This window comes from Ostrea edulis, chromosome 4 (genome assembly GCF_947568905.1).
Source record: "Ostrea edulis chromosome 4, xbOstEdul1.1, whole genome shotgun sequence".
Lineage (NCBI taxonomy): Eukaryota > Metazoa > Mollusca > Bivalvia > Ostreida > Ostreidae > Ostrea > Ostrea edulis.
Window position 1 is genome coordinate 75,758,973 of NC_079167.1, and position 141,302 is coordinate 75,900,274.

Below are 141,302 nucleotides of genomic sequence, written 5' to 3' on the forward strand. Positions count from 1 at the left end.
GATATTAATGCAAAGAAAATTAAAAAACACGCTTTATATTTGCTTGTTCAATTTTAAAAATTGAGTCTAGGTGAGTACGTTACAAAATTAGGGTATCTACGCTTCCTACCAAGTTTATAAGTAAAGGGGAAATAAAAAGTATACCATGCCTAGGGAGGCTATGGGTCCATGAATATATAGCACACAACATATATGATTTGATATAGCTTATTTTCTAATAAAGTGCCGGCGACATCGATTGCACGCTTTTATTGACTTTGAGTGAGAAGCTGACCTTTTTGCGCTTCAGTTTTTTAAAAGAGTTACCTGCCCTTTGTAAATAAAAAATTCGAATTTTCTAAAAATATGTGCGGTAAATGATTAATTTTATTTCATAAAGAGAAAGTGTATGTGACTTTTTACCAAGAGATTTGTATGAAAATATAATTTCTTATAAGAAGATTTCAATAAAACATGCTCTTCCCAAAGACTTCGATTTGATGTAAAATTCTAGGTGACATAAATCAAGCAGTAATAAAAAATAATATGGTGTATTATCTTTATTTGATAAATTTTTCAAATTAATACCATGATTACAAAAGTCCCACCATCCATTTACTAGATATGAAACATGGTCGTTATATGTAACTGCGAGAAAAGATTACGGAAGCCTATACCGAACCATTGTCTGTATTGTAAATACCCGAGGTTTGCTTAAAAGGGGCATTAATTGTGAAAGTGATGGCAACCATTTGACATAGGGATATATGTTAATGTACAAAAACATGAGAAACCTGATCAAACTACGTTAGATAACAGCTTTTAGTGTAAAAAAAAATAAAATATAGGCCTGAGGAAGAATTGTTGTCTTGCAAGACAATAATCATTTAATCACGAAAATTACACATTCATGTGCCTGCTTTGAGGTTAAAAAGTGTTTGAAATACTTAAATACTGGTGTTATTACTGAAATATATATGAGACAATTTTCATTGAATTGAATTATTGGTGATAAAATGACAGCTAATGCCCCATTAAAACTCAGTTTTGTCGTTATGTCTGTTTACATATGGGCGTGGTTTTTATAATTCGTCAACGAACGTAAATGCACACGAATAGAAATGCATACAATGTGAAATTTATGCTATAAATAGGTAATGGATTGAATATAGGGATAATGTAATAACGACTTTTTATATTTTTTTTAACACTTTCAAATTGACCTCACCGTGCTCACTAGACTCGTTCTCATGAATAAAAATTTAAAAATATCATCCAATCAAAGTGATCGTTATAGTAACGGAACTCTTCTGTTTTTAAAGGCAGCATCAATTTAACTTTGCTATCACAAGAATTGTATACCGAAATTGGACTGAAAGCGTCTTGCTGATTGAACAAATTCGCTCAGGGTATACGATGATCGCCCAATCAAATTGCCTCATTAATTATTCATGAGAATGAGCGAGTAGGAATGAGTGGACCCACGGGTGACGGAGAGAGGAACGAAGCGATCCGGCCGTGGGTTTCAGACGATGGGAAAATTTTTGACTGAAAAAAATTATCAGCGTTCTCTGTTTCTATCGCACCGTGACGTAGAACTACCATTTTAGAAAAGATTTGTTCCTGAGAAAAAATTCTTCAAATGTTGATATTTAAGTTATGTGACAATTCGTTATTGATAAAGGTGTTGCTTATTCGTTTGAATTTTCCCTCGTGTTGACTTTCGTCGCCATTTTCCCCGTGTAATTGGTAATTTCAAAGTCACGTGATAAGCCACCGTGATCCAGAAGATATGGTATTTATATCTATACGTATCTATATTCATATCTGTGTGGGTATATTGAATAATCCAATACTGGTGTTTCATCAACAGGCTCAAGACTTGCAGACTTTGTCATGGAGACTTCCCCGATTTCTCCGGCGTTTTTGTGTCACTGCCACACAGATGGTCTTAGTCTCGTGCTGTTCTCGTAAACAGTGTAAATAATACTAGTAGATACTTAGAAGAATTAGCTATTGTTTTATTGTTTCACTACAAACTTTCTGCAATGTTTCTGCCTTCAAAGTCTTTGGGTAGCAACTTTACGGGGCTTTGTCTTGTCCGGGTCTAAGTAACTCAGAGGGATGAACAGAACCATGCCCTCCGCCATCTTGTATAAGAATAAGCGCAGCATCTCTTTTCGACGTTCTTGCAGGGACAGCAATCCTGTGAAACACATCCTGAATCTCGAGGATTTACTGACCTATAATTTCCTATCCGGAAGCGTGCCCCTTCCTCGATCTGGATACTCTCAAACCTGTCCAAGTCTGTATGAAAATATTTTCTTTCTTTCTTCTGTATCTGTTCATTGTATATATCATCATCATCACTCTGATTATTATCATGTTGTTTTCCTCTATATTTTGTCATATATATGTAATTGCATGTAATTAATATATCTATATTCAATCCCATAATGGGGAAATAAAGAATGAATGAATGAAAACGGGTAGTGGGCGGACAATATTGAAGGTTTCATCAGATCTTGTCTTTTAGCATACATGTATCTCAAAAACCGAGGCCCCGTGTCACAGCAGGTGTGGCACGATAAAGACCCCTCCCTGCTCAGAGGCCGAAAGCTAGTGCCGAGCATAGGCCTAAATTTTGCAGCCCTTCACCGGCAATGGTGATGTGAAAAATTCTCGAGTGGGACGTTAAACAATATACAACCAACTAATACTGCGACATCTGTCTAAAAGCCTTATCGCAGCTATTTATTACCTCTCCGGGTTTATTACATTCTTTGACAAATCATACCACCGGAAGCTGAAAGACGATTAAATCCTTATACAAAAAGGCCTTAGTTAAATCTAATGATAATTATATAACTGATATTATTCGAAAAAGTGGGACCCGCCCCCCTTTGAAGAGTGCGAAAACGTGCCCCGAGTGTCCCTTTCTCCTACTTCCTGTGGATAAAACACGCGTAATCAGTCTAATATCACCGGATATGAGAACAACGGAGTGGTAGAGGAGGAGGAGGAGGAGTGATAATTGATACGCACTTATGGTTGCAGACGCATGAACTTTTAATCCGTTGTTTCCGCTCATACTAAGTACATACATGTAGTTTATTTACCCAAAACACCCTACGCTGTCTCGATTGAAAAGCCATGGGAAATTCGCGGGATTTCTAAGCGCATGCACCAAAAGGACTGCACACTGGTGGCCCTGGACGGAGTTGAAGTTGGAGGGCATGACGGAAATGAAGGAAACCGCGGTGCATTTTGGGTAGTATAATACAGCTTTTGGTATTGGTAAAGGAACTTACTTATTCTTCTGTGTGTCGGTTTGCACGAAAGACCATTGGCAGAAAATTCCACTGCTGTCTGCCCTGGGACCCAAGTTACATGTAGATCTGTCCTCAAGTCCATCCTCTCTCTTTTGTCTCTCTAACTCTTCCTCTCTTGTCTCTCTAACTCGTCCTTTCTTCCTCTTTTATCTCTGTAACTCTTCCTCTCTTTCTCTGTAACGTTTCCTCTCTTTCAAACGGTCTGCATAGATGGTGCCAAGTCAAGGCCAGTGAAAATAAAAGGATCAGTGCTGAGTCCCAAATTTTATACAATGTACACAAAACCAATTGATTCCATCTGTGGATATCATGGACTTGATCACCATTTTTACGCTGATGACTCTCAGCTTTATCTGTCTTTTAAACCTACAGGCATAGCTACACAAGCAGAGACATTACATCGTATTGGGCGTTGTCTATACGACTTCGTGTTCTGGATGCATGGCAATCTGTTGATACTCAACACGGATAAGACGGATGTCATTGTGTTTGCATCTGATCGTAATACAAACCTCATTAGAAACATTTCAGTGACAGTAGGTGACTCACCAATTAATCCTTCAACCTGCGTTCGAAATCTTGGTGTCATGTTTGACTCCAAGATGGATATGGAGAAACAAGTGAACTGTCAGCAGCTCTTGTTATGCACAGTTGCGGCTAATAGGCCACATCAGAAAATATTTAAAAACAGAAGCAACTAAATCTCTTGTTAACTCCCGAGTTACATCAAGGTTAGATTACTGTAACGCTCTCCTGGTTGGTGTTCCAAAGAAAGTCCTGAGCAAGCTCCAACATATTCAGAACACTGCCGCACATCTCATATCCAGGACCTCTCGTTACAACCATATCACTCCAATACTAAGAGAACTACACTGGTTACCTGTGCAGTATAGGACACAATATAAGATACTTACTTATACTTACATGATGAGTGCCCAACTTATATCAAACGATTACTAGAGGTATATAAGCCTACCCGAAATCTTAGGTCTATAAAACAATCGGTCACTCTAGTTGTACCAAAAAGTCGAACCGTTACGTACGGGGATCGGTGTTTCGAACAATAGCTCCAAAACTGTGGAATGCCCTTCCAGAACATGTAAGGGACTCTAAAAACACTGTGTGCGTTCAAGAAGTCACTGAAAACACATTTTTTCCATCAAGTTTTCCAGGACTAGTTTCTATCATTTCAGTGCATTAAGATTATCTTATCTGTTTTGACTGCGTGTCTTAGTTTTCGAGTACCATTTTGTGATGTTTTATATAAAAAAAAATCTATGTTTTAATGTATTATAACTGAGTTATTATATGCTGTGTGTGCGTGTGTGTATTTTATTATTATATTATTTTAATACGCCCTAAAACTGATGTTTATTCTTATCTAGCATATTTATGGTATCTTATGTTTTCATGTTTTATATGTATAATCAGGATAGGTACAGCTACGGACTGTTTACATGTGATAACGCCTTTTATATCATTGCTTTTTAATGTTTTATTTATTTTCTATGTATTATGTGTATAGCATTCTGTAGTAAGGTATATATGCATTGTAAAGCACATTTGAGCGTACACAGTGTATGAAAAGGGTGCTATATAAATATGGTATTATTATTATATATTTTGAGTCAGACCGACACACCGGTACTGAATGTGGGCGGAATTTTAAAGGAATGTCGACAGATAGAAGTTTGGTGACTGCCTAAAGGGACCCCTCCTATCTCTTAGAAGCCCGGGTCGTATTTATAGCTATAATAAACTTTTCAAGTTACCGGTAAAGGGACTGATTCACGATTTCCCCCCAAATTTTGATTTTCACTTTTAATGAACAAAACCTTCTGTCTAATGTGTTTAAAAGATTTCGCATAAAAATTAAGGTTATACATTATCACAAAAGCTCATTTCAGAGAGTTTGTTATTTGTTTTGTAAACAAAGATTGCGGTATGTTTTTGTTTACGAAATTTTCAAAAGAAATGGATATAGATCTAAGTTAATTATATCTTTCACATTTTAAGCATTCTTTGGATAGAATGTGTTACCTATAAGTTAAAATTTGTGAATATGCAAAATTAAAATGCTTTATATTACAAAATCAATATTTCACTGGTTTGTTTGTATACATAAAAAGACTCGAGTCTTTGTTTACATAACACAGATTTAAGGCTAAAATATTGCTTTTATTCTTGCATTCAGAAGGTCAAAATTTTGGCTGTCAACATTAAATGAGTTATATTTTTAATGTTTAACATAAAAAATGCAAAATAATTTCTTCAGAAATCGTGAACCAGTCCCTTTAAAATCTTAAAACAGTTCAAGGTGTGTGTGTGTGTGTGTGTGTGCGTGTAGGACTATGATCAATTTATTTAAAATGTTTCCAGGAAAGTCGCTGCAGGGGATAATGCGCTGACCGAGACTCTGATATGCGAGAAGGAAAACGTTTAGTTTATCACGCACTACATGTAGATCATCGTCGCAAACCACGCCTATTGTCTCCGTTCACACTACGTCAGAGGTAGGGTAGGTACTTCCACGTTCAGTAGGCGTGGCTAGCGACGATACACGTAGATTCGATGAGATGAATGACATATTCAGTTTTTATTGAAAATTTAACCGTCATATTTGCAGATTTTTAGAGAAGTACTTTGTGCACATTCACTGCAGAGTACGGTAAGGATCCTGGATAGAATACGGTCAGATCCTACAATTCTCTATGCAGTAATTTTCTGACACCTATCTCCGAAAAAGTCCTCTTGTGGTATAGGCTGGTCTAAACTACCCTCCTGTGTGATGATAGACTGGTGCTTTCTATTGAATATTTTGGTTTTGTCTGACATCCATTTATTGTTCTGTAGGTATTGAGATCCCATTTGAATGAGTCGTATGTGTAGTAGCCTAGGGCGAAGTGGCTGGTTTGTACTATTTTACGCCTTATCGTCTTTTTGTTATTTAGAGAAGGAAAGATAACAAAACGATATTTAACAAATTTTCGTCCCGAAATAACGAAAAGATGACAAAATGATCATATTAGTTACTTCTAGACTCAAAATAACGAAAAGACAACAAATTGTAAAATAGTACAATTCAGCCACCTTACCTTGCCTCTAGCTTGAGCGCACCCATGTACTGATACGAGTACACACAAGAGTGCATTCCATGAAGGCGGTTTTACTTTTCATGGACGAAGGTTGGAATTTTGGATTGACTGGTCACAGAAGTCTAGTGGCTGAAGCGTTCGCTCCGAAACCCAGATCCGCATCAAATCTAAGACTTTTAACATAGTTAGTGACTGTTTCTTCGCCAAGCCTCCGACAGTTATGGTCAAGGCCTTTATAACGGAGGTTCCGTATCACAGTAAGCGTTGAGCATAGATGAGCTCCGCCCACATCCAGTGATCCGTGAAGAAACCGTACGGTATTATTTTTTGGGTCTTTAAAGAACCATCACTGCTGCGGTACTGGGCGCCTTGCAAATGTCAAAGAGTTTCAAAGCTTTACATAAGAGTTAATTCTTAACTTACTTCAAATAGCTTTTGAACTGTTTACAATTCATAAATACCGCTAAGAAAGCATTTTATGTAGTTTAGGGCCACGATGGGTACCCAAATAATGGACATTAGAGCGTGTAAGAAATGTGAAACGTTGTTAAAATGAAAATTACATGCACGCTTAGATTCAAGTTTATTCGAACCAAAACAATTTGATAATACTGCGACCCATGGTTTTCCATCGTATTGCAGTTAGTGCCGGAAGTGACGCAATCTAGCAATATGCGTTGTATGTTGTATGTACGGTGTATAAGGTTTTGACATAGTTCCTTAGTCTTTAAAGTGCAGTAACATTTTAATTATAAATTCGCAATATGTCATTAACATTGAACGCTTTCTGGACACATTTAATGAAAGCAATAAACGAACTTCTAAATCCCCTCTTTAACCTCTTTAGGGCCGGTATTATGACTTTGATATTCAAACATTGCACTCTGGAAGGCACCCCAAAGTAATTTAAATGCCAGCGGATTCTTTCTAAATACGCGCCGTATAAAATGTTTATGAATAGATTTAATGTATTGCAGTATACACTGTTCTGAAATCCGTATTGAGGCACTCATCAAATGTGATCAGCGTATCATAACAGCAACACGGGATCAATGTCAGGTTAGACCTGTGTAGTGGAATCGGAATTACCGGTAATCTTCACACAGTTATACCAGATCTAAGAGATGGGGAAACAAAACAGCAAACTAGCGCCCGGGACAATAGAAGAACTCAGCAAACAAACCCAATTCTCAGAGCAGGAATTACGTCAGTGGTACGTCGATTTCACACAAGATTTCCCTAAAGGGTACGTGAAGCTGGATGAATTTGAGAAGATGTACGAAGGATTTTTCCCAGATGGAGATGCCTCGAAATTCGCCAGACATGTTTTCCACGCGTTCGATATAAATGGAGATGGTCACATCGATTTTCGGGAATTTGTCTGCGGTTTAAACGCCACACTTCGGGGGTCGGTCGAACAGAAACTCCAATGGGCATTCAGAGTGTACGACATTCACGAGGATGGGTACATTTCCAAAGAAGAAATGAAAGATATTATCTCAGTAAGTCAAGCATAACATCTTTGCCTTTAAAGAAATACCAGTGCAAAAGTATATTAGTGTATGCATGTGTATATTACCAATTACATCATAAAGAACTGCGGTACCAAAGAACCCGTGAATTTTTATGTTTACATCACGGCATTTCATAGTATGCATGCAATGAGTGACAGATAAATACCCCCAGAACAACAAATGCAAATAATAACCCTTTTCTCTGGAATAAGTACCTAGAAAACTTTGGTGTCAACCGAAATGTCATAGGTTACTTTTGCTATGATTTCAGGCTATTCATAAAGTCACGGGGGATAAAAGAAAAGCCGGTAACGAGAGGACACTGCAACAGGAAATAGATGACGTGTTCCGGAGAATGGACAAGAACGCCGACCAGAAAATATCCAACAAAGAGTTCATAGAGAGTGCAGCCAAGGACCCAGGCTTAGTGACGCTACTGGAGCTGCATCAGGTCACGCCCTCCAAATAGACAGGCCACGCCCTTCAAATAGACGCATGGATTGCAGCGAGGCTAAGGATGTACAGCAGCAAGGCTAAACAGAGATCATTTGCATATCCGGATTGTCTCCTCAGGGAAGCACCTAACATTGGCAGATATTGTACACAAATATTGATTTGTTATTGAATACTGTTGTATTATTAATGGACTGATCACGAAGTGGGTTGTCATAATACGGCATCTATCATACTATTTGTCGTCTACGTTACATTACGAGTGTAAACTGCCACCAGTGTGTTGACGATATGGAAGTATTTCAAAAGACGCAACTTGATTAAACACGCAGAACTTTTAGACTAATTGAAACATTCCCTGGATCGATAAAATCATTAAGATACGGTTGTTTTATTGTAACTGCACTGCACGACTGGTTCAAAACGTAATTCCATAGCTAAATCGCCAACCCCCCTCACAGCATCTATTTTTCAGAGTAGGTACATGTATATACATACATTTAATTCCATATACACCAGCTGCAATGTTTAAGCGCAGTATAGTTTGGCAATACTAATGCCACCTGTAATCGAAAATGTAGTCACTTGCAAATCGAAAACGACATAGACTCGCAACCCCAAGATAGTCACGGAAAACTGGGAGTAATCGACCCCGTGCAATTTTTTCATCGTGCTGAAATTTACTTTAAAAAGTGTAAATTCTATCAACATTTTCGTCAATAGAGAACAGTTTCTTCACGGTATATACAAGTTTTATTGAAAAGGATGTCTAATCTGCATGGATTTTTGTGGTAGCTTGTTTGTTCTGTTTTCTCCTTGTCGTTATTCCGAAGCAGAGGGATGGAAAGAACACAATAAATGGCGTGTTATTTGTTTGATTTTTCTTCTTTGTTTGCTTTGCAAATCAATTAAACTACCTGATTCCAAATAGAAAATCACATTACAATTCGCGATTGTCTAAGCGGTCTTGACGTTCGCTTTGTAACCGGAAGTCCAGGTTTAATGATCGATTACGGCGTTGCATCAAACCTAAGGCTTTTAACATAGGTATTCACTGTTCTTTAGCCAATCACCCGGCATTAGAAAAAAAAAACAAAGAAAGAAAGCCGCAGTTCTTTTAGATATGACCTTAAATACAGACGTCCGGGTTAGAGTAGGTCCTCAGTATCCCTTGCTTGTCGCAGGAGGCGACTAAATGGGGCGGTCCTTCGGATGAGACCGCAAAATTGAGGCCCCGTGTCACAGCAGGTGTTGCACGATAAAGACCCCTCCCTGTTCAAAGGCCGTAAGCGCCTATCATAAGCCTAAATTTTGCAGCCCTTCACCGGCAATGGTGACGTCTCCATATGAGTGAAATATTCTCGAGCAGGACGTTAAACAATATACAATCAATCAATAAATACAGACGTCAATGTGGGCGTCACGTTGGCACGATAAAGAACTTTTGTTATTGCTGCGGTCATGAGCGGCATGCATAGGTGAACATTCGTGACACATCATCCAAGGCTGGTAATGTCTCTATCGAACGGCACGTAAAACAAATTGCAAACAAAGATTATAATTAATCATTGATTAAAATATAACGACAAAGCAAGAACATTTGTCATTAAGGTACTTCGGGAAGCTTTGGCACGCAAGATTTTTGTTATCACGTTCCGGACTCAACATATAACGAAAGAAACGATTATTTAGCGCCAATATAACCAGTATCGGACTCTTACCAAATTAATTGACTGTACTTTATGTAGGGCGAGTGGTACTCAAATTAAAACATTTTCCATGTAAGTGAGCACGGGTTACTTTAGTATATGGAGTTTTATGACGCGCTTGATAATGTGTTTAGGCAGGTCAGTAACAAAGCATGGTATAAAAAATACTGAATTAGCTTTTTTACTCCTTGAGACATAACATCTCATAGGCATTACAATTCATATACAAAGTAGATAAATATAATAGAATACAAGGTGCATTAACATCACATGAAAAGGTGAAGAGATTGATGGACCCACGGGTGATGGAGAGAGGAACGAAGCGTAATCAACCGTGGGTTTCCGACGATGCCAATAATCAAAACAAAACCAATTGACTAGAAATAAAACATTAGAGATTTTAGAATCGAGATACTGCGTCACGGACTCACGGCTGACACGATGGAAGCCATCAAAGAAGTGGACCAAGCCCACGTCACTGGTCTAAAGGTCGCCGAGCGTTCGATCGAGATACGGCCATGGTGTCATGCATCCAAAACAATGTGTCATACACTGGACATACTATTTCGGGTACCCAGTAGTTGTTCAGAGTATGATTAAAGTATGCCTCGTAAATAACTTCTTTATTTTCATTAAAACATAAACTGATTAATTGTATATTGTTTGTAAACCTCCCCTCTACGTACACATACGTCATCTTGGTTTTTGTTGTGAACCACGTATAACCCTATTTATTGCCGTGATGCGTTACGCCCCATAAGTTTTCAATCACGAGCGTTGTTTCCGTAACCTAAACTTATACAAACACAACATATGCCTTTGATTTTATCCAAGCTCATTAAATGTCCACTTCTACACACTTTTTCAAAAACAATACCGTATTAATATACCAGTATCGCGGCCATTCAGAACAACTTTAGCCTAATCCAAAAATTAAATCAATCATTTTAATGCGTCTTGTTTGATACATTTAAAATCAGACGTGGACAAATATAAACATAAGAAAATTATCTAACCATAATCCAAAGTTGTGACAGGAACTTACCAAAAAGCTGTGAGAGTAACGTTTACAGTGTATCGAAACGTTCTAATACGTTTGAACGAAAATTGTGCAATATGGGCAAGCAAACCAGCAAATTATCACCCGAAACGGTGGCGGATCTTAGAAAACAAACGGCGTTCACGGAAAGCGAAATCCAACAGTGGTACCGGGATTTTATTAATGAATGGCCAAAGGGACATCTAAGAATCGACCAGTTTGAAAAAATGTACGCTGGTTTCTTCCCAGCTGGAGACGCATCGACGTTTGCACGACATGTTTTTCGAGCTTATGATGTTAATGGCGATGGACAAGTGGATTTTCGGGAGTTTATATGTGGCTTCAGTGCTATGCTTCGTGGAACTATTGAACAGAAGTTGAAGTGGGCGTTCAGAATCTATGACATCGATAGAAATGGATTCATCTCCAAAAGTGAAATGAAGGACATTATTTCCGTATGTTTCGTATACATAAAAATATAATATTGGAATGTGTTAAAGAAGTACAATATGTTTCTTCTTCAAATAGCACAACGTCTTATTATGAGAGTAAAATTCTAAAGTGGGACGTTAAACAATATACAATCAATCAATCAAATAACACATATATTATGTGCATTTCCTCCGAGTATTCCATGATTATGTGACGTCACTTAGGGAATAGTTATTTCCTCATATGTTGTGCTGATTTAACGGTCGCAAACCGAGATTTGCCGGCGACGCATTAGCAGAGTCGGTAAAACGGACGTAAACGTAATACGACCGTTAAATCAGCATTAACGGTCGCCAACCGAGATTTACCGGTGACGCATTAGGGGAGTCAGTAAAACGGACGTAAACGTAATACGACCGTTAAATCAGCATTAACGGTCGCCAACCGAGATTTACCGGTGACGCATTAGGGGAGTCGGTAAAACGGACGTAAACGTAATACGAACGTTTATCACCGTTAAATCAGCATTAACGGTCGCAAATAGTTATTGCCATTCTAAAGCAATTTATGCATTTTGCTAAATGTTTACGTTAGAGTTTTGCTTTTTTTTGTTATATGAAATACGACACGGAATGTTTATGCTTGACATTATGTTTTTGCGTCATTTAAGAAATTGAAAAAAACACGAGAGCATGAATTGCAGCATACTGCATGAAGCGCTTAATGAAAAGTATGCTGGCATAAAGCGTTGCTATTCATACACTCTTGGATTTAAAAATAATGACATTTATATTTTATAATTACATTTTACTTTCATTTCTGTCGGAATATTCCCAGCGTTAAAATAGTCGTACTATATTTATCAAGATTCAAAGGCATATCGTTGACATTCATGAGGAAATGGCTATCATTTCATTTGATAAAGAGATCACAGGTAAAACATTAGAAGTGTTTATATTCTATTATGACATCAGAATGCAAAACTTTTTCTGTTTTGTTACTGCTCGTTTTACTGCCTCAAACATCGGTGCATGTAACCAATCAAAATGCAGATTAGAAACCAGTACTGCCTCAAACATCAGTGCATGTAGCCAATCAAAATGCAGATTAGAAACCAGTTACTTTGAATATGTTATCAAACAGTCCTAATTTATGCTTTTAATTTGCAGGCTATACATAAAATTGCTGGCATCATGGCAAACAAAGGAAACGAGCTAGTAATACAGCGGAGAGCTGATGAAATCTTTCAACTGATGGACAAGAATCAAGATGAAAGAATCTCTCTCCAGGAGTTCCTAGAAAATGCATCAAAAGACCGGAGCTTGGTTACCCTGCTAGAGCTGGAGCACGGCACAGAATGACACCCGTAATCTCCTGTACTGTTTACTCAGAAGAACAGCACGGGGCGTAAAGGTGTTACCAATAGACGAAAATCACTGATGATCTGTCATAATGGATCATTACCAAAAAAAATATTGTCGAAGATTTATAAAGGATATTCACAGGAGATATATACATGTTTACAAGGAATAATCGTCTAAGTTGTTTGTATTATGGACTTCTGTAGATTCCTAAATATACGTGAAGAATTCATTATCGCGTAATTTCATGAGGCATCACTCGCGAAATAAAATTACTAAATTAAAAATTTTCTGTTGCTAGAATGCATGTAAGAACTCTTGATTTAGAGACGACATGCGAATTCATGTTAACGCGATTTGACATATAGTCATTTCACCATTTAAAATACTCACGTAAAATAAGGAATCCACAGTATACAAATAAAGGAAGAAAGAGGAGGTTTTTTTGTTTTTTTTTTTACAGAAATTATCCCTATGTTTTTAATTTTTTATCCCTCAATATACAAACAACCTAAACATATACAATTGAAATTCTCAAACTTTGATATCTTGAACGAAATGGATAAATCAAAGTGAGTTGAAAGTCTGAACTACATTTCATTTATGCATTTTAGCCTCAATATTGTGAACCCTCAGATATCTTGAAGTTCTTTATTGGCACCTTCAGGTTTGATATAATTAGGTTTGACTGTATTTCAGAGAATAACTTTTAATATATAGCAAGCTTCTTTGTGACATGGACACCACTTCCTTCCTATTTGAGGAATTACAAATTAGCAGTAGATTATCATTGACAAAACATTGATGAGTGTAGATATCAAAGAAGGTGAGACACACTGTAAATATGGTAACATATTTTCACATCATAGTTTCTTGCATTAAGCTTGGCTTACTGGAACATTTTGAATGCTGACATACCTCAGTGGAATATTTTGGTATGTCAGCATACCTCAAACGGAACATTTTGGTATGTCAGTATACCTCAAATGGAACATTTTGGTACATCAGTGTACTTTACATGGAACATTTAGGTATGTCAATGTTACGCTTCAATGTTACATTTTGGTATGTCAATGTTACGCTTCAATGGAACATTTTGGTACGTCAGTGTACTTTACACGGAACAGTTAGGTATGTCAATATGCTTCAATGGAACATTTTGGTATGTCAATGTTATGCTTCAGTAGAACATTTTGGTATGTCAATGTTGTGCCTCAAATGGAACATTTTGGTATGTCAATGTTACGCTTCAGTGGAACATTTTGGTATGTCAATGTTATGCCTCAAATGGAACATTTTGGTATGTCAATGTTACGCTTCAATGGAACATTTTGGAATGTCAATGTTACGCTTCAGTAGAACATTTTGGTATGTCAATGTTATGCCTCAAATGGAACATTTTGGTATGTCAATGTTACGCCTTCAATGGAACATTTTGGTATGTCAATGTTACGCCTCAAATGGAACATTTTGGTATGTCAATGTTACGCTTCAGTAGAACATTTTGGTATGTCAATGTTACGCCTCAAATGGAACATTTTGGTATGTCAATGTTACGCTTCATGGAACATTTTGGTATGTCAATGTTACACTTCAATGGAACATTTTGGTATGTCAATGTTACGCTTCAGTAGAACATTTTGGTATGTCAATGTTACGCCTCAAATGGAACATTTTGGTATGTCAATGTTACGCCTCAAATGGAACATTTTGTTATGTCAATGTTACGCCTCAAATGGAACATTTTGGTATGTCAATGTTACGCTTCATGGAACATTTTGGTATGTCAATGTTACACTTCAATGGAACATTTTGGTATGTCAATGTTACATCTCAAATGGAACATTTTGGTATGTCAATGTTACGCCTCAAATGGAACATTTTGGTATGTCAATGTTACGTCTCAAATGGAACATTTTGGTATGTCAATGTTACGGCTCAAATGGAACATTTTGGTATGTCAATGTTACGTCTCAAATGGAACATTTTGGTATGTCAATGTTACGCCTCAAATGGAACATTTTGGTATGTCAATGTTACGCCTCAAATGGAACATTTTGGTATGTCAATGTTACGCTTCAGTAGAACATTTTGGTATGTCAATGTTACACTTCAATGGAACATTTTGGTATGTCAATGTTACGCTTCAGTAGAACATTTTGGTATTTCAATGTTACGCCTCAAATGGAACATTTTGGTATGTCAATGTTACGCCTCAAATGGAACATTTTGGTATGTCAATGTTACGCCTCAAATGGAACATTTTGGTATGTCAATGTTACGCTTCATGGAACATTTTGGTATGTCAATGTTACACTTCAATGGAACATTTTGGTATGTCAATGTTACATCTCAAATGGAACATTTTGGTATGTCAATGTTACGCCTCAAATGGAACATTTTGGTATGTCAATGTTACGTCTCAAATGGAACATTTTGGTATGTCAATGTTACGCCTCAAATGGAACATTTTGGTATGTCAATGTTACGCTTCAGTAGAACATTTTGGTATGTCAATGTTACGTCTCAAATGGAACATTTTGGTATGTCAATGTTACACTTCAATGGAACATTTTGGTATTTCAATGTTACGCTTCAGTAGAACATTTTGGTATTTCAATGTTACGCCTCAAATGGAACATTTTGGTATGTCAATGTTACGCCTCAAATGGAACATTTTGGTATGTCAATGTTACGCCTCAAATGGAACATTTTGGTATTTCAATGTTACGCTTCAGTAGAACATTTTGGTTTGTCAGTGTACATATACTTCAGTATCTTTACTTATACATGGTTTAATAAGAGATATTAACAGTGTATAAATAACAAACACTAACAAATAGATTGTAAAATATATTTAAGAAAATTTTAAAGTACTCTACCTGTAGCACCGTATACTTTGTAAATAATGTGATGGGACAATATATAAGTGATGTACTAGAAATGCTTGTTGAACATGTCAAAATGATTTTGCTAAATAAAAAAATAAATAAGCATCAATCAAGTATTGATTACAATTTTGTAAACAAAAGTGCATCTGCAAAAAATGTTTACTTCTATGAAAACTTGAGCACAAAAAATAGCATTTGCAATAGAATGATAAAAATGTGTGCAGTTTTATTCTACGTGTAAATATATCATACATTTGAAAATATTTCAGTGATCAAGGCATTTACTTTTATCAGTTCCCAACCCTTCACCCTTTCTATTGTAGACTTGATATAATGTATGACTTATTTGCATTTTTTATGAAGACTTTTAAAATACTGATTGCATTGTTGGAATGTTCTAAATGTATTCAGGTCATACTGTCTTTTGCTGATATTAGCTGAACCCCCAGAACTCTGTAGGTTTGTCCTGCACAAGTCTCTGTCTTGAGACGAATGAAGTGAAAGATGATATACAGTTTCCTATAAATAGGTCTGACTTGCCCAAAATTGCAAGATCAATCTGTGGCAACCAAGGGTCAAGGTGATGAACTTTAACCTGAAATGAAATTCATTTCTTATTAGATTAGGCATAGATTAAAATATTGCTCATTTTCCCTTTGTAACTTACTATTTTGTCCCTTTATCCCCCCTCCCCCTATTCTAAAATAAATCATTGTCTTGAGTGCAATGGTAATGAAAAATTTTTAGTTGTGGTAATTTTATTCCATGTTAGTTGAAAAGAAGAAAACAAAATTGAATTTTAATTCAAAGCACAACTTATTGTGAAGATTTATGCCAATAGATTTTAAAGTTTTCAAATACATCATTACTTTAAGCAACAGCTTCTTATTTTGATAACATAGACCATTATGTACTTCACTTATTTGGTTGAAGTCAGCTTAGCGCTTTTCAGTACTTTTAGTACTTTGATTTTGGTTAGTTTCAGTTGATATAAATGACAATGCGTCCTAAGTACAGATGTTTTTCCGTCTTGCATGGAAATATGGCATATAAATGGATTTAGAAAGCTTAGTTTTAATATACTAGTAATGCTGGGGTCCTGGATTTGATTTGTAAACAATACACCAGGTGGAGTGTTTAAAGAGTTGTGTGATACTTCCTGGGGGAAAAAATCTCAAGCGAATTGGAAGGCATGGTATAGTATTAATTAGGGGACCATTATTATTGGATGTCAGTGGTGGAGCTCCTGACTCATATAATGCAGGGGTCCTAAGTTCGATTCCAAGTTCAGCCATATATTTCTCTCTTCCCATACAAATCTCTTGTAAACACTTCTTTTACTTTTCAAGGTATTATAGTTGTTAAATATATTGAAAAAAAAAATGTTAATGAACATATTCAAAATCATTTCTCAAAGAAGACATACCTTTAGAGATTTTAAATGGTTTTCCAAATCTTCCTTCATGGGATTTTTATCTGTTGCTACATAAATGTGTTTCGCCTTTGTTCTTAAAACGGCATTTTTGGTAAGTCTGGAAAAGTCACAAGATAAAATAAAGTTTTGAACACAAACCCCGATGACATTTTTTAATAGAAGTTTACAATAGTCAAAGGTTTAACAAACACAAACTCGTGATCAGGTATCTCTGAAAAACAGCAACGGTACTGGTATGCACACTATCTACATAAATTCAATTATGCTCAAGGAAAATATCAATCCTATCACTCAGGTTGACTTTTACATGTAAATTGTTTTTCTTTTTGTCTTTACAGATGTTTCCTGTTTGTAACAAACACGCTAACAGAACAAATAATGATAAAATACCTTAAAATTTCTTCTTTGGGTGGAAAGCACATCTTATGAGTGACCTTTTTGTCCCTTTTATATCCAAGGCACTGTGGTGACGCCATGTAATTCTCATTGCCCTCGACGTGCTCACAAGCATTTTGCTACAAGGATTTCAAATTTTATAATGAAAAGCTCTTTAATATACATTTTCGCTAAACAACAAAAATATCTATCAACCCCCTCCCAAAAATTGCAAACTTATTTGGTCCTTTAAAGGATCTGGACTGGGATAAGTGGGTGGATTAAAACTCATTCCTCACATCTACACAGATATAGATAATGTTTCTGATCATTGATCAATTGAATTAGGAGGAAACACTATCTGTTTAAGATGATTGAGCACTACTTATCACGGAGATAACATAAAGCTAGATTATTTTGTAAATGAAACCACCATCACTATATGAATATGCTCCTTTAAAGCTTGAATAAAATTCCTACTTGGTTTGATAACAGAATATTGCCCAATCTTTTCCGTTCCTACTTGATCTGACAACAGAATATTACCCAGTCTATTTTGTTAATTATTGATCTGACAACAGAACATTACCCAGTCTCTCTTGTTAATTATTGATCTGACAACAGAACATTACCCAGTCTATCCCGTTAATTATTGATCTGACAACAGAATATTACCCAGTCTATCTTGTTAATTATTGATCTGACAACAGAATATTACCCAGTCTATCCCGTTAATTATTGATCTGACAACAGAATATTACCCAGTCTATCCCGTTAATTATTGATCTGACAACAGAATATTACCCAGTCTATCCCGTTAATTATTGATCTGACAACAGAATATTACCCAGTCTATCCCATTCCTGAGATGGATCCCTATAAACTTATCTCCTCCTGTCAGTTTCTGAATATGGCTGTTGGCCTCCTCCTCTATGCTCTCTGACCACTGAAGGTACTTGGCCAATGGAATATTTTTTTCTGCAATAGGAAAAGGGGCTGGGGCCCCACGAAGGGCAACTACAGGGAATTTGTCTACAGGAAGTCTGAAGTAAACAATTGAAAACATTATAATTAATTTTATCATTTGGAGTGTTCCCATTCTTTTGATAGTAGTATTCTGCAGATAACATAATCGTAATATATAATAATATAATTAGTTTACTGTGCAATGTTTTCCTTCTCTTTTATCAAATCAGGAAAAGTGTGATGAAACTGTCTCCGGGACCAAAAGATTTAGACAATCTCACTTTTGATCTAAATCTCACTTTCATGAAAACAAGAGGCCCATGGGCCACATCGCTCACCTGAGTCACCTTGGTCCATATCAGAAGACTTTCTATATATATTTGCATGTAAAACCTTAGTCCTTATTATGGCCCCAACCTACCCCTGAAGGCCATAGTTTTTGCAAACTTGAATCTACACTATGTCAGAAAGCTTTCATGTAAATGTGAACTTCTTTGGCCCAATGGTTCTTGAGAAGAAGATTTTTAAAGATTTTTCCTACATATTTGTATGTAAAACTTTGATCCCCAACCCTTGTGGCCCCATCCGACCCCCAGGGGCTATGATTTTAACAAACTTGAATTTGCACTTTATCAGAAAGCTTTCATGTAAATCTCTGCTTTTCTTGAGAAGAAGATTTTTAAAGATTTTTCCTATATATTTGTATGTAAAACTTTGATCCCCTAATGTGGCCCCATCCGACCCCCGGGGGCCAGGATTTTAAGAATTTAGAATCTGCACTATATCAGGAAGCTTTCATATAAATCTCAGCTTTTCTGGCTTAGTGGTTCTTGAAACGAAGATTTTTAAAGATTTTTCCTATATATTTGTATGTAAAACTTTGATCCCCTATTGTGGCCCCATCTGACCCCCGGGGGCCAGGATTTTAACAATCTGCACTATATCAGGAAGCTTTCATGTAAATCTCAGCTTTTATGGCTCAGTGGTTCTTGAGAAAAAGATTTTTCCTATATATTTGTATGTAAAACTTTGATCCCCTATTGTGGCCCCATCCGACCCCCGGGGGCCATGATTTTAACAATTTAGAATCTGCACTACCTAATAAAGCTTATCTATAAATTTTATCTTTTCTGGCCCAGTGGTTCTTGAGAAGAAGATTTTTTAATGACCCTACCCTATTTTTACCTTTTCTTGATTATCTCCCCTTGGAAGGTGGCCTGGCCCTTTATTTTAACAATTTAGAATTCCCTTTACCTAAGAATGCTTTGTGCCAATTTAGTTGAAATTGGCCCAGTGGTTTTTGAGAAGAAGTCAAAAATGTTAAAAATTTACAGACAGACAGACGGACGCCAGAATATGGGTGATCAGAAAAGCTCACTTGAGCTTTTAGCTCAGGTGAGCTAACAACAGAGTAAAAAAGTGAGGCTTTCTTATATATCAAAAGTTAGTGCGTCTAAGTTTTATGTCTCTGGCCTAAGTTTCTCGAAAGAAACTAAAGTCGAAACTTGAACTTAAGTCTGAGATTAAAAGAAAACTCGAACTTAAGTTTGAGATTTTTTCCCCCAGAAATCCAAGCCAGGAGCCTGATGTATCAGATGAATGAAATAATGGCTCACAAATCTTTCCACCCCTCTGGATCCCCATAGTAAGCTTCCACTGACATGGTCTTATCGAAATCCACCCCCAGGCCATCCCAGAATGGTCCAAATGGATTTCCTTCCTTCATCTCGCACTCTCTGTCTGGTTTACCATAGCAGACCCCTGTACGGTTTCCTGGGGGCCAGTGGGTGGGGGCCAGATCCCTCATAAAGTCCTTGGCCAGTATCACACGATGGTAGTCCTTTAGTGGCTCCAGTTTAAACCATTCGTCAAATTCTATATTTTTCTAGGAAAAAGAAAATATTTCCTATACGTAATAATGATCCATATTACGTGTTGACATGTAAAAGCTTTTGTGTTACTGCAATGATAGAAATTTTAAAGTTGAATTACTATACTTAAGCCTAATGCTGAATTGTAAATTCAATATATACAAAAAAAAAACAACAAAAAACTATTTTTATTTAAAATTGTGAACATACAATTTTGTACTTAGTTTAAAGCAAAATTGATCAGAACAGCCAAAAAATACACTGTAAAAGTGGATATTTACTTGTGGGGAAAATTTACACTACTTACACGGTCACGTAATAAGTGCATAAATTTCCCCCACCTGTATAGTTAAAGATATTTGATTATGATATAATATATATTATATTCAGTTACTGCATATTTTTCTCTGACGCGTAATGTTGGACGTGGAAAAACGGGTACTTAACCCCCAGCATAAATAACCACTTTTATAGTACACAAATGTAGAGGCATTCATGAGAATCAAGCCAACTCATTATTGATATAAATGATATCACACTGTTTAGAATGTTTTTACTGAAATGTTACTTAATATATATGTATTATAATACAGTGTGTAAATATCAGTTGTATATAGTAACTATATCGTCATACAGTGTGTAAATATCAGTTGTATATAGTATGGGTTTCAGAAAAAATCGCATTAGATTCATATGTAAAGTTTGAAGTGAAGCAATCATTCAAGAAATATCACATGCGACTAGAAATTATTTGTTCGATTAATCAAACCACGTACATTCAAATGAGTGAGTCTGATAAATCTAGCTGAGAAGTCAATCCAAAGTTATTATTACTCATGTTATTTCCATAACTGTTAAAAAGCAAGAATTTTTTTTATCAAATGTAGACGTCTCGCTACCTACAAATTGATTCTGTCCAAAATAAAAATAAGAAAGAAAATATTAAGATCAGCTCTATTATATTATTATATTATAGAATATTGCGGGGGGTAGATTTCTTATGGATGGGCACTAATAACATGGTTTTTACTAACATGTGACAAAGATGAAAAATAACATTTTGGATGATCTTTAATGTATATTTACAAAACATAAGTAGAAAAAGTAAATCTATCCCAGATCAGAAAAAAATAAGGTGTTAAAGGTGGTGGTGGTGGGGGTTGGGGTGGGGGTTGGAATGACCATGAGCCCAAGTGCCTGTGGCCACAACAGCCATTTCTGGTCCTGATTTTATTTGGTTTTCAATTTCTTTGAAATTCAGTAATTTTCAAATTAAAATACATGCACTCTGAAAAAGATTTATTTTCTGCCATACTGAATCTGTCTTTTGAACATAACGTCACAAAGTTTATCTATTTTACCCCCTCAGATATCACCAAAAATGTCAACTTTCCAGACAATGTTTGAAATATAAATCATTGGCAACATGCATCAACCAAATTAACTATTTTCATTTTTATATATGAAACGGTAGTTAATATAGCTTACTCTAACTGCGGTCCACATATACAACTCATTCTTTCTGAAGCTGAACAGCTTCAAAAAGTTACAAATTTTGGCCAGTTAAAATAAAATGACAGAAAATGCATGTTGATGTATTTGTGATGTTGTAAAAAATTAAATTGTGGCTAAAATAATAATTACTTAACATGTTTAAACTGTATATCTCAACTTCTTTACTATAATTATGTGTTTGAGTAGTGATGAAACAATTGTCATCGACAATCGATTGTCAATTGTTTTTGGCCGTACACCAATTGATATTTAATCCGAGATTCATCTGACTATTAATCCCGCTTTTATATCGTGACATGTGCGGGGATGAGTCAGAGTGGACTCCATATTGAAAAGAGAGAATTCAGCGACACCAGCTAGTGTGTATGCTGCACTTATCCATAAAATTAACAAGATGTGTTTGTGAAACACAAATGCCCCCGATAATGGCCAATTCCAAAGATGGCCAAGGTCACAAAGACACATATTTTGGTACTAGTAGAAAGATCTTGTCACAAGAAATGCTCATGTACAATATGAAAGCTGTAACATTTACCATTTAGAAGTTCTGACCAATGTCGATTTTTTAAAAAGTAGGTCAAATGTCAAGGTCAAAAGGTTTAGTACCAACGGAAAGGTCTTGTCACAAGGAATACTCATGTGAAATATCAAAGCTCTTATCACTTACTGTTCAAAAGTTATAACCAAGGTAAAAATTTTCTAAAAGTAGGTCAAACTCCAAGGTCAAGGTCACAGGGTAAAAATTGTTGGTACCCATGTAAAAGTCTTGTCACAAGGAATACTCATGTGAAATAGCAAACCTCTAGTACTTACTGTTCAAAAGTTATTAGCAAGGTTCAAGTTTTCAAAAATTAGGTCCAACTCCAAGGTCACAGGGTCAAAAATGTTGGTACCCACGGAAAGGTCTTGTCACAAGGAATACTCATGTGAAATAGCAAAGCTCTAGCTCTTACTGTTCAAAAGTTATTAGCACGGTTAAAGTTTTCAAAAAGTGGGTCAAACACCAAGGTCAAGGGGTCAAGAATGTTAGCACCCATGGAAAGGTCTTGTCATAAGGAATACTCATGTGAAATATCAAAGCTCTATCATTTACTGTTCAACAGTTTTTATCAATGTTAAAGTTTAATACAAAATTACAGAATGACAGACATGACAAAAACAATATGCCCCCTGATCTTCGATCTCAGGGCATAAAAAGAAATAATCCCAAAAATAATAAACATTTATTAACTACATGTAAATACTGATTATATCGATCATTGATCGATGCAGTTCTTCCGATTATGACCAAAATGATATTTTTCTAATTATTCAACACTAACCTGGAGGGATATACTTACATAAGTTCTAAATGGGGGGACTATCAAGGTTCTATCAATCTTTTTGGCAAATGCCAACCCTCCCAAGAAGTGCTCTGCTTGGTTACCAAACCGACCTGATCAACAGAACATGTTAAATATCAATACACCAACAATCAATACCCATGTATCGTATCTCAGGTAATTTTAGTACTGGATTTGTTGGCAAATGATGAAAATTCGTCAAAAATAAAAGCATCAACATTTTAATTGGTGTACATAATAGTTGGATGGAATAAAATCCATTAAATAATAAAATGCCATCTGACATTCGACATTCCTTTTTTTCAGACAAAGTCTCATGATATTCACGACACCAAGAATTACCCAAAACATGAATTTGAAGTATAACTTACCCATACACAGACAGAAAATGATGTACCCTCTTTCATCCCACTCGTGTTTCTGACTAGATTCTGTCACAAAACACAACAAAATCAGTACTACAAGTCCAAGTCTGTTTGCCTTGCTTTGGTTGGGCATTCTTTGCTGCTGTTTTTGTGCACTATGTGAAAATAATAAAAAAGTTTACCACTAGCTGTCATCTGCATGGATACAATTTTAAAAAAAATGCATTTACTACTGAAAAATAATGATTTACATATCAAATTTTATCTGGTTGCCATATGCTACACTTCATTACTGATACAAGAAATATAGATTTTACCTTGGCGAGACAGGAAAATGAAAACAACATCTAGATGCCTCAGCTTCTAGTGATTAATCTCAATTTACTGTTATATGTACAATATTTTTCATTTAAGCGGATACTCTTGGAACAAAAGTGTCTAGATTAATGAGCCTGGGCAGCATGTCTGTAGGTTTCATACGTGATTAATAACTTTTGGACAAGTAAATAACATTTAGTCTGACATCTCGTTCAAATGTGTGGTACGGCCTGGCCTCTCTGGTTTACGAACCAACAAAAATGTCAACTACCAGTTAAAATCCTTGCAAACCCTGAAAACTTTTTTTTTTTTTTTTTTTTTTTTTTAAAGTTATGAGATAAATTATTATCATCGGGCCATTCGGCGTTCCTGCTACGACGTAAAACGCTGAATCGGTTTATAACTTCTCCGTTTTGATAGATATTTACATTTATTTAAGATTATAATTCTAACGAAGAGTCTCCAGCTTACATCTTCGTACACTGATGCAGTCCATAAATATTAATTCATGCTTGTCTAACAACAACGACAACTACGCGACTTACATTTCACTGTCGCTCGTCACTTCGTGTCCATGTTTGTTTTTAAAGTCGGGCTCAATATTTCTGTCAAAGTTACAGTCAGTGACGGTCATACAGGGTCTTTTGAAATTAAAAATACAGAAAAAGTGTATTGAATTAAATCGATTATCAATACGTATTACTTTAGTTTGTGCCATACTAAGGTAATCAAAATTTACTCGCCGTGGATCTATCCCGTAGATCTGCGAAATAATAAAAATCGAGATCGACATTCTTCATCTTGGCTCTTGATCTACTTTCGAATTCAATCGTCAGGTGATTTTGCAGATGACAGAAGATGGCAAACTGAAGCGCACTACAAGGAAAGGTTTTGCTGTGATTTTTTATTACAATATCATGCATGTCTGTTGTAGTTTCTTTGATTTATGATCACGTGTGCTTCGAAATACAATATATACTTTTCATCATTTTGCGGCGCACAAATACATTATTATATTGGACTGTTGGATAACTCGGTAAGTCAAATGGACGATATTGAACATCAGGATTCGGGCGCATTTCAGTTCATTGATTAACAGTTACCAATAACCGATTATGCTTATATAACCATGGTCAGCAAAATTTGCAGACCTCTTAGCTTTTTGTGGTAATTTTTTAACACGCATGAAAATAGTGACGAAAGTTCAATGACCCACTTAAGATGTATGACAGTTCATGGGGAATATGATGGGATGATCTCAGATCATGTGCATAGCTTTTTTTTCTTCTTTTTCTTGAGGTCAAGTAGAATTTTTGTAATTTATCTATGAAATGAAAATTTATTTGTGTGTCATTTCATAAGATAAAAATTAATAGTATATATTGTTTATATGCAGGTTGACTGAGACTAAAATGGAAGGCAAAAATGGTGCAGTAACTGGCTTTGTGATATTCCTGTTCCTGGTTACGCTGGCTCTTCTGTACAGTTTGTTCTCTGTACCAAGAGTGCAAATCATAATATTTCAAACTAGTAATCAGGATCAGAGTTATGTCATGAGGCCTAAGGAAGCTCAGCCTCACAGAACAGTAGTTTTACAGAGTGTGAAAACTGAGAGAAAACAGACAATGAAAACCAACAGTCAGTGTACAGTGACTGATGATGCCCATAAATTTGACTGTTATCCTGAGGCTTATGGCATTGCTACACAAGCAAAATGTGAAGCAAGAGGATGTTGCTGGCAAGTTCCGCATTCTGGTTCATCCCAGCATCAGAAAGGGAAGAAGGAAGACACCTCTAAGGGCGTACCATTCTGTTACTACCCACAGGATTTCCCAGGATACAAAACAGGGTTAAAAACAAGTACACCAACAGGATTTTCTGTGGCTTTAAATAAAAACAGTACAGCCTACTATGCAGATGATGTGATGAATTTGATGATGGATGTCAGATATGAGACAGAATACAGATTGAGGATCAGAGTGAGAATCTTGTTTATGATATATAATAATAATGATATAATTTGTATTGTGCCTTATATAAAACAAATTACTCTAAGGCACTTTACAAGGGTAAGAAAAGGAATGCAACAATAAAACACAATTAAATGAAATTAGACGACAGTATGACATATCATCAGATATCTGTAAAATTATCAAAATAAAACACTATAATTAAGATTGATAGCTATTTTAAAAAGCTTTTCTTTTCTTTTTGGATGTAGAGCACTGTGTGAAAGAATTTGTCCTATTGCATTTTTTTTTTTACGTTATGTTATAATACATATGATTCTTATAGTCAAGATTTAATTAACTAAATTCATGAAAGTCAAGATTTTTGAAATATTGAATTTTTTGCAGATATATGATCCCAAAAATATGAGGTATGAAGTTCCACTTAAAACACCGATTGTGACAAAGGCAGCACCAACACAGAGGTATTCAGTGGTTGTCTCTAACACAGGGGATCCATTTAACTTTGCTGTGGTGAGGAAAATGTTGTCGCCAGCAGAAAGACCAGCTGTTTTGTAAGTAATTCCAGTCAATAAAGACAAAGAGTCTGCTAAGAATCCAATTTTTGAATGAAGCTTAAAGCAGCCATGAAGGACCACTTCATTTACATGTGAGAGTACTTGAAAGAAAATATTTCATTGTTATCCCTCAGAGGATCAGTTGCTCTACATACCTGTATTTCATAGTGAAAATATATTTGCATCATGGAAATGACACCCATGCACAAGGTTATTTTAAAAAATTTACATTTTATTTGTAGAAATTTCCACATTTTACAATAAAGCCAAATGATGATGGGAAATATTCCCGATTGTATTTAGCAACCACAAGTAATTGTTATTTAAAAAATTTTGAGAATGAAATGAAGATCAAGATTTTAAAATAACAACACATTTGAAATTATTTCTCTGTTACAGTTTTGTTGGATCAGGAGCTTAATAGAAAAACACAGGTAGTTAAGCAGAATGAAATTTTGTTCCATCAGAGACGTTTGCTTCCTTGAAACCTTATCAGATCCCTGCTAGGGGCTTTAAATGTACCCAAAACTCATTGTCTCAGGCTGTCTGGGTTCACAAATTCAAATTCAGCTATATGCTTGTAAATACATGTACAGCAATCCAATTTTGATCAATTTTTTAGTAGTGGACATTAACAGATGGTCATCAACATGAATAAATCAACCATGGTTTTTTTTTTTACTTTTTATTTTTTTGTTTGAAAAGCCTTTGATATCATGTAACAAATTAGAAAATCACGTATTATAGATTCAACACATCCAAGGCGGCTCCTCTGATATTTGCGGATCAGTATATCCAGTTATCCACATTTCTTCCATCCAAGTTCCTGTATGGACTCGGTGAACATCGAGGTAGCTTGCTTCAGTCCATGGATTGGAGAAGACTGACAATATGGAATAGAGATCAAGCTCCACATGTAAGTAGAGAGAGAGAGAGAGAGAAAGAGAGAGAGAGAACTGACAATATGGAACAGAGATCAAGCTCCACATGTAAGAGTGTTTGAAACATTGAAAATAAATGTTTAACATATCATTACACATATAGATTTGGTTCTGCAGGTTGTGAGTTCAACCCCAGTTAGGAGCAAAGAAGTGGGTATCCAAATATTGTGGATTTCTGTGCTTTTTATGTATATATATATATATATATATATATATAGAGAGAGAGAGAGAGAGAGAGAGAGAGAGAGAGAACTAAAAACCAACACTCAACATCCAAAATGTTTGATCCGAATGTAGATAGGAGGTCAGATAAATAAGGATTTATAAAGCACTAAAAATGACCAGTTGTTCCTGTAAATGTTGATCATTTTTAGTGCTTTATATATATATATATATATATATAGTGTATGTAAAGCTTCTGAAGCTTTACTAAACGTCTTCGTGTATCTGTTTTATTTTTTTTACCTATAATTTTACCGATCATTGTGAAAAATAATTATCTATATATATATATATATATATAAAATATATATGTATCATATCAACCATAATGGTTTAGAATTTTAAAAAGTAGATGGAGTTTTGTCAGAAGGTCTAGATTTGTTTTAATTTGGTCTTTGAAGGATCCTGATACAGGGACCAACCTTTATGGTCACCATCCATTTTACTTGATGATGGAAGATGGAGGAAGAAGCCATGGCTTTTTTCTTCTCAATAGCAATGCCAAAGGTATGATTGTATGATTTTCAGTTATAAGTTGTGCCATTTATTATGTAATTACTTTGTTGCAAACCTATTTTCTCTGTCGTTAATTCAAATAGATTTAAGGAGGAATAACACACCAGAGAAATATGGATGAAAAAAGGAGGATATGTACTTAAAACTTTCAAATTTACTTTATTTAGTAAAAAAAGGCAGTTTTAGTAGAAAGTAATCTGGAAAATAAAATTGAAAACCTGTACTGGACTCAAACCCACGATCTACAGACTAGCAGTCAACATGCTAACCGACTGAGCTACCCAGCCAGGCAATCTACAGATCAACAGTCAACATGTTAACCGACTGAGCTACCCAGCCAGACAATCTACAGATCAGCAGTCAACACGCTAACCGACTGAGCTACCCAGCCAGACAATCTACAGATCAGCAGTCAACACGCTAACCAACTGAGCTACCCAGCCAGACAATCTACAGATCAGCAGTCAACACGCTAACCGACTGAGCTACCCAGCCAGACAATCTACAGATCAGCAGTCAACACGTTAACCGACTGAGCTACCCAGCCAGACAATCTACAGATCAGCAGTCAACACGTTAACCGACTGAGCTACCCAGCCAGACAATCTACAGATCAGCAGTCAACACGTTAACCGACTGAGCTACCCAGCCAGACAATCTACAGATCAGCAGTCAACATGTTAAGAGACTGAGCTACCCAGCTAAACAATCTACAGATCAGCAGTCAACACGTTAACCGACTGAGCTACCCAGCCAGACAATCTACAGATCAGCAGTCAACACGCTAACTGACTGAGCTACCCAGCCAGACAATCTACAGATCAGCAGTCAACACGCTAACCGACTGAACTACCCAGCCAGACAATCTACAGATCAGCAGTCAACATGTTAAGAGACTGAGCTACCCAGCTAGACAACCTACAGATCAGCAGTCAAAATGTTAAGAGACTGAGCTACCCACCCAGACAATCTACAGATCAACAGTCAACACGCTAACTGACTGAGCTACCCAGCCAGACAATCTACAGATCAGCAGTCAACATGTTAACCGACTGAGCTACCCAGCCAGACAATCTACAGATCAGCAGTCAACACGCTAACCGACTGAGCTACCCACCCAGACAATCTACAGATCAGCAGTCAACACACTAACCGACTGAGCTACCCAGCCAGGCAATCAAATTGAAAAGGAATGTACAAATATTGCTTATGTTTTTATTTTCATTCATGTTTCAAAAGGAAGTCTGCCATTCTGTAGTATACCTCCTTAAGCATATTAAATAAATCAAAGGGATTCTTGTTGCAGAAGCTGTTCTTCAGTCAGCACCAGACTTGACTTGGCTGCCATTATGTAATTACCTCCTTAAGCATATTAAATAAATCAAAGGGATTCTTGTTACAGAAGCCGTTCTTCAGTCAGCACCAGCCTTGACTTGGAGAACCATTGGTGGTATCGTAGACATGTATATGTTTATGGGGCCAAGTCCTGCAGAGGTTGTACAACAGTACACAGAGGTCATAGGCCGTGCCTTCATGCCACCATATTGGAGCCTGGGGTTCCATCTATGTAAATATGGCTATGGTTCTGCTAAGGAAACAATGGATGTTGTGAAGAGAATGCAGGAAGCCAAAATACCTCAGGTTCAGTATTTTTTCTGTGTCAGAATTTTTGTGGCATTATACCAGATTTGTTTTATATAAAAGTCACTAAGTATGTGACTAAAGTAAGCGAGGCAAATGTTCCAAGTATCAGCTAAATAAATCCATTGATTATATTTCTTTCTCTGAGTAATTGATAATTTTTTTCTTTCAATATAGCCATTATTAAAAACAAGATACATACTTTGCAGATAAGATCCAGAGATGTTCCTTAATTCTTGTTTTGTAATTTATGAGATATTCCTTTTTGTTTAGAATAAATAGAATGAGTACTACCTAAAACATATAAAATAGAAACATATGAAATTAAAATCGATGTGAAATTTTGTTAAAGTAGGATCCTTAGCTAATGATACAAGACAAGTGACTCCAGTAATGAAACAATATTTGATTCAGAAGAAAAGGATTTGGCAGAAAGCGATGTCTATGTAATATCCTGTCCATGACTTGAGGTTATACATCACAAAAGTATTCCTTAAATAGTTCTATGAAAAATTGATAGTTTTCATAAATTAATTAGTTCACATTTTTAATTTCAAAATATGCAAATATTTTGTATTTTCATATTCCAGTAGGTCTCTTCAATTTTTCCTCTTAATCAATTATTATTTTCTAGCTGAATCCCAATTCTAGCAAAAGTAGCTGCAATAATGTAGCCCTCTCCAATTATTTTATCCCCCCCCCCCTCTGCGAAATTAAAAAAAATCGTAGAGGGCCACATTATTGCAGCTGTAGCAAATTAAAGTAGAACAAACGATGACAGAAAATAGTGCAGGCTTGTAGTTTATTTACCGATACAACTCGCATGATAACTTGAAATAGTAGTTACCTTCCATGTACTTCATATGTCATTCACATTCAAACTTAAAATTTCTACGTCATTGTCCATCAGTTTTTGCTACTCGTGGAATACAGAACCAAAGATGGTGTTCCAGAAATACTATAGATATTTGATGTTATGTGTGTATATATTCTTTTTGGGTTTGCAGAAATGAATTTATTTATGCTTTAAACTAGAAAACATTGAAGTGTGTTGTATACGGAGTACATTTATGACACTTATGATAAGTCTTGTTGTAGGACACACAGTGGAATGTTATAGACTACTGATATACATGTTGTATTTACGAGACTTATCAGTCTTCTTGTTGTAGGACACAGAGTGGAATGTGATAGACTACTGATATATGTGTTGTATTTACGACACTTATCAGTCTTCTTGTTGTAGGACACACAGTGGAATGTTATAGACTACTGATATACATGTTGTATTTATGACGCTTATCAGTCTCCCTGCTGTTGTAGGACACACAGTGGAATGTGATAGACTACTGATATACATGTTGTATTTATGACGCTTATCAGTCTCCCTGCTGTTGTAGGACACACAGTGGAATGTGATAGACTACTGATATACATGTTGTATTTATGACGCTTATCAGTCTCCCTGCTGTTGTAGGACACACAGTGGAATGTTATAGACTACTGATGTACGTGTTGTATTTATGACGCTTATCAGTCTCCCTGCTGTTGTAGGACACACAGTGGAATGTTATAGACTACTGATATACGTGTTGTATTTACAACACTTATCAGTCTTCTTGTTGTAGGACACACAGTGGAATGTTATAGACTAGTGATATACGTGTTGTATTTACAACACTTATCAGTCTTCTTGTTGTAGGACACACAGTGGAATGTTATAGACTAGTGATATACGTGTTGTATTTACAACACTTATCAGTCTTCTTGTTGTAGGACACACAGTGGAATGTTATAGACTACTGATATACGTGTTGTATTTACGAGACTTATCAGTCTTCTTGTTGTAGGACACACAGTGGAATGATATAGACTATATGGATGCTTATCGAGATTTCACGTTTGACACAACAAAATTTGGTGACCTGGCTGGAATGGTGAACACACTACACAACATGGGGATGCACTATGTCATGATTGTGGTCAGTATTTATATAATTGTGGTCAGTGTATATGTAATTGTGGTCAGTGTATATGTCATGATTGTGGTCAGTGTATATGTGATTGTGGTCAGTATTTATGTGATTGTGGTCAGTGTATATGTAATTGTGGTCAGTATTTATGTCATGATTGTGGTCAATATATATGTCATGATTGTGGTCAGTGTATATGTGATTGTGGTCAGTATTTATGTCATGATTGTGGTCAGTATATATATAATTGTGGTCAGTGTATATATGATTGTGGTCAGTATTTATGTCATGATTGTGGTCAGTATTTATATAATTGTGGTCAGTGTATATGTGATTGTGGTCAGTATTTATGTCATGATTGTGGTCAGTATTTATATAATTGTGGTCAGTGTATATGTAATTGTGGTCAGTATTTATGTGATTGTGGTCAGTGTATATGTCATGATTGTGGTCAGTATATATGTCATGATTGTGGTCAGTATTTATGTGATTGTGGTCAGTGTATATATACATGTAATTGTGGTCAGTGTATATGTCATGATTGTGGTCAGTATATATATGATTGTGGTCAGTGTATATATGATTGTGGTCAGTATTTATGTGATTGTGGTCAGTATATATGTCATGATTGTGGTCAGTATTTATGTGATTGTGGTCAGTGTATATATACATGTAATTGTGGTCAGTGTATATGTCATGATTGTGGTCAGTATATATATGATTGTGGTCAGTGTATATATGATTGTGGTCAGTATTTATGTGATTGTGGTCAGTATATATGTCATGATTGTGGTCAGTATTTATGTGATTGTGGTCAGTGTATATATACATGTAATTGTGGTCAGTGTATATGTCATGATTGTGGTCAGTGTATATGTCATGATTGTGGTCAGTATATATGTGATTGTGGTCAGTGTATATGTCATGATTGTGGTCAGTATATATATATATGATTGTGGTCAGTGTATATGTGATTGTGGTCAGTATGTATATAATTGTGGTCAGTGTATATGTCATGATTGTGGTCAATATATATGTCATGATTGTGGTCAGTGTATTTGTAATTGTGGTCAGTATGTATGTCATGATTGTGGTCAGTGTATTTATAATTGTGGTCAGTGTATATATAATTGTGGTCAGTGTATATATAATTGTGGTCAGTGTATATGTCATGATTGTGGTCAGTGTATATGTATGGTAGACTCTGTACAGTGCAGATATACATTTCTCTCATTATTACCAGTATGAGACTGACATTACTCACATGAGATTTTTTTTTAATTTTAAACTGCTACGACATTATTGATTATGACGTCATGTAATTTCTATGATTTATGTTACATGTAGAAGTAAAATATTTTGTATTGTTTTCTTAAAAATTTTATTTGATGTAGCTTTCTGAGGGAGTCCAGCTTTGCGTTTTCTTCAATTTACACGTAAAGTTTAAACCTTTTTTGAGATGCTCTTCCTGACTGTCTAGTTAGTTTTTGCATTGAAGTTCAAATGAGGATTTAGAATTATTCATCACTGTCTCATCTCAGGCTGCGAATTTTGTCCCCTCAGTAGAATTTCCCAATCCCACACTCGTACTAATGAAGTTAGAATTATTCATCACTGGGATTTTGTGACATCATTTTGTTTTGGTATGGACATACCCCCTGATCTTAAATCCTCCAGGAATGAGTGAAACTGAACTACAGTAGAATAATAACCACAAAATCGAGTCCCTACCATCCTTATTTTTCTTCCATGATGAAAATTTGATCCGATGAGAATAGGTGATTCTACAATAAATATTCCATGGTGATGGTGTAATTTTTGGTAACTTGGAGATGTCTTTATATTTACAGGATCCAGGAATCAGCAATAAGAATTCACCCCCTTACCCGCCTTATGATGTTGGAACTCAGATGGATGTGTGGATAAAGGACAGCACAGGAAAACCACTGATCGGCAAGGTAACGCTGATTGTCCAGAAATGTCTACATCACTGAACTTATTTACTAATTTTCCTCGCTGTTCTGCTCTCGTATTTTGTTCACTTTTCATTCACATTTCACTCTTTGTTTTGATTCGTAAATTGTAAGTGTTAGGCTGTTTTAATTTAAGTATAGTGAAGATTGAAGAATTAAATTCATGATAAGATCAATAAAAAAACACATCTTCTTTGTAAATTTATATTATTTTTCAAACAAAACAAAGATAGTAATAGCTTATATTTTTGTTTGCATTTGAGAATTTTATGTTGATATGTATTTCGAAAAAGACTCGGAATGGCAAAATACACTAAATCACAAAATTCACAGTTTTTAAGCATATCATAAAGTAATTGCAAAGTACTGTAGGCATGAATTTGTTTAGGTGTGGCCAGGAGATGTAGTGTTCCCAGATTTCACCAACCCAAAAACCACAGACTACTGGACACAGATGACAAAGTCTTTTCACGACAAAGTCCAGTTTGATGGGATGTGGATTGTAAGTGCATCTAACAGTAAAAAGTGTCTAGTCACTTCATGTATCATTAAAAAGTGTCTAGTCACTTCATGTATCAGTAAAAAGTGTCTAATCACATCATGTATCAGTAAAAAGTGTCTAGTCACTTCATGTATCAGTAAAAAGTGTCTAGTCACTTCATTTATCATTAAAAAGTGTCTAGTCACTTCATGTATCAGTAAAAAGTGTCTAGTCACTACATGTATCAGTAAAAAGTGTCTAGTCACTTCATGTATCAGTAAAAAGTGTCTAATCACATCATGTATCAGTAAAAAGTGTCTAATCACATCATGTATCAGTAAAAAGTGTCTAATCACATCATGTATCAGTAAAAAGTGTCTAGTCACTTCATGTATCAGTAAAAAGTGTCTAGTCACTTCATGTATCAGTAAAAAGTGTCTAATCACATCATGTATCAGTAAAAAGTGTCTAATCACATCATGTATCAGTAAAAAGTGTCTAATCACATCATGTATCAGTAAAAAGTGTCTAGTCACTTCATGTATCAGTAAAAAGTGTCTAGTCACTTCATGTATCAGTAAAAAGTGTCTAGTCACTTCATGTATCAGTAAAAAGTGTCTACTCACTACATGTATCAGTAAAAAGTGTCTAGTCACTACATGTATCAGTAAAAAGTGTCTAATCACATCATGTATCAGTAAAAAGTGTCTAATCACATCATGTATCAGTAAAAAGTGTCTAGTCACTTCATGTATCAGTAAAAAGTGTCTAGTCACTTCATGTATCAGTAAAAAGTGTCTAGTCACTTCATGTATCAGTAAAAAGTGTCTACTCACTACATGTATCAGTAAAAAGTGTCTAGTCACTTCATGTATCATTAAAAAGTGTCTAGTCACTTCATTTATCATTAAAAAGTGTCTAGTCACTTCATGTATCGGTAAAAAGTGTCTAGTCACTTCATGTATCAGTAAAAAGTGTCTAATCACATCATGTATCAGTAAAAAGTGTCTAATCACATCATGTATCATTAAAAAGTGTCTAGTCACTTCATGTATCAGTAAAAAGTGTCTAATCACATCATGTATCAGTAAAAAGTGTCTAATCACATCATGTATCAGTAAAAAGTGTCTAGTCACTTCATGTATCATTAAAAAGTGTCTAGTCACTTCATGTATCAGTAAAAAGTGTCTAGTCACTTCATGTATCAGTAGATTATGTCTAGTCACTTCATCTATCATTACACAATATGTAGTTGCTTTGTAATGTAATAATGTATCCGATGTAAGCTGTTTTTAACAAGCAGTTAACTGCTCTTTAGTAAAATTTCTCATGAAAATATATTTTCGTGCAGGATATGAATGAACTTTCCAATTTCTATGATGGCTCTTTATCGGGTTGCCCTGGAAACAAATATGACAATCCTCCATATGTTCCAGGTAAGAAGAATTCAGATATTGAAATGATTCCATCGCATTATTTTCCTGATAATGACACTAGAAACGAAAGCTAATTAAATCATTTCTTGTTCTATTTTTAGCTGTCCTTGGTGATCACCTGAAGGCAAAGACCATTTGTGCCTCAGCTCAGCAGAATGTGTCCTTGACCTATAATGTCCATGACCTATATGGTTTAACAGAAACCATGGCAACATACCAGTATAATTTATTTTCTAATATTTTTATATGGGTGTAATTTTGATATTGATGTAGTTTGCCAGTACAACCTATCATTGGGTCAAATGCTGGCTGATGTGTTTCATACCAATTGTTAGGCCGTTCTTGGCACACTGATTCTGACTACGGATTACTATGTTTACCTGATAAAGATATAGGGCTCACGGCAGGTGTGACTGTTTGACAGGGAATGCTTACTCCTCCTAGGTACCCAATTCCACCTCTGGTAAATCCAGGGGTCCGTGCTTGCCCAACTCTCTATTTTGTATTGCTTATAAGAGTTATGAAATCAATCGCTGTTTGTTATCTTCACCTTTTCATCTGAATACATGGACATGATTGTACATGTATTCTAAATATGGTATCATGTACAATAAAAATCATATCTGAACTATAGCAGTTGATAAAAAATGATAGCATCAAAAGACAGAGAGAATTGGAATGGTTGTGTTTTTTATCTAATTGTAGGGCCCTAAAGACAGTGAGAGGAAAGCGTCCATTTGTAATTTCTCGCTCCACATTCGCTGGCCAAGGTCACTATGGAGGTCACTGGTCTGGGGACAATTTTGCTCGCTATGATGATATGTACCTCTCCATACCAGGTCAGCACAGTTTTATTCAGCAGGAAAGCCGAATCAAGATACCGTGAATTTTTGCAGCATGCTAGAATGAAGATAGTACTGTAGTGGAGTTTATCAGAAATCTGTCACCCATGAATACTAGTGTGACTTCACCTATGAATACTAGTGTGACTTCACCTATGAATACTAGTGTGACTTCACCTATGAATACTAGTGTGACTTCACCTATGAATACTAGTGTGACTTCACCTATGAATACTAGTGTGACTTCACCTATGAATACTAGTGTGACTTCAACAAATCTTGTGAATTTATATTCACTGTGATTTTTATACGCCCGTCTTAAGACGGGACGTATTATGGTATGGCGTTCATGTCCGTCCGTCTGTCTGTCTGTCCGTCTGTCCGCCTGTCCGTCCGTCTGTTAGCTTTTTCGTGTCCGACCCGTAACTTAAATACTACAAGGCCTAGAATCATCAAACTTTGTCTGTAGATACATCTTGGGTAGAAGGTGTGTCGCACATTAAAACCAGGTCTCTGTGTGACTTTTCATTAAGAAGATATGGCCATATATGGCAAAAACTTGTCCGGCTCATAACTTGAAAACTATTAGACCTAGAATCACCAAAATTGGTCAACTAATGCATCTTAGGTAGAAGGTGTGTCGCATTCTACTTTAAGGTCACTGTGACATTTAATTAAGGTGATATAAAAAAAAATGTTTTAATGGGTACAATCTATACTGTTAACAATATGTGACGGGCGTATCATGTGCCGTGGCGGTGCACTTTATTGGAAATAGGGTCAATGTGGAATATAGGGTGAAAAGCTCATTTTTAGCCATTTTCTGAGAAAAATCCTTAGATTGGTCGACTTAGCAGATAGGGTGAAGACTTTCCCAGCTGTTACTAGTGTTGTTGTGACGTCAATAGGGCATGGGTATAGTTGCAAGTGTTAGTTATACTGGTGAAAATTTTACAGATGTTTTGGAAAGCGTTGGTATAGGCCATTCATAATGAAATTACCCTTTGTTTTGCACACTCTGGCAATCCTTAATAAGCATTACGAATTCATATTTTGTATACTGTTTATCAGATCTGCTGTGTTGGTTTTTATGTAATCAATTTGGCTATTTTCAGCAAGCCCAGTCAAATTGAATGAAAGTAATTATATAGTCTGTTATGTTTCATTTGTTTTGAATAATTTCTATGTAACACATTGATGATCTTATTTATTCGTGTAAAATATCTAAAGTACTCGTCTGGTTATAAATTTTACCAGTCGAGATCTAGAGCTCGCTCATTTCTTTAAAAATTGGGTGTTATATCAGAGTTACCTTTCTTTCCCCTTACTATATTCTTATCTGCTTCTTTTTGAACCATTAAGTCATTATTTGATCTTCAGATACATTTTAAAAACACAGGCCTTAGAGAGGTCGATTCAGAATATTGGGCCTCTAGCAAACTAGCAGAAAAAAATATCCCCCATTTTGGCCAAAATTAAAACAAAAGTCCAGTTTTATCAATAATCAATTTTGTGGAGATTGGTGGAGAGCATCTCAATGCTCTTACAATCGTACTATGTGATCACTTGATTTTGTGGTCTGGAAAGAAAATTAGTGTCCAGTAAAATAAGATAAAATCACAAAATGTTATGGGACTACATGTAGAACCATCCTCCAGTTGTATGGTTGCTGATCGTGGAAAATGTATCTTTCTTATTTGTAATAATTTTTTACTTGTTTTTCAGAGATGCTGAATATGAATATGTTTGGCATCTCCATGATTGGTGCTGACATTTGTGGTTTCCATGATGACACTACGGAGCAACTGTGTCAAAGATGGCAGCAGCTGGGAGCATTCTATCCATTCTCCAGAAATCACAATGACCTTGGAAAAAAGGTGACGGAAGTTAAGGTTAAATATTAGCAGCTGAAAAAAAAAATAAAAAAATTTACTTCCCTTTACAAGTTTACTTTGTTCATAATATTTGTAAAAGTAATATTTTATTTTGTATGCTGTATAGATGATTTATAATGACCATTGATACAGTAAAAGTAAATGTTTTTTGTTGTTGTTTTTTTTGCATGCTGTACAGATAATTTATGATGACCATTGTAGGATCAAGATCCAGCAGTTTTTAGTGAGACCATGAAGAACTCCAGCAGAACAGCCTTGACGATTAGATACGCGTTACTTCCCTATCTGTATACACTGTTCCATAAGTCGAATGCCATGGGGAACACAGTGGTCAGGCCACTTTTCTTTGAGTACGTTTCTCTAACATACGTAAACCACTTTTATATCACAGCTATTAGTACTCTCAGGCCACTTTTCTGTGACTACGTTTCTCTAACACACTCATACATAAACCACATATATATCACAGCTATTAGTACTCTCAGGCCACTTTTCTGTGAGTACGTTTCTCTAACACACCCATACATAAACCACAGTTATATCACAGCTATTAGTACTCTCAGGCCATTTTTCTGTGAGTACGTTTCTCTAACACACTCATACATAAACCACAGTTATATCACAGTTATTAGTATTCTCAGGCCACTTTTCTTTGAGTACATTTCTCTAACATACATAAACCACAGTTATATCACAGGTATTAGTACTCTCAGGCCACTTTTCTGTGAGTACGTTTCTCTAACACACCCATACATAAACCACAGTTATATCATAGCTATTAGTACTCTCAGGCCACTTTTCTGTGAGTACGTTTCTCTAACACACCTATACATAAACCACAGTTATATCGGAGCTATTAGTACTCTCAGGCCACTTTTCTTTGAGTACATTTCTCTAACATACATAAACCACAGTTATATCACAGCTATTAGTACTCTCAGGCCACTTTTCTTTGAGTACATTTCTCTAACATACATAAACCACAGTTATATCACAGCTATTAGTACTCTCAGGCCACTTTTCTTTGAGTACATTTCTCTAACATACATAAACCACAGTTATATCACAGCTATTAGTACTCTCAGGGCACTTTTCTGTGAGTACGTTTCTCTAACACACCCATACATAACCACAGTTATATCACAGCTATTAGTACTCTCAGGCCACTTTTCTTTGAGTACATTTCTCTAACATACATAAACCACAGTTATATCACAGCTATTAGTACTCTCAGGCCACATTTCTGTGAGTACGTTTCTCTAACATCCATAAACCACAGTTATATAACAGCTATTAGTACTCTCAGGCCACTTTTCTTTGAGTACATTTCTCTAACATACATAAACCACAGTTATATCACAGTTATTAGTACTCTCAGGGCACTTTTCTGTGAGTACGTTTCTCTAACATCCATAAACCACAGTTATATAACAGCTATTAGTACTCTCAGGCAAACTCATCAATTGATACCCATGTAAAAATAATTTTACATTTTTTGGGTACAATTAAGAATATTTTATATGGTTTTTTTTCTTGGGCTCATACTTGGAATGGTGTTATATATAGATTGTCAGTTGGTTTTCATTTCAATAAAATTTTAGGTACTCAATAATATATATATTTAGTCATTAATCAAGGGGGCATGCACAATTCTAACAATTAATCATTATGCATACACGATACCATACAATATACATATATATACCATACACATACATGTATACACATACAATATACATATATATACCATACACATACATGTATACACATACAATATATATATATATACCATACACATACATGTATACACATACAATATACATATATATACCATACACATACATGTATACACATACAATATACATATATATACCATACACATACATGTATACACATACAATATATATATATATATACCATACACATACATGTATACACATACAATATACATATATATACCATACACATACATGTATACACATACAATATACATATATATACCATACACATACATGTATACACATACAGTTCAACTTTGGTGTCTCAAACGCCGATATTTCGAATACCATTGGATGTGTCAAAGTGATTCGGAAGTCCCAACCACTTATTCTTGAAGTATTTTACCCTCAATATCTCGAATTCGTGGATATCTCCAAGTTTTTTCTTGGTCCAATCGAGTTTGAGATAACAAGGTGTAACTGTATATACACATACATTTATGTTAAGAATTTCTATATTGATATTGGTGTAAAACTGGCTCATAACAACACTGAATTAGAATGTACATTACAAGTATGCAGTATGGGACGTAAAAGTGATAAGCATGTGTCTTGGGAGTAAGGAATAACACTTTGAGACAGGTTTAGACACATATGTGGATTAGGATATTTTTTATTTGTTTTTGTGTTGGTGGAGATCTACAGTCTTTCAGTGCTGTATAGTTTTTAAACAAGATAACACAATAGAAACAATGGCTGCTCCTCAGAAAAGTGAATGTTATTGAAAAATGTTTTTTTGTTGACAGATTTCCACAAGACACCAACACATACAGCATCGAGGATCAGTTTTTGTGGGGCTCAGATTTAATGATCACTCCAGTATTAACTCAGGTAAGTTACATATTAAGCAGCCACTATGCCTAGTGTCATGGGGATAGAGTTGCTCAGTTGGTAGACTGCAGGCACATTTTGTGGGAGGTTCTGGGTTTGAGAGTCAGCTGTCTGGTCACATTTTGTGGGAGGTTCTGGGTTTGAGAGTTAGCTTTCTGGTCACATTTTGTGGAAGGTTTTGGGTTTGAGAGTCAGCTGTCGGGTCACATTTTGTGGGAGGTTTTGGGTTTGAGAGTCAGCTGTCAGGTCACATTTTGTGGGAGGTTTTGGGTTTGAGAGTCAGCTGTCAGGTCACATTTTGTGGGAGATTCTGGGTTTGAGAGTCAGCTGTCTGGTCACATTTTGTGGGAGGTTCTGGGTTTGAGTGTCAGCTGTCGGGTCACATTTTGTAGGGGGTTCTGGTTTGAGAGTCAACACTGTTGTTCTCATCCTGTTACAATGTAGTTCCCCTAAAAACCACCATAGGTGGCTAAAACAGTTTGATGAGCTAGGCTCTCAGGGTGGAAAACGAAAACCTTCAAGAAAAAGGAGCAAAAATGTAACCCTGGCCCTGTTGGTGGAATACCTGTGTGGTTTGTTGGGGGGTGGGGTGGGGGGGGGTTGTCACAGATTCAGGTACCAGTCTAGTCAACACTTTATACTTCCTGTTCTAAGGTCTAAATAAAACACATGTACATGTAGTTATTTTTATTACAGGACACAACAAAGTTAGAAACATATTTCCCTGCATGCACTTGGTACGACTATTACACTGGACAAAGAATCCTGGGGAAGGGCACCAAAATAAGCATGGATGCTCCCATGGACAGGATCAATTTGTTTGTAAGAGGAGGAAGTATTTTACCGATGAAGGCAGCAGCCATGACCACAACAGAAAGGTGAGCAATGATAAGTATATCCAGGGGAAAACTGCTTTCAATAATGGTGTTGACTTACCCTAGAAAGCAGTTAGTTTCTCTTTACTCACTACAGCAAGACCCCAGATGGTTTAGAATTTTGAGGGAACTAAGTAAAGTTTCCCACTTCATACTGACACTATTGTGATTTGTTTCTTTCCATGATTCTGTCATGTATCAACATATATTCAAATTTCAATGTTAATGCCTTTGATATTTGATATATAAAATAAGAATGTGATTGATGCTTTGGGCAATTTAATATCCTATGATATCATAGTAAGCAATACACTGGTGGCTCGTTTAACGCTTTCATTGTTCTAATTTGGTCGATTTATTGCATAACCCAAAATCTCCTGTGCAAACAGGCAATCCCGTGCACAATCATTTTATTTAAATCAAATTTCTTTAAAAACAAGTGGCAATTCCTGGTCACGCTTTACAAGACATGATAGTAAAGGGCAGTGTTAAGCACAGCATATTTGCAATTTTATATAGAATAAGATTGATCAAATGTTGAACTTCATCAGTAAAAATTAACTACTTACTCTCACATCTAAACAAATTCCAGCATCAAACAAGCCATCAGAGTGTATTGCTTACTATGAAATCATGGATATTAAATTGCACAGAGAATCACATTCTTATTTTTTCGATTTAGGGACCAGTTTAATTTGCATAGGTCAACTTACCTCTGACACAACTGAGGGGGGTGGGGTTGGGAGTGGGGGGATGTCTACTACGCATGTCTATCATTTGATTTCTCATTCACAACTTTCAGTTGTGCAGTAGTTCGATTGGTATCCGTGAGCAGACAAATTGTGTGCCATGTATCTGGATCAAGGTGTTTGGCCAAGCCGAAGGGTTAAAAACTTTGTGATGGAAAGATATTTAAAATATAGGGGATACACAAAGGTTACGGAGAACCACACAGTGTGTCATGGCTCTAGAAACAAATTAATTTGGTTATAAAGTCAAGATCATCAGTAAAAATGATAGAAATAGTTTTCTAGAACTGAAAGACATTACACAAAGGTTGCTAATGAACAGACAGTGTGTCGTGGCTCTAAAACAAGGACATACAACCAAGTTCAAGGTCACTTGTAAAATGAAAGTAGAAATATTTGTCTGGGCCAAAACTCTGTAATGGAGAGACTATAGAAGCTGGTAATAAGAAACATTCGGTCGTAACTTTGTAATATAGGAAGGAAGCTAATACTGGGTACACAACTGCTAATGACAAGGCAGTGTGTCATGACCTCTGAAGGTCAAATGACCAAGGTCACAAATGTTCCTAATCATAACTCATGACTTTGCAATGGAGAGACAATAGTTCATATTTGGCACAGGGGTTGCAAATGACAAGATGGTGTGTTGCAATCGTGAACTATAGACATTTGGCCAAGATACACAAGAAATACACGTCATCTAAATCTGTGATGCAGAAGCAATAGAAGAATTTCTGATCACAAAAATAGCTTATCAATGGCATCCAGTTCTCAGAGATTGGAAGATGCACTATCAACATACAACACATCAAATATTAGAGGACATCAAAATTTTTAGGACTTAAGTCCAATTCCAAACTGTATATTGTTTGACAATATAAGATATCTCCTAACTGTATATTGTATGGGAATAAGATATCTTCAAACTGTGTATTGTATGGCAATAAGATATCTCCAAACTGTGTATTGTTTGACAATAAGATATCTTCAAACTGTATATTGTATGGCAATAAGATATCTTCAAACTGTATATTGTATGGCAATAAGATATCTTCAAACTGTATATTGTATGGCAATAAGATATCTTCAAACTGTATATTGTATGGCAATAAGATATCTTCATATTGTATATTGTATGGCAATAAGATATCTTCAAACTGTATATTGTATGGCAATAAGATATCTTCAAACTGTATATTGTATAGCAATAAGATATCTTCAAACTGTATGTTGTATGGCAATAAGATATCCTCAAACTTTAAGTCTAGCATCATGTGATACTCTGGTGGCCTTTAAGGCCAATGGTCGCTTGTTTTTACGTTTGTCCCTACAGTTTGTCAGAACATGGAGATAAAAACATTTTTATCATTTAGTTGACTTTGTTACAGGAAAGCAGTTTTTTGTAGAATCGTGTGATAATGATTTTATGTTACTCAATTTAAAGGACTTCCATGTTTTCTTCCTCTTTGACACATTTGTTAATTGTTCGCTTATGGTATTAATTTTTGTACGGTGTAATTTATCTATTTTCAGTCGTAAAAACAATTTTCGTCTGCTTGTTGCTCTGAATGAGACGGGATATGCGAATGGAGGTCTGTTTTGGGATGATGGAGAAACAATAGGTATGTGAAGTGTGGACTTGCATCTTATGTTTCACACTTATACTTTGGCGTCGGTGGGCTAGTGGTTAGGCTGTCAGACTCTCGACCGAAAGGTCGTGGGTTTGAGTCCTGGCCGCAGCAGGGTCGACGTTGTGTCCTTGGGAAAGGCACTTTACATGAATTTCCTCACTCCACCCAAATGTAAAAGGGGTACCTGGCTATAGACAGTGAAAGATATTGTTAGAAATTTAGTGCTTTAGCACCTTTAATGGCAGCTTGCACTGTATGCTTCCCAGGAAGCTGAGAAAGTTCTAGATTGATATAAGGTCTGTCGGGGTAATAATGTATTGTAAAGCGCTCTGAGGTGCATACACTGGAAAAAGCGCTATATAAAACCAATCATTATTATTATATACTGCATGTGAACATACATGTATATCGATATTTTCAAGCTCTGCTCTTTGATAAGGGTGTTTTACCGATGCATTTACAGGTACACATGAAAGTGGGATTTTCAACATGATAATGTTCATGGCCAGTAAGGTAAGGATTTCAGTTGATTACCAGCAGAACATACCAACATTTAGATTACCACACATTTCTGTGATAAATAAGTATTTCTTACTCACAAATGTGTGTTACAAGGCATTGTGATGTCAGGAAGCATTCATTTAAACAATAAAATGCTTTCTTTGTTGTTTCATCGGGTGATGAATGTAGCTAGCATTGCATAAGTGGGTTATGTAAGTATTTTCTGCAATGATTGCTACCTTCATCACCTGATGAAACAACAAAGAAAGACATTTTATTGTTTATATTTGTATTTTTATGTATTGTTTTGAAATATAAACTAGATTGATTTAAAGAGACACTACAGCTCATTTTCCACATTTTAATGAAGTGTTTAAAACATGTATTGATGAAATGATAAAAAAAAAAAAATACTGACAATTTGGATGCATCAATTTGCTCTAAACTGCACTTTGAAGCTCATCTGGAATTCAAAGGTTTCTTCATGCTGACTCAGATTTTTTAATGCTTATTTACATCATATAAATTATTCTTAAAATTATTAAATAAATTAATAAAAAATTATTATTAAATAAATTGAATAAAAATTATTATTAAATTATTAAATAAAATTATTATTTATTAAATGAATTAAATAAAAATTATTAAAAACTTATTTAATAAATTAAAATGCTTATTTACATCACGTGATTTTGAATGACAGCAAAGGTGTTGTGTAAAAAAAAAAATTTAAATATCACTTAGGGGGTTCACACTCGCCTTTCAAGTATGACATTATTCCCTGTTTCTTATAATTATAAGTAATCATTAATCATAATTTGAACAGAAACTCTTTCATGTTCCTATTGATCCATGTTTTTACAACTAACACGTGTCGTGTTCAGAAAAAAATAGCACTTACTTTGAAAGCAGTCTTTGCTAGTCCCAATGGCAGATTTAGAGGGGGTCGGGACCCCCTCCCTTTTTTCGCCACAAATTGTGAGTAAAATTAACGCCAGATGTCTGAGTACTTTGGGTAATACTTGACTTTCACATGCCCCCCTCCCCTTTGGAAATCCTGGATCCACCACTGAGTCTTGTGTGCGTTTCTTCTAGATTTTGGTTCCCAATGGTCAATCTGATCCCAAAATAAATTTCAGTTCAAGTAAGAATTTTATCTCATTCTATTTTTACCTCTTTTCTCACAGAATTTGTCAAAATTCTGGATATATCCTCTACACTTTCTCTCACTGGACAACATGCTGCACTGTTTACTGTCTATGCGCATGCATCTGAAGACCGAAAGGAGGAGATTCTATATTTTTTCTCGTTTCGTTGAAATGAGAATTTTCAACTTTAGATACGTGTTATTTTTGCAAAGTTCATACATTCAACTGTGCAACAAAAATGGAAAAGCGCTGGGAAAATTGTCATTTCATTAATTTTGCGCAAAGTGAGCTGTAGTGTCTCTGTAAGTACTATAATAGCATATGGTTGACCCATTCATTACATTAATGGAACAGCCAATGGACCCTTTGACCTTGATTATGCTCCATATTTGGTAATGATTACACAGACAGGTGGTACAAAAAACCCGGATCGAACTAGTTTGCAACAAACATGCATTCATTGTCACAATTGAAAGCAATGTCAATTTAAAAAAAAAAATAAAAGAGAAAAGATTCAGTAAATGTAGATTTAGTCCTATGGCTGCAGTAGAATTTTATGTTTTACTGAAGAAAATCATAATGGAGGGTAATTATAAGTAATTAAATGTGTAGATAGGAAATACTGAATGTGTGCATTTTAACATTTTATGAATTAGGTTATTTCCATTCGTGTGTAAACTGGTTATTATTTATGCTGGCTATTTTGGTTGATCAGAATTCTGTCTCCTCTGGAGTAATGAAGGCAGGCTTTACCGGGGAGAGTATGAAGTTGGACCGTCTTCTTGTGTACGGTGTGGCGACAAAACCAAACAAAGTCACTGTCAATGGTGGAGGCACCTCATTTGAATACAACTCACAATTTAAGGTAAAATTAAATACAACTCACAATTTAAGGTAAAATTAAATACAACTCACAATTTAAGGTAAAATTTTATACAACTCACAATTTAAGGTAAAATTAAATACAACTTACAATTTAAGGTAAAATTAAATACAACTCACAATTTAAGGTAAAATTAAATACAATTCACAATTTATGGTAACATTTTTATACAACTCACAATTTAAGGTAAAATTAAATACACAACTCACAATTTATGGTAAATTTTTTATACAACTCACAATTTATGGTAATAATTTTATACAACTCACAATTTAAGGTAAAATTTTTATACTAGGTCTAAACTTAAGATTTTTTTTGCCTTTTTGTTGTTGACTTACTGATGTGATACTTGTAGAAAGGTAGGAAAATGTTTTATTTTTGGTTGAAAAATAAATTTGAGATAGTCTTGCTGATGGAGGTTGCTCTCGAAAACTGTTCAAATCCGTCTTTTATTGAAAAGCAGGAAAAAAAAATTTCTTTCTGGGATGAGGTATGATTTTTTAATTCTTTACCAGTACTAGAGGTGTATGATTAGAAATCGTAGAGAAAAGTTTGGTAATGACTGTTAATGGCCACACAAAATTAAAGACTGCAAAATTTTCAAAATGCACTTTATTGTTTTAGTCATAGTTAATTAATGCACAAGTCAATAAAGTTTCACGTGACAGAGTGAGACTCCGAAAGAAGAGGTGAAAATCATAATGAATTTTCAAATCAGAAGAGATGAAAATCATGATGAATTTTCAAATCAGAAGAGATGAAAATCATAATGAATTTTCAAATCAGAAGAGGTGAAAATTAAGATGAATTCTCAAGTCAGAAGAGATGAAAATCATGATGAATTCTCAAATCAGAAGAGGTGAAAATTAAGATGAATTCTCAAATCAGAAGAGATGAAAATCATGATGAATTTTCAAATCAGAAGAGGTGAAAATTAAGATGAATTCTCAAATCAGAAGAGATGAAAATCATGATAAATTCTCCAATCAGAAGAGGTGAAAATTAAGATGAATTCTCAAATCAGAAGAGATGAAAATCATGTTGAATTCTCAAATTAGAAGAGATAAAAATCATGATGAATTTTCAAATTAGAAGAGATGAAAATCATGATGAATTCTCAAACCAGAAGAGGTGAAAATTAAGATGAATTCTCAAATCAGAAGAGATGAAAATCATGATAAATTCTCAAATCAGAAGAGGTGAAAATTAAGATGAATTCTCAAATCAGAAGAGATGAAAATCATGTTGAATTCTCAAATTAGAAGAGATGAAAATCATGATGAATTTTCAAATTAGAAGAGATGAAAATCGTGATGAATTCTCAAATCAGAAAAGATGACAGTTAACTTGCCATTGGGTGCGTTCAGAGTACTACCATTGGTTGACATAAGTTACCATTGGCAAAATTTGTTACCATTGGTACAATAATGGTACCAATGTTTGCCAATAAAATTTACCAATGGTGAAAGTCAAGTATTACCCAAAGTACTGCAGACAACCTAGAGCTCTGTTAGTGATGGTATCTCTATTTATGACGTAATCAAAAATGGCGGGCATCGCGTACACACTGAAAGAAACTGATTTTGTATCACATCTTCCCCCTTATAAATCTTTGCAGGCGTCATCTAAAGACGATTTCAGACATATTGCTTCAAACATACCCCTTCATAGATGGAAATGGGTTTTAAAAACATCAAGTGTTAGTGATATGGTGTAGCAATCTCCCAGTCTAACCATTTCGTTAGATGATCTATACTCATGATGTTTTACAAAAGAAAATATATCTTTGGTTTTTGGTCCACCCCGCTTCACATTTATTGACCGAATTTGGAAAATTCTTGGCTAGCGAAGATTGAGAAAATAATCTGCAGGAGAAAGTACATAATAGGACTTAAAAATGTTGGATTTCTCACCATTTGTAACCCAAACTCGTTCAGAGTACACAAGGATCCAATGGACCAATGACTTAAATATTTACCATTGGCAAATCCGTGATGGTACCATTCGGTTTACTCTGAACGCACCCATTAACTTCAACATTTACATAGAGATAACTTGAAGTTAAATGTCATTTAAACTTAACTTTTGTGCAATTGGACCCAGTATTTCTTATAAAACATATGAATAATCATATCATGTATTTGTGATTATGTTTGCAAATATAACTGCAAAATGTTTATGCAGCCAAAATTGAAGTTCTGGCCCCAGGGCCATAAAATGTAGATGAGTTCACGTTTAACCTTAGTTTCACTTTCATAAAATGTGGATGAGTTCAGTTGAACTTTAGTTTCACTTTCATAAAAGGAAATGGTGAAAAGGTGAGACTTAGATCAAAAGTGACCTTGTCCAACATTTATGGCCTCAGAGCCAATTAAGGGGGCAATTACATTTGGGTCTCTCTGCCTGCAAATTCAACCTTGGTCATCACTTTAAAGACCCAATTTTAAGTTGACACCCCCAAATTGTAAACTGCCTGTCAATCAAACATTTAACAATAGATCTCAGGTGGAGTGACATCTGCAGACACTGTGGTCTGGGGCTACCCCAGAGAGGTGTTTTGATAACAATAACAGCCAGTATCTACAGGCATTCTTTAGATCTTGAGGAAGCCCAGTATACCTGAGTTTTGATAGCAATGACCTGTCCACAACTGCTATTTTCTTGTAATTCAATTGTTTTTAAAAAGGCCCCTGAACAATGCAATTTCAATATAATTGTATTTTTTCCCTCTATATACCTGTACATGTATTATAAATTACACAGTCAATCAGAAATCAAACAATAATTTGCACAATAATTTCTAAAACTTGTAACTTATTGAAATAAGTTATGTCATCAATTTATGATACCTCTATATTTATAACAGAAATTATTCATTGAGTCAATGAGAGAGAGAGAGAGAGAGAGAGAGAGAGAGAGATAGAGAAAGAGAGAGAAAGAGGGGGTGGGTGTAGAATGTGTGTCAGCTACCCTTAGGAATACAACCATTATTCAAACACTATGACCACAAAAACTCTGCAGAGGTCCCTGAGACAGGTCCTGTGTATATCAAAACTATAAAAAAATAAATTAAAAAAAAGCATGGACAGGTAGATTTCTACCATGTTCTGTCTCTGTGTATTTCTTTGAGTGCCATGGGATATAGCAATTGTCTTAATTACCCAATTGCTTGGTAGACCCTGGCCACTCCAGGTTAATAACATCTGTTTAGATTAGGCTCTGCCTACATTTTCACTGACCCTACCATCATGAGATGGGTCTTTAAACTATACAAGACAGGGACTTCATAGTTTCTATACTGTACTTGTGAGATTTTGTCTGAATTGAATGTGCTCTGCCTTTTGTGAGTTTTAAAAACTTATCTTGTTTTTAATGATTTTCATATGGAATATGACAACTAGTGTTTTCTTAACACATGTTTAATAACATTGCATTATCTTTTTATTTCATTATATTTCTTTAACTACATCAAACTACTACTTTTAAAAAAAAATATTTAAATGAATTCTTATGTTTTAAAACCAATTAAAGTAGAAAATGGATGTAAAAACCTCTAGTCACCTTAAGAAATACTGCAAATCATATTTGATTGGCAAGAACATTTATGCATAATTTTACGAAAATTTTAATTCTCACAAATTCACTCTTGAATATTGAAGGCATGATTAAGCAATTCAATTTGCGAAAGTTATGTCTTGTGAATTAATACATCATTGAGTAACATTGCATCCTTGTGAAAATGAGGTCTTGCAAAATAATAATGATCTAAAATCCATTTCTGCCATTATGTCAGCCATATTTAATTTTATAATTAATGTGTAATTCTTGTCTTATCTTTCGCAGGCCCTGACTGTTACAGTACCGCTGGTTGATCTTCTGAAGCCATTCACTGTAAAGTGGATCTAATGGAGAAAAAAATCGAGGGGTGGATCCACTAAGTTTGCAACCTTAAGTAGTACTTTTTCTGTCTAAAGAATTACTTTGAAAAATTACCTTTTGGTTAGAATTTTCCAACCAAAGGGAGGTTGCAACATCCATAATATTTCCTGCTCCTGTAGATCCACCACTGAAATATTGGATGGGGAGGCGGCTAGGCCTAGTGCTGTAGATCATACTGCTAACATGTAGTCCATTCCATTATGTTTACATTTCCAATGTTTTTGACTTTGACATCTTTACATATTACAATGATAGCTATTTTCTCATAAATGTGATGTAGTTATGAACAATGCCTGGGCATACCAATCTTGAAATATAGTATGCTTATTTTAGGAATAATGACAGTGATGAAAGTAGAATGTAAACATAAGAAATAAATTTCGCTGATGCACTTCATGAAGTATGCTGGCTTAAATTTGAATTTTATTTCTTAATTATCTAAAACAGAAACTTTGGACTTGGGAGTTAGCAGTCCACTTGTTTGTAATTTATAGAAGGTTGCTCATGTTCTTCCCAAATTTTGTACATGTACGTCTATTTTCATATTTTTTTGAAAATGCAGACAAACTTGGTTTTTAGATTCCTTTTTTTTTCCTGAAATACTTTTCATATTCTTGAGGGAACTGTAGAATTATGACGTACATGTTTACCTAGAGTGGGATTAAAGTTTTGAGTAATGTGTCTTGTTATGTGTGTTTCTGTCTCTGGCCTTTGGAAGTGTGTGTTTTTGAGGTGCTTCCACCCACTCCTTGTAATTTCTAAATGCTATTTCTGTATGATGATGAGCAATTGTTGGTTGCGTAGATTTTGAGAGGATCAAATGCAGAGAAAGCTTAAAGTGCTTTTTGACAATATTACAAAATGTTTGCTTTGATGAAAATATTTGAACTATGCAGATGTTTCAGTGTTATTTTTTTTTTATACATCTTATTGTCACAAGATGAGTGACAAAGTTTGAATGTGCATTTGTATGTGTAACTGTAATTCTTATGTTACAATATGTTTTAAAATGATGGCAATCTGAATTGTCTGAAATGCGATTAATTTTCAATTTATATATAATGATGCTGGTCAATCTATCCCATAATTCCTTTCCATTCCATTACCTCAATTATACTGCTATGCAGATTACCAAGTAGTCAACAATTTCAGTGTTCACACCCCCACCCCCTCCCCCTCCTGTATGGCCTATCTCTGGCATGTTCAGCTTTGAATAAACAGTCTCACTTGTTTCAAAAGCTTTAAAAAAGCACAAAACTTGTACCTTTGTTTACAATAAAATATTTGAAATGAATATTGAGTTTTTTCTAATATCATGTATATTCAGTGAAAAGAAGTTTGATTTCTTGACCTTTGCCGTCACGTACACACACATGTATAATGTTTACTTAGGACTGGACCTAGAAGCAAATGGAGATTTGATTTTAGATTGTGGTTATAATGATTGGTCTAGCGGAAATGTGTTAGTAGTATCTCCCTGTCCATCAGTCAACGTTGGAGAAGACCAGGAAAAAGTCATTTACACAATCACTCGAGGAAGGCTTCATTAAAAGCTTCACCCTGGCTTATTTCTTGTGACCTTACCTCAATCCTACATTATGAAATGAAGGATCATTTTGTATGATAAGGTACTTATATAACTTATCTTATTTATTTGGAACAAAATTATACAGGTGTTATATGGGGTTTTATTGCAAAATAAAGGCACTAGAACACCAGTTAAAACATATAGGATTTTATAGCGCATGCTCACGGCTATGTCACACTTTTCTAACTTTTCAATGTTCTAGAGACGAATGTAAAACTACAGTTTGAAAAGAATTTTGTATGCAGACAGACAGACATACATATAACAACAATATGACTAGAAAATTACAAAACGCAAAGCCACAGTAACTTACAAACGTCAAATAAACGGACAGACATGACACATTATCGTTGCACGGTTAACATGCACATGTAACATCGCGCGCTATATATACAATGTAGTGATAAGTCTAACTCATATAGCGCCTTTAGTTTGCTATAAAACCCATTTAATTCTGGTTCCAAATATCACCAGGACAATGAATCTGATTAAATACCACATTATACATAACAGGATCTGTATAGTTCCCCATTTATTAGGACTGACATTACCTTTCAATGGATATTAAACTCTTAAAATTTACTGGTATATATATTCTTATGTAAATCCCTGCCTTAGTATTCGTCCAGTCTAGCCGGCGATATTGTACATGTAGTTGTTTTCTGGCGGCAAGGAAATATGGGTAGAAAACTATCTTTTGATATCTTTTGCACATATGCAATGCGGGGATTATTATAATTTATTTCCCCTGCCTCCCCACTTTGCATTATGAGACACGGTGGTACAATTTTCGTTATTGTCACATTACATAAAGCACTATTGGGTGTGTTTGTATATCGGTGCATACGTACATTACATATATGTTCAATCTAATTAAAATTAAGACTTGTATAGATCCGCTCCTCTACGATACGCTTCAATGATTATATCCGTTCCTTTGGCTATTGAAACTGGACGTAACACACAAACACATGTAGATGAGAGAATATGTACTGTCTGCAAGTCTGACTGTGTAGAAGATGAATTCCATTTTGTATTTGACTGTATAGCATACCAACACTTAAGAAAACCATTCACAGAGTCCATGAACATTTTGTGCAAGAATTTTATAAACCTGTGTAATAGACAAAAATTTATCTGGCTTATGAGCAACGAATGTAACAATATTATTGAAAAATTTGCCAATTACATATATAGCTGTTCATTACTAAGAAAAGTTGATTTATCATGAACTTGTAAATTCTATTTTTTCATCTATATTTTGGATAATCACTCTTTTATGATTTATGTATATGAACTTGTATTCTTTGTATGCCCTCTGGGCCCAAAATTGGAAATGAATTACTTACTTAAGGCGATTATAGGATTTTATCAAATTAGGTGATTTCATTTGACATTGTTTCTGATTGGCCGACGATCATGAATAATTCATAAAGTAAACTTTTCGGTACATTAGGCAGGGCCGTAAGTAGGGTTCTAAATCAGGGGAGGCAGGGGATTGGGGGCCGCCGATTGACTTTACGACTGAAAATGACACTTTTTAAATCCCAATTTATCATGTTTGTGTTTCATTTGTACTATGTAAAGAATCGTAATATGGTGTCAAAGACAAAGGTGCTTGTCTTCATTTTAAACATATATCCTATAATATAACATTTATATAATTTTATTTTCTTTTTTGCCAAAAAATCAGACGAGGCAGTTGCCTCGTCTGCCTCATCGGCAGTTACGGCCCTGTTAGGTTTGATTGACCGACGGACCAAGAATCAAAATTATCGTGGAGAAATAAAATCTTGCAAACTGTATGTATCCAATGCAGCCATGGAGAGAAAATGATTTAAGTATAGGGTTTTCATGCTCTACAATAATCCAACACAGTATATTGGGTATGTAAGAATTTGGAGTTATCGCACTTTATTTACAATTAAAAACACCAACTGGGTAACGAGACGTAAAACTTAAAAAACCAGGACCATGCATTCAGGATAGCAGACACATTTAGTCACGATAAAAAACAAGAAACCTGATCTTGGAACTTGATAGGTTGAACACGTTTTACAAAACCACACAGGATTGGAAGGATGATGACGATTAAAGTTCACAGATAAGAGATACATGTATACTGCTGTTCAGATTACAAAATCCTGAATTTAAAGAGAAAACCGTGGCAAGTATGGTTCCATACGTTTTATTTCAAATATTGAGCGAAAGGAAAGGATATACCATGACATTCTACGCCTGAGCGTCTGTAGCGAGTTTCAGGAATGTGTTTACCTCCTATCAGTATTAACCAACTTCGACGAGTCCTATTGGGGCTCATTAAAATTACAGCAAGAATTCTTTGATCGTTAAGCAAATTGATAAATGAAATAGAAAAAGGGAAATTTAGTAACTGAAAAACTCTGCAGAAAACCAGATTTAAAAAAAAGAAGAAAGAAAGATGTCATTTGAAAAAAATTGTCCACCTCTCGCTATATGTATCTGTGCTGTCTATGCGTTCTCTACAAGTATTTGAAACATTTTTAAAAGTGTTTGTATCGGGTTAAATTCAGTTTAAGTCAAATTTAACCAATTTAACCTGGACACACAAGAGGTGGGGGTTCAGATGCCTAGATGCCTAGGAGGAGTAAGCATCTCTTATTGAAACATACTCATATATAATATGTTTGAATGGGTGGTGAATGTGAAATGTAAAATGCCATTGGTATTAAACTAGGATATCTAATAATATATGCATATATGTGTCAATGAAAAAATTCGAATAAAAAAAAGCATCTCTTATTAACCACTCATACTCGCCTGAGCCCTTTATCTTATCAGGTAAATGGAGTGATCCGTAGTCAAAAACGGCGTAAAACTTCGTATAAAATACGTCAGACAGCATTCGATCCCGTGATAACTTGTATTTGCCAATATTAGATCCTTATAAGGACGTTAGAATCTGCGAAATGCTGAGTTGAACCCCCTGTAACATCAAATTATTTATCGGCCCCGATTTCAAAATTGATCATACACAGAACATATTCTCACGTATCGAATCAGTTGAGATTGATTGATTGAATATTGTTTAACGAGAATATTTTACTCGATGGAGACATCACCATTACCGGTGAAGGGCTGCAAAATTTCGGCCTAGGCTTAGCGCTTATGGCCCTTGAGCAGGGAGGGATCTTTATCGTGCCACACTTGCTGTGACACGGGACTTCGGTTTTTGCGGTCTCATCCAAAGGACCGACCCATTTAGTCGCCTCTTACGACAAGCAAGGAGTACTGAGGACCGATTCTAACCCGGATCCCCACGGGATGAATCAGTTGAGAGACATAGACACCATATTCAGGTGATGATGGAATATTGCTACATAAATATGGGAAGTTGACGACGGAGAAGCTGAAATCATCCCGTTTGTCACAAATTTGGGTTCGTCGTCGACATTTATGTCGTTATAGACACAAGTATGATACACCATAAGAACCGAGGTCCTGTGTCGCAGCTGGCGCAGTAAAGACCCTTAAGAACCGAGGTCCTGTGTCGCAGCTGGCGCAGTAAAGACCCTTAAGAACTGAGGTCCTGTGTCGCAGCTGGCGCAGTAAAGACCCTTAAGAACCGAGGTCCTGTGTCGCAGCTGGCGCAGTAAAGACCCTTAAAAACCGAGGTTCTGTGTCGCAGCTGACGCAGTAAAGACCCTTAAGAAACGAGGTCCTGTGTCGCAGCTGGCGCAGTAAAGACTCTTAAGAACTGAGGTCCTGTGTCGCAGCTGGCGCAGTAAAGACCCTTAAGAACCGAGGTCCTGTGTCGCAGTTGGCGCAGTAAAGACCCCTAATTCTAAATTGGCATAAATATATCAATACAATCACTTTGCTTATCTATACAATGATATGTGTTCCAATCAAATAATTATGTACTTATTTCTTGTACATAAAGGCAAGTGTGTGCTCAACGGTTTGCATGTGGCAAAAAATGATGCTATTTTATATCGAAATTCTGACAATCTTGTGGTTTCATACATTTACATTCGTGATCAAGATTCAAATGGAGTGATATACCTTTCTCTGGGACTAACGTTATAAGACATACTCGTACTACAAAGATGTCAAAGTTACACCTTATTTTGACGTTTCTTAGGAAGAGGGTTTGGCGTAGCGGACACTCTGAATATGTATCTGAAATAAAACAGAAAGTTTTGTTAGAAATATATACATGTATTTTTATCATCCCGATAGGCAAGGGGCGTGATCCGCTCCTCTCAGCTAGCGAAAAATGATATATCTCCGATAGGCGAGGGATTTGATTCGCTCCTCTCAGCTTGCGAAAAATGATATATCTCTGATAGGCAAGGAATTTGATCCGCTCCTCTCGGCTTGCGAAAATGATATATCACCAATAGGCGAGGGATGTGATCCGCTCCTCTCGGCTTGCGAAAAATGATATATCTCCGATAGACAAGGGATTTGATCCGCTCCTCTCGGCTTGCGAAAAGGATATATTACACAAAGTCAAGGTAAGGGCATGTAAATGTCACATGGACGTGTCGGTTATATAATATTCTCGCATTTAGTTATTGCGTACTGACGGTTAAAAGCATCTGGATAAAAATGGAAATGTTTAAATATCGGAATGAGACATCAAATAATCTTTGTCACGACATAACAAGAAATCTGATCCTTAAACTCAGTAGCTTAAGTACATTTTTACAAAATTACGTGCACTTTGAGGAAATATGTCAATTAAAGTTCCCTGATAAGAGATATCGCTGTCGAGACTACAAACATATGAATTTCGAGAAGAGAACCGTGGCAGGTATGATTCCAGTTTTTTAACGAGAGCAGACAGCATTACATCACGATGCCTGAATGTGTGTGGTGAATTTCTAGGATATCTTAACTACAAATCCTGTCTTACTGCTGAACCGATCATTATTAAATGTCGATTATGCATGTATATATCCCAGTGAACTCGAAATAAAAGACAGCACAGATTCTTCCATATCTGCTTCATATTTGGATACCGTCAACTTCCCATATTCATGTAGCAATATTCCATCATCACCTGTATTTAAGTCTCTCAATTGATTTGATACGCGGGAGTATGTTCTACGTATGATCAATTTTGAAACCGAGGCAGGTTACTGGCAAACATATTGACGTTACAGCGATTTCAACAGTCGTAACAAATTGATCCTCTCTGTCCTATACTTACACAAGGGGGATCCGTAATCCCAAAATACAGATATATATATATATATATATATATATATATATATATATATATATATATAACACAAAAACTATGACCTTTCCCCGATCGATAAATATAGAACAGAAAGGGTCAAATTTTAATATGACCAAACAAAAAAAAACCCAACAACAACAACAACAACAACAACAACAACAACAACAAAACAAACAACACCAACAACAAAAACCCATGACAAGCCCGTTTGGTCAACACTTTGCAAATTCTATGTTCATTATAATGATCTAATTTGCAAACACGACTTGTCATTAGGTCGAACACCGTCTGACTGTTTCATACCGATTGATAGATCGTACATACCGAATTTTGATTACGGATTATTCCGTTTACATGTCAGATCAAGATGTCGGACTCACAGGGGGTGTTGGAGTCAACGGAATGTTTACTCTTCCTAAGCACTTGATCACCAATTGAAATGATAAGTCATTTTCTCATTGACGTAAACGATGAGCGTATAAATCTTGATAAATATCGTACGTCGGTTTCTAAGACTGGGAATTCCAACAGGAATGAAAGTAGAATGTAAATATAAGAAATGAAAGTAGAATGTAAATATAAGAAATGAGAGTAGAATGTAAATATAAAAAATGAAAGTAGAATGTAAATATAAGAAATGAGAGTAGAATGTAAATATAAGAAATGAAAGTAGAATGTAAATATAAGAAATGAGAGTAGAATGTAAATATAAGGAGTAAATTTTGGGAGGGCAAGAGCTGCAACGATTGAAGCCTTCACGCCAGTGTACTTTTCATCAATCGCGAACGCGCTTCATTAACTATGCTGGCGTAAAGCCACCACCTCTTGATCCACCTCTCTTCAGCCACTATCTCTTGATCCACCACCTCTTCAGCCACCAAAATTGAGCAAGAAATCTACTCACTTTTAACAAAATCACCCATGTATTGGACCTAATTGATCTGTGGAAAATCACTCATTGTTTTGGACCAAAAATGTAAAAATGTTATATTCAGTGAGTAATTTAATCTTTAATGGAGACATACACGTGTCATCCAGTGAACACTTTAACTGAAAGTTCATATTAAGTTATTTCAATGGATTTTTTCCCCTGGTAGAAAGAAAATCTTGAGTACTACTATAAATCCATACCCATTGTAAATGGCCTCGTTCTGGACCAGTGTACCCATTGTAAACGGTCTCGTTCTAGACCAGTGTCGATGACCAATACGCTTTAATGGAAAAGTGATGTCGGTTGATCGATCTATACGAATGACCAGCTTAATATTTAATGTCAATGGCCCCATTCCTAGGGCTAGTAATCTCATTCCATGTTGAGGTTAATGACCGCTAATCGCCATACCCCTGGAGGACAATATAGAGGAGGACACAGAACGTATAACTATACTCCTCAGCAGGCATTAACAAAACTATACATAAAATGTCACAAAAATAATCCTACATTAATTACTCGCGTTGGATTGGGAAATTCCACCTCTGGAATAAGATTCACTGACAAAGGCTCGTCCTACACTCCGAATCTTGTCCCCTCGGTGGAATGTCTCTATCCCACACTCGTACTAATGATGGTACATAATCTCACACGAGTAATGCCGGTCTGGTGATTGTGTGAGAAATAGGGAATTCATAACCATATTGTTTTCTCTCGCCATTAATGTGTCAATTTCAGTCATTGGAATGATGACCAGTTAATTTCGTTGAAATGGTACATGTAACAGTGATATGGGGCCCACTTAAAGCTCCAATGTGGTGATTGACCTGTCAGATTTACCTGTGAGGGTGATGATTCTTGTATGCCAAAGCTTGGTACATCTGTACTAAGCTTCAAAATTCGTGCACGTACGTAAAATGCACTATTGTATGATGCATGCATTATGCTATCTTTTGTTTGCATCTAGATCTACATGTGACATATTCTTGTTTACTTTCTTATGTCAAAGGTTTCATGCAACACGGCTTTTGTGTCGGAGTAGAAATACAAGTTAAAAGAAGACTTGGCATTAATTAAATAACATTTATTCACATATATATGGAAAATGAAAAAGTTTCTGAAAAATAATAATTCGTAAAACTTTGAATATACAAAATCAATAATAAAACATGAAAACCCTACAAACTTCTGTGATAAAACATGCACGGAGTACAGCTAAATAGATGATAAAAGTTTATACATTTCCACAACGCATTTCAGAGGTTGACATCAAGTCTTTGGTATATAACAACCTGAATAAAAGAATGTAGCGGATTCTAAAACATACCGATTGCACGGACATGTTACCATGAAATTCGCCTATGTATATCGAGTATTGAAGCAGCTTACTGGTCTTCAATCACGACTCCCTGAAAATCTTTGGTCTCATTACAGGTGTTAGTTAAGATAAACATTTCATCCCCTCTTTTAAAAAGTCTTTTATAAATCAGCTTTATATATATAATACCCCTCAAAATTGTCTGTCTTTCATATAACAAACTATCAATCAAACCTTTGTTTAATAAAGCGGTCGTTCATTCTTCATGATCTTTAATGAAGTGCTCGTTCATTCCTCATGGCTTTTTAGACTCTGAATTTTGTCTGAACACATTTTTCAGCGTTAAATTAAACGTTGGCGATGCCGAGTTCTGCCTTGAAAGACTTTTGGGTGTCTGTGCCGGTTTCGTTGGCAATTTATATGTATTAAGGAAGAATTTGTCCCTAGTCTCATCCGACAAAATGCCCAGTATGGTGGCCCTCATGTCCGAAATCCAATATGGTACATATCGATGTTTGGGATAAGCAGATGTAACAGCCTCTTCCATCTGTTTGACAACCTCCCCCACATTGCTGCGCGCGCGCTTCATGTGCAGGGAGATGCTCTTACAAAAAGCGTCGAAATATTCTTCTCCGTACACCTCCTTGACCTCAGATGGAGTTTCCGCCCACGACTTCCGGTTAGCATTTATGAGGTAATCCGATTCAACAATTGGAGTCCTAGATAAAGATATATGATTTTGTTACTAATGGTTGGATTACAAATGGAGTGAGAAGCTTAAGGCATGTGAAATTTACAGATTAGTAACATTTTAAGAGCTGAAGTTGAACTTTTGAGCAAAAAAGAAGCCAGTGAACCACTTTCGACGTGTTCACTTTGCCTAGTCACATGGAGAGAACTTTTGAATAAAAAAAAAATAGAAAGCAGGATTTAAAATATTGGAGATATTTCTTAATTGAATAATATCCATGTACTTTTTATTAGAAAATGGTACTTAACCTGTACAATCCGGGTTCTATAGTGATGACCTTGACACCGAACTTCGCCATTTCCTGTCTCAATCCGTCGGAGAATGCAATGCATGCTTTCTTCGACATTGAATATGCTGCAAAAGCGGGTACGGTGAAACGACCTGCAAAACGTGAATAAAAACAGCTTGATTCTTTGAATTTAAACAATGTTGTTGTACATGGGAACTGATGACCCGGCCAATGCTGTAGATAGTCGTTTGTTGAGCGATTTCATTCTCAACTGGAGGGTGCACGTGGCATCGATTTTTAATCTTTAGAGTAAAAATTAATATAAAAAACCCAAACTATAATTTAGATCATTTTAACGACTAAGACTGTAAATGTAAGGAGTCGAATCATAGTCCTCTGTATTTTTTGTCTGATACAATATGATAAAAAAGTAATTGATAAGGAAAAATAAAAATAAAAAAAAGCACGTGAACATTGATGTGGTATTAAAAATTAAGTCTGAAGTTAAGATGGACCATATGAGTTTAATAAGATAACAGGTTTCTATCCCTTACCGGCCAAACTAGCCACGTTAATCACACGGCCATCGCCTTCGCGCAGAAGCGGCAAAAACGCTTTGGTAACCCTGACAACACCAATGACGTTGACATCCATTATTTGTTGGAACTGCGTGACGGAGCACCATTCGATCTCTTGAAACGTTGCGATTCCAGCATTGTTAACCAATGCCCAAAATGCTGCAAAGAAAAACAAATGGCAAATTAAATAAACTGCTTTACCGGAATATAAAACATGAGTGAAAAATAAAAATTCTCGACGGGACACAAAACAAACAATTCCAAAACGTATTCATCTCGGTAAAATGATTATTCCAAATCCTTATTCAAACAAATTTTCTCTTAATCGCATGCCAGGAAAAAGGATGGTTTTGAAATTGCTTCATTTTTAATAAAAATTCTATTAGTCCATCATATTGATTTTCTTGTGTTTCTGTGCCAAAGCAAATAATAAACCCGAGCTCACAAGCGTTGATGACTGGCAAATATTTGAAGACTGATGATTTAATGACTGGTATATATCTAACGAAATGGAGCAAAGTGGAAAATTGGCAGTAAATGAAACAAATTCTTTCTACCGTGTTTTGAAAAATGTTTACTAATTAACTATATCTGCATCACCTTCCAAAGTACATGCTTAGATAACTGAGGCAACGGTGCACAGTTCTGCTCTCTGTTTTCTTCATTTTGCGAATACATTGCAAAAAAACCATCTGTTTCAAGCGAAGTGTTTTCCCCCCAACAAAATACATCTTGCTCTTATTTACATCTCGACGCCTATATGTTCTGAGCATAAATCGAGATCATGCAAACATTTTTTTCCCTTCTACGCCGTGAAAAATGATAATTTGTTAACTTTGGGAACTGTGACCTGTATCCATTGTATAAATACACCAATCATTTACCTTTCTGTTGAAGATTGATATATGAATAATTCATTAACATATTTTTCTCCACACTTCATACAAATTGTGCCCATGTATGTATGTATACATAGTTCATGACAGTGAATAAAATTAATATGAAATCAAAGTCAACCCCAGTTACAAATGTACAATTTCCTTATAACGTGTGTGTGTGTAAGTATATACATGAACAGCAGTTTTATACGATAGGGACTTTGTGGTAAACAGTTCAACGGTTTACAAAGAAATTGAGAAATTTGATTAAATTGATAACTGGTATCCAATTTCTCGCTTTTAAAATTACATAATTAAGCGAAGAAAGTACGTATAGGTTTGGTTAATGTAGCAGAAAAATAAAAAGGCAGTTGAAGAAATTAATGGAATTTAAATGTTCACTTTAAGATCACGGACGTCTTCGCACTGTTTACATACGGGATTTAGTTTGTTGCCTCACCTTTTCCGTTTAGATTTTCTTTGACAGATTGCACAGCTTTGCGGACCTGCCAGTCGTCTGTAACGTCCAGCTGCACCACGTGAAGATTCGTGGAATTTTCCTTCAAACTCCGTGCACCTTCTCGATCCGAAAACAAGCAGCCGGCAAAAACGGTGAATCCTTGTTTGTCCAAGTTTAGAGCCAGACTGTGACCAAACCCGCTGTCACAACCTTAAATTTGAAGACGGGTCAAATTCTACTGATAACAAAAACTTTATTTACATTGCATGTAATTAGATATTTCATTCATGGACCTAGAGGCAAATTGTTCATATCATACAGGTTTGTTTTGTCTCGGACTAAAATGATGCTGCGGCATTGAATGGAAGGTGAAGGTAACGAACAGTGATCGATCTCATAACTCCATTAAGTAAAACAAAATAGAAAGTTGAGCAAACACGGACCCCTGGACACACCAGAGGTGGGGTCAGGGGCCTAGGAGGAACACCCATTCAATTTATGAAATGCTGACTTTAAACTAGACTGTTGCAACCCCTGTAACATCAATTTGCTTGTCAGTGGTCTGCCTTGATTTTTAAACTGATCATACGTAGAACAAGCTCTTGTGTATCGAATTAGTTGAGAGATGTAAACACCATATACATGTGGTAATGGAATATTGCTATATAAATATGGGAAGTTGACGATGGAGAAGCTGAAATAATCCAGTTTGTTATAAAATTGAGTTGTTAGTTTGCCGTTAATATTTATTTTTAATAAAATATCTAAGTACGAAGAAAATGTGGAGGACTCTGTGGTGACTTATTTCGAGTTTACAGGGATATATCGAATTGACATATAAAACACATCACGAGATTGCCGTCTAAATTTCTTTAAAAATTGTGTATTTAATTGTATATCTTTCTTATACATATTTACATTTAAGACATTGATCTTCGAGAAAACAAAATATTTAATAGGTTTGATACTGATGTCTACAAAAATTTGCCGGGTTTCAAAGTTCATAGAAGGCGCCTTCTATGGATTTGATTACCTGACAAATCTGTAGACAGTCAGTAACAAGCCTAATTACATGTAGTAATATTATACATGAACTTGTTGATCAGTTTGATTTGCTCGATGATTTATGGTCCCTCGAAGATCCATTTGGCGATTACTTCTAGTATGACCTTGACCTGTCGTGAAGGTGAGAGTTTTGACACTCACCCAAATTAAGATACTTAGCTCCTATGGTTGTGAACACATTAATAGGTTAAGGTAGACAGACATACAGACTGAAAACAATATACTATATAGTAGTCAAAACGAGACACGCTAAGGCCTGGTTTTATTTGAAAAGCTTAATATTCTCTTTGATCCAACTCTCTTACACACGTTATTACACACATAGTAAAATTACCGCACATAACAAATCTTATTATTCCAGTCCTAATGTCATTGAAGTACATAATATCATTAGTAACTTGGGCTGACATCACGACACACCTTATTTTTTTGTTAAATCTTGTGACACAATGGTAACATACCTATGTAAATGCATTAATCAGAACATATCTAGCCATGGGCAAGTGTTGTTGATAAATCACTTCTTATAAGGAGGAGAAAAACAAATGCTATCCTGAACGATAGCCATTGAAGAATAAGAAATAGGGCAGATGCAGCGTCTCCATCATGAGTTGCAAGAATCATCGCGAGATGTGTTGCATGAAAATGTTTAGTTTAAATTTTACTTGCTATCAAGTGAGAACTTTTCTAAACACTGCCCTCCGCCAAAGTCGGTGAAGGACAAAATGTAGGTCAGATGCAGCACCTAGACCATGAGTTGGAAGAAACACATCTAAATGTGTCATGTGAACAAATTTGCTTTGAATTGCACCTGTGGTAAGCCGAGAAGAGATTTGAATGCAGTCCTTAATTTGGAGTCTACATGTACAAGCATACAGACGGAAGGACGGACACCGTATAAAAGTTTCTGTACGTTTATTTCGGGTTTGAAACAGCAGTGCTCCGCAACTTGATAATGTCGTCTAAACTACGTGGCTGACTTTTGCTAAGGTTTGAAATACTTAAAATGGTTTGAATAACGAATTTTACGGGAGATTAAACGCAGAGGTTTAGGTTAAAGCGAATTTTCCTGTCCAAGCAACAAGGAAGCGGAGGACTTGGCACGGGTTCTACTTAGTGTTTTTAAATATAATTTATTCTGGAGACGAATTAAGGTATTTCGGGCCCTCCCTGAAAATTATGGGATACCTTTATAAACTTGACATCACATGGAAAATAAACAGTAATAAATTTTCTCAAACCTCAAGTACACCTGTGTGAAAATTCACGACATGATAAAAAAAGATTTAGTCGATCATAAATTGACGAGTTTTAATGTTTACTCAATAGGAATATTTACCTGTAATCAAGACGGCCTTATCATGTGGTGAGACGGTACCCGAGTACGAAGGTAACAAAATCAAAGCCAACCCCAAACAAAATGCACAGAACAAACTCCCAATGGTTAAGTTTTCCTGTAGAAACACGAGTAGTGGAAAACACGTCTGGGCGACGAAAACAAATAATACTGAAACAATTATATAATATCCAATCTTTCGTATGGTCGACATTTTCGTAGGACAGTCTGAACGAACCTGCTGGAGTTTCCCAACGTTGCAAGCATTGATCCTCAGATTCGCTATTTGGGTCAAATTCGTTGTGTTTATGTATATATACGCATTTCTTTGCCTAGATCCACACGGATCCCAGAAAACACTGTGTCCTATAAAACACCTTTACGGTTTCACAACAGTACTAACCCACTTTAAACAAGTGTGAGATACGGTTTTATCAGATTAAACCCAGTGGGACTTCCTTTTCTCGGGAATTTAACTCCCAGGGTTTTCATTCAGACACTAATATGACTTGCAAGCCAGTGGTCACAGAAAAGATCGTACGCACGTAATACAATCTCGCACCCAAATAAGATATTAATCGCTTGAGTGGAAGGAAACACAAACACAGGCCACGGTAGTAGACCAACTTTTTTTTTTAAATGCAAAGTATCGCAACTACTGTTTTCTTCTCATGACACAAGGAGCGAGATCTTATTATCCACATGTAATTCGTTATTCTAAAGTTTTGTATTGAATGGAAATCTCTAAAACTGTAGCTTCAAGCGATATTACTATACGCGGTGCCGATTTTTTTTTAAAGTAATGATTCTGATTACAACCATTGTGTCAGTCAGATCGATCGAGATTCTAACGAGCAAGCAATTTGTTGAGATATATTATATATGTATATAATTCATACAAAAAGACAAAACGGCAAACAGTAAATGCACGCAGCCGGATAGATTTTATACAAAAAATGGACAAACAATACACGCAGTCTAACAGATTTTATACAAATGGACAAACAATACACGCAGTCTAACAGATTTTATACAAATGGACAAACAATACACGCAGTCTAACAGATTTTATACAAATGGACAAACATTTACACGCAGTCAGGGCCATAAATTAACCTTCAATTTGGAGGAGGCAGGAAATTAGGCGGGGGTCTGGGGGCCGCCCAGGCCCCCAGACGCTGAGCACATTTTGTGCACACTGAACACGTTTCGTGCAAAATCCTTGATTCTAGGGCCTTCTAAGATGTTACTTGACTAACTCATTCTAAAAGAAAGATTTGGAATGCTTTTTAAGGGAGGTATCATGTTCTTAGTTATTGGAAACAACATAAATTCTAATGAACTTTAAATTTTAATTTTTTTTGGCTCAAAAGTTGGAGGAGGCAGCTGCCTCCTCCGCCTCCATGTAATTTACGGCCCTGGCAATCTAACAGATTTTATACAAATGGACAAACAATACACGCAGTCTAACAGATTTTATACAAAAAATGGACAAACAATACACGCAGTCTAACAGATTTTATACAAATGGACAAACAATACACGCAGTCTAACAGATTTTATACAAATGGACAAACAATACACGCAGTCTAACAGATTTTATACAAATGGACAAACAATACACGCAGTCTAACAGATTTTATACAGACAAACGAGTGATTCACACAGTCGGACATTTTTTTTTTTTTTAACATTTGTTTGTATAATGTTTGACGACCCATTTGAGAGATTTTTTCACACACATAGCCATTGACGTGAAGTACCCGTGTATGCCGCTCAAGGCCGTATAGTACCAGTGAGGGTTCTTTATCGTGCCAACGCCTTCCGTGACACAGGACCTCGGTTTTCAAGGTTACTCGAAAGACCCGTGACTTCGTTGCCGGGAAATACCAGTGACGACGGGCGCTTGGCGAAAGCACAGAACTGGATCTATGATAAACGTCATTTAAGTTTGACTAGGCATTGAGTTCGGGAACTTCCGGTTGCATATTGCTAAATATTAACACTCGTAAAATGCTAGGTTAGTGAGTTCAAATCTCCGTTCGATTGCAACACGTTTAGCCCCGAGTACGAAAAAAAGTCCTGAGCTACTGGGATCGGTGATCAGATTTTATATATGGGCACGAAATTGGAATTGTTGCACCTGGTGCAGAAAACAAAAAAGTTGCAAATTGTTAAGTTCGTTTCTGGCTTGGATAATTTTAGAATTGATTCTGTAAGAGAACACGACAATAGCAAATGGCGTTAACTTTTTGCCCCAAAGTAAAAACCACAAGTGACCGCCTCAGATGTTCAGAATGCATGAGCATTAGTTGATAACCCTTGTTTTTACCTTTATTAGGATGAGGGTGATGATGGAAAAGTACAAGAATCCCAATGGGAGGGTATGGCAGAATTAGAAGTTGAAAGAGAGCTTGCACTCTTGTCTTAAATTTGTATCTTATAGTACCCAATAAAAATGTTTAAACTTGAAATTTCGAATCATATTGAATCATTCTTGCACAGCATTTGGGCTAGTAAAATCTTATTTGGGCTACCAAATTATGTATTCTGTCTCCCTTGCCCTATAAGTATAAGAAACATTAAGCGCAAAGACTGAATTTTGCGCCTTAGAAAGTTTGGTCCGGCAAAATTACTTTTGGTCTGGTAAAGCTAGATTGCTTACCAGACACAATGTCCTGTATTGTTTAATTCCACTCTTCAAATATAACTAAAAGGGTATTCATTTAATGATAGACGAATTCTAATTCATACGAGATGGGCTTAAGAGCAAATTATGCTATTGGGTTATAACATTACTTCGTGCAGATTACGCTTTTTATAAACTGCGTCATTCCTAATCAACACTCGCTGCATGCAGATATGAATTTCGAATGTTGTACGGAATGCAAAAGTTGTACATACTCACCCCATGGTTTGAATGTGGATCTCTTGATTTATCTGGTTTCATTGGAGCAGTCGATTTAATATCCCTACCAAAGGGAGTTAAGTTACAAAGCGAACAACACACAGAAGTGTGGAATACATGATATCGACCAGAAGGATAATACCGAACAAAGTTTTATTTTCGCTGTCGTATAATTTTCGCTCCCCGTTTTCTCTGAAGGCCGAAACAATGAAAATAGAAATGCAATGGATGTAATATATAGCATTTATACTGAATCAAACTAAAACGTGAATTTAGCATAAACCATGATAGACTGGAGTTATTTAAATAACTGTAAACAGGTCACTCACTCATTTGCCTTTAGGGCAAGTGCGGTGTATACGAAATTGCTAGGGCGAAGATACAGAAGTGAGAGAACGACGAAGTGAAGTTGCAAGCGCGAAAACGCGAAACTACATTGTAACATCGCTTATTCTCTTCACAATTTCGCCCCCTTGCCTTATCGCTCCTTCACATTCTCGTTACTACGATTCCTCGTGTACGGAAGTTCAATATACGCACACAGAAGATGAATGACTAAGGTACATATATGTACGAGATGACAAGGTTGAAATTGACCATACCAGCTGATAACACACTGTGTGGCTTTTGATAAAAACTTTACATCATATCTCACGTGGGTTAGCCCCTCCCCCTTTAAAGCACAAAATAACTGTATCGAAGAATAATGCACGTCTTGCAAGCTCTGATCCTATGATGAGGTAGTGTACAGTTATACCACATGTTATAGCCATTATTCCGTATAGTAAACTGTGTTACTAATAATGTTAATCGTTCCTTCTCTCTTAGATCAATCGGAACATCACTCGGCCTATTCCGGAGAATAAATTTATTCTCCGGAATAGGCCGAGTGATGTTCCGCTTAGATAACTATATCCCATTCTCTACCCAGAGTTCCGTGCGCTCCTCGCTTGCGTAACGCGCCCTCTGGTGAGAGAATGAACTGTATCCCCTGGTTTCACGCATGCGTACTAACAACTGCCGACTATTACAGGGAGTGAAGGCGAATCGGCAAATTTGCGAAAACGAAAGAGTGATACTAGTTATGGTTTCTTCGTCTTCGCACTTTTGTTCGTATCCTCACACCTTTCTTCCTTCATTCTTTTGCCCTGAATGGGTGATTGCTTTGATCACTAATAATCCTTCTAACGAAAACAAAAAACCACCTGTGTTGGTGTGTTTGTCGGACATTTGGCATCAATAAAACATGCCATAATTACAAGACTCTACGGGAAACTAACGTATCTTTGGTAGCCACATATCCTTAATTATCGTCCCGAGGGTGCCATCAGTAGAGCTATTGATTTAAACATATGATTGTAGTTTAGGAAGGGTATGCTTGTAAAATAGCATCTTCTAGTCAGTTCGATATGCTTGATACTTGTGAGATATTTCAGCAAAACTTTTCATGTAACTTTAGACATGCATCCCCTCATGTCACCTTTGGGAGGTTAATTTGTGGGGGAGGGCATGTAATGTAAAATTTTCAGTAGCCCCATTTCAAACGTTTAATTAAGAGATACAGCTTTGTACGTGGAGTCGGCAAGCTATTTAAACATGAAAGAGTCTTGCTGCATTGAATTTATTTTCATAAAAATAATATTTGTTTTTAATGACGTCCGCGTAAAATGTTTGGCTGATTTGAAAAAATGTTCCTGATCAATGGTTTTCGATGTCATTGGTCGATTGAATTATTTTATTACCGTGCATCGAATTATGCATATTTAAAACTATCTGTGAGGTATACTGAAAATTGCTGCTTGATTTATAATCATCTTAAGCAAAAATTCATATTTTCATAAAGAAAAATCATTAATAAATCAAATTCCAGTGCGTTTGGTGTCGAAAATGTTAGGTACTAATGCAAAAAGCATTACCGTGTATATATCCTCTCTTCAACTCTCAATCTGTTTGGTATTTACATATGTGATTCATACACAAGGTTTTCTATAAGTTTATGCATGGATAAATAGGAGGTTGTAGAAGTTCAAATTACACAAAGAAACTGATTTAATAATCGTTTTCTCTGCATTACGTTAGTAAGATGGGAACTTTAATTTTGTTATTCAGATCAACAGAAAGGACAGTCTCTAACCCTCTCCCTCATATGTATTGCGATGTAATCCGAGTCATTTCAGGATCACTAGCGATGTAATCCGAGTCATTTCAGGATCACTAGGGTATCTCTGACAAAATACGTCACAGTATCTGACACTAAGTCGGTCAACAAAGTATTTATACCTTGTGTATACTACCGGGTAGTATGTGATTTGTTTCGTTTAAGCAACGAATAAGACAGAAATCAATTTCTACTTGGTAACAATAATGACTGGATATTCAAGATTTTCCATTCAAACACACGAGTTTGACTGTGCCTACTTCTATGTTCAGTCAAGTTGCTTAGGACGGCATGTAGACCAGTAAACACGCTTTGATGTTTTTTGTTGTTGTTTTTCTTTTTTTTTTATACATGTTTCAAAAAAAAAAGAAAAAAAAAAAGATTCCGAATCATAGTGACCTAACTTAATTGCATGTATGTTATTTATCATCACGCATACGTAATTTGATTAATACATGAAAGGTGTGCTAATAATTCAGTGTTGTTGTTCATTACTGATCGGGTTTTTTAGGGGGGGGGGGGTCGTTTGTTTTTAATCAAGAATCACTTGAAATAGATGCACACAGGGGTACACAATAAGTTTATTCCTTTACTCGGATCACCTTGGCCTTGGCCGAGTCCATCTAATGTTAGATATAGGGTACCGAAATCTGTTAAATGTTTATTCCTTTAATGACGTATCAGCTATTGTGACGTATCTAACGGCGAGTCAAAGGGTCAGAACAATTCATGGTGGTACTAGAATTCTGACTATCAGCGGGAAACATAAGGCTGCTGTACATACCAATACACCGACACCACAAGGAAAGCTAAACCAGACCAATGCAAGGTGAAGATAACGAACAGTGATCAATCTCATAATTCCTACAAGCAATACAAAATAGACAGTTGGGCAAACACGGACCCCTGGACACACCAGAGGTGGGATCAGGTGCCCAGGAGGAGCAAGCACCAATGTAATAATACATGCATTTGAGTTTTCTATAATATAGCTGTAACCCCCCCCCCCCCCCCCCCATGAATCTTCACGTGATATCCTAATGTTAGATATAGGGTACCGAAATCTGTTAAATGATAGTTTAAACGATAGTTTCCCGCTGATAGTCATCTTCAGAGAAATTAGTTAGAAGCAACAAATCAACTTCTATCAGTGGGAAACACATGATATACATCGACATCACAAGCTAAATCAGACCAATGAACATCGGCATCACAAGCTAAATCAGACCAATGAACATCCACATCAGAAGCTAAATCAGACCAATGAACATCGACATCTCAGTCAAGCTAAATCAGACCAATGAACATCGACATCACAAGCTAAATCAGACCAATGAACATCGACATCACAAGCTAAATCAGACCAATGAACATCCACATCTCAGTCAAGCTAAATCATACCAATGAACATCGACATCACAAGCTAAATCAGACCAATGAACATCCACATCACAAGCTAAATCAGACCAATGAACATCCACATCTCAGTCAAGCTAAATCAGACCAATGAACATCGGCATCACAAGCTAAATCAGACCAATGAACATCGACATCACAAGCTAAATCAGACCAATGAACATCCACATCTCAGTCAAGCTAAATCAGACCAATGAACATCGACATCACAAGCTAAATCAGACCAATGAACATCGACATCACAAGCTACATCAGACCAATGAACATCGTCATCACAAGCGAAATCAAACCAATGAACATCGACATCACAAGCTAAATCAGACCAATGAACATCCACATCTCAGTCAAGCTAAATCAGACCAATGAACATCGACATCACAAGCTAAATCAGACCAATGAACATCCACATCACAAGCTACATCAGACCAATGAACATCGTCATCACAAGCGAAATCAGACCAATGAACATCGACATCACAAGCGAAATCAGACCAATGAACATCGACATCTCAGTCAAGCTAAATCAGACCAATGAACATCGACATCACAAGCTAAATCAGACCAATGAACATCCACATCACAAGCTAAATCAGACCAATGAACATCCACATCTCAGTCAAGCTAAATCATGCCAATGAACATCGGCATCACAAGCTAAATCAGACCAATGAACATCGACATCACAAGCTAAATCAGACCAATGAACATCCACATCTCAGTCAAGCTAAATCAGACCAATGAACATCGACATCACAAGCTAAATCAGACCAATGAACATCGACATCACAAGCTACATCAGACCAATGAACATCGTCATCACAAGCGAAATCAGACCAATGAACATCGACATCACAAGCTAAATCAGACCAATGAACATCCACATCTCAGTCAAGCTAAATCAGACCAATGAACATCGACATCTCAGTCAAGCTAAATCAGACCAATGAACATCGACATCACAAGCTAAATCAGACCAATGAACATCCACATCTCAGTCAAGCTAAATCAGACCAATGAACATCGACATCTCAGTCAAGCTAAATCAGACCAATGAACATCGACATCACAAGCTAAATCAGACCAATGAACATCGACATCACAAGCTACATCAGACCAATGAACATCGTCATCACAAGCGAAATCAGACCAATGAACATCGACATCACAAGCTAAATATATTATATATAATTATATTTTGTAACAAAATGTAAAGATTTTACATATAAAACTGTACCCCGGTGAATTTGCACTAGTTTTCTTAAAGGGAATTAGTTAAAATCAACAAATCACACGATCTCTATTTCTATTTCCAATTGATAATATTGAGATATACATTGAGAACTTTATGACATATTTCACGAGTTTCATGTATGTTTCTACAGTCACGATAATTGTGCCACTTACTCCTCGTGCTTGAACGATTGTGGTGTATTACGTATTTTGTCCAATATATCCATTCATAAAAAACAATGACAGAAATGTCCGCTTGGAATGTTGGGAACACACTGACGTTTTGACACGTACCGAAAGAATGAAAACAGAGAGCAACTTGTCCGAGATGAAAGGGACAGAAGTACTTCACTTGAAACTATGAATAAACGAACAAACGAATGTATTTAGGGCTTGGATTGTCATAGGTGTGTGTGGGTGGGTGGGTGCACAGGCACCTGAAGTATGGATATTACTACCCCTCCCTTTTTTTGGATAATTTTGTTTGGAGGCAATAATTTCTCTGAAATGTGTGAATTCCCGGTCTATCTCATTCCTCTTTCGATTTATGTAATCGTTTCATGCACCGGTAGAAGGCCAATCTCTTACAAAAAGCGTGAAACGATTACATGAATCGTACTAGGGAAAAATATCATAAAGGGGGGTGGGGTGGTGGTGGTTAGTAATATCCATACTTCAGGTGCCTGATAAACGTACAAACGAATACCTTCATGGTTTAGACTGTCATGAGAGAGGAAGAGAGAATGAATAAACAAACAGACTGTCATGAGAGAGAGAGAGAGAGAGAGAGAGAGAGAGAGAGAGAGAGAGAGAGAGAGGAAAGATATGGTAATCAATGTAATCGACACTTATTAATTTTATCTTGTTCTAAGAGGTTGACAGGAAGTTATAAGAGTCTAAAGAGATTTGTTAAGTATGGTACTTAAAAAAGTTTGCTATGTAAAAAGCTTTCACTTTCGTTCCCATTTTTGTGACGTGTATCAGGAAATATGTTAAAAGTATGTCACTGGCATGCCTCCTGATAAGAAATGAAATGAGCAAGGGTTCAACTAAGGAAAGTCCTATAACTCCTATAAAATATAAACCTTTCAAATGATCAAAGGTTAGCGTTATTGCAGGTACGAATTACATTAATTCTCATTTACTAGTAATCTCTCTCTGTTCATGATTATTTTGTATATAAAAAACTAGTGCTTGCTTTTAAGGTTATTAATAACATGACACCAGAATATATGAACGTTTTTAGTTTTGTCAGCCAAGTTAGTTCCAGAACAACAAGAATTAGCGATAGTGGCACTTTATATTTACCAAAAGTTCGAACTGAATATTATAAACGGTCTTTTAAGATATCCTCCACAATTTTATGGAATCAGTTGCCCGAGTCTGTCAGAAGCTGTGGTTCTATTACATTTTTTAAATCAGCATATTTGTAGCATTATTACTCAAATAAGTGATATATAGATATGATGTATATGTTTATTTTTTCCCCCAGTGATATCGTGTGTATATTTTATGTATATATTTTATATTATGTTATCTATTTTTCTATTCTCTCATTTATCTGTCTGTGAATATGTTTTATACAGGACCACAATGTAAACTAGTCATTTGTACTGATTGTGCTATCCTGTCTAAATAAAAGAATTTATTATTATTATTATGTGAAGAATGAATTTAAAAATCCCAATTTCAGCAGTTGACACAGTACTTCAAAGATGGTGAATGAAACTGATCAATTGACTTATTTCATGATGATAATTATAATAATATCATATGATAAAGAAATTAAAATCAAAGATGTGCCAGAAACTCTTTAAATGTTAGAAATAAAAGTTTACCTCAGGTATAATATTCTGTAAAATGTTTATTACATTCTTTTAAATATATATACTGTGATGTTCATTATTATCAATATATTCTTAATAAATATGACATGCTTTATTGTCATAAAGAATTGAATCTAATACATTTTTATAACCATTGATTTAATCAAAATGTACCCAGTGATAGACAGTAATAAGAATTGCATATATAAAATTTAAAGACAATTTTTTTTTTCAAACCAGTAATGCAACAGTACTTAGTACGATGTCTTGTATTGTATATAATCGGTTTCCTGTATTTTCATCACCTATATTTACAATGAATTTTATTGCATTACAAGTACGATAAGCTTTCTCACTAACACTCCCCTGTATTGCTAGTGCAATCTAATTCCTGTAATTACACCTCAGCTAATTTACAATACATTCTAAAGCATTGTGTAATTTATGTAATATCGTGTGAAAACTTGATATCAAATTATTGTATATTATCATATATGATATTCTTCTGTTAGAAATGAAAATGAAAGTAAATAATTTCAACACTCTGTTTCAAATAGTAGCAGCGTATGAGACGAATGTTAGCTTGAAAATTAAAAACAACCCAACTATTTATCGAAATACGAGCTCAGGTACGGCAAACTGAATATGGAGAAGTCATCCCGTTTGTCATAAAGTCGAGTTGCTAATTTACCGTTCATTACACAATATCCAAGTATGAAGCAGATTGGGGAGAGTCGGTAGTGTCCTTTATTTCGAGATCAGGATATCCGTCTGAAGATTGGTGAGGCAATATTGACACCTGATTAACCTTGGTGCTGCCCTGGACGCCACCTTATCAATGGAAATACAAGTCAGCTCCGTGGTAAGGAAGATGCACTTCAACATCAGGAGAATCTCCAAGGTGAAACACCATCTCACCCAGGAAGCGTGTGTGAAAGTCATCAATGCAACAGCCATATCCCACCTTGACTATCACAATGCCCTCCTGATTGGCTCGACCGATCGCCCCATGCACAGACTACAAGTGGCTCAGAACAACGCTGCACGTTGTCTTACAAGAACATGCTACAGACAACATATTTCGCCGGTACTTCAACAACTACACTGGCAGCCTGTGAAGCAACGTATTGTGTTTAAATTGCTGACAACCATTCATAAGTCACTACACACTCTCTCAGCACCAGTATACATGAGAAAGCTGGGTACCTGTAAAGTGCGAAACGAAACGAAATCTACCGAAACGAAACGAAATCTACCGAAACGAAACGAAACAGATTGTACAACCGAACTCTTTTAATTATGATAATTAAAAATGGTATCTTAGGCCCCTGTGAAAGTTACCACATATAAAAAAAATTCGCCTCCCCTTTGATATAGGCTTTCAGCTTGACTGATACAAAGTTTTAAAAGCTGGAAAGGGGGGGGGGGTGAGTAAGCACAAAGTACATATCCGATTAAATACCATGTGCAATTTGTTTCAGATCCATAAATTTCAGAACGGAGGGTTAAAGTCTCACAGGTCAGAGGTCAGAGGAAACACACTTAACGAGGGTGGGGTCGCCGGCGCTGGATCCGCGTTTGGGCATAAATACATGTTTCAGTGTTTTTTGCTCTAAAGACAAATCTATGTATACATGTGGATATTGTGTATTTGTATGTAGTATATCAAACGGTGGATTCTGAGTATGTCCTCCCGTTCTCTTTGTAATTTATGCTTCCCTTGTTCATAAGCCTTTTGATTTTACAAAATGCAGACCTTTTCCTGATATTATTGCATATAACAAACTTTCTCGGACACCAGCTTCTTCAAACAATGTATCTATACCCAAAAGCGGATCCAACGCCGATGACCCCACCCCTCGTTTAGTGTGTTTCCCAAGACCTCTGAGACTGTAACCCTCCGTTCTGAAATTTATTGATCCGAAACTAATTTCACATGGTATTTAATCAACTTCGGATATGTACTTTGTGCTTACCCCTCCCCCTTTTCCAACTTTTAAAACTTTGTATCAGTCAAGCCCAAAGCCTATATCAGGGGAGGCGAATTTTATTTATATGTGGTAACTTTCACAGGGGCCTAAGATACCATTTTTAATTATTATAATTTAAAAAGTTCGGTTATACATGTACAATCTGTTTCGTTTCGTTTCGGTAGATTTTGTTTCGTTTCGTTTTGCACTTTACAGGTACCCTGAGAAAGCTATGTCCTGTTTACCAACAACATAGGATCTTGAAATCATCATCCGACCAATGGAAACTGGTAGTGAATAAATCATCAAACAAATACGGTGCAAGAGCCATACAAATACTAGGTGCCCAACTGTGGAATAAACTGCCACTGGAACTTCGAGAGCTTGAAGCACATGGAGCATTCCGCAAGAACCTAAAAACACTCTCGTTCTAGCGTGAATATGCCCTGTGAATGTAAAATTCAGTGTAATATCAAGGATTCCATGTGCAAGTTCTTGCAAACTGAATTTTGATACAGTATACGAATGCAATTACCTGTGTGCCAGTTGTATCTTGTCAAGTCAAAGTCAACCACCTTGTCATCTTACTACCATGTTTTATTTGAATTCTTTCTATTGTTTTATCATTTCCTTTATAGCTCTTGCAGGTCTTTTATTGGTATATCATCATTGATTCTTAGCACGAACAGTGTACAGCGCATAGAAACTATATGTATATGTAATTTTGCACTTTATAAATGAATAAAATATAATAATATCAAATCCACATATGATTGAAAGTAATCATAGATAAAACGTCGTAAATAGGCCACAAGAGATTTCTTCTCATGTAGAAGCTTTTGAATATTTGCCTTGTAAGAGGGAAAAACAACAATAACAACAAAAACAAATCAGACAAGTTGTGCTTGATTGCCAAAGACCACTCAGACATAAAAAAGAAGCTCCATCATCTTTTAAAATATGTCATTTCCCCACCGATCACCCTTATAAGTCGTTCTGAATAGTCAGTTTCTACCTTCTGTAAGCTTTTGAGATGACCACTTGTGAGATATTAATATAATACATGTATATGTAAAGGTGTTAAACAAATCATGTAAACAAACAGGGGGCTGCCTACTTCGAGACCGACTCCTGGGATATAAACCAACTTTACCGAAGGAATTTCTGCAAATATCTTGCCAGGCTAATGTAGTTCTACTTATGGCTTTCATCTAAATTCCATGTCATCCGATTTATTTATTGTATTCTGCCATTTATTTCACCGTACCCGTCGAGCTTTTACGTCCATTGACAGCTTTAGTAAAGGAGGTCGTGACATCACTTTTACGTCCATTGACAGCCTTAAAGGAGGTCGTGACATCACTTTTACGTCCATTGACAGCCTTAAAGGAGGTCGTGACATCACTTTTACGTCCATTGACAGCCTTAAAGGAGGTCCTGACATCACTTTGCGTACAGACTTTTCTTATTACACACTCTTCCGTTCGGATATCTGACGTCACTTTTTTCGGGCGTTCTCAGAGATGAATAACTAAATGATGGTTTAAACTTTTCAGGTTTTGCTCGGGATAACTATTATGTAACTAAATCTGTCCCAGCGGGACTAATGTCCCTCCCATGCGTGGTCAATATTCAGTATGATAGAGTACTCATGGGGCGATACAAGGAGAAAATAAATTTGAGTAAGAAACCTAGAAATACTCAAGTACAGGGTCTATATCCCCAGTTATTCTCTTTACAAGCATAGCCCTCATCGACTTCTCTTCGCAAGCATTCATGTTTTGATTCTGGAGTCGGTGACGGTTTATTCTTCGACCGACGTTTCGACTCAGATGTGCCTGGATTTACGCAATAGACAAGTTGTTTTCAAACATTTAACAGTAATGCACAAAACCGTCACAAGGAAATCAAAACTTGCTTGCTTTTAATCCATTTTCAACATGTCCCTGTCCTCGGTTTAAATCACAACTCTGATTTCGTCAGCCTGCTTTTCTCTTAACTGGTCCCCTATTGTGACAGCTCCCAAGACCAGTTAACGTAAATTGAATTGATACGAACTATTTGATATGAAATCAAATAATCTCGGCTATTATATACTCTTACATTGTGAAATGTTGAATATAAAGAACCAGTATATAGAGATTGAAAATCTTTGAATGGGTGTAACTGGATTCCTATTGCATAGATCTGAGTATCGAAAAGTGTATGTGGCCTTTAGTTTGAATGCAGATACATGTACATGTATTTTCATATAGACAAATTTTAGATATATGTTTTACGGTATTACCGAGAAAGTATAAAACATACGAAATTACATATAAAAAAAACAACAATTAAATTCATCCCATAGTACACATTCAATTGATGGGAGCGATGATTGATTTGATGCTCGCAATAATTCAATTATTGCCTGCAATAATTCATTTGACGTGCGCATCAAATCAATGGACGAGAGCGTATTGTTGCGCGCAATAACTGGATTTTCAATACATTTATCTTCAAATAATGAAATGAATGATATCTTTAATTATTTGCGTTTATGTAAGTATAGGCGGTCCATACCTCTCCGCCTGCAGAGCAACCTTTATTCAATGTCCACGCAATATTCGAATTGAAAATTACCCACCCCACCAACAAAATCATACATGTAATTTTGTTATAATTACCCGCAGTTCCCGTCTGGAGTTAGTTGTTAGAAGTTGAACTATATCGTTCATACAGGTCAAGCTACACCAGCTTTAGGTTACTACACATTTCGATATCCTCTGGACTTTTTGTGTCATTTGTCTAAATAGCTTAAAGGTACCGTAATGAAAATTGAAAGTAGAAATCATACTTGAGTTTAATGTATGCCCTTGGGCAATTCCAAAATATCGATATATGATGGGTGATTCCAGAATATCGATATATGATGGGCGATTCCAAAATATCGATAAATATTGTGCGATTCCAAAATATCGATACATAAAGGGCGACGTTCTACGACAAAGGGTATGAAATTGAGCTCCGGGTTTAAATCCTACAAAAGCAATAATTTTATAACCTGTTTAGACTTTAACAGAATATAATTTGTCTTAATTTTGCTTATTCAATCACTGCAATATCCAAAAACAGTTAAGCCTGTATGTATCAGAGAAGAACTTTGATATTGCTGAGTCCCAATAATTGTGTAAAATCTTCACTTTTACAAAGAGTTCACGTTACTACAAAATGTATACCTTAATAACTTATGGGAATTTCCGTGTCTGTATTTTTTTAAATACCGTGTCAAAAAAGGAGAACTTATCTTAAAAATGTCATTCTGCACGACTGCATCCGCATTTCCGATCGCGTCCGAGTTAACGATCATGCGTTTACAGGGTGTTTCATATAGCATGACGCGGCCGCGGTATCAAGAATCGCTATTTGATACCGACGTCATAGATAATCAACGTCATAATATTATGAATCGTCACAGTAATCCACTTTCCTGAACCACCAGTGTTGCTGTTAACCATGGCTGATACCATCGCTTTTCACTTAGTAGAAGAAGGTATAAAGCAGAACAAAGATTCTGCTCGTTTTCAGAAGGCTATAAGTCAGATGATACTGACTCGTGCACAAGCTGAATTAACGTATGTGCACGAAATCGAAAATTGGAAGTCGAAATATCAAAATGAATGGCCCAAAGAAGTTGGCGGAAAAGATCTTCTTCAATTTTTCCAATCTGCCCCGTCTGGAGATGTAGACCGCTTGGTAGAGATTCACAGAAATATTTATGATAAGCTCATGGCCAAGAATGGTCCCTATCAAAATATCATAAAACTCGCCCGGCAGGAGCAGGAAACAAGGTTAACAGGAATAGGGGAGAAATTTAAATTCTACAACAAACAGCGAGATGATTTAGAAAGCTCTGTCAAAAACCACAAGCAGTCGTTGGACAACTTGAAAGTCCAATTGATCGAGATGGAAGAAAAAATTTCCAAAAGGAGCAGAAGACATTCTGCCAAGAGCGTGCGCAAGTTACATTCCTTGCATACGCAGATGTCTGATCTCCGACAACAAATCAAAACAACCTCAGCAGCATGTCTGGAAGGTGAGGCAAAGTTACAGTCTTTCGTCAGTAAGAAGAAAAAGACCCTGCAGACGATGTTTCTACAACTCAAGGAATTGGACAGAGACAGATATTCCGTGATTTGTAAAGTGGTTTCAGAGTTTGTGAAAGAAATCACTCCGCGATGTAACTCAGTTGGCGAAAGTATACATGAGAATCCGAAATCCGTCAAGAATCTTCTAGAAATTCACAACCAGAATTGGAAACAAACAGAAGAAAGGGCGAGGCTCAAGAAGGCTGGACTTATCACGGGAGTTGATATGTTCTTGGTGACCAATCCTTCTGTTCAAGAGAATCTAGATTTATATGTTACAGAGGGGGGAACAAAGACCGGGAAGAGACAAACGGTCCCACCACATCCTTTACCCCGTGGACAGCAAGACCTACTAGAGAAAAGTACGCACACAGCTCAAAACACAATAGCCTCTCCTGCAAATGATACAATGATAAAATGCAAACGAATCATGAAATTCCCGTCACCGTTGGTGACAGAATATTCAGAAGATGACATAGAAACTTTAGAACTACCAAACGAGACATTCTGTCGTCTACCAAGTCCGTTCATGGTCAAGGAATTCTGTGTGGATGAGGCCAAAACGTGCAACACGATAGAAAACAACCATCCCAGCAGAAAAACGGAAGGAGATCACTCAGTGGTGAACGAAGATATTGGAAAGATGCGCAACGTAAAAGTATTCGTCACAACCAGTTACAAAGCTCGTAGTAGCAAAGAACTTACTGTTAAGAAAGGTCAAGTCATAAAGCAAATAATGGGAGATAGCGAGGAAGGATTTGCTTATAGGTGGACCCGTAAAATCAAGCTATCAATGAAACGATACGGTTGGTACCCCATAAGCATTGTGTCCTGTCAGTAAAACCGTCACACTTAGAATTGACAGTACCGTACACTAAATGTCTGAGATACATTGAAGATGAAAAAATAAAGTTAATTTTCTTTTAACATTAGAATTCGTTATCTTTATGAATTACGCTGGATTGAAAGAATGTTGGAATTAGAACTGGGCAGAGTATCACATGAAAAATCCGATGTGTAGTAGTGATTTGATCAATGATATAATGGTAAAAGGTTTAATATATAAGATATTGATAACTTGCATCGTCGACACGTATAGATGTGTGAGGAAGCTTATTACTATTATTTCGAAAATACTTACTTCAGGTATCTCTGCTCAAAATAATAAAAAAACAACCAAATGATATCAGATTTTGTCTGGTTATGCCAAGATTTCAATTCTTTGTCACGTACGTTAAAAATTAACATTTTCCCATGCAATCGTTTGTATCATTGACTACGGTAATTTAGTTTTATATGTTTGGACTTGGTGCTTTGTAAATAACTTCGTTTTACCGATAGATGTTTTCACGTGTACTATTGTCACGTGATATTTATTTTATAACTACCAGGAACAGAACACTATGATCGCCATTTAACAGCGTTAGTAGTAGCAGACTTTTGAGGATCATTTATTCATCCCTAATATCCTCTATTGTAAGGATTATAAAACTATATGCAATATCAAATACCTTGTATACATAGAAAAAGTGGATACATATACTTACCATTGTCATTGCAAAGGGAGTCTTTCCAAAAATGTGGAACAAATGTTAATGTATTTGGTACCCCATTTCAATTACACAATTATACAGCTGCAAAAATATTTGGGCTCTTGTTGTTTGTATATAGAAGTCAAAGGAAAGTTCATTGGAGAGAGACAGTTTGAGAAAATGCACAAGTCTCCCTCACATAGTTTAATAAGTTCGTCTGTTTTCTTGTAAGAATAATAAATTCCTAAATTTGACTTTAGAATTTTAATCAGTGTTGTGATTTGCAGTCGGTTATAATATGTATTCGATACCATGATTTATATTACGTATGCCTAAGTAATGCGTTTACATTATGTTGTCCCGGTACCACGACTTTACGCGCCTTTAATTTGAAGAGTTCCACTAATAGAAATGATAAGTAATACTAATCATAAATACGGGAGAAGATTTCAAAATTACAAGTAATTACGAGATGATTATCGAGAACTATCGAGATATCATCACCTGCTGAAGGTGTGTCAGTGGTGACGGTCCTCGGCTTCCTGTAAATCAATTGTGTCAACAAACCGTGCACTATCACGCTTATACACGTACAGATGTATCATGTTATGTCAAATATACCTTTTTTGTAATTTCTCTACAAAAACAAGCTTTAGTTTTTACGATTTTATGAAGAACACACTTTAAAAAAAATGTACATTTCATCAAATGTGTGGGGAGGGAGTTTCACAGCCGGACATACGAACTCAACCATAGGTCTACGCATGTGCACTGCTTCATTCTAGACTATTTGAATTTTGAAATGCACAAATCAAATGGACCGGTGTTGTATAGTAGCCTTTCCGCCTAGTAGATCCCCCCTATGGCTATATAGTGTAACGTATTAACATTAAATTCTGGGATCGTACCTGGTAAATTCCAGGGTTTGGGGTATTCAACAATAACTCATTTAAACTAATTGGTATGATTTTAGTGGACTGCCAAAATATATAAATATGTCCTAACCTTATCTAGGTTAATTATAATCAAACAGAGAATCGCTATATCAATCAGAGGCAAGCAACGATAAACTGGTAGTGCTAACTTAAAATGTAGAGCCCAGTCGCCCTCGGATTACCCCATATACTGTAGGACGCCTTATTCAGGACGGACAGTATATGTGATAGCCCTTCAACCACTACACTCATTGTAGGATGCCTTATTCAGGACGGACAATGAGTACAGCGGCCTGAACGACGGTCTGTTCAGCCAATGCGGACGTATGGAGCGCCAAATTAACATAAACTCAAATAATTGAAGATATCTTCAATTATTTGAAGATATCATCAATTCATTTGATGCGCGCAACAATTTAATTAAAGATCTCTTCAAATAATTAATGATATCTTCAATTCTGAATTATTGCGCGCATTAAATGAATTGATGATAGCATTAATTCTTCTGCTGAATTGATGCGCGCTTTAATTGAATTAATGATCTCTTCAAATGAATTAATGATATCAACAATTGAATTGATGCGCGCTACAATTCAATTGAAGAGAGCAATAATTGATATAATGGGCGCATTAAATCAATTGATGAGAGCAATAATTGAATTGATGCGCGCATTAATTCATTTGATGAGAGCAATAATGGATTTAATGCGCGCATTAATTCAATTATTGCTCTCTTCAATTGAATTAATGATATCTTTAATTCATTTGAAGAGAGCAATAATTCTTTTAGAGAGAGCAACTAAATAATTAAAGATATCTTCAATTCAACATATCCACAATTGAATTAATGATCTCTTAAATTGAATTGTTGCTCTCTTTAAAAGAATTGATGCGCGCATTAATTCCTTATACAAAAGCATTGTAAATAATTAAAGATTTCTTCAATTGAATTAAAGAGATCATCAAATTATTTATACCGAGCTCTAAATCAATTATTGCGAGCAATATTTCTACGAAATTAATGCTCTCATCAATTGAATTGAAGAGAGCAATATTTGAATTAATGCGCGCATCAAATCTATTATTGCTCTCATTAATTCAATTGATGCGCATATTAATTCTATTGATGAGAGCAATAATTGAATTGAAGCGCGCATTAATTCATTTGATGAGAGCAATAATTGATTTAATGCGCGCATTAATTCAATTAAAGAGAGCAATAATTGAATTGATGATATCTTCAAATAATTGAAGATATCTTCAATTATTTGAGTTTATGTTAATTTGGCGCTCCATACGGACGACACCAAAAACGAATTATGGCTAGTCTTTTTACTGGAGGTCAACCTCTTCGTGGCAGGCCAGACTTCTGATGGCCTTCCAAATTCACTCTCTAACTGTAAGAACAGGCGAGGAATTGTTTACTATGAATACTTTATTAGTACACATAATCTCGACCTCTCAACTTGGCTGGGTCTTCTCCCTGAATGACACTGACGACTGCGGAGTCTCGGTATTTATATACAAATGAGATCACGTGATGTAAAGTTACTAATTGAGAACTCTGCATGGTCGTACCTCAAATATCCGGAATCATTACAATAGTAGCCTTTCTCCTAGGGAGAAACACTACTATATAGTAGATCTTCCCCATAGCAGGGTTACCCCCTCACGTTTTTGGTTTTGATTTTAGAAAAGAGACTTTGGAAAGGCAGTCGGGCTTTGTACAACAAATATTGATATTGCATAGATCTGAGTATCGAAAAATGTATGGCCGATAGTTTGAATGCAGATACAAGAACATGTATTTTCATAGAGACAAATTTTAGAGATATGCTTTACGGTATTACTGGGAAAGTATAAAACATACGAAATTAAAAAAAAAAAAAAAACCCAACCACAACAACAATTAAATTCATCCCATAGTACACATGTATAAGCACCCCCCCCCCCCCCACACACACACACAGAGAGAGAGAGAGAGAGAGAGAGAGAGAGAGAGAGAGAGAGAGAGAGAATTAGCAAATTCACAATTGTAATTTGCATTCTCATTGAAAACATGCTCAAGGGTAGGATATCTGTATTTTCGAGTACAATTTAAAGAGTACATGTACAACATTAATTTAGTTTGTTGGTATTTCTAATGTTATATCTACGTTTGAACACAATTTGTGATCATGAATGTACAATTTTACGGGCCTCCACGAGGCGGTCGGTATGGATGCACAAGTTGTAAGCAGCTGTGCGTTTCAACTGTGCTATTTTAACACATCGTTTGTGAAGTAGAAGTGTTTCTTAGCAAAGAATTTGTTCATGTATTAAGAAAAACTTATAAGCAAGAACAAAAATAAAGAAAGAAAATGTTTCCTGACAACCATGGTAACGTAAAGTCTGAATTGCGGAACAAAAGGCATTATGTAAAAAGAAAGATTGTATGTACCATCATTTTACGTACCTTTTATATTCTCATGAAGATTCATTTTCAATGTTTTGAAATAATGAATGTACAATGCATTATCATTATTGTCTAAAACATGTTTACTTCGAAGTTTTAGATGAAACAAATGGTTTGAGGCTGTTCTTTTGACACTTTGGTCATTTTGTTTTTTCGTTTGTATGTGTTGATCATTAGGGCATCTGCAAAACCACGAAACGAAATCGAAAAGAGCCTAGGCCTACGTAGGAACAAAACGAAACCAACCTAAGTCAGGGGTGCATCCAGGTACTATTTCCAGGGGGGGGGGGTCTTACCCGGGTCTAAATATTTTAGGTATAGACCCAATTTTCCCAAGGGGTCCAACATTTTTGGGGGTGTAAATATATAGTAAAAAATTGAAAATTCAAAATCCAGGGGTGGGTAGGGGGTGGGGGTGGGGGTGGGGGACTGTGCAAAAGATTTTAATACAAGATGGACGAAATACTACCCTGAGTCTTCGTTTTCATGTTTTAAAACAATCTAGGATCTTTTAGGATAGCAGATACATGTAATATACATGTATGAACATGTACATGTAATAAATTGAGATGGCAAAATGAATAATAGTTAAACTTTCAGCTCAGGTGAGCTAAAAAGTTTTAGGAGTGCATGTAAAAAATCAAACATTTTCCAGAATATTCTTCGTATGGGAATAAATTATGATTGTCAGATTCAAAATAAATTCATCTTTGGAGAAATTTTGTAAACGAATATGTATGAATCAAAGTACTGACAGTACAGCTGGGAGTTGCACCGCCTGGAATAGTTACGTTATATATTGATAACATGTTCACATCTATCAATCCACCAATGACCCGAGAGCAGTTGGGGAGGGGTTTTCCTCTCAAGACCCTTTAATTCAATTGAAAAATCCCAATTTCTCCCAATGAGGTTTTAATAATCATTTCTAGCGAGAAAGCGAGTTGATTCCTTAGTAGCGGCAATTTGGAATCAGGGGTAGACATTCAACAGAGTTGTAGAATTTAAGTTTTACTCCACTATCTGTATGAAAAGCTTTTGTGTTAATCAAATGGAAAGAGATAATTTTGATTTCTCGTACGATAAATACTTATTTGTTTAACTAACAAATTCTGAGTTGCCTAAATAGGTGCTGTTTTACAAGCACAACATATTTTGATTTTACATTCTAAATATATGATTGTTTTACATAACATTCGACTGAATGAAATGTTTGTTGAATGATAAATATTTCCAAAAATCCCAATCAAGGGAATTCGGAAATTAACTCTCCAATTAGGATATAAAAGAAATGAATAGCCTGTAAAGGATTAATTTCAGAATGGAAAAAATATGTATGAAAATGGTCCGCCGTAAACGTAACCAGATTGAAAAGAGGGGGGGGGGGGATCTACTATATAGTAGGTTTTCGTGGAGGGTAATCTGGCTATAAAGGGGGAAAATCCTACTATATAGCCACATTTCCACGGGGGAAGATCTAATATATAGCCATTTTTCCGGGGGGGGGGGATGAAACTACTATTAAGCCATTTTTTCGGGGGAAAAGATGGCTAGGGGGAAAGGCTACTATATAACACCTGTACATATTGCACTTATTGTCACATGCAATAATGTGATAATACCTGTAAGAGGTTAGGGTTAGTTATGAGATTGATCACTGTTCGTTATCTTCACCTGTAAGAGGTCTGCACTTGACCGGGGGAAGATTAATGACAAAGGTTATTATGTATTGATTTCATCCAGTGAATTTTTATTTATAGGTCAACATTTACAAATTCTAAGTAGTTTTAGTCTGACCACTTGCCTTGTGTTGACTTTTCTTCTTTTCGTGTTTAAATATAGGAAACATTGGTGATTGGGCATTGATCTTCTGTCCGTTTACAATCCATGTTTCTCTAAAAACACCGTGTACGTGACTGTGTTGTACGTAAACAAACAAAAAAACAAACAAAAACTATTAACAGAAATTAGTACTTAACACAAACCGACTTATCTAGAGACATTCCAATCAAAAATAATTATTGTTAATACCCTCCCCCCCCGAGATGATATTTTATACGTATAAATCTCTATTTCAAGTCGTAACAGACGGATTTGTCTTACAGTGTATATACATGTAATGGCAAACTTTCTATTAATGAGAAAAACAAAAACAAAAACCAAACAATGATACTTGCTGATAAACGATTAGTGTGCATTTACCATATCCCACAAAAAGAGTTACACCATCGTTCTGGTAATCCAGTAAGTGATGCCATTATTCTGGTAGTCTGTCAGAAGTTAATGCATGAAAGGAAAACAATCCAATCTCCATAACTATCTCATCTCGGAGTGATGACGTCAGAATCTGTAATTCATCCTACTGATCGTGTCTCTACAGAAATTTCTTACCAAACTGGAGTTAATATACAATGTAATGATAATGTGTTAAATACAAACAAACTGGAGTTAATATACAATGTAATGATAATGTGTTAAATACAAACAAACTGGAGTTAATATACAATGTAATGATAATGTGTTAAATACAAACTAACTGGAGTTAATATACAATGTAATGATAATGTGTTAAATACAAACAAACTGGAGTTAATATACAATGTAATGATAATGTGTTAAATACAAACAAACTGGAGTTAATATACAATGTAATGATAATGTGTTAAATACAAACTAACTGGAGTTAATATACAATGTAATGATAATGTGTTAAATACAAACAAACTGGAGTTAATATACAATGTAATGATAATGTGTTAAATACAAACAAACTGGAGTTAATATACAATGTAATGATAATATGTTAAATACAAACAAACTGGAGTTAATGTACAATGTAATGATAATGTGTTAAATACAAACAAACTGGAGTTAATATACAATGTAATGATAATATGTTAAATACAAACAAACTGGAGTTAATATACAATGTAATGATAATATGTTAAATACAAACTGGAGTTAATATACAATGTAATGATAATGTGTTAAATACAAACTGGAGTTTATATACAATGTAATGATAATATGTTTTTTATATACAAAGAAAATTTGTATCTTATGTTAGGGGATATTCAAAGACTTCCTCTCTTAACTGTTACCATTCTTCCTTGCTTAGAAAAGTGTAGGCCTGAATCCCAGAAAACACTTGTAAAAACTTAAAATGGTGCAATATTGGCTAGAGATAGAAACGCTGTAGTGTGAAAAATTATCGGAGCTGTATCCGATGTTAATGTTAAATATTTACTGTTACACTTTTTGCGTTTGAATGTTAAATATTTACTGTTACACTTTTTGTGTTTGAATGTTAAATATTTACTGTTACACTTTTTGTGTTTGAATGTTAAATATTTACTGTTACATTTTTTGCGTTTGAATGTTAAATACTTACTGTTACATTTTTTTTTCATTGTAAACATGTGTAAAGGGATAAGTGATGTCAAAATAATGTCAGGTTACATGTCGTATTTTGGATACCTATTTTGAGTTGAGAGGATCGTATTTGTATGTGATCGAGTGAAAATCGTGTATGCTTTTGACACTTACTCTACTTTTAACATGTATAACTATATGAAGTCTGTGTGTTGTTTTCTCATTCGAGATTAATTTTGTCCTATGAACAATAATGTTTTTAAGTCAGCGTTGCTTTTATCAAGCGTTTGTTTGATCAGAATGTTGTTTATAAGTGAAATAGCTACCTTTCTACCCATGTTAGCTCGTGGTTTTGGAATGTGCTACACGGGCAGATGAAAACAAGCGGTATTCTCGCGAGATTATACTGTGGTTTTGTCGTCGGCGCCATCGCTGTTCGAGCCCGATTCTCATTTTTAGCATGTTATTACGATATGTAAATCTAGAATTTATACAATGTAAATTGTATTTTTTAAATTATTCCTTCTCATCGTAATGTAATAGATATTTTGTAGGATTTTAAAGTTATTTTTAGTACTAGCATCTGCCGTGGGAGCCGGTGTCCAACGGCGGGGCCGGTATCTTACGGCGGTGTCCAGCGGCGACACCGGAAGCCCTGCCGTTGGTTTCCCACCAGGCACGAGCGTTGCCCGGGGGGACGGTCAGAAGGGATATAAGGAAACGCAGCGGCTCTGCCGGGGACTCTCGATTTTTCTCTTTTACATGCAGGACGCATAATTTCGGTAAAGATATTAATTCATTTCATTAGGATTTTCTTTATTAGATTTTTTGGTACATTTATAGAATTTGGGTTATTTATAAAAAGGTCTACCCGGTAGTCGTTTTTGAGTTGATGGAATTTTCATAGCGATTACTTTGTACGTATTACATGCATATATCAATCAATTGTACATACATATCTACCGATATAATTTATTATATAATTGCTTTATGAAAGCAAATCATCTTTTGACCTTCGATACCTTTGTGTTTCATTTCTTGAACATTATCACATGTAATCAATTGTCATACAGTTCTAAGTTTTAAGAACTTGTGTTCACTCCTTTTGTTATGAGATTGATCATTGTTCGTTATCTTCACCTTTCATCTAGACAATAAAATATATTCAAACCAAAACAGTAGGACAAAGCTTGTTCTAACGTTTGTCCTATTGTGAAACCGTCACGCGAAATCTCGATTTTGAAATATACCCCTCCCCTTCAATCCTTGCAATTTGAAGTCAGAAAAGAAGCTATTTATAATCTTCTATCATTTTCCATTGAAAACGTTACTATTTAGGATTTGTAATCTTATTAAACATGATAATTTCCCCTATCATACATGTATGTAGCAACAATATATATCTTATTCACGAAATCGCTCTACAAATGTTCACTTTTAAATGAAAGTTAAAAAAATTAGGGAGGGGAATCTTACATTTATATTTACATTCACTGAATCTTTTCTCTTATGAAAGGCGAAGATAACGAACAGTGATCAATCTCATAACTCCTAGAAGCAATACAAAATAAAGAGTTGGGCAAACACGGACCTCTGAATATACCAGAGGTGGGATCAGGTGCCTAGGAGGAGCATCCCCTGTCGACCACTCACACCCTCCGTGAGCCCTATATGATGATCAAGTAAACGGAGTTATCCGTAGTCAAAATCAGTGTGCCAAGAATGGCCTAACAATCGGCATGAAACACTTCAGACTGCATTTGACCCAATGATAAGTTGTATTGGCAAACTAGATCGTTATAACGTGTATAGAATTTGCGAAATGCTGATTTTAAACGAGACTGTTGGAACCCCTGCACCATCAACTTGTTTGTCAGTAGCCTGCTTCGATTTAAAAACTGACCATACGCAGAACAAGCTCTTGCGTATCGAATCAGTTGAGAAATATAAACACTATATGCAGGTGATAATGGAATATTGCAACATAAATATTGGAAGTTGACGATGGAGAAGTTGAAATCATCCCGTTTGTCATAAAGTTGAGTTGTTAGTTTGCCGTTAATATCTACTTTAATTAAAATATCTTAAGTATGAAGCAGAAATGGACGACTCTGTAGTGTCTTTTATTTCGAGTTCACTGGGATATATTGAATTGACATATGAATGAAAATTATCATTGTTAATAGACAATACATCGTCGATATATCTAAATGTCGAATTGAAGGCCACAGCAGGATACTTTTTCTTCTTATGTAGAAGTTTTTGAATAAATTCTGCTTCATAGGAATATAAAAACAGGTCAGCTAACAAAGGAGCACAATTCGTGCCCATAGGGATTCCAACAGACTGTTGGAAGACCTGATCACTAAAGACCACGCCGATATTGTCAGTGAGGAACTCCAACATATTTTTTTTTATTTCAACTTCAGAGTACTTGTGCGTGGAATCAGAGTGGCGTTTAACAAAGTAATTTTTGGATGACTGATCACAAGATAGGAATATTTGCGTTTTCCATTTTTGTTGAAGAAGCAACTGTCTATGATGTCAACAAGTCTAGTCTTTAATTATCGTGAGGAATGGTCGTGTAAAGAGCTGAAAAGTAATATGTTTTGATGTTGTTGATTAGAGAAAAGTTTTGGGATTTCAAGTTTACTAAAAGTTCTTTAGATTTTTTTAGAATCCACATTTGATTTACACCACTTCTGACATATGTAGTCGCACAGTAAGTTTGAAGTTACTCCTTCACAGCTGTTAATATTTTCGTGACGAGCAAAGATAGGGGCTTGGTAGAACATTTACTGGATCCAGCAATGTATCTTTGTCAGTAAGGGTTTTCATGAAGTTGTGGAATCCAGTATAGGTACGGTAACTCATATTCATCCGACCCATTGACTGAGATATTAAATGTGTCTAAAACTGAAGCATGGTTTTGAAGAATTTCGTTTTTTGAAAGGGCAGTTGGAGTATATGTACGATTACCAAAAGTGGAAGTAATGCAAAGTTCGTATAAAATACAGCTGTGATAATGAGCCTTACAAACAAAGACAATGTTGTTACAAGCTTTGTCAACTGGAACCAAAACATTCCTCATGTAACCTATCTAATTCTTTTATCACTTCTGGTTTACTAAACACAGAAGGATAGATGGTACGTACTTTTGATTTCATATGTCTAATGCGGGATTTTAATATTCCTCTGAGACTTTTGATCCATTTTGATAATGTATCAAGTTCTTTTTCATATTTAGTCCATCGTCTGACATAATCCTCGACAGAATTCATAAAGTTCATGAAGTTCTGTCGCGAATTGAAAGACCGAGGTTCGCTGTATTTAGGACCTTTTAGAATAAGTGATTTGAGGTCCTCGTTTTCAACTATATCAACATCACCAGTAATGACATGTCCAGCTGGCATGGACTATAGTTGAAAGAAGATGAATAACAAGAACACGTAGGTGGATTAAGTATAAGATTGTCTATATCTGGGCACTGCAAATTTTTTTTTTTTTTTTTTTTTTTTTTTTTTTTTTTTTTATAATTTTTTATTTTTGTACACGTACCGGTATATCAGATATACAATAATATTATATCCAGAGAAGAAGGAAAAAAAACCCAACAAAGCATATGAGCTGAAGGTATGTGTGGTTTGAGAAAGAAAGAAGAAGAGGAAGAGAGAGAAGTTAAGAAAACAGAAGGTTCCATCGATTCCATTGGGCATCAAACTTTTCCTTTTTACCATTTTTATACGAAATAAATTTTTGAGTTTCATAAAAAATAATTCATTTGTGAAATTGCAGCACGCACACTCAAGGACTTCTCAGTGCATCTTGCTGTGTACACATAGTATTTAAGCCATAAGACAATAGTGTTTTGTATCAGACTATTATTTTCAATAAAACCAAGAATAAAAGATTTTTTTGTAATAGCTATCTGTAAATCAGTCTTATCTTCTAAAAAATGCTCAAATTCTGCTAGGAATAATTGTAAAAAATCACATTCCCACAGAATATGTTCTATTGTTTCCTCTTCAGAATGACAATGATTGCAGTACTTTGAGTCAATTTTTTTGATTTTGAATAAAAAAGAGTTTGTAGCTAAGATTCGGTTTATAATTCTGTATTGAAACCATTGTATTTTGCTATCTTTTGTCACTCTGAAGGGTATTTTATGAATTATTTTCCATTCTTTAGTGTCAACTTCCAAAAGCTCACTCCATTTTGTTTTGCCTGATGTGATTGAGGTATTTTGATTTATAATTTCATAAAAAAGTTTTGATTTGTTGCATTTCAACACTGTATATATATTTGACATAATCAATGGATTTGTGAGCTTTTTGATAGTTTTGTCACATCCACAATTTTTCACCCAAGCCTTAACAGCATGAATAATGCTATTATATTCTAAAAAATTAATCTTTGTATTTGGATAAGTATTGCAAAATGATTCAAAACCAAGAAATGAACCATCTTCACTGATTATATCATTAAGTTGTCTGATGCCGCTGTCAAACATTTGTTTATTATAAAATGGTTTTCCACCAATATGAATATTTGGGTTATAAAATAGAGGTACATCGGCAGCAACATCAGACTCTTTACTAAGGTTATGCAATGTAAGCCATGATTTAAATACATCTATCCAAAATTTATTTTTCAATGTTTTCAAGAATATTGTAATGTATTCAATTCCACAGTTCACTAATTTGCTTAAGTCCAACTTTGGAATAAAATGTTCCATCCCTCTATTTGAAAATATGAGATATCTTATCCAAAACAACTTCATAGATGCTATGAATGCCATTAGGTTTACCATTCTTAAACCCCCATCTTCATATTTTTTAACAATGACCTCCTTTTTGACCCTATGTATTTTATTATTCCATATAAACAAGAAAAATATCTTTTCTAATTCCTTAAGGTAGAGTTCAGAAGGATTTGGGATTGACATTAAAATATGGTTTAATAATGGCAAAACCAATGTCTTAATAACTGTAATTTTCCCTATGGGAGTTAAAAACCTTTTCTCCCATTGTTTGATTATAGATTTGATCTGCACTAATTTTGGTTCATAGTTTAATTGTGGTATCTTATCTAATTCCATGTCAAAATGTATTCCTAACAAAGTAAATCTGGTGGTACCCCACCTAAGCCTGTAATTTGGCAGCAAAGTTTCATTACTATATTTTTTGGAACCTAACCATATTACATGAGTTTTTTCATAATTGATATGTAGTCCAGATATTTCTGAAAAATAATCTAAAGTTTTAAAAGTTTCTGCGAGAGATTCTTCACTGCCATCAAGGATAAGTGAGGTATCATCAGCTAATTGTGAGATCTTTTTTTCTACATTATTTACAGTAATGCCTTTGATATTCTTATTCATTCTAATTTGGATTGCTAATATTTCCGCACATATCAAAATTATGTATGGTGATAATGGATCCCCTTGTCTGCAACCTCTCTGAATAATGATTCTATAAGAGAGATTACCACCTTGATTGATTGCAGATGTAATGTCTGTATTAAAAATCGATACCCAATTCCTAATTGAAGGGCCAAAATTAAAAAGTTTTAGCGCTTTTTGTATAAATGTCCATGAAAGAGTATCAAAGGCTTTTTCAAAATCAATAAGTAGTAATAATCCAGGTATATTTTCTTCTTCAGTATAGTGCATTATATCATAAATAAGCCTTGTGTTTTCTCCAATATATCTGTTGGGGATGAAATCTGTTTGATCTTGATTAATTATTTTGTCTAAGTATCTTTTTATTCTATTCGCAATACAGCCCGATGCAATTTATACACAGTATTCAACAAAGTAATTGGTCTCCAATTCTTCAAATATTGTCTCGGCTTGTCACCTTTTGGTAACAATGTAATAATACCATGTCTTTGTGTAATAGAAAGACAGTTATTTTTGTACCCATAATTAATAGACCTAACTACAAAAAGACCAATATACTTCCAAAACATTTTGAAGAATTCCGCAGAAAAACCATCAGATCCTGGGGATTTGTTTGATTTCATTTTGTAAAGGGTATTGGAGGCTTCCTCAATAGTAATGTTACCTTCTAGTGATTCAGATTCTTTATTTGAAAGTTTTGGAACATCTTCAATACCAAGATCATTGTGCAAGTCTATTGTGTTTAAATTGCTTTTCTTGTATAATTGTTCATAGAATGTTTTTGTTTCCCTTCATATTTCTGATTGTTTATAAATTACTGTCCCATCATTACACTCTAATCTTGGTATGATTTTGCCAGTGAAATTTCTAGATTCTAACGTACAAAAATAATGTGATGGTTTTTCTCCTTCTTCAATCCATCTAGCTCTACTTCTTACATAAATACCATGCAACTTATCTTTTCTAATGTTTTCTAATTCTTGCTTTTTACTACACAGTTCATTGATGTTGCTATCACAAACATTTTCTTCTAGTAATTTGATATTTTCTTTTAATTCCTTTTCCTCTCTTTCTTTCTTCTGTTTGATATATGATGCATAAGAGATAGTTTTACCTCTTATTTCTAAAAGTAATGTTTCTAAAAAAAAGTTGATCGTTAATAGAGAAGGAAATGTCTGCATCAGATACATCATGTATGTTATCAAAATTGTATACAGGGATTGCATACTGTTTCTTTACCTTTATAATAATATCTTTGATACAATCTAAATAATTTTCATCATAGAGTAAAGAGTTATTAAACTTCCATAACCCTCTACCTTTCTTAAAGTCATTAAAAGATATCTTCAAGGATATCATTGAGTGATCTGACCTATAACTAGGTTCTATAGTACACATTTCTAGCCCAGACAAAAGAGTCTCGGATATTAAAAAGAAATCTAACCTACTTTGTTTCAATGGAGTTTTTCTTCTCCATGAGTATCTACGAATATTTTCATGTAGCTGTCTAAATGGGTCTATGTAAGAATTACTTTCCATAATTTCTAAAACTTTATCTCTTGCTTTTGAATTATTAATATATTTGTAGTTATAATAATCCAAGTCTGGGTTTAGAACCAGATTAAAATCACCACACCAAATAATATTACTGCATTGCATATCATCAATGTGATTTTGTATATTTTCAAAAAATAGTGGTGTATCATTATTAGGACCATAAATAGTACAAATTAATACTTCATGACCTTCTATACATGCTTTAAGTATAAAATAATTTCCATCAATGTCACCCTTTTCTATCAGAGGTTTAAAGTCAAAATTATTATTGATTAGAATTGCAATTCCCCTGGAGTTTGTAGAATATGAACTGAAGAAGCACTGGTATCCCCACAAGTTCCTTATTTCATCTTCAGTATCATGTGAAAAACTTATTTAAATCTTTCATACAACTTATTAGCAACAATTGAAACAATATTTTTATCATGTATAGGGCATTGTATATCCAACTTATTCAAAATATAATGAATGCTACTGATCCAGCTGCTTTTGTTATTATCGTATAATACATTGTTTTCATGTACAGCATTTCTTAATAAGGAATTTACTTCGGAATTTAAAATTCTTTGTAAATATTTAAAGCAGCTTTTTATGACATCAATATACATTGGGAATAGACCAAGTTCACCAACAATAGCTTGATTTGAGGCTTTTTTTTATGTACACCACAAATATATTTCAAAAACTTTTAAAAATGTGCATTTTTTCGCAGTACCAATTGAAGTTCAACATCAGGGACGAAAACCAAGACCTGTCAAAGCTTTTGAAGATTTGAAATGTACGGCGAGAAGAATGAGGAGGAGAAAATATGAAGAGGCATTTAGAAATGCTTCTAAGTTATTCCCCAGTTAACTTTTGTACTTTTAGATCCTTCATCAGCTCTACTGTATAATTGTTTACTTATAACCATTCTAGAATGAATCTTAAGCCGGGGTTACTTTATTTTTTGTAAATATATCATACTAAGTATGATTAAGTTTATGCTCTCTTATTATTTAGTTTGATTCATTCTAGTATAATGAAAGTATATAGAAAAGTTAGTAATATTTATATACGTGTTATAAAATACATATATAGATTAATAAAAAATTTCCTCTTGTTTTTTCGGCTCATACTTAAAGTTGATAGTCTCTTCCCATTCTCCGAACCTTTTAGGTTTTTTCTTAATTCTTTTTGTCATTGTATCCTCTATCTGAACAATCCTTGAAAGTGTGCATTTAGGCAGCAGAATTTTGAGATAAGATCAGCGACAAGAATTTGAGGTAATAAAACCATGGTAACACTGACCCCCTGCTGCACGGACAGAGTAGCCGTCACTTATCTAAACTGCGGGTCACTAATTTCTAACGGTTCTCCTACACTGTCGATTTTGGTTGGGGATTTCTCGGCATGTGTGTATCTTGCAAACAATAAATATTACACTCTAAAGCTCTTAGGTAATTAAATACGTCCTTGCGTTTCGCAATATCACCTAAACCTTGGCAATTTACTGAAATAATTCTAACCATTCAGATTACAAAAGGGAAGAAATAAATAAATAAACTTACTGAGACTAAAGTGATACCCACTGGAACCCATGGAACCATGTTGAAGTTTGTTGACAGAGTAATGGGGATAGAGATAGAAAAGAGAAAGAAGTAGAAATACATATATGTATAATACAGTTACATTAAGATTATCAGTTGTCAATAAAAACAAAATCTAACGAAAAATCAAGCTGTGAGACGTGAGAGTCACTTTGTTTGGATGGCAGATGTCCAAAATCATTTTTCGTTATGACACCGGAAGTACAATAAATCAACACTAAAGTCTAAATCGATAGCGGATGGAATTTTTATTCCCGGATTTTTTTCACTTTGAAGTCAATGTCATCGAGTATATCGAACTTCACTCGCTTTCCTTTTACGTTACCATAAACAGAGCCATTAAAGTACCAAGCAGATGTTATGCTCTCATGGTCTATAAGGCGAACAATCAATTCTCTGTTCTCCTTGGTGACGTCGTCCCCAAGACGAACATTACCCGGCGAGTCCTTCACAGCAGATCTGCATCGCATTATGTTCGCCTTTTTGTCGTTGTTTCTCATCTTCATTAGGATGGGTCTTGGTGCGTTTGGTCTGGGTCCTGGAATGCGGTGCACCGCCTCAAAGTCTCGATGGTCAACTTCCACACACCCCTTCTTTTTCAATGTAGATTTTACTACCTCTACGATGTTTTCTCCTTTTGTTTCTGGGATGTCATATATTTTGATGTTATTTTTTCGACTGTACTGTTCATTGTAATTCGATTTCACTGTGGAAAATGTCGTTAAATCACGGACTTCATTCATTTCTTTTTGTAGATCCCTGTTATTTTTATTTGCCTCACAAATTTTTTCCCGTAGGGTTTCGTTTTCCATCGTTAGTTTATCAACGTCCGTTGTAAGCCTGTCTATTTTTTGTTTTAACTGTGTTTCACGTTTTTCTGCCTCTTTCTCATAACTTTTAAGGAGACCTGTTACAATATTTGTTACCATGGATTCAAGATCACATGTTTTCACTGTTTTTTGTAAGTTTTCTTTAATTTCCCGTAAGTCAGACCTAATGGCTGCCAACGTTTGATCACTTGATCCAGCAGCACTGCAAAGTTTGTTTATAATTGAAAAGTTTGGATGCAATAGTAGAAGTATATTTGTAAGATATACTGGGTGTAGACTTGAACTTGAAATAAGTTGGAATCACGACTGAACTTTTTTATGACGAAGAATGTTGCTTATGTTGACGGCATGTATTCCTTTGTTTGTAAATTTGAGCTTAGGGAACTGGTGGCACGATTTGGAAGAAATATCATCCATGACCCGTGGTGGTTTAAAGAGCCTGTGATTGGCAACATCCACAATCATAGAGTTCAGTCTATATTCAGGTGTTGAAAATTTTAAGTATAGACTAGCTGTAGCTTCTCCAAATAACGTATGGAAAACTCACAATGGAACGGAGTAGTTTTGTGCAAATATGATGTGGACCTAATTGTCTGTTGACGTAAGGTAAAAGTGAATCAAACGTGACATCATTTACATCTGGTCTTTTACATGAACGATGTCCATGACTGCGTTTCCGTCTATGAGTATTGGGAAAGAGTCCCTTCATATTCACGTTATTTCCTTGTGGACTAGTCAAATTTCCCACATCATATGCATTATCATTGCATCCGTATGAAAATGCAGTACTTAGGGTCCTGATCCAGTGATCTTCTCGTCTACGAAAAGGGGTACTTAATGTTGGACTATTTGTGTGATGGTAATTTTTTCCCAAAATCATCATCTTCTTGGACTGTATGAAGTGGTCCGGTGAGTTAAAATGATTGTAAAGAAGTTGGTTACCACCATTATTTATTTGAAATCTATGCCCCGATATTCTTTTATTAAGTTCTCCAACATAGATTAAGCCACACAGGTTACACTCAATGGCGTAGACAACGTTAGAAGATTTACAAGTCAAATTATCAGAAGTTTTGGTACAGAAACTACGTCCAGTGAGATTACCACTAAATGAATTTCTAGTGATCAGTATATCACAAGTTTTACAATTTTTTACGGAACATCTTGAGATCGAGCAATCCACCAGCAGAGATACATGCTCGATGGTTAAATGAAAGGCGATGATAACGAACAGTGATCAGTCTCATAACTCTTATATTTTTTCTGAAATTGACACTGCTTTCATCATACATTGAATACGTGTTTGTTGCAAATTAGTTCGATTCGGTTTTCTAGTACCACCTGTCTGCAAAATCATTACCAAATATGGAGTGTCATGAAGGTCAAAAGGTGCGTTGGCGGTTCCGTTTAACGCCAATGGGTCAACCCGATGACATTTTAGAACTTAATTCTAGTTTATATTTTTTAAAAACACAAAAATATAAACAACTAGACACGATCTCGTTGCGAGCAACGAGTAGGTCTTCCGTCCGATTTGTTGATGCACTCGGAGTTAAAAAAAAAAAAAAAAGACAAATGAGTCCCAATTTAGTTTCCGACTTTAAGACACTTTAGATATAATCAATTTTTTATATCATAAGCTTCTGAAGCAAAGTTGCGGTGAAATTCGTTTGAAATTCGACTCTCCAGGGGAGCCATAAGGCCCGCGGGCCTATTTCTTGATGTCATTTGTTAGCCCTCTATAGACTCAACAACTTTAGTTCTACATGTCTTTACAAAATATTTACCTGTAAAAAGTTATTGAGATCGACCGATATCGACAAAAAATCGACTCTAAAGGCGAGCCATTAGGACCATAGGCCTATTTCTTGATATCAATCGATAGATCTCGATAAACTGAACAACTTTTGTTCAATATGTCCTTACAAAATATTTACCAGTTACAAGTTTTTGAAATCGACTGATATCGACAAAAATCGACTCTACAGGCGAGCCATGAGGCCCACAGACCCATTTCTTGATACCGTTCAATAGATTTCGATAAACTGAACAACTTTTGTTCAATATGTCCTAACAAAATATTTACCAGTAAAAAGTTATGGAGTTCGATTGATATCGACAAAAAATCGATTCTCTAGGCGAGCCATAAGGCCCACGGGCCCATTATTGGATACCAATCGATAGACTTGATAAAGTGAACAATTTTTGTTTTATATATCTTTAAAAAATATTTACCAGTAAAAAGTTATTGAAATCGACTGATATCGACAAAAATCGACTCTCGTCAGCCCCATTTGCTTGATATCGTAAGAAAGGCCTTGTCATTTTAAACATTTTTTGTTCAACAAGTATTTAGAAATTCTTTACCGTTCTCGAGTTATCTCTACAAGAAATGTTATGGGGCCGATCTGTAGCTCCCTAACGGGGCCACATACGGAAAAAACGAAATGTACATATTGTTTAGATCATCATTCTGAACAACTTTTGTTCAATAATGCTTTTCAAAAAATATGTCGTTTTAAAGATATGAGGCGTCAAATATTTACGATTTTGACCCTTAAAATCTCTAATTACGTAACATATGACCTACTTTTTGATTTGATAAGATCAAGCTCATTGAGATGAACATTTCCGCTTCTACAACTTATTATAAAATATTAATAGTTTCTGAGATATTCTCAAAAACATTTGGACCCTTCTGAACCCCTAATTTAAAGGGCCAGCCCGTTTTGCTTGATATCGTAAGAAAGGCCTTGTCATTTTAAATATTTTTTGCTCAACAAGTATTTAGAAATTCTTTACCGTTCTCGAGTTATCTCTACAAGAAATATTTAGGGGCCAAACTGTAGCTCCCTAACGGGGCCACATAGGGTAAAAACGAAATGTACATATTGTTTAGATTATCATTCTGAACAACTTTTGTTCAATAATGCTTTTCAAAATATTTGTCGTTTTCAAGATATGAGGCGTCAATTATTTATGATTTTGGCCCTTAAAATCCCTTATTACGTAACATATGACCTACTTTTTGATTTGATAAGAACAAGCTCGTTTAGATGAACATTTCCGCTTCAATGACTTATTACAAAATATTAATAGTTTCTGAGATATTCTCATAAACCTTTGGACCCTTCTGGGCCCCTAATTTAAAGGGTCAGCCCCTTTTGCTTGATATCGTAAGAAAGGTCATGACATTTCAAACATTTTTTGTTCAACAAGTATTTAGAAATTCTTGACCGTTCTCGAGTTATTTCTAGAAGTAATTTTTAGGGGCCAAACTGTAGCTCCCTAACGGGGCCACATAGGGTAAAAACGAAATATGCATATTGTTCAGATCATCATTCTGAACAACTTTTGTTCTTTATTGCTTTTCAAAATATTTGTCGTTTTCGAGATACAAGGGGTAAAAAATTTATGGTTTGGCCCTTAAAATCCCTTATTACGTAACATATGACCTAAATTTTTATATCAATAGATTTGGATTGTTGAGATGAACATTTTTTGTTCTTTGACTTATACCAAAATATTAACGATTTTTGAGATATTTGATCTAGACTTTGAGCCCTTCTAGATCCCTAATTGAAGGGGTAGCCCCTAAATCTTGATATTTTCGAAACGATCTTGTAAATGTGCACAACTTTTGTTCTACATGTCTTAACAAAATATTTGCAAGAAAAAAGATATTGGAGATCAAAGGTCAAAAATCGCCGAAATCGGCGAAAAATTTTGGCATCCATTTTTTCAGGTCCAGGCGAGCTTTTAGGCAAATCGCCTCCGGTAAAATCGAATCCCCCACAAATCTTCTAAAATGTTTACTCTATCTTGTGTAGAAATTTCAAGACTCTAGCTTCAAAACTAACGGAGGAGATGTGTGGACAACAAGGCCCTTCAAAAAGTCACTAAAAGAGAGATAACTCCTGACCGGAAGTGACGTCAAGCACGAAATTTTGCAAGCAAAGTGTCGTCACCAAAAGACATCTTTCCTGAAAATTTCGTGAAAATCGATCGAGAAATGGCTGAGAAAAACGCGTGTACTACCAAGGAAAATAATAATAATAATAACTAGACACGATCTCGTTGCGAGCAACGAGTAGGTCTTCCGTCCGATTTGTTGATGCACTCGGAGTTTAAAAAAAAAAAAAAAGACAAATGAGTCCCAATTTAGTTTCCGACTTTAAGACACTTTAGATATAATCAATTTTTCATATCATAAGCTTTTGAAGCAAAGTTGCGGTGAAATTCGTTTGAAATTCGACTCTCCAGGCGAGCCATAAGGCCCGCGGGCCTATTTCTTGATGTCATTTGTTAGCCCTCTATAGACTCAACAACTTTAGTTCTATATGTCTTTACAAAATATTTACCTGTAAAAAGTTATTGAGATCGACCGATATCGACAAAAAATCGACTCTACAGGCGAGCCATTAGGACCATAGGCCTATTTCTTGATATCAATCGATAGATCTCGATAAACTGAACAACTTTTGTTCAATATGTCCTTACAAAATATTTACCAGTTACAAGTTTTTGAAATCGACTGATATCGACAAAAATCGACTCTACAGGCGAGCCATGAGGCCCACAGACCCATTTTTTGATATTGATCGATAGGTTATGACACATTGAACAACTTTTGTTCAATAATGCTTTTCAAAAAATATGTCGTTTTAAAGATATGAGGCGTCAAATATTTACGATTTTGGCCCTTAAAATCTCTAATTACGTAACATATGACCTACTTTTTGATTTGATAAGATCAAGCTCGTTGAGATGAACATTTCCGCTTCTACAACTTATTATAAAATATTAATAGTTTCTGAGATATTCTCAAAAACATTTGGACCCTTCTGAACCCCTAATTTAAAGGGCCAGCCCGTTTTGCTTGATATCGTAAGAAAGGCCTTGTCATTTTAAACATTTTTTGCTCAACAAGTATTTAGAAATTCTTTACCGTTCTCGAGTTATCTCTACAAGAAATATTTAGGGGCCAAACTGTAGCTCCCTAACGGGGCCACATAGGGAAAAAACGAAATGTACATATTGTTTAGATTATCATTCTGAACAACTTTTGTTCAATAATGCTTTTCAAAATATTTGTCGTTTTCAAGATATGAGGCGTCAATTATTTATGATTTTGGCCCTTAAAATCCCTTATTACGTAACATATGACCTACTTTTTGATTTGATAAGAACAAGCTCGTTTAGATGAACATTTCCGCTTCAATGACTTATTACAAAATATTAATAGTTTCTGAGATATTCTCATAAACCTTTGGACCCTTCTGGGCCCCTAATTTAAAGGGTCAGCCCCTTTTGCTTGATATCGTAAGAAAGGTCATGACATTTCAAACATTTTTTGTTCAACAAGTATTTAGAAATTCTTGACCGTTCTCGAGTTATTTCTAGAAGTAATTTTTAGGGGCCAAACTGTAGCTCCCTAACGGGGCCACATAGGGTAAAAACGAAATATGCATATTGTTCAGATCATCATTCTGAACAACTTTTGTTCGTTATTGCTTTTCAAAATATTTGTCGTTTTCGAGATACAAGGGGTAAAAAATTTATGGTTTTGGCCCTTAAAATCCCTTATTACGTAACATATGACCTAAATTTTTATATGAATAGATTTGGATTGTTGAGATGAACATTTTTTGTTCTTTGACTTATACCAAAATATTAACGATTTTTGATCTAGACTTTGAGCCCTTCTGGATCCCTAATTTAAGGGGCTAGCCCCTAAATCTTGATATTTTCGAAAAGATCTCGTAAATGTGCACAACTTTTGTTCTACATGTCTTAACAAAATATTTGCAAGAAAAAAGATTGGAGATCAAAGGTCAAAAATCGCCGAAATCGGCGAAAAATTTTGGCATCCATTTTTTCAGGTCCAGGCGAGCGTTTAGGCAAATCGCCTCCGGTAAAATCGAATCCCCCACAAATCTTCTAAAATGTTTACTCTATCTTGTGTAGAAATTTCAAGACTCTAGCTTCAAAACTAACGGAGGAGATGTGTGGACAACAAGGCCCTTCAAAAAGTCACTAAAAGAGAGATAACTCCTGACCGGAAGTGACGTCAAGCACGAAATTTTGCAAGCAAAGTCTCGTCACCAAAAGACATCTTTCCTGAAAATCGATCGAGAAATGGCTGAGAAAAACGCGTGTACTACCAAGGAAAATAATAATAATAATAACTAGACACGATCTCGTTGCGAGCAACGAGTAGGTCTTCCGTCCGATTTGTTGATGCACTCGGAGTTTAAAAAAAAAAAGAAGAAGACAAATGAGTCCCAATTTAGTTTCCGACATTAAGACACTTTAGATATAATCAATTTTTCATATCATAAGCTTCTGAAGCAAAGTTGCGGTGAAATTCGTTTGAAATTCGACTCTCCAGGCGAGCCATAAGGCCCGCAGGCCTATTTCTTGATGTCATTTGTTAGCCCTCTATAGACTCAACAACTTTAGTTCTATATGTCTTTACAAAATATTTACCTGTAAAAAGTTATTGAGATCGACCGATATCGACAAAAAATCGACTCTACAGGCGAGCCATTAGGACCATAGGCCTATTTCTTGATATCAATCGATAGATCTCGATAAACTGAACAACTTTTGTTCAATATGTCCTTACAAAATATTTACCAGTTACAAGTTTTTGAAATCGACTGATATCGACAAAAATCGACTCTACAGGTGAGCCATGAGGCCCACAGACCCATTTTTGGATATTGATCGATAGGTTATGACACATTGAACAACTTTTGTTCAATAATGCTTTTCAAAAAATATGTCGTTTTAAAGATATGAGGCGTCAAATATTTACGATTTTGGCCCTTAAAATCTCTAATTACGTAACATATGACCTACTTCTTGATTTGATAAGATCAAGCTCGTTGAGATGAACATTTCCGCTTCTACAACTTATTATAAAATATTAATAGTTTCTGAGATATTCTCAAAAACATTTGGACCCTTCTGAACCCCTAATTTAAAGGGCCAGCCCGTTTTGCTTGATATCGTAAGAAAGGCCTTGTCATTGTAAACATTTTTTGCTCAACAAGTATTTAGAAATTCTTTACCGTTCTCGAGTTATCTCTACAAGAAATATTTAGGGGCCAAACTGTAGCTCCCTAACGGGGCCACATAGGGAAAAAACGAAATGTACATATTGTTTAGATTATCATTCTGAACAACTTTTGTTCAATAATGCTTTTCAAAATATTTGTCGTTTTCAAGATATGAGGCGTCAATTATTTATGATTTTGGCCCTTAAAATCCCTTATTACGTAACATATGACCTACTTTTTGATTTGATAAGAACAAGCTCGTTTAGATGAACATTTCCGCTTCAATGACTTATTACAAAATATTAATAGTTTCTGAGATATTCTCACAAACCTTTGGACCCTTCTGGGCCCCTAATTTAAAGGGTCAGCCCCTTTTGCTTGATATCGTAAGAAAGGTCATGACATTTCAAACATTTTTTGTTCAACAAGTATTTAGAAATTCTTGACCGTTCTCGAGTTATTTCTAGAAGTAATTTTTAGGGGCCAAACTGTAGCTCCCTAACGGGGCCACATAGGGTAAAAACGAAATATGCATATTGTTCAGATCATCATTCTGAACAACTTTTGTTCTTTATTGCTTTTCAAAATATTTGTCGTTTTCGAGATACAAGGGGTAAAAAATTTATGGTTTTGGCCCTTAAAATCCCTTATTACGTAACATATGACCTATATTTTTATATGAATAGATTTGGATTGTTGAGATGAACATTTTTTGTTCTTTGTCTTATACCAAAATATTAACGATTTTTCAGATATTTGATCTAGACTTTGAGCCCTTCTAGATCCCTAATTGAAGGGCTAGCCCCTAAATCTTGATATTTTCGAAAAGATCTCGTAAATGTGCACAACTTTTGTTCTACATGTCTTAACAAAATATTTGCAAGAAAAAAGATATTGGAGATCAAAGGTCAAAAATCGCCGAAATCGGCGAAAAATTTTGGCATCCATTTTTTCAGGTCCAGGCGAGCGTTTCGGCAAATCGCCTCCGGTAAAATCGAATCCCCCACAAATCTTCTAAAATGTTTACTCTATCTTGTGTAGAAATTTCAAGACTCTAGCTTCAAAACTAACGGAGGAGATGTGTGGACAACAAGGCCCTTCAAAAAGTCACTAAAAGAGAGATAACTCCTGACCGGAAGTGACGTCAAGCACGAAATTTTGCAAGCAAAGTGTCGTCACCAAAAGACATCTTTCCTGAAAATTTCGTGAAAATCGATCGAGAAATGGCTGAGAAAAACGCGTGTACTACCAAGGAAAATAATAATAATAATAATAATGAAGAAGAAGAACGCGAACAATAATAGTAAGGTCTTCCGCAGGAGACGGAAGACCTTAATAATAATGAAGAAGAAGAACGCGAACAATAATAGTAAGGTCTTCCGCAGGAGACGGAAGACCTTAATAAAATGTCTTTCTTCGTTGTTTCATTGGGTGATGAAGGTAGCAATCATTGCATAAAAAATTTGCATAACCCGCTTACGCGGTGCATTTTTTCTGCAATGCTAACTACCTTCATCACCCTGTGAAACAACAAAGAAAACATTTTCCTGTTTAAATGACGTCTTCTGATAGGATCATCAACGATTTAGATAAGATGTGCATGTCTTGTGTATTTTTTGGCATGGTGTGTATTTCTTGACGGTATACTTTTGTTTATTTCGAGGTTGCAAATACAAACGAGTACACATAGGGTATTTAGTACACATAGGGTATCTTAGTACACATAGGGTATCTTAGTACACATAGGGTATCTTGCGAGTGTGAATGTTGATTTGACGGTCTCAAACGGAGGTAAAAGAGATGACTGCGACTGAAAAAGCAACATCAAATGTCCTCCAATCTGAAAATGAAGGCAAGTTATTTTCAATCTAATGAAATTCTTGGTATTTGGCTTGGTGCTCATCTCTTTTTATCAAATACGCCAGGAAGTTTATGTTTGATGCACAGGCTCTCGACGCTTTAAATATATATAATAAAAAATGTGAATGGTTTATTTGCAGGAAGACTATTTATTTATATATAATTACATATGTATATAAATATATATTTAAAAAAAAACCGTTAAGAGCCTGTGGTTTTGTATAATGTTACTATAACGTTTTGCGTCTCGTCCATGCGCAAACCTTATTGCTTCTGCCAATGAAAATACAGATTACATAAAGTATGCATTAAAATTTTTATTTACACTCACCAAGTAAACCGATAAATTAAATGAAAATATATAAATATACTGTAAAACGATATCCTGGTTTTACTAAAATCAGGATCTGAGCCGTGAATAGTACGATTACGTTAATCTGCCATGACCAATACGGTGCATGTATATATACTAGTAGACATTGGTTGATATACATAAATTGTAAAACAGTCTCGACAAGTTAACATTGTACATATTGTCAACTCGGACTAGAAAACAAAAATCTTCAAAACTTTTCATTCCGGAAAGTCAATAGGAATTAAAATTCTCAAGGTCAGGATTTTTAAAATCTTCACTAATGAAAATGTTTGCCAAATATTTCATTTTAAAACTAAACATTTGAAAGTAGAATAATAGTTACACTAGATAAATATTTTGGTTTTGATATTATCGCTAAAATTGTGGATTAAAAATGTTCCGACATCAGAGTTTCATTTAATGTTCTACAGAACTTAGATATTTTTGGAGTGTTGTGTTTAAGAAGCAAATCATTGTTAAAATTGTTTGACTAAGCTAGGACAATTGAAAGACTTGAACATATGCAGATGGTACATATACAGGAGCATAACGCATGCCGTTTTTCTTTATGTCTACGCCCAGTGTACAATAAAAGAAAAGTAATTCGATAAAACAAATATGAAACACATGCCTTCCAAATATGCATCTTGTACATCATTATCATAAATTAACATCCATAAAATCATATATTATATATGGCACGAAATACGAATACTTAAAAAAAGACTGAACAATCATGAACACAGAACACGGACATCATAAATCTGTTTCTAAAAGCACCATTTTCTTTCCCGAGGCTCCGTCAATCTCTTCCGCCAATGTCTGACTTCTCAGTGTACCAGCGTCTGTGTTGACGCTTTTCTTTTGTGTTCTTTCTTCGTTATAAGAGATTTGTTTTGATGCTTTTGTTACAGAGGTTGCCTCAATCCCCGCCGACTTGGAATGCTTCTCGGATATATCAGAACTATAATTCTTCGAGGCTACATCCTTTTCTTCCACATGGACGTCAACATTTGACATATTGGTCATCTTTTCACTCTCTACGTTTTCTTCTGTCTCTTTCAGTAACGGACTGGACTCGGGAAAGTTCACGTACGATGCTTTCGGATTCGGGCGTTCTACTTTCAATTTACATGTCATGAGCTCAATGTTCGAAATATTTGTTTGTTCACTGGCATTCAAGTTCTGAGTTGCCACGAGGTGGTCAAGAGATTCCAGTTGCATTGGAACGTATATATTGTCTGAACTTTGTGCCTGTCCTGTCTCTTGCATTTCTATGTTAGTATACTGGACACTATTGACGTACTCATGATGAGTCGCTTGGTTCGGAGACCCGGATGTGTCATGGCTGCCTTCATGAGTCGGAAGTACATGGGTGTCTGTATTTCCATAACTGTCGTAACCTTCATCATCTTTGTCTTTTTCGTCATCGCTGTCATTATTGGAATAGCAGGGCAAAAGAACACACTTGAAACATATGGTTTTGCAACCGGGAATATGAAGGATTCCCCGAAATGCCCTTCGACACCCCTCTCTGCAGGCACTGAAAGAAGGGAATGTCACACAGATAATGAATGCTGATAAGAGTAATATGCTTTCTCATGAAAGAAATTTTAAAATGATTATACGCCATTATCAATGTAATTAAAATTACATAACCACGCTCCTGTTGTTTGGTCTGTAACAGTGTTGCGTTCTCAATCCCTTTGCGTTTTCCTGAGCATATGTCGGAAATATCATTCAAATATCATTTGTGCCGACATTTTCTTGAAGTATATGTTAATGTATTTGCATGTAACTATGTGTTATGTACTCACTTTTTCTTTACTTGTATACGTATATGTACAGTGTTTGTATATATTTTCATGCTGCCCCTTGATTGTTCACTATATAACATGTATATCGTGGTATGAAGACGGTATATGCATACCAACAGTACCACAAGATGGTATTTCAGTTTTTATTTCATGAAACATGTACGAAAACGATGCTCAAGTTGTTTCTGAGTAATAAATGAAGCTTTAAGATAAAACGCACATTCAAAGCATACTTTTGCCTCAATAATGCAAACGAACAGAGAGCAGTGCGATTAGTCGTGATAAGTTACCTTTAAATAAAAAATGACGTCACAGCGACAGCCCGAAGGATGATGTGATTGTTTGAAGGTTCATGTGTGTACATACCATTAAACAGAGAAGTACACAACATGGTAGATGCTGTCTATCTAACCGAGGATTTTCTTGCACAAACATCACAAATCAATGCATACATATTTTTCTCCCATTGGCTTTCTTTGTTGCCGAAAGAAAAATGTTTAAACAGGGAGTGAAATGTGAAAGTCGGCTTACCTCATTTGGAGGCCGATGTCAAACCCGGATCACTGCTACCATAAAATGGGTCTCATCCTGCAAAGAGAAAAATTAGTAGGTTGATCACTGACGCGCGATATTAAGCTGGGCATTAGGCACAAATGCATGCCGCTGTGGTGGAGTCCTTTACTCGGCATGTGTCACATGGTCATCGTTTACTGGCAGTTGCATTATTCATTTGCTGATACAAGGACACTCTATGAAAACAATACGGCACGGCGATTATACCTAAACAATCTTATGTAAAAATCGATTCGCTACGTCATGGCTAACAGCAAGTACAGCCAAACATTGATTTTTACAGAAATGTAAACGTATACATGAACATTTTTTCATTAGTATTGAATTTGATCTGCTAATGATTCGGTACCACACGAGACAGGATTGGCGGGAACGCTGGGGGTTGCAAAGCTGCGATATTCATTCTATGTGAAATACGAAGTCATTTGTTCTCACATCGATGCGGGCTATTTTATCTGGTATCTTGGATTTTTGTGCAGTCACAAAACGATAGGGGCATATATAGAGTATATATTGGATGTCGCGTCGGTCGGACTAATCCTATTTCCTGCAATGTAGCTGATTTCAGTCTGATGAAACCTCGCTCATGAGACCAAACTAAACAAACAGTAAATGACGATCAGTTTTACATAAAAACAATAGCAAAGTACCAGGTCGTTGGGTATACTCGGGACTGCTACCCTGAAAGTATCGGCAAATACATGGTGTATTTGCCCTCAGGCTCACCCAAGAGGTTTCAAAAGATGAAATGCCATCATATGGCCAACAGTTACTGAATCATTCAGGAATCTGCTTGCATTGTCACTAATAAAGATCTTTGCAGTCAGTTTCCTAACATTTCAGTGATCATCCAGTCACCTTTCAGTCATCAGTCAGTCACCTTTCAGCTATCATCCAGTCACCTTTCAGCTATCATCCAGTCACATTTCAATGATATTTCAACAAACTTTCAGTAACCATTCTGTGAAATGAATGGCAAGAACATGAATCATGTATCATTCAATGAAGTGAAATAAAGTGAACAGTTTAGTGATCATTCAGTCGTTTTCAATGGTCATTCAGTGACATTTTGGTAATTTTTACAGATATAAGATCTTATGCCATACTGTCATTTAATGGTGTTCTATTCCTCTTCTTACCCCTGTAAAGCGCCTTAGAGTAATTTGTTTTATATAAGGCGCTATATAAATTGTATTATTGTTATTATTCAGCAACCACTCAGTCGTTTAGTCAACTTTCAATCATTCAACAAACTTTCAGTAACCTCTCAATGACTTTTCAAGTCATCTTTCAGTCATCATACCGTCACTATGGACTCCTATAACTAATTATCCTTTGATTGCTTTATGTTTACAACTCCTCAAACAGAGAAAAAATTACACGGTCACACTTTTATTGATAAAACGTTGTTAAATGATATTTATTTTCACATTTTGTAATCTGGCACAAACATAGCATACTGCCCTTTACCGTGACGGGGTAAGCTCGCCGAAACCTAGAATTAAATGTTGTTATACCCCTATAGAACAGTTCCTATATAACTCCTTACGAAAACAAGCCTACGGCTTTGGGCAACAAATCCGATCTAGGGTCAAACAAAGCAACTGTTGTCCTCGAACTAGTCAATAACTGTATAATATTTGTATCAATCGACCCTTGCTTGTAACTCCCTCGGCTTGGGGTAATTTATGGGATGGAGCGGAGTGGAGTCATGGAGAGGTGTCTCTGTGCATTATTATCAGTATCACATGTATCCCCCAACCGCCACTCTTTAGTTTAGAGTAATGTAACTCTCCCCTAACCGGCACTCTTTAGTTTAGAGTAATGTAACTCTCCCCTAACCGGCACTCTTTAGTTTAGAGTAATGTAACTCTCCCCTAACCGCCACTCTTTAGTTTAGAGTAATGTAACTCTCAACATCCTCATCCGGTACAAATGGGTGTGCTGGAATTTGGTTCAATCTGTTTGTTCTACTTTAGTTGCACACACATCTGTCAAAGCCCCTTCATCCCCTTAGGTGTGAGGAAAATTTTCCTGTCACAAGCGCTAACAATGAGGTCAGATTTATGACCTGCAATGCCAGACAATCCCTTCATCATTTTAACACTGTGCACTGCTTGGCTTTGGCAATGGCATTTCCTATTCATGTGTTTTTATTAAAATAGCTGAGTTTTTGGGTGTTTTTTTTTTAATGAATTATAGATTGATATAACATATCAATATTATTGATAAATTGACAGAAGTAAATCTAGTATTTTATTGGGTAGCACATGAGACAGATTAAAATGGAAGGGGTTTAACCTCTCTCCACAGCAGTGTAAGAGGGGCTAAGACATTACATGATTTTTTAACTTATCTTATTTGTTTGGCTATAGTTATGTTGCATAATTAGCAGGGCCATAATTCAAGTGCAATTATTTTCTGCTAATAGTCAAATTACGCAAATGCTATATTAATTTCTGGTTAAGAGTTGCAAAATCATGGTCAGTTAATTCCTTCAGTAATGCATGTTAATTCTTTTATTTTATTTGTAAGCAATTCTATCAAAGTCCTGTGTTGTGGTTTGTAAATGTTTATCCTATATATGATAAACATGAATTTTATTCATTGACTCCACTCCACTCCATAAATTACCCCAAGCCAACTCCCTCCAACTTACTGATCATTGATGCCTTTCCTTAGCCCAAACGTCAAAAGAGAAGCGAAGTAGATCGTCATCATTGCTTAACGAGGATGTGAGGACAAAAACCAAGATTTCCCAGCCAAACTGATTCCAATCTAGGTATATGACGTCACAAAGTTGGCAATTTTTATGATCGTATAATTAATTTAAGGCATTTTTAAATCGTAGGGTACATGTCTCGACCACAACTATTTGCATATACCTGCAACAGTAAATATATCTTAACTTCATCGTGTTCGACGTATGCAATACATACCCGTATCACTGAGTGTTTTGTAGTTTAAGTTTTATCAGCATTGTAGTTTTAAACTATGGCCAAAATCAGGACCAAAATCTCTACAACCTGGCTTTCCGACAAATGCAAGTTTTGTAGTTAACGACCAAAGAAAAGTATATAAAAAAGCAACAACAAAAAAAAAAAAAAGACTACCCCCCCCAAAAAAAAAACCATTGTTAAAATTAATAAAATAAATCAACATACATACACCTGCTATTTCTTCAGTTTTTATTTACCTTTCTTTAAAATTCCAACAATTTATACATGGAATCAATATGTTGCGCATATGACAAATCAAAAATTTTGTATGAGGAAACTATAAATGTAATATATTTTTGACATTGATTGCAATCTTTATGACATATACTCCAAATTCTGTGCATATGTTAGTCTTTGGTAGAGAGCTAACCTGGGGCAAGAAAACTTTCAACTTCTTTTTGGTGTAGGCAACATGCTGGCCACTATTTTCCAATATTTTTTGGGGGGTCAAAGTACAATGAATATGTATACATATCTACACAAGTGTACAAAATTCCTGGATTTTAAAGGGAACAATTATACATGTATCCACACGTGCAGATTCCTGTTTATAAATGAATATAAAAAATAAATTTTCAAATATAAAATATATATCTAATATATTGCAAGACATATTGAAAACACAGTACTCAACAATTTGAACTTGGTGTGTTTCTCTAATCAAAATCAAATGATAAAATCAGATGAGTAAATACACCCATTTTGAAGATATGGTGGTGGAGCCATACAATTTTCCAAAACGAGGTCTGACCCAAGTTTGTACCTTTTCCACCCAAAACTTACTTGCTAAATAAAATAATTACCATTTATTATTAAAAATATTCAACAAAAGGGGGTGGGCAATTGCAACCCCCTCTAGATTCACCATTGTAAATCTTTCCAATGAAATAAAAATTCATACTGTGCATTCTTTCTTACTAGTACGAATGTGATATTGCAAATCTAAACTTACACAAGGACGGTGTGTGATGTGAAAATAGGTCCACTTTATGCATAAAATGATCCTGTTAAAATTTCCATTTCTAACAAATCATGGCTGTGTTGTGCTTCAGATTACGTGTCAATATAAAGTGGAAACTTCATATTTTTCTTACCTGTAAACTGTCAAGTAATTCATTAGCTGCAATAATGTAGCCCAATCCAATTTTTTTTTTATTCTGACGTTTTCGGGATAGGGCTACAATTCCATAGGATCTCCGTAATGGTGCAAAATAATTTTATGAATAACCGATAATAAACTCTGTGTATTAGTCCCAAATGTTGTTTATACCAAAAGGAGTACCAACTTCGTGCTCGGGCATGTCTAATAAAGGTGTTTTTCATTAAATATAATGTACAGCATGCAAAATTCTTCGTCTGCTCCGCCATGCTTGTTATCGCGAGATCTCGTAGGTGGATCTAATGAAAAGCCTAAACATTGACAATCAGCGCGAAAATGTAGTTATTCGAGCCACTTCGACAAAGGAAGGAAAATCATATTGTTGCAGAAAGAATTTACACTCTGCTGTTCGGTTTTTAACTTGATATTAAATTCAAACCTTCTCAATACCGACGAAATAGCTTTCGCCTCCATACTTGTCCATTGATGTAAATACCACCTTATATGGCATATGCAAATGACTTGACAACCGGAAGTTGAAACTTCAGTACATCAAACATGGCGCACAAATATGAATCGAGAAACTGGGATTTATCGAAATTGTTGAAAACGGTAGAATAGAGCCTCACAAATCTAAAGTTGTAGGTTGTAAATTTATATATTGACTAAGAAACATAGAATATCATTTTATTTACGTAAAGAAAGTCAGGAAATGTTTAGAATGAGCGCAAATGTTGCGGGAGTGAATCACTCCCGCATTTGCACCATTACGGAGATCCTAAGGAGTTGTAGCCCTCTCCCTAAAAAAAATCAAAAAAAAAAAAAAAAAAAAATCAGAGAGGGCTACATTATTGCAGCTAGTAATTCATTAATGGGAGAACAGGACATGTGAATTTATAAAGTGTTTGATTTTCATGAAGAAAAAAAAATGTATTTTGACATAAATATAAAAATAAGTTCAATATTAGCACAGTATTTGATCCTAAAACTAAATGAATTGCATTTAACTTTCAATAAAAATTCTATCATGACACGTATACAAAAAATTACATCGCATATCTACTCAATGCATTAAAAAAGTATGATAAATTAAAATGACACAGGGTGTATAATGTAACGTGTTGTAAGAAGGTAAGTGTATATATAAGTAACAAACTCGCATACTTGCACAGAAAACATATTAAAGTGGATCTCTTCTTGCATTATGCATATTAAGGCTTTCGGCTAAATCACTAAAAACTGTTCACTCTTAAAATGTAATTCACAGTCTTTAAAAAAGCATTCTATTCTACAACCAATAACACGCTTTAGAACGGTCTGCAGAGTTAAACAGAGTTTAAAATACTCCAATCTCGCCTGTTAAAAAGAAAACCAGGCATCAGCATCAGCCTCTTCATACATAAAGCATTTGTAAATTATTTTTGTTTCTAAAAATATTAAAAACAAGGTGCATTTCCCATTTTTTCCACAAGGCATCAGGACTGTGTACTCGAGATTCCAGAAAACATATCGTAATTTAAAAAAAAAGAAAAGAAGAACCCTACCACTTCGATGATGGAAAGAGCTAGGGAGCCCTATCTACTTAAACAAGAAAACAATATGTATAACAAGACACACAATGTATGGAATCTGAAATTTCTAAACTCCGATCAGCAAAGCTTTGATCAATGGAACCTGAGCACATCTCTCTCCACAAATCAAGCAATAACCACTTGTCTCTCAACAATAAAACTACGTTTCTACTTATTTGGCACCATTCTGAAGCATCTTCAAGAAACCAAAACCTGACACATCAAACAACAGACACAATCTGTAGTTTCACTTCCTCTGACTTCTGTTTTTTTGACAGTTTGTAACTGTTCCGTGAACCAGATGGCTTGGGAAGATTTAAGTTTCCTGTAGACTTAACAATTGGGCTGGAGAACACAGATGGTGCATGTGAAATATGTACAGAGTGTCCTTTCTTTGGATTGGAGTGGATTACCGAAGTCTTGGGACTACCTGAAAGTCTTGAAATCTGTGAACTACCCGACACGGATGGAACATTTTCTGTTGATTTGCTCGATCTTATCCCCGACAAAGTCGTCGATTGGTACACGCTTCCCATACTGGACGAGAGAGATTTGAGATCAGGAACCGATTTATTTTTCACAGCATTATCTGTCCTGCCCTGCCAAATAGGCTGAGACACCACTATGTCCTCCGGCGACAATGGTTCCTCTTCGGGTGAAAATTCATTCAAAATAGCTGAATCGTCCTTGCTGACCATATCATAGCCAGTGCCGGGAGTCTCTGTGTCGCTCCAGAGGAGCCGCCCACAACTCCCAAACAGTTTGGACAAACCAAACATGTCTCCTGTGTTCCAGACAGTCACCCTGTGGGAGACAAGAAGATAAGATGGTTATCAATGGGAAACTCGGGGCACTTCACATCAGGAACTACGCTAACAATACTACGCAGTAACAACTAGAGATATATTTTCGAAAACAATTGCACACAAGTCATAGCTTTTAGCACCAACCTCATTTCCCCCAAATCTTATACAACACATACTTTCCCCATTGCCTTATCATGTAGTTATTCCCTTTATTATCCCCCACCCTTCAGAAAAAACCCTATCGTAAAAAGACCCAACCCTTTTCCATATATATATATATATACATGAATATATCCAACAGCAACAAACACACAGAGAGTTAAAGTTTATGAAAAATGACTCCAATGAAGGACAGAGAGGGAGATCACATTCATGGCGAGAGTGCACACAATGTTACCAAGGTGACTGTCATGAGGAAACAGGTACACATCATTCAGTCTGACACACAGAATGACAGAGAACCAGACAAGTGCAGAAAGATAAGGAGAACCAGGCAAGTGCAGGATGACAAACAAACAAACAAACAAAAGGGTAGAGGACTTAACAGTCAAATCATGCGATTTTGGAGGATATAAGAAATGTGTTTAAAGAAGAAATTAAAGAAATGCTAGTAACGGTAACAGATGATGAAGTAGATTTTAAAATTAGGGAAAATGTTAACATATACGTACATTTATGTGATTGTAGTAACCCTATTTTGACAACAGTAAAAATCTTCCATATTTAAATAAAAAATTGCATATGGATTATCACATGAGTGTATATAGTAAATAAAGTAGAGTGGTTTTTATTCAGACTTGCTAATTGATAAATAAATCGATTAGTATTGCTCACAGAGATTTGATTAAGACCACTAGGAAGTGCAGCTTCGTTGTTCACTTCATGCTTCAGCTCTGTGTAAGTCACGTACAGGAACACGTTCACATGCTGGGACATCAGGAAATGTGTGTATATTGCTGACCATTAATTTAGTGACATCACATACAATATACTAACAACCACTATAATACATGCCGTATATAAAAGTTATAGACACATCATGTCAATGTAAGGTTAAATCCGCGCAGTCTGACAAGTCTGATTACAATGCCCCTATTACAAACCAGCTGTTGAATACACTAGTATATAAATCTAGGTCAAGTTCTGTTATGATTGAAAACTCAAGACCGCTCACTAGCCGTATTTAAGTAACGATTTACCTTCGCTCTCCCCAGCCCCATCCATTGCCATTTAATGGAGTGAAATCAGATAAAAGCGTATTACACAATAACAATCTAGAAATCGTTCGCCGCCGAGGACTCTCGACAATCTTGTTGTACCGTGTCGACAGGATGGAAAACACTTCCTTAGTGTGGTATTCCGAATGAGTCATTTTCACCTGTACTTTGTTACCTTATTGCGTCAAATTTCCATTTGAATTTAAATAAAAATCTTACTTATCAATTTAGATCTACATATTGTAGTTTATCCTACCTTTGTGAACAGATTTTGTCCGACGGGTTAAAAGTTTAACTCCTTACAAAGCCATGTTGTAAACAATTCCTGAATAATCCAGCTATGTGTCTATTTCCGGAAATTTATTTATATCGGAACCTGTCAAAGTATGAAGTCCGTGACTTGATGACAAAGACTTCTATAAAAGTATCAAATCATTAATGTACATGGAAAAAGAGAAAATAGTTACCTGCCTTTCTTTAAAATGTTCCTTTCGTCTGCACGTATGTGTATGATAAAATCCGTAGGTAGCTCACAGGTGTGCCAACCAAACAAAATAAAAGGGGGTGGCACAGAGTTTGATAAGTCACGTGATACGTCACCAGTGCATCATTTAAAATTTATAGCTCACCTGTTCAAGGTGCGCGACGGATACTTATTGCTCGGCTTTCGTGATACGCTACAGTATGTAATCTTAATAAGTTAATAAGCCGCGCGCCTGGCCGTATCATTTACAGCATTTATAAATTACTCCGGAGTGGGTTTAGCGCGTTTATAGATTAAATAGATCGTGCATTTGTAATGTACTACAATCATCCCATTCTTTTCGAGTTCTTTTGCAACAAACAACTTTTTCATAAAAAAATGAAAACGAAAACTAAATTTATGTTTTAATTAGTATTACCGTATGGAATGTAATTTATTCCCATGATTTTTTTTCTTCAAATTTTTAAATTCCAAAACTGCGGAAAATGTATACAGAAGTATATAGGGTGGGGATAATATACTTCAATGTTGGGACATCATAGACAATTTACTGCTCCTTTAATTTTTTAAGAATTTTATATTTGTACTTGTTACAACCAAACTTAGCGGAAAACAATAAATAACAGTCCATGCATCCATTGTTTGTTTGTGTGTCCTTAATTCTCGATAATGTAAGCGCTGTCTTTATAATTTGACACGCTGACTTGATTAAGTTGAATAACTTGATATAAAATTCAATATATTACAAATACAAAGACAGGGACTAAATGTCAATGTTGTTTAATGTATTAACGGGGATTTACAAACAATGGACGCATGGGGAGGGCGGGGGAGGGGGTGATTTCTATATGATGGATAAGTCACGTGAATTTCACCATCTCGTAATATTACAATATTAGGGGTAAACAGAATTACTGAAATACCCGTGATTTACCGAAATATCTCCAGAAAACACCGAAACACCCCCTAACGTACCGAAATACCAATTTTTTTCATTTCATATGTTGCGATTTAAATCACAATAATACGAAGTGAAAAAATGGGGTATTTTGGTAGGTTAGGGGGGGGGAGTATTTCGGTGTTTTCTGAGGGTATTTCGGTAAATCATGGGTATTTCGGTAATTCTATGTATCGCGAAATAAGGAAAAATACAGTTACCAGGTTTTGATTCAGATAAGTAAATATATTGAACTGCTGAATAAGCGATACTGAATTGCAGTTAGTTTGCAAAAACACACAGGGTTCCAACAAAAATATCTTGAAAAATCGTAAATCTGACAAAGAAAAAAAAATGTAAATGTCTGGTATTACAGAAGATGTTGATTAAACACTATTTTATGGAATATCTAAATTTTCATACGCCGAATAAACACCACCCAATGGCCATAATATTATTAACCGAATAAGATCTGCCTTTCTTGGGAAGTTTTGAATTGAATGGAATAATAAAAATGATTACTTTTCAATTGCATTTCAAAGTTGAATGATCATTGAGTCCAAATGACTTGTACATTCAATCTTTATTTCCCCCTTGCGGAGATTTCATGTTGTAACATTTACATATATTTAGAATACATAAAGAAAATCAAAATGATAATATATATATAAAGAACAGAGATAGAAAATTATAACAAAAAACAAAACGTATGTACATGGATAAATGTTTACATAATTATAATCTACAAAAATTTAATTAAGTCGGCTCGTTGTGTAACTTTTGACGACCATGCAATCATTTCAAAGTTGACAAATATTATTCATTTATCTTTTTATTAAAAATAATATCAAAAAGGAATAAGATGATTTTGGGTGAGAAAAAAAAGAGAGCAATATTATCTTATTAAACAAAATCCGTGCACCACATGTGTGAAAGGGTTAGCTACAGAACTGCATCGTCGGACACCCACGGCTGATCTCATCTTCTACTGATGGGTATCCGACGATGCAGAACTGTGGCTCTCCGAAAAAATATTGGGACAGATCTCTGATACTGTGGGTCTCTGATTTTTTTTCTAGAGAGCTACATTTCTGCAGCTTTTAAAGAGTATGACTTTAATTATTTTGAAAAGGAAAACTTTCGTGGTTTTTGAAGGCAGTGGCCTAGTATCAAAAGCAATATTTTTGAAGAGAAAACCCCCAGTTCAGTCTTTTAAAAGTCTCTCGTGTTACGATGATGTCACACCCCGGTGTATACTGAGACCTGTAATGTACGAGAATATCGCACAGTTCAACATCAAGAGTGTTAAATCAAGTCTTCATAAAATCAAGGGATCTGACTGTTTAAATTCAAAGAATTTCTCCAGTCAATGAAATGACCAACAAAAACCCTTCTCTTGTTCAGTGTACATTTCACTCGATCGCTAAATCCAAACAATGAACAGTGAAGATTTCAAAGACATAAAAATACACACGTGTATTTGTAGGAAACAAATTCTAGCGATTCTAATATTAAACAGACGGCGCGTGGTTACGTCATTAACAAAGCGCACGTCTGTGGGTTGTCTGAGGAAAAACATGAATGAGATTTGGCGGAAGTTGTTAACAACTGCAGCCTGTCAGCGGTGGCGGCGTACTCCTCCCGGAGTGCCGATTAGCAGATAATCGCCGAATAACATGTAGTGTGCTCCACAGGGCACGGCCCTAGCGCTAATGTTTCCACATACATTTACAAACTAAGATTATCTGATTAAGTGTTTAGGCGGTAGTAAATATATACATGTATGTCCCGTAAACACTCAAACAAAGACCAGGTACCACTTAATGCCATTCATAAAACTTACAGTAACAGTGCGACTTCTTGAAAAAGCACATTTCTTAATACATTGTGAATTGTGAATTAGTACACGGTTCAATACGACCAATGAAATTCAAGCAATTCCTCGTTACAAGGACGGTGATGATTTCCAAACCAGACCCAGTGTCAAATACGCAAAGCAGTTATACATCCCAAATTCAGAATATTTCAAAAGCTTTCAATCATCAACCCGACAATTAAACATATGCAATTACAAACACTCTTGAACTTACTTGAAAAATCTGGCAATCCTACATCCACCCAACATTCCCCGCTCCATATGATAAAATGATGGCACGTGTGCCAGCCCGCCAACGCTGTTATTAAAATGTGTACAATTTTTCAGCTATACTAAGGTCAAGGTGAGTAGGAAAATACAACTCATCTCAGGAATGCAAGTATCCGAGGTCACGTGATGTCTTAAGATCCATCATCCTCAACGAGAGGTCGAGAAAATGCATGAAGAAAGACCGCGTAACAACATGTATCCATCTATCATGCGAACTATTTAGGCCTGTTGTTATTGCTTAACAATGTAGATCGACTTCTTGAAAAAGCACACCGAATGAAGATCAAAAGCACATAATAATTCCGAACCTTTGTGTGACAGACGGTACATATGACGTACATGTGTTAATTTGGGGGCAGAGGGCAGGTGCAAGTGTTTTAAATACATGTACATATAGATATAATAATAGATTAGATAAGTTAGAAACAGTTGATAATTATAAATATCTGGGAGTAATGTTTGCTTATACTGGTAATTTCGTGAAAAATGCAGAGAATCTTGCTAAAGCAGGGGGGCATGCTCTTGGGAAAATTATATCCACAATTCATACTAATAAAGACTAGGTTTAGGGCTTCTGAGAAACTATTTTACTCCTGTGTAATACCTATCTTGGATTATCTTGGACTATGCATCTAGTGTCTGGGGTTTCAAAAAATTTCAATCAATAGACGATATTCAAAACAGGGCTATTCGGTATTTTATTGGGGTGCATCGTTTTACACCTACATTGTCTGTTTACGGAGACACTGGATGTATACCCAGTCAATATAGACGTGGGATAAATGTTATCCGATATTGTAATAGAGTATTGTTCTTCGATAATGAGCGTATTACAAGAGATATATTTGAATTTGATTACAATAGATGTAGAAACAATTGGTGTGGTGATTTGAAAGAAATATTTCATAATTTAGAGTTAGACTATTATTTTGAGTCAAAGCTAATGGTAGATATAAATATGGTTCAATCAAAAATACACTTTTATTATTCAAACCTTTGGGGCAATGAAATTTTCAATATTCCCAAATTGCGTACTTATGTATCTTTCAAAACGACTTTTGGTAGGGAAAATTATGTAGTTCTGGATACGCCTAAATATTTACGTTCAGTTTTGGCGCAATTTAGATGTGGTATTTTACCATGACGAATAGAGACTGGTAGATATCATGGAGAATCTGTTGAAGAACGAATTTGTACCCTTTGTTTCGAAAATAGTGTAGAAGATGAAATTCATTTTCTATTGCACTGTCCTCCGTACTACGAGTATCGATCAAAACTTTTTGAAAACACTGGATTTAACCATATGTTATTAAGGTCAGATATGGATGTATTATGCATGCTAATTTCAAAGAATTTGTATTCTTCATTAATGCGTAGGCAGTCAGTTATTTTCAAAAATTAAGAATGTAAATTATGTGTATCAATGTCTACATACATATGGTTTTATACTTAATTTTCCCATTATCCCCTAAAACACATTGATGTACTGCAGGTATAATTTACTTACAACATGTATGTGTGTTTTCATGTTTGTTTTCCCTGTATTTCTTAACTGTGCTTCTTTTTTCTTTTTCTTTATGTACTGCATTTAAGTTTTGTGTTTAAAGTGGCATATAGGCCCGATGCCGATGGGCCGGGTGTTTGATTTATTTTTACACTTTCTGTTAACATAATGTTATGTCACTATAAATAAATAAACTACTACTACTTCTATAGATATAGTCGTTACTCGTCATCAGGGGTCTAAGTTAAACAAATCAAAGTCACTTTCATAAGAATTGCTTTGTGACGACGACCATCAATTTCTGCCTACATTAGAATTTAGTCTTGATTGTGGTCATACAAACGCACACCGCCCATCCGACGATTTTTAAGTATAATTTTTTCAAATCTATCAATCGAAAGTATTTACATAATAACCAATTGTATAATTTGTTTAAATCTATCAATCGAAAGTATTTACACAATAACCAACTGTATAATTTGTTTAAATCTATCAATAGAAAGTATTTAAATACTAATCAACGGTATAATTTGTTTAAATGTATCAATCGAAAGTATTTACATACTAATCAATTGTATAATTTGTTCAAAGTGTAAACATGTATCAATCATTTGCTTTCACTTGGATAATAAAACATGGAAATAGGGAAATTTTAATCGAATATTGCTTATTGGTTTTAAAATTTGTTTGTTTGCAATTTATAAAATCATCAGATGTGAACTTTTTCTGTTTATCGGGAGTGTATTTTGATATGGAATGGAAGAACTTTGTGTTACGATTTGATTTTCATTTTTTCAGATGCCGCACTTATCTATTTTAAGAAATAAATTTCATTTTTGAAATAACACGAACGTATGAACTGTGACTCCACATACCGCCATACTTCTCATGTCGTAGTTCATATTTATAAATATAAATCGCATTTTCCTCTATGAACCAACCAATTTCAGCACGCGACACAATCCGTTCATATTGACTATGAACGGATTATGAACTAGCTTAAAACACACGACTGAGAGAGCGTAATGATTTGGAAAAAAATACAACATGTGTTACAAAGATATCGCAAGTCACACCTCGGATTAAGATTGTGAACTTACGTGGATTATCATCCCAATCTTGCGGTCTCCTAGCTCCAAAATACAGAGCACCGTGCAATGTTGATAAAAGGCAGGGTGAGACGAAGTGTGACGTCATGTCTATGTGTTGACGTACCTCACAATACTACTGTGACAAATTTATACAAGAAAATAGAAGCAATGTAAACAAACAGTGTTTTAGTAAATGAATATAAATACAGAGTGTATAAGAAATGAACATCACTTTTGAGCTGTTCATGGTCAATATGAACGGATTTGGATTTGAGGCAAATTCTCTGTGAATTGCTAGGACGATTCACATAGAATTTGCCTCAAATCCAAATCCGTTCATATTGACCATAAACAGCTCAAAAGTGATGTTCATTTCTTAAATGTATTTTCATTTCTTATATTAAATTTACATTCTATATTCATTCCGATGGAATTCCCTGGACGTTAAACTAGACGTACTATATTTATGAATATTCATACGCGCATTGTTATGACCATCATTACAATATGTGGATATCAAAGGCAAAAACATTGGAAATGTAAATGTTTAGAAATATAATTTATAACTGCTATTCCTAGAACACGTTAAAGCCGTCGTGGTAAGGTAGTTGGCGCTTTGTTTGATGCTTAACCAAACTTTTCAGAAATAAGAGTGATATTCATTAGATCTATGAATATGATATAGGATGTAAATCGTCACATGACCTTTGTACATTTTCTTTGTTATGTATCATGTCACCTTCAGAAAAGAGAAACACCGCAGAGTATATAGCGTGTAAAACGTTCCGATAGTACACAGATCTTGATTTATATTGGGTAATCTTGTTATCTATATGCGAAAATCTTGATTTACATTCGATATTCTTGAAATTTGTATGCAAAATGTTTGATGTATATTCGATAATCCTGATATTCATATGCGAAAATTTTGATGTACATGTATATGCGAAAAATGGTGATCTATATTCGATAATCTTGTTATTTGCATTCGATAAATTGAACATGATTATCGAAGATAAATCAAAATGTATTGAATATGAATAACAAGATCATAAAATATAAATCAAAATTTATCGAATGCAAATCAATAATTCAAAATTTATGCATTAAATTATCGAATACGCCTCGAAATCTTCCACATCTGGTTCATATTTGGATATTGTATTGAACATAGATCTCAACGGCAAACAGGATGACGATTTCAGCTTCTCCATCGGAAACTTCCCACATCTATGTAGCAATATTCCATTATCCCCTGCATATGGTGTTTTTGTCTTTCAACTAATTCGATAAGAAGAGCACGAGCTTGTTCTGCGTATGAAATTTTGTTTTAATCGAGGCAGGCTATTGACAAATAAGTTGATGTTTCAGAAGTTTCAAACTATCAAGGGTCTCGTTTAAAGTTGTAAGGTCCGAATTTCAACAATTTTCCCCCACCTTATAAAAACGCTGTTAAATCATCGCACGTACGTATTAATGAGGCTGTACGACATTTAATACATTATTTCACTTGTTTTTATCCAGAATCATTTGAGTTTAAATTGGTGTTTACAAACAACCGCCACTCGGCCATTTCAAGTGACAGTCACGTGACCAGTTCAAACTTTCAGATCATCGCTGGTCTGATCTGTGTAAGGCTGCGTATTACGTTACAACCTTGCCATAAGTTTAAGATAAATAAAATTATCAAATGCCTCTTAGTAATTCGTTGTTTTACGCTATTTCAGTCTTAACATTAGACGTGGGGCTATTTATAGACGCCTGACAGACAATATAAAGTTTATGCATGCCCACTATGTTTACGTGTTAAATAATCGAGATTATTTGAGTTTATATCAAATAGTCCGTATTAATTTTGATACACCCTGTAGGTCGGGTCTACGTGACTTTAGCGGCTAGATGGTACAAGTTAAATTGTATGCACTACGTCACACTTGGTACTCCCTGTGCTCGAACCCATTCATTACACTTTTTCCAACCGAAGCACCCACCCACCCTCCCCCAATTTAATTTGTATATACATGTTGTTTCCTTTTGTTTCTGCTGTTTCCTTCTCTTTCATAGGTTTCGCAACAGATGAAGACTCCCAACAGGTTTACCTTGATAAAGTAAATGGTGAAGCCTAGACCACACCAAGTGTGACTGCATTGCCATTCGGGATGGAGTGCCTTTTAAATGCAACTTTAAATGTTAAGAGGGAATTTTTTTTAATTTTAAGGCAAATTGTTGATATTTCAGGCTAATTAATTAGACTGTCGCATGTTTAAGGGGGGGGGGGGGAGATGGGGCTGGGGACTTTGGAAGTCGGTAATGGTATGTGATGACTGTTTCTGCTCCAAACCCTGGTTGTTTCCCCCCACCTGCTTCTAACGCAGGGGGTAATTTACAGTACTAAAAGTCGTATCCACCTCACTTCAGTGAGGGGATGCTACAGTCTGATGCATGTTAGGGCCTTATGTCCAACATGATAATGTACATACCAGGTAGCACTGCAGGAGACAGGGTGAGAAGGGCGGGTCTCGCTTACCTCCTTAGAACTTTGGCGTCCGTTCAGGTCTGGGCACTGAATGTTTTACTCGGGCCCCCCAGTGTACCCCTTACAAGTTAAGTTAAACTGGCTCACTGGGCGACTCCCCAGTTACCCCACAAAATTTTCACATGCGGCCGATATTGTCCATTTCAGTATATCCCGAATGTGTCATTGCTGTTATATGAATAAATTGGTAAACGTTGCTTGTATCTGTTATTCACTGCAATGAGTCATGGACTGTTATTACAGCCAGTTTGTGGTTTTTATCTATCAGGTGGATTCTTTAATTAATTATCTCTCTGTTTTCTTTGACACGGAAATGTGCAAATGTTTTCAAGATGTAATTAAGGAAAAGTTAAGAACTTTTAAAACTAATCAATCTGTTTTAAAGTAATTCTGTACAAAAATAATTCATGGACATCGGATCATACAGCTTTAAAGTTAGCATTTCGTAACTTTTATGATAGTTATAACGGTCTAATCTGTCATCGGATAAATTGCTATTTGACATGTTTCATACCAATTGAGGCCATTCACACTCATGTTGAATACGGGTTACTCCGATTACCCGATCGAGATAGAGGACTCGCAGCGGCTGTGACCGGTCGACAGGGGATGTTTACTCCTCCTAGGCATCTGATCCCACCTCTGGTATATCCAATGGTTCGTGTTTGCTCTACTCTACTCTTAATTTTGTATTCGTTTTGGGAGTTACGAGATTGATCACTATTTTTTGTCTTCACCTTTTTTATGAGTGGCAATAGCTACATAATTTTTCACCAGTTATTCACCACCAGAATTTGTGAGTGTAAGAAATTTAAAAACCATTACCCCTGTTTGTCCATGCATGTACGAGGGCTGTTCGATATGTAATATGTATGTATATGTATTGTAAGAAATCTCAAAAAGCATTCGACTCAAATAGTGAAATAAACATTACATCCCTTCAAAGTATTCTCCGCGGTTTGAATCTCTGAATCCATTTCTGAAATGCGTCACGGTACGCTGATTTAGGTAGACCTCTGAGGCACTGACTGATGGCTGAGCCAAGGGCTTGTCGGGACTTTGTAACGACGACCAGATAAGAACTTTTTTAATCTTGGAAAAAGGAAAAAGTCACATGGGGCTAGATCAGGAGAGTATGATGGGTGTGACAAGACGGTAAACTTCTCCGACTTCAAAAATTGCTTCACATGCAAGCTCAGATGTATGTGATGGAGCATTATAATGAAGTAGACGAACATGCCTAAATCCGGACACAGGGCGTCGTGTATGATAATATTTCTTGAGCTTTTTAGTATAACATCTCGGTAATACCGACCTGTAACAATGTTGCCCTCGGCACTGGAATTTGTACGGCTACACCATCATATGAGAAGAATATGCAATAAAGAACCTTCTTTGTGCTGATGGTTCTTTTCGCAACTTCAGGCCTTCTACCGTATTTAGTTAGCCATATTTTGTTTCCAATTTTTCTTACTGGTTCAAAATAGTGAACCCATGTTTCATCACCAGTAACAATGTTTGCAAATTGTCTTCGATTGAATTTGGGAAACATTTTGAACAATTGCTTAGCGGTTTGTACTCGTACCCGTTTTTGGTTATCTGTCAATATATGCGGTATCCATCTGGCAGAAATCTTTCGTACTTTCAAAATACGCTTCAAAATGAAATGCACCCGCGATAACGATATGCCAACAACTTTGACAATATCACGAATCGTGTGTCTGCCATCACTTTGAATTATTTCCTTGACTTTTGAGACATTTGCCTTGTCTGTTACAGTCACAGCTCGGCCAGATTTTGCTGCATCTTGGACGGACTCTGTGCCAGTCAGAAATTTCTTTTTCCACCTACGTGTCTCATAAGATATCTTATCAGACCCATAACTTCCCCCAATTCAGTAAATATCTGCATTACTGAATGACCGAGTTTTGTGCGAACTTTTATATAAGCTCTAATTTTTTCAATATTCTCTACCCGTTTCCCAACCATTTTTACAACAGTGGTCAACGACTGGCTCTATTGAAATTACTAAAAGTTTAAAACTATGTGGAGCTGAAGGCATGTGTTTATACCGTTGGAAAGGTATTGAATAGAGCTATTCAAGAGTATCATCATCCATGAAATCGTGCAAAGCGTTATCGCCCTGTGGTACAATACACATTACATATCGAACAGCCCTCGTATAAGAATTGTCAGAATTGCTCGACACTGAAGGTATTTCAACATTATAGTCAGTATGTCTTCTCCACTGTGTTCATGGATCCGCTTACAAACAATATGAAACCGATACCGTCCTAGTACAATTGTACCTGGCATCTGTTTCTCTGATCATTGCTGACTGTCTTTGCACAATTTCCCCCTCGTGTGTTGCGCTTTACTCACACCTCGTCCTGTTTCTGCATCTCCACACCTTTAATATCCCAGTCAATGGGTCAGATGAATATGAGTTACCGTACCTATACTGGATTCCTAAACTTCATAAAACCCCATACAAACAAAGAAACATTGCTGGATTCAGTATATGTTCTACCAAGCCCCTATCTTTGCTCCTCACTAAAATAGCAACATCTGTGAAGGAGTAACTTCAAACACATAGGCCAGAAGTGGTGTAAATCAAATGTGGATTCTAAGCAATTCTAAAGAACTTTTAGTAAACTTGAAATTGTAAACTTTCAAGCTTTTATCAAATCAACATCAACACGTATGACTTACAGGAATTTGACCCCACTTTTTGGCACTCTGTTTTTCCCTAAAATAGCTCTAGCAAGTTTATCGTTATTTCGGATTTCAAACATTTTGGTTGAGCATCACTGAAGAGACATTATTTGTCGAAATACACATCTGGTGCATCAAAATTGGTACCGTATAAGTTTACATTTTCAACACTTTACACAACCATTCCTCACGATAAATTAAAGACTTGACTTTTTTGACACCACAGACAGTTTCTTCTTCAACAACGGAGATATTCATTTCTAGTGATCAGTCATCCAAACAATTACTTTGTTAAACACCACTCGGATTCCACGTGCAAGTACTCTGAAGTTGAAATAAATGTACTGGAGTTCATCTCCATATGAGTGAAATATTCTCGAGAGGGACGTTAAACAATATATATCTGGAGTTCATCATTGACAATATCGTTGTAGTCTTTTGTGATCAGATCTTCCAACCGTCTGTTGGAATTCCTATGGAGCACAAATTGTGCTCCTTTGCTAACTGAACTGTTTTTATATTCCTGTGAAACAGAATTGATTGAAAAATTTCTATATGCTGTCTGACGTGTTTCATACCGATTGTTAAGCCGTTCTTGGCACACTGATTTTGACTGCGGATAACTCCGTTTATCTGAACAGGATATAGGGCTCACGGCGGGTGTGACCGGTCGACAGGGGATGCTTACTCCTCCTAGGCACCTGATCCAACCTCTGGTGTGTCCAGGGGTCCGTTTTTGCCCAACTATCTATTTTGTATTGTGTTTGTAGGAGTTATGAGATTGATCACTGTTCGTTATCTTCACCTTTCATGTAAAAGAAATCTCTTGCTGTGGCCTTCAATTCGACATTTAAATATATCGACGACGTTTTATCTATTAACAATGATAATTTTCATATGACGATTCGATATATCCCCGTGAACTCGAAATAAAAGACAACACAGTGTCATCCACTTCTGCTTCATGCTTACATATTTTCTTGAAAGTAGATATCAACGGCAAACTAATGACTCAACTGTATGACAAACGGAATGATTTCAGCTTCTCCATCAACTTCCCATATTTATGTAGCAATATTCCAATATCATCTGCACATGGTGTTTATATCTCCTAACTGATTCGATACGCAATGGCTTATTTTGTGTGTGGTGAGTTTTTAAATCGAGGCAGGCCACTGACAAACAAGTTGATGGTGCAGGGGTTTCAACAGTCTCGATTGAAGTTAGCAAATTATAAAGATCTAGTTTGCCAATTCAAAGGACCTCCGTGGCCGAGTGGTTAGAGCATCGCACTTAAAAATCACACGACCTCTCACTTCTGCTCGGCGCGGTTTCAAATCCCGCTCGCGCCGGTAAGTGAGAAAATTTCCCAGTTTACTTGCGGAAGGTCGGTGGTCTCTTCCCAGGTACATTGTATCAGGGTTCTCTCTTTCACCAATAAAATCTGGGCGCCACCATATAACTGACAAATTGTTGAGTGTGGCGGAAAACATCAATCAATCATTCAAATTTGGTCAAATGCTGTCTGCCATGTTTCATACCGATCGTTAGGCCGTTCTTGGTACACTGATTTTGACTACAGATGCCTCCGTTTACCTGATCACGATAGAGGGCGCATGGCGGGTGTGACCGGTCAAAAAGGAATACTTACTCCTCCTAGGCACCTGATCCAGCCTCTGGAATATCTAGGGATCCGTGTTTGTCCAACTCTCTGTTTGTATTCCTTATAGGAGTTATGAGATTGATCACTGTTCGTTATCTTCGCCTTTCATTGGACAATTGTTCGCTATCTTCTCCTTTCATTGGACAATTGCCGTTGTGATACCTAGATGAGTGATGCACTCAATGGGATTAATCGAGGTTTGTTGCTGTTTTACATTTGAAAACACCTGAAATACCACCAGAAACACAAACTTTGAACTAAATGTTGACATACGACACATATTCATGTGAAGTAAAACTCCTACAGTAGTACTCAATCTGCAAATTGCTCGAAGAAAGTAACCTTGAAATAAAAAAGTACATAGACAATGCACCATTAATTAAATAAAGCAGTGTCTCCAGTCATCATGACGTTACGCCTAGGTAAGCGTTTTTTTATGATGTTAAACGTGTGCTCATCTTAGCCCTCTATTGCCTCTCTTGTTTGCGTTTTAGAAACCATGTTACAATCACTTTGACGGCAAAACACAAAAGATATTGCCAAACCTTGTGAACCATACGAAAACAATTGAATGTGGAAAATTTGGTGGAGGAATCCAAAGAGCCATGCTCCTCCCGTAAGTGTCAATCATTTGCCAAAAATCAGAAGGATGCGTCTGTCATTGTCGGAGTTTGAGACGTGAGAAGATTCTTTCGTGTGGATTGCCCGCATCGTTATTAGAACCATTAATACACTAAGGACAATCTCGACAGCTAGAGAGATAGCAAAGGTGCACAGTATAAAAGACGGTTTCGAAATATAGCAAGTGTACCTTGCATATCCATAATTGTAATCATGGAACATAAAATAACTTACCAATATATTCCGAGATATTATTATGAATGGAATAAGAAGACTGTATAGATCATTGTTTTATTGGGTGAGGTGACTGTAGATTATATTCCACAAAAACTTTAGTTGTACGTATCGAGTGTCTGATTTTGTAAATTGAATGGCGGTAAACGCCATAAAGATTGAAAAACAAGACATTGTCATCCTTGTCACAGACCGACAACCATAAGAAGTGAGTAAGAGCACCAGAGAAATGGAGAAAAAGAGGAAAACCCAGATAAAACGTAGAATACGTTAGCAAAGAGCAAAGTCGTAGACGTGAATATGATATTCAAACCATGCAGGTGCTTGTCTTCATCAAATATGATGAACGTTACCACAGACCCCACACATCCAACAGATGACAGAGAAATAATCGACAAAATCTTCTCTTCAGTAAACGATTTCAAGGAGATGGAAAGTGCCTCATTTAATCCTTGTAAATATCGATCCACACAGATCTCTACCTTTGTCTTGTCTGACGATTCCTTAAAATACCCAGATTCAAAACAGAAATCAAAGTCAATTATGGAGCGTAAAGTTGGACACAACTCTTTTTTTGACGTTCGTGTATCACAACTCTGGGACACACAGTTACAGGTGCAACAACCGATCTTGCAGACCCTGTTATGCACTTGACATTGCCAGGAATTTCAAGTATTAGGTACCAGGGGCCCGTTTTACAAAACAACTTACGGCAAAGTCGCAAGTCTTAAATTGTATTACACAGTTATTAGTTGAAATGAAGGAATTGAAACGTTTCTTAAACTTAATTTTCCACATTATGTTTTCACTATTTTAGAATGGAGTGAATCATCTTTCAATAAAAAGGAGAATTCCAGTATGTAAAATTGGTCGTAAGTTCTTTTGTAAAATGCACCCCAGTACTCTAGCGACATAGGGTTATGGTATGGATTTATGGGATTTGATGTCCACGAGTCGTAATACCGTTTCTGATATGTTTGACTACTAATTTCAATCGTGAAAAGTCCTGAAAATACGGAAGATGGAAATCAGAATGTTCTGTATAATTTTCATGGGTTCATGAAATTCTTGGATAAACAGTTGGACATAGATGGCAATGTAATATCCGAAAAGATCCGCAATGTCTGTGGTAATGGACATTATCTTGGTGAAGCAGATATGATTAGAAGTATCAGTCATTGTTTCCTAGCAATTCAAACAGAAATGCATTTGCACTATGGAACAAACTGTAATTCAAATTTATACTTTCCGATGTGGGATTGATAATCAAGTTAACCTCGTATGTATGTTGATTAATTTCTTTATGAATTAGAACGCATTCAGAGTTAATCAATTTCAGTCCGGACTCCCACATATCTGACTGACATCTCTTCTGAAATGAGATAAAACCATTTTTTTTAAAATTCGATTTCAAATTGACATCAAATGTCAGACAATTTACAGAAGTTACGACTGTCACCAATCGGAAGGCAGCTTACAGGTAAAGATGACATATATTTGCCGATTACCGATACTGAACAAAGAATCGGGATTGAAGTATTCGAAAATCTATGATTTTTTTTCTTTCAATGCCATATGAATTATTATAAGCGTAATATTTACGTGTATATTCAACAAATATTTGTTTACTATCATACCTTCCAAGTCCGACTAACCTTTACCAAAGAGTAAGCTAAATGAAAGCGTTTCAACCAATCGGTGAGCGGCTTACAAGTAAAGATGATATAAAGGAATCCTGTCATGACAAAAATTATTTTTGTCCATTGAAAGATAATTTTATATAGCAAAATTTATTTTGGTCACTACGTAATTCAAGTGATCATTTATAAAAACATGGATTTGTAAGACAAAGGTTATTTCGTTTTGACAGAACTCAATCTCGACTAACAAAATTCAATTTTGTCTCACAAAAATGATTTTTGTCGAAATATTTCTCAGTTTTGTATGCAAACTAGTTTTCAGATTCCAAATAAAACTAATTTGCATACAAAATTCACTTCTGATACAAAATAAAATTTTGTTTACAAAAATGAATTTTGTCGTGACAAAAGTGACAAGTATGTCCACTGAAAGATAATTTTGTATCACAAAATTCATTTTTGTGATTTGTTATCAGTTTTGTTAACTTGAACTCATTTTTCTTTAACAAAAGTAATTTTTATCCACACAAAATTGGATTTTGAGTACAAAATCACAAGAGTCCCATTTGGCGCCCCATGTCTTGTACACGAAAGACAAGAAATACTAGTAAATAGAAGAGGCCCATGAGCCACATCACTCACCTCAGTCAACCAGGTCTGCTGTTCGAAAGTTTTAAAAAGATTTTTTTATCCTCTTTATTCCCACGAATAAATATGCACCCGTATTATGACCCCACCTAAACCAAAGGGGGTTATGGTTTAACCCAACTTGAATCCACACAACATAGGAATGCCCTATACTGGCCTATATTGATGCATCATGTAAATTTGTATTCCCGATTTTAGCCTTACCCTATGGTCCATACATTATTTACCCAGAGTTCCGTGCACCAAGAGCGCAAGTAAAGCTGAAAGAATGATGGTCCATATTTCAAGAAGAAAGATTTTCAAATATCCCCCTGTACATTCTCATATAAAACTCTGAATCCGTATCGTGACCCAAACCTATCCCCAGGGCGTTGATTTGACGAAACTTAAATTTCTGCACTACCTGCTTGCATATTGGTATTAAGACAGGTCCTGACCTGGAGGATAAAAAACAAATTTCAGCACGTTTTGATACTCTGTGCTCTAAATCGTACTCACACTCTAAAGTGAACGTTAAAGCACTTTTATAAAATCATTCTCACACTCAAATGGAGTACATGCTCAATATTTTTCAAGTATGTCTCGAAACTAGCTCAGAGTTGTACTCAAAAGAAACATGGCTGAGTTTGAGTATGAGTACGGTAAAAGTTTTATAACGTCCAGATCTGGTCCTGCTACTCTTGAAAATACAATGCTATTTAAAACGTCATGACTTGAATAAACTCGAATCTGAATGCTGGGATACTAATGTCACTAATCAGGACCTAATGGAGATGACTTTTAAAGTTTTTCTATAAATATTTCACTAAAAATTTAGTGAAATGGGGTTGAGCTGGTCATGCGCTCCCTTAAATCTGCAAGTGCCGTAAAATGCAATTTGCTGTCGGCCAAACAGTAAGTAAATTGCTGAGTGACCGATAGCAGTTACTATGTCGGGACCCTTAACTAGAAAATCTAAACTATGCCGGGACCCTTCACTAGAAAATCTAAACTATGCCGGGACCCTTCACTAGAAAATCTAAGTTAAAGACAAGCTGGTGTTGCATAAACATTATTTGACCCTATATTGGGCTTTCATTTATACAAACATCAGTTATTGTCCAACTAATGATGTGAGTATAACCAAGACGGTCTCCGAGTTTGTGCCACGCAAAATTTATAAGGGACGACATGTTTATAAACTTTTCAAACATTGTTTTGGTTTAGAGAAATATGTACTTACTTTGCCTGTAAAATTAAAAAAATTATATATGAAATTTTGCACTTATAATTCAAATCACAGTTTACCCATAGAGACAGGAAGATGATATGGTATTCCCCAGAATGAAAGACTATGTTCATTTTGTAATAAAGGAGAAATAGGAGATGAATGTCACTTTATTTTACAGTGTCCAACTTTTTCTCAATTAAGGAAAAATACATAGACAATTTTTTTTATGAAAGACCAAATATTCTGAAGTTTTCTAATGTATTGTCAACTCAAGATATGAAAATATTAAGAAATCTCGGTGTTTTTATTTCTCATAATTCCAATGTTATTTTTGATTGGACAAAAATAAAGCTGAACAAGAGTTTACACATCAATAAATCCGAAAACGCGATGTATTCATACATCGCCTGAAAACAAATAACATAGTACGGGGAAACTATTCAAATTTTTGCAATTGTTAATAAAGTGAATGAATTGGAATTATAAGAATCAAACCTTCTTTTTGAAGAATTTATCGATGTGTAAACTCCGGACATTTTACTCACAAACTTAACATAAAAGTGCTTCGCACTTTTATTCAGTTTGTGAGTAAAATGGCCGGAGTTTACACATCGATAAATTCTTCAAAAAGAATGTTTAATCCTATAATATTTTTAAGATTGTTTGTTCTTCTGCTACCTTTATATTTATTTATACATACATTGTATTTCATGTTCCCCTCTGGTATCTAAGAAAGTTGTATTGTTCCATATATGAACCTCTGATGATTTTTCTTGCATGTATTATATTTCTTGCACCTCATGTACCGTTTAACATAATTTGAGCGAACAACTTGAATTGGAAATTTATGTCCGAAACATTATGACGTCACTATGAAAAAACTGTCATCCATAAAAATTCATATCACTAATGCAATTTGTACTAAAAATGACTGAACTCTAAATAAAACTCACCATTGTTGGATTTCTGGTCAACAGAACCATTAGCTTGCCGTCAGTTCAAGTAGTCGACAATGTTCATGGTTCGTTGATATATAGGCCGGGCTTAGTCAACTGTTTAAAGTGTTTTGTCATCATCTGCCTTCCCAGGCGACAGTTTAGACAGCTTATTCAGTTATATGCACATATCATTTTCAGAATATTGGTTGATTTCGTCTTCTTAGTGGCCTTGTAGAAATTCTTTATTCACCTCGACTACTAAAAGTATGAAAACACTTTTCTAAAAGGTAGTTCTTTTAATGCCATGATGCACACTCTTGACACGAATAATATTGGTGGTAATACCTATACCCGACTGATATATTAAATTTTACGATACAAGTTGTAAAAACTACACTTTTCTCAGAAGACGAAATTTTTTCCCCCCAAATAATTAAAGACACTATGCCGTCATAATTGATACCCAGACTCAGTTGGAATATCGAGTTGTATTAATTGGTTTTCTCCACGTAAGAACAAAGGATTCGTGTTCAGTTAGCCATAAACTTTCTTAATGAATACGAACGAGATTTACTTTTTCGTTTTCTTTCAATCTGTGTTCACTATTTCAGTTCAGATACTTCCCACAAATAAACAAATCATTTGCTGACTGTCCTCCCGAGTGATTGGACTCCAGTGTTTATCAATATGTATACATGTTTTTTTTACTACGGATAACTCTGTTTACCTGATCAGGATATAGGGATCACGGCGGGTGTGACCGGTCGACAGGGGATGCTTACTCCTCCTAGGCACCTGATCCCACCCCTGGTGTGTCCAGGGGTCCGTGTTTGCCCAACTATGCAAGGTGAAGATAACGAACAGGATCAATCTCATAATTCCTACAAGTAATGCAAAATAGATAGTTAGGCAAACACGGACCCCTGGGTATACCAGAGGTGGGATCAGGTGCCTAGGAGGAGTAAGCATCCCCTGTTGGCCGGTCACACCCGCCGTGAGCCCTATATCCTGATCAGGTAAACGGAGTTATCCACAGTCAAAATCAGTGTGCCAAGAACGGCTTAACAATCGGTATGAAACACGTCAGACAGCATTTGACTCAATGCGAGGTTGTATTGACGAACTAGATCGTTATAACGACCATGTAATTTGCGAAATGCTGACTTCAATCGTATGGAGCGCCAAATTAACATAAACTCAAATAATTGAAGATATCTTCAATTATTTGAAGATATCATCAATTCAATTATTGCTCTCTTTAATTGAATTAATGCGCGCATTAAATCAATTATTGCTCTCATCAAATGAATTAATGCGCGCTTCAATTCAATTATTGCTCTCATTAATTGAGTTAATGCGCGCATCAATTGAATTAATGAGAGCAATAATTGATTTAATGCGCACATTAATTCAATTATTGCTCTTTTCAATTCAATTGATGCGCGCATTAATTCAATTAATGAGAGCAATAATAGATTTGATGCGCGCATTAATTCAATTATTGCTCTCTTCAATTCATTTGATGAGAGCATTAATTTAATAGAAATATTGCTCGCAATAATTAATTTAGAGCTCGGTATAAATAATTTGATGATCTCTTTAATTCAATTGAAGATATCTTTAAATCATTTACAATGCTTTTGTATAAGGAATTAATGCGCGCATCAATTCTTTTAAAGAGAGCAACAATTCAATTAAAGATATCATTAATTCAATTGTGGATACGTTGAATTGAAGATATCTTTAATTATATAGTTGCTCTCTCTAAAAGAATTATTGCTCTCTTCAAATGAATTAAAGATATCATTAATTCAATTGAAGAGAGCAATAATTGAATTAATGCGCGCATTAAATCAATTATTGCTCTCATCAAATGAATTAATGCGCGCATCAATTCAATTATTGCTCTCATCAATTGATTTAATGCGCGCATTATATCAATTATTGCTCTCTTCAATTGAATTGTAGCGCGCATCAATTCAATTGTTGATATCATTAATTCATTTGAAGAGATCATTAATTCAATTAAAGCGCGCATCAAATCAGCTGAAGAATTAATGCTCTCATAAATTCAATTAATGCGCGCAATAATTCAGAATTGAAGATATCATTAATTATTTGAAGAGATCTTTAATTAAATTGTTGCGCGCATCAAATGAATTGATGATATCTTCAAATAATTGAAGATATCTTCAATTATTTGAGTTTATGTTAATTTGGCGCTCCATACAATCGAGACTGTTGAAATCCCTGTACCATCAACTTGTTTGTCAGTAGCTTACCTCGATTTAAATCTGACTATACCCAGAACAAGCTCTTGCATATCGAATCAGTCGAGATATATAAACACCATATGCAGGTGATAATGGAATATTGCTACACAAATATGGGAAGTTGACGATGGAGAAGCTGAAATCATCCCGTTTGTCATACAGTTGAGTTGTCAGTTTGCCGTTAATGTCTACTTTCAATAAAATATCTAAGTATGAAGCAGAAGTGGACGACTCTGTGGTGTCCTTTATTTTGAGCTCACATGTTTATATCAAGTCGACATATGAATGAAAGCTATCATTGTTAATAGAGAAAACGTCATCGATATATCTATCTAATTTGTATTGCTTATAGGAGTTAAGAGATTTATCACTGTTCGTTATCTTCACCTTTCATGTATGATCCGTATGCTCCGAATACATGTAATTCACCATAGACTCATTCAAATACATGTATCAACATCACTGAAAACATATTTTATAAACAATGTATACTAACACTTAAAAGAAACGCAACCTCCAATTTTCTGTATTATATTCAAGTCCCCGGAATCGAAGATTCGGTAGCATATATTTTCTGGCCCTGTCCGTCTGTCTGTGGCAAAAACTTTAACCTATGTCGTATCTTTTACACCATAAAAGGTAAAGCTTTCATATTTAGTATGTATATTTCTTGTGGCAAGACATTTATATTGACACCAAAATCTTTGACCTGGTGATCTTAACCTTTGACCTACTTTAATGAAAATTTATCATATTTTTCAAATCTTAAGAGGTACTGCTTTTGTTTAGCATGTGTATTTCTTGTGAGAAGACCTTTACATCGACAACAGATTTGTAGACCTTATGATCTAGTTTTTGGAAATTTTCAATTCTATTAACCTGTGTCGTATCCTTTGCACCACAAGAGGTAAAGCTTTCATATTTGGTATGTGTATTCCTTGTGGCAATACCTTTGTATTTACACCAAGATATTTGACCTGGTGACCTTTTAGAAATTTCTAATATAAACCATATCTTTCAAATCGTCATGGTTGAAGAGGTGGTAGCCATCGTTACTCTCGTCAAATGAATAAACTTCAACAGAAGGGAGCAAAAGTTCAACTAATGCGCACAATAATTGAATTATTGCTTTCTTCAACTGCATTATTGCTCTCATCAATGGAATTAAGGATATCATTGATTCAATTGATGCACACAATAATTATTTCAGAGAGAGAGAGAGAGAGAGAGAGAGAGAGAGAGAGAGAGAGAACTATTTAATTAGAGATATATTCAATTAACATGTTTACTTTGTTAAACACCACTCTGATTTCACGCACAAGAAATCTGAAGTTGAAATTAAAAAATATGCTGGAGTACCTCACTCACAATATCTTCGTAGTCTTTGGTGAGCAGGTCTTCCAACGGTATGTTGGAATTCGCATGGACACGAATTGTACTCCTGTTTTTATATTCTTTTGAAGCAGAATTTATTCAAAAACTTCTACATGAGAAGAAAAATTCTTTTGCTGTGGCCTTCAATACGACATTTAAATATATCGATGTTTTAACAATAATAATTTTCATTCATATGTTGACTCGATATACCCCTGTGTACTCGAAATAAAAGACACCACAGAGTCGTCCACTTCTACTTCGTACTTTATATTAAAAATAGATACTAACGGCAAACTAACACCTCAACTTTATGACAAATGGGATCATTTCAGCTTCTCCATTGTCAACTTCCCATATTTATGTAACAATATTCCATTATCACCTGCCCATGTCCAATATCTCTTAACTGATTCGATATGCAAGAGCTTGTTCTGCATATGATCGGTTTTAAAATCGAGACAGGCTACTGACAAACAAGTTGATAGTGCAGGGGGTTCAAGTCTCCTTTAAAGTCAGCATTTTGCAAATTCTATAGTTGTTATAATGGTTTAGTTTGCCAATACAACCTATCATTGGGTCAAATGCTATCTAAAGCGTTTCATACCGATTGTTAGGCCGTTCTTGGCACACCGAGTTTGACTACGTATAACTCCGTTTACCTGATCAAGATATTGGGTGTGGCCAGCTGGTAGGGGATGCTTACTCCTCCTAGGCACCTGATCCCACCTCTGGTTTGCCCAACTATCTATTGCTTATAGGAGTTATGAGATTGATCACTGTTCGTTATCTTCACCTTTCATCCACAATCAAATTAATGATCTCTTTAATTGTTGCTCTCTTTAAAACAAATCAACCTTTTACCAGTGACTTTGACCTTGGCCCAATTATCTATACTGGGTCAGTAAATACTATCTGACCAAAAGCAACTTCTCTGCTACATTAATTTTGTTCTTCTATGACTCTGCAATAGAACATCATAGCCCAGACAAAAAAATTCAAACTTTGTTTTACTGGTAACCTTGACCGTATGACCTTGATTCTGGTTTATAACACACCTCCTGGCCGTAAATACCATTTGTGCAAAGTATGAGCTGGTAATTTTTCTTCATTATAAAGTAATGATCCTAAAAACATTTTAAACTGCTTCATAAAAGTTACCTTGATCTTGGAAAAATGAATTTTGTACCAAATATAAGTTAAACAGGTCTTTGATTTACAAAGTTAAGATCTGGATAAAAATATTGTTTTCTTTTTTGACAAGTAACATTGAATCTGACTATATGATATTGAGTCAGGATACGTCATATGTCCATATCTTTGAGCTTCTACTGCCTTCATTACAAAGTTTATTGTTTAAATTTGTTTGGACATAAATGACCGAAAGGCAGTTGGGCTGACAGATTCTTATATGAACCACAATTTTTAAGAATATGATGCTAATTTAATTTTGAAATGCAAGAATTGTATAGAAATGAATGAGAT

The 141,302-nt window shown here is 35.5% G+C and overlaps 7 protein-coding genes across 16 annotated transcripts; 3 read left to right on the plus strand and 4 right to left on the minus strand.

Moving 5' to 3' along the window:
- The first annotated feature begins 7,363 nt into the window (after positions 1–7,363).
- On the plus strand, positions 7,364–9,245 carry LOC125670654 (neurocalcin-like). The gene is made up of 2 exons (XM_048905949.2): positions 7,364–7,908; positions 8,192–9,245. Exons 1-2 carry the CDS (start codon positions 7,531–7,533, stop codon positions 8,387–8,389), a joined length of 576 nt encoding a protein of 191 aa, XP_048761906.2. The 5' UTR covers positions 7,364–7,530; the 3' UTR covers positions 8,390–9,245.
- A 1,401-nt stretch (positions 9,246–10,646) lies between these two features.
- Positions 10,647–14,248, plus strand: LOC125668226 (neurocalcin homolog). The gene is made up of 2 exons (XM_048902076.2): positions 10,647–11,576; positions 12,723–14,248. Exons 1-2 carry the CDS (start codon positions 11,199–11,201, stop codon positions 12,912–12,914), a joined length of 570 nt encoding a protein of 189 aa, XP_048758033.1. The 5' UTR covers positions 10,647–11,198; the 3' UTR covers positions 12,915–14,248.
- Positions 14,249–15,754: 1,506 nt separating this feature from the next.
- On the minus strand, positions 15,755–24,786 carry LOC125668225 (GDP-fucose protein O-fucosyltransferase 1-like). The gene is made up of 8 exons (XM_048902075.2): positions 24,539–24,786; positions 23,682–23,830; positions 23,308–23,402; positions 20,198–20,466; positions 18,463–18,658; positions 17,631–17,755; positions 17,232–17,337; positions 15,755–16,400 (listed from the first exon to the last, which is right to left on the minus strand). Exons 1-8 carry the CDS (start codon positions 24,784–24,786, stop codon positions 16,239–16,241), a joined length of 1,350 nt encoding a protein of 449 aa, XP_048758032.2. The 3' UTR covers positions 15,755–16,238.
- Positions 24,787–24,796: 10 nt separating this feature from the next.
- Positions 24,797–52,069, plus strand: LOC125668224 (lysosomal alpha-glucosidase-like). Of its 5 annotated transcripts, none has more exons than XM_048902072.2 (20): positions 24,797–24,881; positions 25,390–25,972; positions 26,351–26,517; positions 27,268–27,436; positions 28,085–28,190; positions 29,602–29,840; positions 31,691–31,822; positions 33,664–33,771; positions 34,175–34,288; positions 35,619–35,703; positions 35,805–35,922; positions 36,409–36,542; positions 38,271–38,422; positions 38,642–38,790; positions 40,965–41,049; positions 41,746–41,927; positions 44,207–44,295; positions 44,768–44,817; positions 46,669–46,818; positions 50,680–52,069. In XM_048902072.2, exons 2-20 carry the CDS (start codon positions 25,406–25,408, stop codon positions 50,740–50,742), a joined length of 2,859 nt encoding a protein of 952 aa, XP_048758029.2. In that variant the 5' UTR covers positions 24,797–24,881; positions 25,390–25,405; the 3' UTR covers positions 50,743–52,069. The 5 variants fall into 5 exon arrangements, with proteins under 5 accessions (XP_048758029.2, XP_056019794.1, XP_048758030.2 ...); XM_056163819.1 differs by lacking the exon at positions 24,797–24,881 and adding an exon at positions 24,946–25,029; XM_048902073.2 differs by lacking the exon at positions 24,797–24,881 and adding an exon at positions 25,204–25,292.
- A 7,523-nt stretch (positions 52,070–59,592) lies between these two features.
- LOC125671099 (17-beta-hydroxysteroid dehydrogenase type 6-like) lies at positions 59,593–66,091 on the minus strand. The gene is made up of 5 exons (XM_048906557.2): positions 65,143–66,091; positions 62,739–62,948; positions 61,377–61,559; positions 60,842–60,974; positions 59,593–60,561 (listed from the first exon to the last, which is right to left on the minus strand). Exons 1-5 carry the CDS (start codon positions 65,351–65,353, stop codon positions 60,138–60,140), a joined length of 1,161 nt encoding a protein of 386 aa, XP_048762514.1. The 5' UTR covers positions 65,354–66,091; the 3' UTR covers positions 59,593–60,137.
- Positions 66,092–107,668: 41,577 nt separating this feature from the next.
- Positions 107,669–121,402, minus strand: LOC125669663 (uncharacterized). 6 transcript variants are annotated; one of them, XM_048904359.2, is made up of 4 exons: positions 118,271–118,367; positions 117,421–117,577; positions 110,070–110,126; positions 107,669–109,264 (listed from the first exon to the last, which is right to left on the minus strand). In XM_048904359.2, exons 3-4 carry the CDS (start codon positions 110,072–110,074, stop codon positions 108,478–108,480), a joined length of 792 nt encoding a protein of 263 aa, XP_048760316.2. In that variant the 5' UTR covers positions 110,075–110,126; positions 117,421–117,577; positions 118,271–118,367; the 3' UTR covers positions 107,669–108,477. The 6 variants fall into 6 exon arrangements, with proteins under 6 accessions (XP_048760316.2, XP_048760315.2, XP_048760313.2 ...); XM_048904358.2 differs by lacking the exon at positions 117,421–117,577 and adding an exon at positions 118,060–118,179; XM_048904356.2 differs by lacking the exons at positions 117,421–117,577; positions 118,271–118,367 and adding an exon at positions 121,315–121,402.
- On the minus strand, positions 113,279–118,041 carry LOC125669664 (uncharacterized). Its single transcript, XM_048904360.2, has 2 exons — positions 117,786–118,041; positions 113,279–116,584 (listed from the first exon to the last, which is right to left on the minus strand). The coding sequence occupies exons 1-2, from the start codon at positions 117,956–117,958 to the stop codon at positions 116,002–116,004; spliced, it is 756 nt and encodes a 251-aa protein (XP_048760317.1). The 5' UTR covers positions 117,959–118,041; the 3' UTR covers positions 113,279–116,001.
- Positions 121,403–141,302: the final 19,900 nt, after the last annotated feature.

Excerpts from the sequence above, each read along its gene's own strand:
- LOC125671099 (XM_048906557.2), bottom strand. The coding sequence starts at position 65,353 with ATGTCGACCATACGAAAGATTGGATATTATATAATTGTTTCAGTATTA. Across the intron at positions 62,949-65,142 it reads TAAGGCCGTCTTGATTACAG|GTTGTGACAGCGGGTTTGGT; the intron begins GTAAATATTCCT and ends TTCAAATTTAAG. Across the intron at positions 60,975-61,376 it reads TAACGTGGCTAGTTTGGCCG|GTCGTTTCACCGTACCCGCT; the intron begins GTAAGGGATAGA and ends CACGTTTTGCAG.
- LOC125668224 (XM_048902073.2), top strand. The coding sequence starts at position 25,219 with ATGACAGTTCATGGGGAATATGATGGGATGATCTCAGATCATGTGCAT. Across the intron at positions 26,518-27,267 it reads GCAGAAAGACCAGCTGTTTT|ATTCAACACATCCAAGGCGG; the intron begins GTAAGTAATTCC and ends CACGTATTATAG. Across the intron at positions 44,296-44,767 it reads GGATGATGGAGAAACAATAG|GTACACATGAAAGTGGGATT; the intron begins GTATGTGAAGTG and ends ATGCATTTACAG.
- LOC125668225 (XM_048902075.2), bottom strand. The coding sequence starts at position 24,786 with ATGTCGATCTCGATTTTTATTATTTCGCAGATCTACGGGATAGATCCA. Across the intron at positions 17,338-17,630 it reads CCCAAAGAAGAAATTTTAAG|ACTTACCAAAAATGCCGTTT; the intron begins GTATTTTATCAT and ends TGACTTTTCCAG. Across the intron at positions 16,401-17,231 it reads ACCATTTAAAATCTCTAAAG|GTTAAAGTTCATCACCTTGA; the intron begins GTATGTCTTCTT and ends ATTTCATTTCAG.
- LOC125669664 (XM_048904360.2), bottom strand. The coding sequence starts at position 117,958 with ATGACTCATTCGGAATACCACACTAAGGAAGTGTTTTCCATCCTGTCG. Across the intron at positions 116,585-117,785 it reads TGGGGCTGGGGAGAGCGAAG|GGTGACTGTCTGGAACACAG; the intron begins GTAAATCGTTAC and ends TGTCTCCCACAG.
- LOC125668226 (XM_048902076.2), top strand. The coding sequence starts at position 11,199 with ATGGGCAAGCAAACCAGCAAATTATCACCCGAAACGGTGGCGGATCTT. Across the intron at positions 11,577-12,722 it reads AAATGAAGGACATTATTTCC|GCTATACATAAAATTGCTGG; the intron begins GTATGTTTCGTA and ends TTTAATTTGCAG.
- LOC125670654 (XM_048905949.2), top strand. The coding sequence starts at position 7,531 with ATGGGGAAACAAAACAGCAAACTAGCGCCCGGGACAATAGAAGAACTC. Across the intron at positions 7,909-8,191 it reads AAATGAAAGATATTATCTCA|GCTATTCATAAAGTCACGGG; the intron begins GTAAGTCAAGCA and ends CTATGATTTCAG.